The 144,179-nt window shown below is 35.6% G+C and overlaps 2 protein-coding genes across 2 annotated transcripts in view; both read left to right on the top strand.

The window, feature by feature from the left end:
• Nucleotides 1–7,800, top strand: part of PABPC1 (poly(A) binding protein cytoplasmic 1) — a 15,104-nt gene extending 7,304 nt beyond the window's left edge. Inside the window, exons 6-15 of the mRNA XM_031947061.1 lie at nt 311–448; nt 783–878; nt 3,526–3,792; nt 4,006–4,096; nt 4,482–4,592; nt 4,685–4,839; nt 5,341–5,425; nt 6,038–6,168; nt 6,745–6,842; nt 7,341–7,800. Of these exons, the coding sequence (XP_031802921.1) occupies nt 311–448; nt 783–878; nt 3,526–3,792; nt 4,006–4,096; nt 4,482–4,592; nt 4,685–4,839; nt 5,341–5,425; nt 6,038–6,168; nt 6,745–6,837 (1,167 nt within the window). The 3' untranslated portion in view covers nt 6,838–6,842; nt 7,341–7,800. The remainder of the gene's footprint in view (nt 1–310; nt 449–782; nt 879–3,525; nt 3,793–4,005; nt 4,097–4,481; nt 4,593–4,684; nt 4,840–5,340; nt 5,426–6,037; nt 6,169–6,744; nt 6,843–7,340) is intronic.
• A 54,271-nt stretch (nt 7,801–62,071) lies between these two features.
• Nucleotides 62,072–136,704, top strand: SNX31 (sorting nexin 31). The gene is made up of 14 exons (XM_031947060.1): nt 62,072–62,279; nt 62,385–62,459; nt 71,231–71,345; nt 72,688–72,752; nt 88,176–88,286; nt 90,576–90,666; nt 101,693–101,780; nt 107,169–107,238; nt 113,078–113,170; nt 117,721–117,924; nt 120,000–120,119; nt 125,486–125,563; nt 134,658–134,717; nt 136,288–136,704. Exons 1-14 carry the CDS (start codon nt 62,214–62,216, stop codon nt 136,384–136,386), a joined length of 1,335 nt encoding a protein of 444 aa, XP_031802920.1. The 5' UTR covers nt 62,072–62,213; the 3' UTR covers nt 136,387–136,704.
• Nucleotides 136,705–144,179: the final 7,475 nt, after the last annotated feature.

The following is a 144,179-nucleotide window of genomic DNA, read 5'->3' as shown; positions in this document are numbered from 1 at the left end:
ATTATGACCATCTTGTATGCTAATATAGCACTAGTAGACTCTGAAAGAAAAAAAGGGCATTGTGGTATTTTAATCCTTATTGTGTTATGCAAATTAGTTGTTACATTTCTGTACATGTGCTTTACATAAAAAATGTAAAATATTTCATTTACATGAAAAAAATTTTGAAAAGTTTGTGATGCATATAAATTTGAAAGATGTTTTGGTTTTTAAAGTACAAGCTTCAAAGTGGACCAATTGATTGGTTATTTTCCTAGTTTAATGGACTACCCTGTGGATCTAAATAGCTTTATCTTTTATGATCTTTAAGGCTGTAGATGAAATGAACGGGAAAGAACTAAATGGAAAACAAATTTATGTTGGCCGAGCTCAGAAAAAAGTGGAAAGACAGACGGAACTCAAGCGCAAATTTGAACAAATGAAGCAGGATAGGATCACCAGATACCAGGTTTGAGGGCGTTTTTTTTTTTCCCTGTTATTTGACAGTGAATAAGACTAGGATGGCGAACATTGTTGTTCTCCTAGAAAAATGAATGCCACTATGGTAAAAATAAATTTAGAATTGATAGTTATCCCACTTATTTTTAAAAACTAAAACTGGGTGGAGGGAGGAGGGGAATAAAATGAAAAATGACCACTGAAATGCAGAATAGAGAATAAATAGATTTTGGAGAACTTGAAATTTTCCCAATAAAAGCATCTTAGTGGCTTGATTAAGCATGGATATCCACTTTTGAATATCCTTAAGACTTCCATAATTACTGTTAACTGTTTCTTTTTAGGGTGTTAATCTATATGTGAAAAATCTTGATGATGGTATTGATGATGAGCGTCTGAGAAAAGAATTCTCACCATTTGGTACAATCACTAGTGCAAAGGTAAAGCTTTGGATATTAGATTTTCTAAATATTTTGGGGAAATGTTTCTTTTTGAAAAGTGGCATTTCTTAGATATTAGAGTGTGTGTATGTATAGATGGAAGAAGTGAATTATCTAAATAATTAAAAAAATCTAAATAACCCATTACAAGCAGTAAATATGTAGTCAGACCAAATGTTCTAAAAGAAATTTTTCAAAAACAGTTGTAATCAAGTTTTAAGCATAACTGTAAATATATGATCAGTAAGCCTGCTGTTATTTTTGTTAAAAGGTAAATCTGAATCTCACTTTTAATAACCTCTAAGAAATGACATTAAACACCTGGGGATACTGAAAAAGGCCAAAAAAAAAAAAAACCCAAACCTTAAAAACTCCTTGTTCTCGGGAGCTTGGTTAATGTACAAAAAGTTATACACCAATTTAAGAGTAAGCAAGAGAATAGCACAGACAGTAAAAGGGGTGTTGGGAGAAGGGCATCTTATGGAAGGTTTCGGAAGGAAGTCAGAAACCAAAAGGTAAAACCTTCAGGAAGGCAGTGTCTGCATAGTGCATGGGGTGAGTGAAGTTTAAAGGTTGGAAAGCTAAGAAGGTGGGGCAAAATGGGGGGCGGGGGGGGGGGAGACAAGTTATAAAGGGTTTTAGCAGACAGGATATTTTATGTTTGATCTTAAAGGTGATATTTCAGCCCCATGGAGTTGAGAGAGATCAGTGCCTTAGGGAAATTTACACTTGAGTAAGGCAAGACTTGAAGCAGAGGATACCTAACCAGTGGCCAGTCCATGCATGAGGTGTCATGGTAGTCTCTGAGAGGAAGAGAATATATTATGAAAATGACAGGATTTGACAACTGATTGGATAATGTGAAGATGAGAGTATGAAGTCAGGGAGAGTTGTGTGTGTAAAAACACATTAAGGTTTTACTAGGCTATGAAGAGTCAGTGCCTGCTTGATCTTTAAGCACTGGTTCTTAATTTTCTGTGTCATGGGCCCCACATTTTTGACAGGCTGGTAAAGAAATAGAGGCAGTTATGGCTGTACAGTAGATAGAAGCCTGGACCTCAAATGGGGATAGTGCAGAGCACTTTTAAAGTTCTTTAACTCTAGTTTTAGAACACCTGATAGAGAAATCTCATTCTGATAACTTTAAGACTTTGCCTTTGGGGCAATGGACCATTTGTTTGAATTTTTAGTTGTAAAACAAATGAACAAACAATAGAGAACTTGGTGAGAAGTCGTACTAATAGGTATTGCAGGGAAGTAGTTATGAGTTCAGTAATGAAAGTTGAGATATTAGAAAGGATGGTAGCCTACTATATTTTGTGATTCCACTTGAGGTACAGTTTTTGATTCTTTTTTTCACGAAATGTAGAGTAAGTTTTGTACTAGAGAGCAACACTTTCTATTCATTCTACAATGAAAAAATTCACAGGTTTTTGTTTTCATGAGGCCTGTAGTAAAGTATGACTGCATCTCGAACATTTTTTTCCCTTAGTGTCCAGTATCTGGATGCCTTACTACAAAAAGGAGTATCCATTGAAAGTTTAATAAATTTGCAAACCAGATTACCTTAAAGGCAGCCTGTGGTGATTTGTAAATTAAATGACAACTTCCTAACTTATGGGGATCTAAATTATCATAACTTAAATACTTCACCTTAAGGCCTTATTTATCTAGCAAGTGGTTTTGGGGGGAGTATTTTGATGTAAAACAATCAAATCTTTGTAACCATTAGAAGAAAAGCAACTTGGTTTGTCCATATACACACTGATGGTTCGTTCCATCTGGAATTTGTTTGGAATTTGGAAATAATTGAAGTTGTCTCAGTAAATTTGGACAAATTTGATTGGAACTGAAAATAACAATGAAAAATGGATGTATGGTGAAGATAATACAGATGATTATGCTATTCCCCTCTCCACATTTATTTCAATTTGTTAGTAATTGAGAGGAAGCAGATCATCTTGGGCTTTTCCCAGTTTGGGAAGCTTAGCTAAAAAGAGGAATGGGATGACTTAATTTTAGGTTTTCTTTTATTGGGCTAAAAGTCGTATGTAATAGAAAGCAAGTTACTTGAAAAGTGTCTAGAATAAACACAGTATGCCGTATTCAGGAATAATGTGACATTTTATTAGTTATTCCTAGGTGTGGTGAGATGAGCTTCTACAGTTTTCTATTTTTGGCGACTCTTTGAGGACAAGCATTTCTCCCTATTTAACTGTTCCATATTAGTGATGGTGGAAGCAGCTCATCTTTGGTTTTCCCTATGTGGGGGCATTTAGAGAAAAATTTTCAATCAATCCCAAATAGTGTACAGGGCTAAATATAGAATGCAGAATTCAAGTAAGTTAATTATGGAAATATTGTAATATTTACCTTTAGTAAAGCCTAGTATGCTACTCATCATCCAGTGGTTCCTTGTATAAAAAAGCATTTAACTTGACATTCCCATAACTTACTAGTTCAGTGACCATTGAAATAAGCAACTTGGTCACTTTGATTCTCAATTTTATAATTGGAATAAGGTTAAATACTTAGAATAATGAAGAAATGAGATAATGTGTGTAAAGTCCTTTGTGCATGCTTGTTACTGCCTCTCTGGGATTGTGTATAATTTCAGTGTTTTTTGTCTTTTTCCTCTTTGAACAAGGTGATGATGGAAGGTGGCCGCAGCAAAGGGTTTGGGTTTGTATGCTTCTCTTCACCGGAGGAAGCCACCAAAGCAGTCACAGAAATGAATGGCAGAATTGTTGCCACTAAGCCATTGTATGTAGCTTTAGCCCAGCGCAAAGAGGAGCGGCAGGCTCACCTCACAAATCAGTATATGCAGAGAATGGCGAGCGTCAGAGCTGTGCCCAACCCTGTAATCAACCCCTATCAGCCTCCTTCAGGTTACTTCATGGCAGCTATTCCTCAGGTATGCTTTAGAGAAAAGATACCCACTTTAAAATTAGTTTGGTGTGTAGCATTTGACATGAAGATGTTTCATGATAAAATCATCAAGTATATATATGCTGTATGTTTTGCTAAGTATTTCAGTGAGAATATGATGGAAGTACTTGCTTAGGGCTGTGTAGTATCTGAGACATAAAGATATGATAGCTGTAATTGGTTTATTTTTGTTCTACAGACTCAGAACCGTGCTGCATATTATCCTGCTAGCCAAATTGCTCAACTCAGACCAAGTCCTCGCTGGACTGCTCAGGGTGCCAGACCTCATCGTAAGCACTTCCCCTTCACCCCCCCAATTTTTTAAATAATGTATTTATCAGTGGACATCATTAATAATCTGTTCAAACTATTATAGTCTCAAAATAATTTAAAAGATGCTCCTCTTCATAATAATCATGTGTTTAAGGATCCATGAAGTTTAGTCATCCTTTAGGAGTTGTATTTTCATGAAAATCAGCATAACTTAATTTTACTTCCTATTCAAACTTGGTTTAGTTCATTTAGTGGTCTTCAGAGGGAGTATGAAGAAAGTGTTGCTAGCTAATTAGAACTTGGTTTTATAGTCCTTATATGTGTCCACATCTGTTCAGATGTGAGGTAAATGAGATTGAGTATTAAAATATGAGTAATATATGGCTGAATTTCTAAATTAAGCATTCCAGAATATGCCCGGTGCTATCCGCCCAGCAGCTCCTAGGCCACCATTTAGTACAATGAGACCAGCTTCTTCACAGGTTCCACGAGTCATGTCAACACAGCGTGTTGGTGAGTGTTGTTTTTGGAATGTAATAAATGACCACAAAATTTTTTTTAAGATTAAATATTAAATGTTTAAAATCCTTCCCTCTTCCCCTCAGCAAACACATCAACTCAGACAATGGGTCCACGTCCTGCAGCTGCTGCAGCTGCAGCTACTCCTGCTGTCCGCACAGTTCCACAATATAAGTATGCTGCAGGTGTTCGCAATCCTCAACAGCATCTTAATGCACAACCACAGGTTACCATGCAGCAGGTATGGATTTAATTCTGATTATAAAAGGTGGCCATCCCAACAGGAACTGAAGGCAACAGCATAATAAAGCAGTTTGGGTGATTTAAAAAAAAGTTTATTAGCATCTGTCTCCATTTTTCAATAGCATGTAAAATGCAAGTTTTTTTTCCATAATAGATGAATAACATGGATAGAATTTTTTTTTAAAAATAGAACGTTTGATTATTTCTTAGCTACAGAACTTAAGAGATAAAAAAAAACAGATGATGCTTAACAACCAATTGCTTTGTTTTCAGTCAGAGAACCAAGTCACTTCAGTTTCTTCTTTATCCTGACTATTTGATGTGCAGTTTAGCAAAATATTGGTGGAAACGTTTGCAGGAGTGAAGGAAAAAAAGGAAGTTTCAGGGGTTACTTTGGAATGGGCTGTGAGCCTTGGAAATTCTGTATTACCATTTTATTTCATATTCAAATATCCTGATTGCAATCTTTATGCCTTCATCTGTACTATTTTTCTTCTAGCCTGCTGTTCATGTGCAAGGTCAGGAACCTTTAACTGCTTCCATGTTGGCTTCCGCCCCTCCTCAAGAGCAAAAGCAGATGTTGGGTATGTATTTGATCTTAGCTAATCATGAATTCTTCAGTTTCTTTAACTTATTTTAGTGGGGCTCATTTTTAATTGACTAAATCAGGGAGTTGGGGGCTAGAAATTTAGGCAAATACTTTCCAGGAAGAAATGAGATTTTTTTATTTTATTTTATTTTATTTTTGAGTACCTTGGTAGTAGCATCCCAAGGGTATTTTTAGCTAATTTAGAGTGATCTGCCTCTTTTCTAATAAAGAGGAACTTTATTGCTTTTCTTAGACTAAGGGTTTGAGGTCATCATATCCAGTTTCCAGAAAAGGGAATTTGAACCAAATTGGAGAGGGGACAGCTGGATTGCTGAGTTTCTCCGAGACTTGAATTTTTCATCTAATATTCAGTCTATTCATGGGAAAAACTGATGTACCCTGGAGTGACTAGATGAATTGTGAGTGGGTAATCTGGAATTTTCCTTTTTTTTTAATGAAAGAAACCATAGTCCTCTTACTAAAGCAGTTTTTCCTGTATTTTTCATAGGTAGAGTATACAAGCATTAATATCAGATCTTATTTGTAGTTTTGCAAGGTGCCAACATAAAATAAAGACGTGAAAACTTTATTCACCCCACCTCCTTAGGTGAACGGCTGTTTCCACTCATTCAGGCCATGCACCCTACCCTGGCTGGTAAAATCACTGGCATGTTGCTAGAAATTGACAACTCTGAGCTTCTTCATATGCTTGAGTCTCCCGAGTCTCTCCGCTCTAAGGTAATGTCAGTTTCTGACACCTATTTGAATGATTTTATTTAGGTCTTTACTAAAAGAAAATGAACAAGTAAATAAATATGCATATGGGTTAGACTTGAGAAGACCTGTAGGAGCCCTTCCAGTTCTGTAATTGTAAGATTCTATAGTTTATATGTAGCCATTTAAGTTGCATATTGGATTCAAAACCTGGTTACTCTGTATTCCAGCATTCTCCCTATTATCACTAGAAATTTGCCCAAATTATTTATTAAGGTTTACAATCATAAGTGATTGTCTTCCTTTCACTAAGGTTCTTCATTGCTTTATTGGGGTGCTCTGACAGGCCTTTCACAGAGTATGAGCCCTGGAAGGAACGTTCTACCAAGATGTAATGCAAATCCCTTGATTTGCCAGGCCTAGTTATGTCCTTAGGGACCAGCCAAGGCCAGTTCCCTCCACTATACGGAATTGGCATAGCCTAGGACAAGATAGTTACTCTAGATAGTAGAACTTTTTGTCATCTGTATTTTTTGTAGCCATGAAACAACTAATATAGCCCACCCCTTCATTCTGATTGTATTAATTGGTTGTCTTCAGGTTGATGAAGCTGTAGCCGTACTGCAAGCTCACCAAGCTAAAGAAGCTGCCCAGAAAGCAGTTAACAGTGCCACTGGTGTTCCAACTGTTTAAAAAGAGTAAGTACTTTGGAGGGGGAAAAAAATCCAAGTTGATTTTCCTACTGTCCTCAAGTTTTTACTAGATGGAGAGTTTAAAATACATTATGTAGCAAAAAATATTTGTCCCCTTTGCTTAATAAACAATTACAAATTGCTGCAAGAAAGAAAAGCATGAGGGGTTGTCACACCTTCACTTATTTGATATGTTGTCAACCAGAAGAAACAAACTTACCAAACTGTTTGATACACATTTGCCAAACAAGGACTAGTATATAGACGATTTTCTTTAGGATAGCACTACCTACAAGACCATTTGCTGTATGTTAATGGTGGGTGGAAATTAAGGACCACCTAGGATAAAGATGGCATTATTAACTGTTGTGGGTTGGTTGCAGGAACCAGCCATGCCACTTTTGGGTACACATTCTGTAAGTTGATGACCCCTGGCTTAGAATCTTGGCTGTTGCTAAAAAATAAAAAAAGAAAAGATAAACTTTTTTTTTTCTTAACTTACAGAAAGATCAGGGACCACGAAATGGAACCTCTGCTTCACCGAAGAAAAATATCTAAACATCGAAAAACTTAAATATTGTGAAAAAACATTGCAAAATATAAAATAAATAAAAAAAGGAAAGGAAACTTTGAACCTGATGTACCGAGCAAATGCCAGGTCTAGCAAACTTAATGCTAGTCCTAGATTACTTATTGATTTAAAAACAAAAAACAAGAAAAAACAAAAAACCCAAAAAAATAGTAAAATATATAAAAACAAATTAATGTTTTATAGACCCGGGGGGAAAAGAATTTTCAGCACAGTACAAAAATTTAAAGCATTCCTTTCTTTAATTTTGTAATTCTTTACTGTGGAAAAGCTCAGAATATCACCACTGTTTTAGATAACAGAATTGATAGCTGAGCAAGGAAACGTAATTTGGATTATAAAATTCTTGCTTTAATAAAAATTCCTTAAACAGTGGACAATGACTTTTTATACTCTTTTCAGTCTCTTTATATTGGCATGCTTTAAAGTAGCTAGGGTCTTAAGAGTACTGAGCTGGAATTTAGCCAACATCATGTCTTCAGTTGGAAAACCTATAAATTGCTTGTGAGCCTTCAGGTGTTAATACAATAGAGGTGAACAAATCTAATGTCCCTTTTTAAAGTTTCCCTTCAAAACAGGAAAGAGTGGATCAGAATTGATAGATTAAAAACCATTTGTATAAAAATAGCTTCAGTTTGGGAAAAGTTATATTCGAAATTTGTTTTTGAGATTGTTAAAGTGTTAAGATGGCAACCCAGTTTAACTGAGATCCTTTGAGAAAGGCTATTTTTCATTGTATTAAAAATAGAATTGAAATAAGCTATTTTCACAGAGCTTTTAGAGCTAGAAATTACATTGTAATAAGTCTTCAATCTTTAGATTTGATTGACTTTCACCTTGCCTATCTGGAATACAGTTTTACCTCACTATTAGCAGAAAAGGCTCAAGTTGCCAAAATAATGTTATAGAGCCCTTGCACTTTAATCTGTTTACCTTTATGCCTTAACTTTATCTTGCTGGTCTCTATCTAGATATTCTGACTTTATATACAGTAAGGCTTTTTGTCCTATAGTTTTTTTAAAAGTGTTGTTTTATGCACTTTTTCTCTTTTAAAAGAGCATTAATGAACAGAACTCAGCAATTTAGAATCATTTAGTAAGCTTAATGGTTGGTGAAAGCCAGTTTGTAATGGATAGAGTATTTGAGTTCTGGGGAGAACTGAAACTCTGGCCCTGAGCAAGTATATCTTAAGAGACTTCAGGCAGCTGATAAATTGCAGAGCAAGCAGGTGGAATAGTCTTATAATAGTTGGAAGGCATTCCTAAGTTTTTGTCTTAACCTCATTGAAATAGCACCAATTTAAAATTTTTTCCTACAGGTATACCTCATTTTATTGAAAAGGAAACAATCTCTGGCTGTGACTTGCTTGTGATGGGTGGGTGCTATGAGTCTTGACTGTAGTAGATCACCAGGTACCACAAGCACACTTTCGAAGGGTTAATAGATCATAAAGACAGCCAGTAAGCCAGCACTCAGTGAAATACAAATATTCAATAATTATAATGTAGTTTAATTCAAAAAAGGGGGAGGGAGAGACAATAAAACATAAGGATCCCTAGAGTTCAACATGTTTTCCAATTACGTTTTAATCTTAAAGCTGCAATGCAGTTTGAGTCCTGTAGAGTCTTTTTAAGTAGTGCAGAAAGAACAGTTCTATATAACATGGAAGGAAAGTTAACTACGATCTCAGGAGACTACTGAACCAAATGGATAAAATTTTAAAATGGTTCACTTCACTGTGACATTTAAGAGGTTTGTGGATAACTGTTGGGCTTCAGACAAGCAGTATGTATATTCTGCCCTTCCATTGATAAGTCCTTACAATTTGCTTCCACCCAGGTTCCTTACAATACTATTTGATTTGTTAACTAATATGTAACCTAAATTTTACTAAGGTAATTTATCAAAAGGAACACAAATAGCTGCTTTTTCAAATCCTACAAAAACACTCAAATGCTAAAATTTGTACGTATGGAAAAAATTATTTTGCTGCTCATGTTCTAATTGGCAAAATCCAGATTAAAAAACTAGGCTTTCACAGGCCTAAGGTCAGACTGCTTCAGGGATTGGAAATAAGAACTAGGTACAAGACACCAAAAGTCAGTCATTGGAAACCCAGTTTTTAAGTCATGTCAAAAAATTGCTAAGAATTTTCATAGTGAAAAATTCAAGTGAGCTTTATTATATGAGCTTTGATGTAAGTGATTTTAAGCAAATGATAAATTACTAAGCAACCTAATCTTGATCATTGAATTCTTGAAGATAACTTTACACAAGTTAATTCCACAATAATTCTTTGAAAATGGTTACTAGTATTAAACATACTTTATAAATGAAAATACAAGGATCTAACTTGGATTCTTAACCTTTTTTTGTTAAATCATGGACTCCTTTGGCAATATGGTAAGACCCTCTGATTATAAAAGAACGCTGAAATGTCAGGATAAATCCCCAGGTTGAGGGGGGAAGGAAATATAAAGTGCCTTTTCAGTATGTGCTCACATCTTGTGAGCATGTAAATTCCATTTTAAAATGAAACTGGTAGATTAAATGAATTACTCATAGTCATTCAACTTAAATGTCTGAGACAGATTTTCATTGTCATTTACCTGATTCTAGGGCCAACATTTATATCAGTAATACCACCTGTCTGCCCTCCCACTCGGTCCCTTCACATAGATGGAGATAGATACTGAGGATAGGAATCCTAGCTAGGCCATCCATCCCAGCTTTACATCTAATCATGGCCATGGAGGAGACTTACTGATGATTCATTCAAAGCCATGAAGTACCTGCTATGTTTCAGAGAGTAGTCTGGTTCAACAAATTCAGGTTTTTGTTTTACTGTGTGAAAGATATGAGGGGGTCATACAAAGACTAAAGAATTTTCCTTTTTTCTCCCCACCTGCCTTCAAGGAGTTTACATTTGGATTTTAGCTTTTGAGAGTGTTAGGAAAATGTTAGAATACTTGGCTTTGATTCAAAAGACTTGATTAAATCTTTTAGAAAACCACTTGTTGGAGATTAAATCTTTTAGAAAACCACTTGTTGGAGATTAAATCTTTTAGAAAACCACTTGTTGGAGATTCAAAAAGATTACTGTTATGGGGGAGTTTTTGCAATATACTCTTGGCTGGCAAGATAAGGTGACCATTGAATATGTGTGCATGCATGAGATGGCATTTTCTCATTCTAACTTAAGAGATAGCACAGAGCCCAAATATGTGATCCATGAAAACATCACACATCATACCACCCTCCCCCCCTCCCATCCTACTGGGCATGAGTTGACTTAGCCTACAGTTAGCACTCAGTAAAAGGGCCTGTGTCTTAGCAGTTTGGTTAAATCTCTAAAAGCATGTTTCAAAACTATAGCAGCCCCCACTTGAACTCATACTGTATGTTTTAGGCAAAAGTATGCTAGGAGCAATTTTTTATCTAATTTAAAATTGTGAATTCAAACGTATTTGGAAAGAAATGTCCAGACTAGCAGACTCCTTAGGCCTTTTGGACATTTCATAAGTCAAAAATTACATAAGGATCGTAAAGGAAAAGGTCACAGTATGATAAAGTATAACTTTGGGTTGATATTCTATGCCATTTAATTAGAAGGCTATTCAATTCCTCCTTTGTGGAAACTCCAAAGTTTTCTCCAAGATGTAATCAAAACAAGTTCTTCCTCTTGACGAATCCCTTTAGGAAATGGATCAGGAAGATACTGTCCCCAAATGAGTCAGTTCAAGTTCAAGAATGGGGACAACTGATAAGTAGATTATAGGTACCATTGGTCCATTCTCCAGATGCCTTAACTCTTTGTTCTTGGTCTTTTACCCTCCTTTCTAAAGGGAGTTTTTTTCCCTCAATTTTTTTTTTTAGTTACATATGTAGTTTATAACATTGATTTTTTTTTGGTAAGATTTTGAATTCCAGATTTTTTTTTTCCCTCACCATACCTCTCCCCAAGACAGCAAGCAATCTGATATAGGCGGTAATATGTACAGTCATTTTAAATGTTTCCATATTAGTCATGTGAAAGAAAAATAAGCTAAAGGGAAAACCACAAGAAAGAAGGAGCACACAAAAAAGGTTGGAAATAGCATTTGATCCACTCTGTGTAGTTCTCTAGATGCAAATAACATTCCCCTTTAGACAAGGAAATGTTTATTAATTTTTTCAGTTGAAAGAAGCATGTATATAGTACTTTTAGGTTTACAAAAATGAGGGAGCTATGTTCTGAAAAAGGTTTTAGGAAATAGAGTTCAACAGGAATCAACAGTGTAGGATGGCAGCCAAAAGCCCAGTGTGATCTTGAGCAGCATTCAGGCAAATGAATAAAGCCATGACGGTCACACTTTGTTCTGCCCTCTTTGGAACTCAGTTGGACTATCTAGTTCTGGACACCGTGGTTTATGGACAGATAAGCTGGAAAGTATTCAAAGGAGGGCACCTAGGATAATGAAAGGGTCTCATGTCTTATGTACTTTCTGTTGAAGAAAGTGGGATTGTTTTTACCTGGGAAAAAGATGATGCAGGAGGGGGTCATAGGATAGCTGCCTTCAAGTATCTGATGTGGCAGAAGGTTTAACCTTGTTTGTCCCCAGTGGGCAGAATTGGGAGTGATGGAGGGTGGCAAAGAGGCAAACAGAGGATTTCAGAAGAGACTTCCTAACAATCCAAGTTGACGATTGTTGCCTCCAGGAGAGGATTCCTCCTTGGAAGTCTTTAAAGAAAGGCCATATAAGCTGGTGTGTTGTAATGGGAATTCCTTATGTTTTGGCGTTGAGCTAGAGGACTAATGTTCCTTATGATTCCTATATTCTGTGATTCTGCAGTCCAAGGTGGGGAAAGGTCACTACTTTAAATTTGGATTTTGTAATAAAGGTAGGGTAGCAATTCAGCAAGGAGGGATATTCCGTACTTTAAAAGTAGCGCAAAGTTGGTTTAACTGTCCTGGAAACTTGTCAGAATAGAGAGAAATAAGCCAGCTCCAACATGGCCTCCTGATTACCTTGCGTGTCCCACCAAAAGAGATGGCAACAAAACTGTCCATATCAGAGACTTAGCTTAAGTTTTTTATATCAATGATTTAATTACTCAGAATACAAATATAAAAGTGAAACAATTTTAAGGACCTAATATTCTAGAAATTCGCCACATACACAGTAGCTTGAGAGGGAAGGTATCAGCAACTGGAGGAATTGAGAGACCCTTGAAGGAAATGTTCTTTGGGATAATCTTTGAAGGGGGAGGTAGAGATGTGAGGGGGCATTGGGGAGATCCTGTGTAAATGAAGGGCAAGTATGACTAGCTTGACTAGACCATAGAGTTCAAGAGGGTGAGTAATATGTGATCATTTCAGAAAGATGTAGACTAGAGCCAGATTCTGAAGGGCTTTAAATGCCAAATTAAAAAGCTTGGTTTTTCCCTTATAACAATAGGGAATCACTGAGGTTTTTTAAATAGGATAGCAACCTGGTCAGAAATCATTATCAGTTTTTCAACTCTGGAGGATAGATTGTAGAGGGGTGAAGATAGATATTAGGAGATGATTGCAGAAAAGAAGGAATTAGAAGGGCTTATATGGCTGTAGTATGAAGAAAAGAGGGCCTATGTAAGAGGTTAAGAAAGTGGGAACTGCAAAGCTTGGCAACTAATTGGATACGAGCAAGTGATTGAGACAATAATCCAAAATGAGATTTTGCTTATATTTCAGAAGTCAGTAAAAGAAAGGAACAAATTTTCCCTTTTCATTCTTTTCGTCTTTTGAATATTTAATTTCCCTTATTTACTTATTTACTTTTATAAAATTATTAATGGTCAGATATGTGACTTGAGAATATAGATCATCCAGGGTGGAAATTCCTAATTTGATATAGATCAGAAATTTACACTGTAAAATTACAGTGTAAGAGAAAAGTCAAATGACTTATGCATGGTCTCCCAACCAGCATGTCAGGGAGGGCCTTGACAAGATAGCTCTAGTTCTAAAGCTGTCCCTAAACCCTACACCAAGCTGCCTCTCTACAAAGTTTTACTTTGGAGTAACATTCCCTGTTCTTTATACTGCTAAAGTCTATTTTTGGTTTAGGAATTCAGTAGTGATGGTAGCCCCACTACCGATACAAATTGACACGTTCTGCTGAGAAATTCAATGACTTGCCGAGGTCACTCAGGATGAATCAAAGGTGGGACTTAAACCCAGGTTATCCTTACTCCAAGGCTGGCTCTTATCCAATATACTTCACTATCTTTCTGCTGAATGTTATTCCCACTACCTCAGTAAGAGTTGTCCAGTATTGCTGTGAAAACCTCACTTGTCATTCCACAAAGTTAGAGCAGCTGCCCAGTGATGGTTAAAAAACTCATGAGTTTTTTAGCTCATGAAATTTGATCAACCTTTCTTTGAAGCTTTCGTGATTTGTTTTCAGCCTATGTATGAACTCTTTTTTTTTTTTTTTTTTTAAATAGACCTAGTTCTCCCCTCCCTATCAGCTGGGCACCTTTTCTCAAAGAGCTCATCCAAAAAAAATTATTCCTGACTCCATACATATCCTCTCTGTCAATACGCCAGATGTACCCCTGGCACATAGTCCCCTTTTCTAGTCCTTTTCCAGGGATGCCACCAAATCTTGATCTTTCCTCATATCTTCCATTGGATCCCAGGAAAGAGACATCATCATTTTCTTAAATTCCCAGGCAACTTGACTTCTCTTTCCCTTTGCCATTAATAGAACCGGTTTTTCTGAGAACCTTACGGAACCCTGAAAGACTAGTTCTTGTTGACTTAACCTCCTCACCGGTTTATCGTTACAGTTTATAATTGACACATCTGCCAAATACTTCCAGAAACTGGAAATAAAGAACTGACATAAACAAAGACTATTTTCTTCCCAGATCTCGTGTCTTCAAGACACCATTTGACAGGGTTGGAGGCATGCCATAGTGAGGGTGTGTGTGTGTGTGTGTGTATTTTACATGACAGGATTGCACTTGAAAATATTGAATCTGGAGTCAGAGGACCTAGGTTCAAAATCCTAACTTTTTCACTTACTACTTGACTGATCTTAGGCAATAAAGTCTCCCAGCCTCATTCCTCTTTTTATTTTTATTTTTCTTAAAAGAGACTGAACACAATGGCCTTTAAGGTTCCCATCAGCTCTAGAATAGTAATATGATAAACCAAGGTGGCTGAAGCTTCTGCCATGTCTACCTCTCATTATGCTTCTTCTGGTAGACAGGAGCACTCTCTCTTTGGGATCTTACCTACCTGAATTAAGGGGTTCGGATGCGAGCCACTGGCTCTCACCAGCCTGATCAGACGTCTCCCCAAACCCCACCTCCATGCGAGTTGTGGAGAGGGAAGGACCATGTTTCCTACTGTGTTAGGATAACATGTTGGTGATGTTCTAGAGATGTTTTTGTGATAATGGGAGATAGATTCCATTGGCTTGATTAGCTCGCCAACGCAGGGCCTCCCTCCAAAGACAGTGATTGTAAGCCATCCTTGCTTTCTCATTCTAGGTGACTCTTGTCTGTGACCCCACAGACCCCTCCAGTGGAGGTCCATCCAATGTGAAGGGAGGGGGCTTCTTTGTCTAGGGCTTGATACTGCACAGATGGTGATGGGTCTCACTTGGTCACTGGGCCATTTTTACATCTCTCTGGTAACATCCTTTATACCATTTTTTCTTGCTTAGTATTCTGTCGGTGATAGGCCGGCTCAACTCTGCCATTGCTGCAGCATTCATTTAGTCTTTGATTGACCCTTGTCTTTAATTTCCTGAAGATCAAGGCATGCCAGAACTCATAGTCATAGCACTGCCACTTTATTAAAAGTGTCATAAATGGACTTAAATAATGAAAGGCCCTATTTTTATCCCCGTAAGAATTTAGGTTCATGGTAGAATCTCTCACGTAGTTTCTGAGATACGATGGAGGCAAGTAGACAGTGCAGAGAGGATAGTGCTGTACTTGGCATCGGGAAGACCTGGATTCAAATCCAACTTTAGATACTTAACTGGTTGTGTGGCCCCCAAGCAAGTCTGAACTTCTCTCTGCCTCTAGTACCTCAACTGTAAAATGGGGATAAAAATAGCACCTACATCCCAGGGTTATAAATAACATCTTTATAAAGGTTTTTGCAATATACAGTGATATATAAATGCTGAGTTGCATCATTATTATTATTATGACTAATATTATAGCCTAGAACTGGAAGGAAAATGGGACGAGGTTTAAGGAAATCAGGCTTTACACAAGGGGAAAAAAATTGAATAGGAATTTTAAATCCCATTTCTTGTGGGATTTAACAGAATCCTATTAAATTATCTTAAGTTTTTAAAATTCCTGTTAAAAAGCAAAGCTCACTTACCCCTTTTATGGCATCACTATGGAGGGAATAATATAAAATATTCACTACCTTCAGAAAGCAAATTACCTAACAACTATCCATCTACATGCTCACTGACCTATTAGAATTTGAGGTTCAGTCGGAAACATTTTCCCTCACAAAAGCTTTTCCTCAGGCTGTCCTTGCAAACCACCATTAGAGATTGTTTCCAGAAAGTACCTGTTAAAAGCAGCATATTATCAGGTAACACATTAAGCACTAGACTAAGTAAAGATGAGTTAACTATCAATAGTTGTCCCATAATAATCAGGGAAATGCAAATTAAAGCAACTCTAAGGTTCCACCTCACTTCCATCATATGAGCAAATAAAAGCAAATGAAAAATGTTGGAGTGGCTATCAGAAAATAGGCATATTGTTGCCTTATTGGTGGAGGTATAAATTGGTTCAACCATTATGAAGGCAATATTCTCCCTAAGTCACTAAAACCATAATCTATTGATACCATCCCTAGGTATTATACCCCAAAGACAACAAAGAAAGGAAAAGCACCCATGCCTATGCCAATATTTAGAGTTCTTTTTGTAGTAGCAAAAGGTAACAGTTTTGAAGAATGGCTAAAATTATGTTATATGAATGTAATGAATATTATTGTACTATAAGAATTGACAACATGGAGAGGTTTCCAAGGAAACTGGGAAGATCACAATGAACTGACTCAAAGTGAAATGAGCAGAACTAAAAGCAATTTGTATGATGACAACAACATTTTAAAGAGAAACAACTTTAAAAAGACTTTTAGAACTCTGATCAACTCAGTGACAACTCAAGGTTCCAGAGGACCAAAGATGAAGCTGTGGCTCACCTTCCCTTCTGACCCAGAACTGATGCACTTAAAATGCAGAATGAGGCATGTGTTTTTGGGACATGGCCAGTGTGAGATTTCTTTTGTTTGAGTTTGCATATTTGTTATGAGAGTTTTCTTTTTCCTTCAAAAAAATGTTGAACTGGGGGCAGGGATTGGGTGGGAGAGAGAATGTTTGTTAATTGAAAAAATAATAAAACTAAATGATATTTTTAAAACAGCTATCATTAAATGATACTATGTACAAAGACAACTTGCTTGTCTGATGCTGTAATCAGGAAGAGTTGGGTTCAATTCTCTACTCTGACACTTACTGGCTATGTAACCACGATCAAGTCTCAAACTTACTGAGATTCCTCATTTGTAAGGAGGGGATAATATATGTAGAACATACCTTGCAAAGTTGTTGTGAGATTCATGTTAAACTCTTTGCAGCTTTGAAGGCACATTACAAAGGAGTTTCAGATAGAGGCAACCAGGTTAGCAGAGAAAAAAAATGGAGAACATTGGGGTATGTGAGGGAGGAGGTTTATTTTATTGGCATTTGCGAGGCTACAACTAGTTAATCAGTGAAAGATCAATGGGTTTAGGGCCCGGGAACTTGGGTTCAATTCCCAACTCGCCCTGTTAATACATGTAACTTTAAACAAGTCACTTCATTTGTGGACCTTAGTTCTCTCATCTGTAAAATGCCACCATTGGACTAGATGGTCTCTGAAGTCCTTCCCAGCACTAGATTTATGATTTTACTCCCCTTTTGAATATCTGGGCCTCTGCCTTGGGCACTGCGCCATCAGCTCTATGAATGTGGCCTTGTGAAGCATGTTTCTCACATTACACTTTTCCTGGACCTAAAATGGACACAGTATTGGGGAAAAATGCTAGAGAAAAGAAAATATGCAATTTATTGCAACTGGTTTGAAAACAGGACAAAGGTTGGCTGTTGCAGTCCTCCAGGCTGCTTGCTGTCACAGCCCAGGGGAGGGTATCCCCTGGTAATTTATCATCTCTGCAAGCCTCTGGCTCCTGCCAAAGCACCCAAGGAATGGACAGTATATACCCTGAGAAAACTTACTCAGCAGACATGCCCTGGTCTTAGTTTTCTTTTTTGTCAATCGAGACACAAAATGATCTCTTAAGATCCTTTCAAGCTCAAGAGTTTATGATTTGCAAGTACCCTTTTCTTACTACTATTCCTTATTACTTTAGATTTGGGACAGGCCTGAGAGATAAGGGATTATCTAAAGAATTCTACCCTAAAGCAGAGCTGCTGTAAACCTCAGAGCTTAGAATGAATCCTGGAATCTAGCTGCAGCTTTGGAATATCAGGAACTAAGAACTGGGAAAAGGCTTTTTAATAGTTTAGTTTATGACCAGAGGAGGCTGGGAAAGAAAGCAAAGTAAAAAGGAAGTGGGCTGGTTCTTTATTTGCAAGGCTGCTTGAAAATTTCGAACTTAATCAGGGAGAGAATAATGGGTTTAGAGAACTTGAAGAAAAAATAGAACCAGAACAGCCTGCACAAACTCCTTACTGACAGAGGCTGTCTATAGTTATAGTACAGATCCAGAGTTGATGGAAATCTTAAAAGCAGTCTTTTTTTTCAAAGATATTTATTCCTGTCAGCATCAAACTTTGGAGATAAACAACACTTGATTAACATTTTTTTTTTTTTTTTTAAATAAATTTTGTAACCCAGGCTTGCATAGATATTCTCACTTCTGGCAACATGGGAAATCCCCTTATAGGGGCCTTTGGAACATGTCCAAATTGTGAAGACCTTCCTGTCCTGTACCCTGTGGGTGGCCTTAGCTTTTTTAGCTACCAATTGGTAGCTTCTTACCTACCAATAAATATCTTTAAAATTGTGGAGACTAAGCCAGGGAGTCCTCTTTTCCACCGTCTTTTCTACTGGGCCAAAATATTGGGACACTCTGATGATTAACTATGATAGACTTCAGTGACTCAAGGCAATTCCAATAAACTTCAGATGGAAAATGCCTTCTGCAAACAGAGAATTATAGAAACTGAATGTATATCAAAGCATACTATTTTCAACTTTTTTCTTTTGTTTTTTTTTCTTGTTTTTCCCTTTTGTTCTGAATTTTCTTTCCCAACATGACACATATGAAACGTGATAAAAATGAATATACACATATAACCTATATTAGATTGCTTTAAAATAAGGGAGGAAAGGAAAAAATTTGGAACTCAAAATCTTAAAAAAAAAATGAAAGTGGAAAACTATTTTTATATTTGTAATTGAAAAAATAATATACTAAAGATTGGGCCATTCTTAGCTATTAAGTCAATCTCTGTTGAGGGTGAAGATACAGTTTATTCAAGCATGACTTGAACCAGAAAGAGGGAAATAGATATTCTTTCCCCTGATCATTCTCCTTTACCCTACCTCAAAAAAAATGGACTTGAGGGTCTTTGTTTTTGTTCTATATTGTTTGTCCTACTGGAATAAGGGCCAAACAACAGAGGCCACCCTACTCATGGAGAAGGAGATCTGGGTATGGTCCAAAGACCTCTCAAGGGCCCCTCTATTTTATCCAAATTGAGCATGACCAGATGAGCTTAGTATAATTCATTCTCACTAATTGATTATTAGGGTAGGACCTGGACTTTGAGATTTCATTGGTATATCAAGCTCTCTGGGCTGTTGCATGGCACAGTGGATAAAATGCCAGACCTAGAGTCAAGACCTCAGTTCAAATTCAGCCTTAGACACTTATCTGTGTGACGCTAGGCAAGTCACTTAACCCAGTTTGCCTCAGTTTCCTCATCTATAAAATAAACTGGAGAAGGAAAAGGCAAACCACTCTAGTATTGCCAAAAAAAACCCAAAAGAGATCACAAAAGTTGAACATAATTGAGAACAGCACCACTACAACAACAAGCTCTCTGTAGGGAAGCTCTTACTACAATACAGGTCAGCCCCTTCTCTGCAACTTATAGTTTCAGAGAATTAATTTCCAGGTCATTGTGAGATTAAGTGATTTTCCAAGGGTCACACAGTCAATATGTGTTAGAGAAAAGACTAAAACCTTGCTTTTTCTGATATCAATGCCAACTTTCTCCACTATACCATGATGCCTTTCACAGTGGGAACATAAAACAAGAATGGAAATAAGTGGACAAAAATCCTCATAGATTATAATAATAATTTTTATTATTATATAGTAGAGGAAATAAAAAGTTAAGATATTATGAACTACAAAATCAGTTTAAGCAATTACATTATTATTTCATTTTGTTTCTAGTATATTATTATTTTTTGCAAGAAATATTTCAGCTTCTCCCAGTCCCCACCCCTGCCTCAGGCTAAATCACACATCAACCTTAATAAACAGATAAACTCCAGTTTTCTTGCTGAAGGGACACTTTCACGTGAATATCTTCTTGTCTTATTCACTGTTGATTAGTCACTTTACCATGTAGGAGGAAAGCAGCATAGTTCATAGAATATAACTATAAGGCATCATCTTCACTTTTAAGATGAAAAATCTGAGACTGAGATAAAAATGACTTATCCAGCATCAGACAGCTAATAAGTATCAGAATTTCAGTCCAGGCCTTCCTGACTTCAAACCTAGCACTGTATGCCATCTAGCTAGGTTTTCAAAGTTGAAAGGGATCTCAGAGGTCTTCTGGTCTCATGCTTTCTTTTGCATTTTCCCCAGAGTGAAATGTTCCCCCTAAGGTCATATGGTGGCAAGAATCAGATGTGAACTTGTCTCTGACATCAGGGATCTTTCTACTCTCTCATTCAAAGAAGGACATGTTTTCCTTGATCAAATATTTTAGTTACTTTAAAGATAAGATCTGTACGTGTGTGTGTGTGTCCTTATGTTATCTATTTTGAAAGAGAATGCAATGAAATATACTTGATCTTATTTTGTCTTTGATTCAGGGGACACCAGATTTTTCTTCCTCAGGTTATACATTTGATCCTCAATTATGATATATTATACTGTGTATGCAGAAGAGCCAATTAACAGTTACAGCTGATGGAATTCCAGATGAGGACAGCTAACTAAACTAGTTGGTGAGAGTTAAATCAAGAGAAGTTTCTACAGTTACCAGAATTACAGGTCCTTAAAAAATATTATAGTGTAAATTATCAGAGCAAGGCACTTTGTCTAAAAGTCTCAAATATTTCTCTAACCCTAATTAAGTAATAAACTAGTTGGTGAGAGAGCTTCTCAAGAGAAATTCCTACAGTTACCAGAATTACAGATCCTAAAAAATTATAGTGTAAACTACCAGAGGGCAAGGTACTTTGTCTATGAGTCTCAAATATTTCTCTAGCCTTAAATAATAAACCAGTTGGTGAGAGAGTTACTACAGTCACAGGTCCTAAAAACTATAGTGTAACTACCAGAGGGCAAATCAATTTGTTTATGAGTCTCATAGATTTCTAACCCTAACTTAATAATAAACTAGTTGGTGAGAGAGTTAATTCAAGAGAAGTTTTTACAGTTGTCAGAATTATAAATCCTAAAAAAACTATAGTGTCAACTACCAGAGGGCAAAGATCATTTGGGATCTTAGGATCGGAGAGTTAGAACTAGGAGGGACCTTGGAGGCAAGTGAGATCATTCTCACCTCACCAACTGTATTAAAGAAAAGAGGCAATAGAGGTTCAGAGAGGTTATGTCCAAGGTCACATAGAGGAGAGATCTGAACTCAGTTCTTCTGATTGCAGATCCAGTGTTGTTTCCTTGGGACTGTTATCTCTACATATGTAGTTGCAAGGAACCTTCACTTTTAAGATGAAAAAACTGAGATTAAGATAAAATAAGTTCTCCAGGATCACACAGCTAATAATTGTAAGTATCTGGGGCAAGATTTGAATTCTTTCCTGACTGCAAGTTAATTACAAATCAAAGGAATATTTAGTAAATTAGTTCCAAGTGAATGGTTCAGCAGGAAGGATGAAGAGGCATAGTAGAGGAATTAGAGAAGGTTTCAGAGTAGGCAAAATCTGAAGAGTGAGAAGGGGAGGAAATGTGAGCAAGGCAAGTCCCCATCCTTCTACATTTCCCTGTAGCAATGGATGCTGCTGATCTCATATTCTTCCCAAAAACTCCCTCTTCAGTTTTTGTGACACTAGTCTCTTTCTACCCACCTGGTTGCTGTTTGGGAGTTTTCCTTGCTAGATTATAGTTAATATCCCACTCCCCAACTGTACTTATTCCCAAGATTTTGTCCCAGGTTCTCTTTTTTCTCTAGATAGTCTCATCAGCTCTCATGGGTCCAAAGGGTCTGAGTATCATAAAAAATTGAGAGCAGGAGTTCTATGCAGAGGATTCCCAAATCCAAAAACAGAAAAAGACAAACAGATAAAGCAACAGATGACAACAGAGATGGAGAGAGATATTGTGAAACAGAGAAAAAAATATTTATTCTAAAATTTTCCATCTAGTCTCTTGAATCCTGACACCAATGATTTGTTAGAAATTTCTGCCAGAATGTCCTACAAACATTTCAAACTCAATGTGTTGAATATACAATTCATTTTCTTCTCCCTGAACTCCACTTCTACTTCAAAATTCCCCATTTCTGGTAAAGACAGCACTATACTTCCCATATCTTGGGTTTACTAACTCCTAGTCATCTAGATGGCACAGTGGATAGACTGCCATACCTGGAATCAGAAAAACTCAATTTTGTGAGTTCAAATCTGACCTCAGACATTTCCTATCTCTGTGATTCTGTTTGCCTCAGTTTTCTTATCTGTAAAATAAGCTGGAGAAGGAAATGGCAAACTACTTCAGTATCTTTGCCAAGAAAACTCTAAATGGGGTCATGAAGAGCCCAAATGACTAAAAACCACAACCACAGTCATTCCCAACTCTTTCTTTTCCTTCATCATTACATGCTCTATATCTAATCAACTGCCAAATCTTAGCAATTTTAGCTTTAGGACATCTCTTACATCTACCCCCTTTTCTCTCCATTCAAACAATCACCACCCAAATTCCAGCCCTCATTACTTCATACCTGAAAGACAGAAGTGCAACTCCCAACTTCCAATCTCTCCTTCCCGATTCATTTTTTATACCACTGATGAAAGAAATTTTCCAAATTTGAGTCTTACAATGTCACTTCTGACTCAAGAAATTTTAATGGCTCCCTGTTTCTTCTAGGATTTAATTAGTCATTGAAAGCCCTTTGAAATTTAGCTTAAAGCTTCCCTTTCCAACCTTATTGCACATTACTGCTTTTCTACACCAAATATCCCTACTTGCTGTTCCCCATACTCAAGTACTCCATTTCTCACCTCCATGCTGTGTTCTGGGTATAGAATGTACTTGCTCACAATTACCTCTTAGAATCCCTAATTTCCTTCAAAATTCATATAGTTCTTGTATCATCTCTAATTAGGAACCTTTCCTTCTTTTTAATTGTTAGTTTTTGTTGCCTTCTCTTTGCATTTTGTTTACATCGTGAAGCTCTCCCTTGAATGTAAGTTTATTGAGGACAGAAGTTGTTTTCCTTTTGTCTTTTTTTTTCCTTCCAGTGTCTAACATATTAGGTATTTAAGAAATGTTTGCTCTGAAGTCAGGAGGACCTGAGTTCAAATTTGACCTCAGACACTTAAGGCTTCCTAACTGTGTAACCCTGGGCAAGTCACTTAACCCCAAGTGCCTCGGGGGAAAAAAAAAGAAATGTTTAGTGAATTGGAATGAATAATCCTCTCAGATGGAATCAAGATAGTAGAGAGAAACCAGGAAATTTCTGTACTCTCCCCAGTTTCCTGGAAGCAACATTAAATCAAAACTCTAATTCAGGAATGACAAAATCCATCAAAAGAGGAAATGAAGCAATTTTCTAGCTCAAGATAACTTAGAAGGATTTCAGGAAAGATCTGTTTCAGTGGGATAAAAGGTAAATGCAACCCAACAACACAAATAAGCAACCAAAGCCCTGAGATTCTGGCTAAGCAGACTATTGGCACAGCAAGTCAGTTGTGACACCTCCAGCTCTAGCATAGTAGGCAAACTCCCAGTCCTGGAACTCAGGGCACAACAAGCACAAATAGTTTTGGTCCTTAATGAAGTGGTCAAGCCACTAGCCCCAGAGGCTTTAGCACAGAAAGCCAGTGACCAGGCTCCTAGTACTCAATTCAAGAAAGTTGGGACAGTGCCCCCTGTATCCCAGGAGCAGAGATTAACTTTTTTAAAAATTAGAAAAACAAAAAAACCCCCAAAAGAACCCTGACCAAAGAAAGCTACTGTGGTGGCAGGGGCAATTAAAACACAAACCCAAAAGAGCACAACACTGTCAAAATGCCTACATGTGTAGCCACAAAGAGGAAGATGAATTGGTCTCATGTCCAAAAAGTCCTAAAAGAGCTCAAAAGGGATTTTTAAAATCAAATAAGAGAGGTAGGAAAAATTTTCAAAAACACAAGAGAATTATGAAAAAAAGAGTCAACAGCTTGGAAAAGGAAGCACAAAAATTGACTGAAGAAAACAACTTTTTAAAAAGTAGAATTGGTCAAATGGAATAAGGAGGTACAAAAGCTAACTAATGAAAATAATTGACTGTATTAGGGATTAAAGCCTTACAATCAAACACAGAAAGGCAGAAATATTAAATGCATCCTTTTCAGATCATGATGTAATAAAAATTATATGTAATAAAGGGCCATGGAAAGGTGGATTAAAAATTAATTGGAAACGAATACTTCTAAAGAATGAGTAGGTCAAACAATAAATCACAGAACCAAACATTAATTTCATCAAGAAAATGACAACAATGAGACTATATGCCAAAATATATAGGACACACTCAAAGTGTACTTAGGGGAACTTTTATATCTCTAAATGCTTACATGGGAAAGGAATTTGCAATTCTAAAATGAATTAAACGTACAATTTAAAAAGCTAGAAAAAGAACAAATTAAAAATCCCCAATTAAATACTAAATTAGAAATCCTGAAAATCAGAAAGATTAATAAAATTGAAAGTAAGAAAAATATTGAACTAATAAATAAAACTAAAAGTAATTTTGTGGGAAAACAAACAAAACCTAATAAAATTGGTAAACCTTTCATAATTTGATTTAAAAAGAAGAAAAGCAAATTGCCATTATCAAAAATGTTATGATTCACCAACAATGAAGAGGAAATTAAAGGAATAATGAGGAGCTATTTTGCTCAATTGTATGCCAATATCATTCTAAGTGAAATTGATAAATATTTACAAAATATAAATTGCCTAAATTAACAGAAGGGGACATAAAATATTTAAATAATCCTCTTTTAGAAAAAAGAAATTGAACAAGTTATCAATGAACTCCTTAAGAAAAAATCTAGAGCAGATGGATTTAGAAGGGAATTCTGTCAAATACTGAAAGAACAATTAATTTCAATACCTTCTAAACTATTTGGAAAAATAGACAAAGGAGTTCCACCAAATTCCTTTTCTGACACAAATATGATGCTAATACCTAAACCGGGAAGAGCCAAAAGAGAGAAAGAAAATTATAGATCAATTTCCTTAATGAATATTGATGAAAAATTTAAATAAAATATTAGCAAAGATATTACAGGAATTTATCATAAGAATGACTATGATCAGGTTGGATTTATACCCGGAAAACAAGACTGGTTCACTATTAGGAAAATAGGTTTTTAAGATCAAGTAGCAATTTAATTAATCACTTCCAGAGTTAAGAATACAGTTTGCAAACTGGCAATTCTCTTGGGCAGGAGATTTCTTACTGTTGCAGGAAAAGTAGAGATTTTATACACAAATCATAAGGGAGAAGGTAGGAGGAAGTTGGTTTACAATACAATCATTTTCAGGACCTGAGTGATTTACCATTATAAGTCCACAAATGCAAGACAATATGAGTTTCCTCTAGTTTTGTGAGAATAGTTCTTAAGTGATTGTTTCAAACCCCTGGGGGTCTTTACTTAGTGGGGTACAGGATCAGAGTTCTTTGAAGGGAATAGGTTCTACAATCTTTGATTCATTTCATTTAACAGGAGAGCACTGTTAAGAATTGATTGTTCATTTCAAGCTGCATTGTAAGTGACTCCCAAGCCAGAAAAGACAGCTCTGAAAAATCTAAATTATTAGTATATTCTTTACATACATGATCTTGATTATTATGAAAATCACAATAATTTTTCCTCACCATTAAAAACACTAGAATATAGGAATAAATGGAGCTTTCCTTAAAGTGATAAATAGAATCTCTCTAAAACTATCAGAAGCATTATCTGTAGTGGGGATAAGCTAAGAAAATTTCCCAGTAAGATCCAGGGAGAAACAAGGATGCTGATTCTCACCTCTATTATTTAATATTGCACTAAAAATGTTAGCTTAAACAATAAAAGAAGAGAAAAATCGAGAGAATTAGACTAGGCAATTAAGAAATTAAACTATCACTTTTTACAGATTCAATGATCTACTTAGAGAATCTTAGAGAAGTAAATTGGAAACTGAGTAATTGCCCATCAGTTGAGGAATGACTAGAGAAAATGTGGTATATGAATATAATGGACTACTATTATACTACAAGAAATAAGGACCAGGCAGATAGCAGAAAAACCTGGCAACGCTTACATGAATGAAGTGACATTGAGTGAAATAAGTGGAACTAGAACACTGTATATACACAATAATAGAAATGTTGTTCAATGATCAATTATTATTGACTTAGATCTTCATGGAAATACAATAATGCAAGACAATTACAAAAGACACCATGATAGAAAATGCTATCTATGTTCAGAGAAAGAACTATGGAATCTGAATGCAGATCAAAGCATATGATTTTCACATGACAAATGTGGAAATTTGTTTACATGATTGTACATGTATAACATAGATTACTTGTTCGTAAAGAGGGGAGAAGTGAGGAAGAGAAAAAAAATTTTAAATACAATATCTTATTAAAAAAATACTGAAAACTATCTTTACATATAATTGGAAAAAGTAAAGTACTATTTACCAAAAAAAAAAATCACTAATACTCAAAAGTTATAACATAATCAATCAGAAAACATTTATTAAACACCCACTTTGCACCAAGCACTGATATTGACTCATATATAGTAGATGCTTAATAAATATTGACCACTCCCTGATGATTTATTTTGGGTTGCTATTCTCTAATAGCATTTTTTTTTTTTTTTTGCCTTTTTGAGTACTGATGTAGTTCTTTTTTGCAGAAATAACAGAAGCAAGCTATGAGTTGCATAGTCCTAATTATACTAATAATATGAAAGCCAAAACAATCTCTGCCCTTAGGAAATTTATATTCCATGGGAGAAAATAGACAACAGAATAATACAGAAAAGAAAATCAGAAATTCACAAGAGATGATATCCAGAAAGTTCATCCAAATATAGAACCCATGGGCTATACACATGCTAGATGGTTCAATGAATCAAGTTCTGGACTTGGAGGCAAGGAGATCTGAATTTGAAGTTTGCCTTAAACAATTACTAATGATGTGGCCAATGTCAAACTACTTAATCTCAGCCTAATTTTTCTTCTATGTAAAATAGGCATAGCAATAGCACCTACTTCTCAAGGATGTGGAGAAGAATAAATGTAATACTATACACTTTGTAAACCTTAAAGTATTGTATAAGTACTGAATAAATTATGGTATATGAATGTTATGGAATATTATTGTTCTATAAGAAATGATCAGGAGGATGATTACAGAAAGGTCTGGAGAAACTTGCATGAACTGATGTTAAGTGAAGTGAGTAGAACCAGGAGATTATTGTACACAACAACAAGGTTATGTGATGATCAATTCTGATGGACGTTGCTCTTTTCAAAAATGAGATGATGTTTAACATATATTGGATTACATGCCATCTAGGGGAGGGAGTGGGAGGAAAGTGATGGAAATGGGAACACAAAATTTTACAAGGGTCATTGTTGAAAAATTATCCTTGCATATGTTTTGAAAATAAAAAACTTCAATAATTTTTTTTTTTTTTTAAATGAGGTGATTCATGCTTCATGACAATGGTTTTGTGATGAAAAAAGCCATCCAGAGAGAGGACTGTGGGGACTGAGTGTGGATCACAACATAATAGTTGTAACTTGCTTGCATTTTTTTCTTTCTAATTTTTCCCTTTTTGATTTGATTTTTTTTTTTTTGCGCAACATGAAATGTAAAAATATATATAGGAGAATTGCACATGGTGAACAGATATTGGCTTACTTGCTGTCTAGGAGAAGGGGTGGGAAGGAGGGAGAAAAACATTGGGAGCACAAGGTTTTGCAAAGATGAATGTTGAAAACTATATATATGTTTTGAAAATAAAAAGCTTTATTTTAAAAAAAAAAGTCAATTACCCCCAAAAAACCTTTAGAAAAAAAAAAGAAATGAGACTTCTGACTGGAATATGACTCTGGAAGTAGCATCAACCTACTTTAAAAGATATGTACAGAAGATGGAAGCACAGGCAGGACATGGAGTATGAATAGAGAAGCAGAGCCCAGTCCTATAAGAATAATTTAAAAAGAGAGAAAGCTCAGAATGAGCTGAGACTAGGAAGGAATGCTAAGGACAATAAAAAGTAGTTATTTTTTAAACTAGATTAGGAGAAAAGAGGAGGATCAAAGGAAGAACAAAATCACTGCTCCAGGGGAATGAGTTTAATGATGGGAAAATGATAACAGCAGGGATAGAACAGGAGGAATAACAGGAGAGATAACAGAAGTGATAGCTTGCTACAGCTATCTCTGCAAAGAACTACCTCTACACTAGAAAAGACAGAACAAAAATGGCTAGCAGAGTGTGTAATCAGTCAGATAGTCAATAATTATTAAGAGCCTGCTATGTGCCAATCCCCACGCTAATAGTTGGGGATGCTTTAAAAAAAAAAGTAAAAGACAGTCCTTACCCTCAGAAGTTCATAACACAATGGGGAGACAATAAGCAAGCAATAGATACAAACAAACTATCTTACTAATCAACAAAGGGAAATCTAATGTTTTTAATTATTCAGAGAGACTGGGAAAGTTTAGAGTAGAAAATTGGATCATACCTGGAACTAGAAGGAAGTCAGGAAATCCAGGAAGTAGAGATGAGGAGGGAGAGAATTTCGGACACAGGAGAAAAGGAGAGAAAAAAGAGTTTGTTATTTTGTATTGCTATTTATGTAAGTATTGTCCACGTGCATAATCCCCTTTTCTCAGCCCAACAAATGTAACTTCTCTTTGAGAACAAGTTATTTTTTGTTTCTGTCCCAAATTCCTGTCCCTAGCAAAATGTATTAAATATAGTAGGTGCTCAATAAAAGATTGTTGGGTACTGATTGAATTAGCAAATCAATTTTTAGTGGTCCTTGATAAATTCAAGTCATCAGATTGAGGAAATGGTCTTAAAGAATATTGAAAGAACTGACTGATGCAGTTTCTGAATCACTGTCAATAATCTTTCAAATACTTGTGGAACAGGAAATATGCAGTAGGAATAAGGAAGAGCAAATACTCTTACCAAGGATCAAATTAGTTAAGAGAATGGAGTCTAAAAAGGAAAGCCTAATGAGCTTGACTATGCTTCATGGCAAATTTTTAGAACATATTATTTAAGGGCTGGTTATTAAACATGTAGGATACAAAACTGATCACAAGGATTCTGCACGACTTCAATAAGAGCAGACTATGCTAAATAAACTTTATTTTCTTTTTTCACCAAAATTTCTGGATTGTGGGAGGCTAGAACAGAGGAGGATTATGTGATCATTTGGTTTCAGATGGATTTGAACTTGTTAAATGACCAGATCCCCAAATTAATCATTAATGGATCAGTATCAACTTGGTAAAAGGTGTCCAATGAAGGGCTCCAGGATATGTATTTAGCAGTTTTATTAATGAGTTGATAAAGCTATAAATCAAATTTGTATATGGTACAAATGTGGGAGATAGGCTACTAAGTTTTATGATAGTCAAAATCTCCTCCAAAATCTCAACAGATCATAATAACTGATTTGGTCTGATAAAATTAAGAAGAGAAAATTCTATACTTGTGTTCAAAAAATTCATCTTCATGATTGTTGACTGAGGAAGCTATAGCTAGACAACAGATTCCAGTAAAACAAATCTAGAGGTTTTCAATGACTTTAAATTCAATATGAATCAATAGTGTGATATGACAGCCAAAAACAAACAAACAAAAAAATGATAAGAATAGGAAATTTTGTCCTGTGAGTATCAATTAAAGGAGCCCCCTGGAGATATTTAGTCTGCAGAAGAGAAGATTTAAGGTGACTCTGTCATCAGTGTAGTAGAGCAGAAACAATACCGAATTTGGAGTCAGAAATCTGGATTTGAATCCTGGTTTTGCTAATTATTATCTGGATAACTTCAGATAATTTTTAGAGCTCAGTTTTTTCATCTTCAAAATGAGTTTGGACGAGGTGACAAAATTTTTTCTAGCTTTATCTAGCTCTGATCCTTAGTCTATCTCACATAGAAGACAGATTAAACTTGTTTGCTTTGGTTACAAAGAACTAAACTAGATTGGCAGAAGCTGCAAGGAGAAAGATTTAGGCTAAGGAAGATTTCCTAATAAGTGGAGCTGTCCAAAAGGGAATAGATTATCTCAGGAGATGGTGGATCCCTTACTTATTTGAAGTCTTCCAACACTGATCAAATGATCTTTTGACGTTATAAAGAGAATTTTATGGGTTGAACTAATTGTCTTCTGAGGTTTCTGTCAATTTTTAGATTTAGTGGCTCTATGATTCTGTGAAAACGTCAAATCCAAGCACAAACGTCAGTTGATAAGAGGGTTAAAGATTTAGCAGTCAATTCAATTCAACAAGTATTTGCATAGTGGACACTGAGTAGGTGCTGGGAATACTGAACAAAAAAAGAGCTTGTACCTGTCCATAAAGAGCAAGTATTCTATTGAAAGAAAACAACTTGGATAGAGAAATTAAATATAAAATGTATGCAAAATAATTTATGGGGAGAGGATACTTGCAAGAGGAAGGTCAGAGAATCTGGCTTCCTGTAGGAGATAGAACTGAGCTTTGAAAGAAGTCAAGGAATTTATGAGGCAGAAATAAGAAGTTGTGTATTCTGGGCATGATAAACAATCTGTGCATAAACTAGTCTATTTGTTATTCTTTATGCATGACATTCCATAACAAATTGACTAGTTTGATTGCAATATAGAGTATATGAAGGAGAGTCCTGATTGATAAGACTGGAAGGGAAGGTTGGAGACTGTAAAAGTCTTGTATCCTAGAGGCAAGAGGGATCTTGAACAGAGGAGTAATATGATCAGACCTTTTCTGATGATCTTTTTCACTTCTATTTCATAGACAGCTTGGCTTCCTTCAAAGCTCAGCTCCTATGACCTTCCATTTCAAATATCCTCCCAATGTCTTTTCCCCAATCCGACTCCAGTCCTAAAATTACTTTGCATATATTTTGCATTTAATTTTCTATGTGCAGGTTGTTTTCCTCTCAATAGAATGTTAACTTCAAACATTTAGGAATATCAGATGTCCACCTGGGTAGAGAATGGTCTGGAAAGAAGAGAGATGAATTCAAAGGCTTATTGGCAAAAAGGTGATGATATTTGTATAAACAGAGAGAAGGGAACATGTATGAAAGGTGTTGTTGAGATAAAATTGACAGGAATTGGCAACTGACTGGGTGTGAAAGGTGAGGCAGAAGAAGAGTTGAAGCTGATTTCAAGACTGGGAAACTGTGAACACAATTCAAAATGTAGCTCTCAAATAAAATTGTTTTAACTCATCCATTGCTAGACTTAATAGGCTAGCTCAAAAATTAAAAAAAAAAAAATCAAACTCAGTAAATCAAATGTGATGCTTCCAAACACATTATAGATACCCAAATAGAAAGTGATGTTTTGCAGCTTGCAAAAAACTTTTATACATGAATCACTAATTCATTAGATGTCTGATATATGCTAAGCATTGTGCTTGATTGGGGATATAAAGACAAAAATGAAAGTTCCTACCTTCAAGAAGCTTACCTATTGAAATAACTTACACTTTAAAGCTTGTTATATTAAATTAGAATTTTATTAGTAATAATAACAAAGATCAAATCTAGATAGTTGATAACTAATTACCACAATAGTACCTTTTCTTTATTATAACAGGTATAAGTATAAAGCAAAATAATGCATAAACTTGAGGAAAATGCCTCTTTTACTTTTTTGGCATTAACATTGACTGGGATTTTGATTTTTTCTCACACAAGTATCTTTAATTTTATCTTTAATTTTAATGGAGAAAAATAAATTTTCTGGGCCATGTGGTCCACAAGATGGAGAATTAGCTATATTCTTTGCTCTTCTTAACAAATTCTCAAACCTCCCCAATAGGAGAATTATGCACAAAAGGCGAAATAATTTCAGCTGTCTCAGGCTGAATGACTTCAAAAACTTTAATGAGCTAACAATCTGATAAATTAAAAGTAGAGAAGATTAATTATCTGACATAGCTTGTGCAATCACCTGATGCTGATGCAGTCTCTGCTAGCACTCTGCCCTTGACCTCATCCCACCATTGTATGATCACTCCATTCTATCCACATCCCTAACTCCTGGTCAAAGAAGATGGAGAGCAGGGACAATGAACGCATGCTTTGCTTGAGGGCAGCAGTATGTTATACTGAAGTGGCATTCAGCCAGAGAACTGAAGAACAGGTAACTGGGGCAGGGCACCAGCCTGGGTAAGGAGCCGTACCGAGTCTGAAGGAAAACTGCCATTAAGTTGGGACCAATTCTGTTCTTCCCACCCCACTCAGAAGCGACTTGGGAAGGGACTAAAGCTGGTAAAAAGTGAATTGCTCATAATGGTGGCCTAAGACAAACAGTTCTGAAGTGGGTAGAAGATATGTGGTGGGATATGGCACAGGGTCTGGCATTAAAGGGAAAGGAGATATTAAATGAGTAATAGAGAAATAAAGAAGAAAAGAGTAAAATTACCAAAGATTTCAGGAGGAAGAAAACAATTTTTAAAAACTTTGAGTACAAGTAGATAAATTAATAGGAAAGATGGACTCTAGGATATATAAATGAGTCCAAGCATGAACAAAACCTAGAATCATGGCTCAATAGCCATAAAAAGCTTCTCCCTTCTTTCTTTTGAATGCTTCACTTTTCTACTCTGCCAGGTCACACTTGGGCTTTCAGCAAGGTAGGCAGGAAATTTTTTTTTATCCATTCCAGTAGCCTTCAATTCTAGTAAATGGCAACAAGTTCATATTCTTGTACAGGTGATCTAATCACTTTGGTAATAGAGCATTTACTCTATAACTGACTAGTATTATAGCAATAGTATGTGGTAGCTCAGCAGTAAATGGGTCTGTTATGGATGGAATCTGTAAGTTAGATCTCATTAGCACAATACTTTGACCTCACAGTCATCAAGGTTTAATCCATCTATTGAAATTTATTATCTTTCCCCTAGATCCGCTATTCCTGACAATTTCTTTCAAGGAAACCACCATCCTTCTAATTATCCAAGTTCCCAACCTCATAATTGATGATTTCTCACTCTTCCTAACTTCCCATAGTAAATCAGCGGCCGAGACTTGTCAATTCTATCTTCTCATCTTTGTCCAGGCTATAGAAAAAGCTTCCTAATTGGTTTCCCAGAACTGAGTCTCTCTTTTTCATCTTCTACATAGTTGTCAAGGATAGGGTTTAGCATTCTCATTCCTCTACTCCAAAAGCTTCGAAGATTCCCCCATTGCCCTAAGGGTAAAACATAAACTCTTCGTTTTGATTCTTCAAATTCTTCAAAGTCTTAGCTTCAGGCAATTTTCCAGGATGATCATACTTTGTTCCCCTTCATACATTCTATACTCCATCCAAACTACCTTATTTGCAGTTCTCTGTATGTGATATTCCATCTTCCACTTTTGTGCCTTTAATATGACTGAAATGCTCTTCTTTCTCTCCTACACATCCTGAACCCCCAGCTACCTTTAAGACTCAGCCTAAGTCCTGCCTTCTTCAAGAAATCTTTCCCTATTTCCCCAGGTTTTAGTATCTCTTCCACCCCCAATCAATTTATTGCCCATTATGTGCCTGGGACGATTCTAGCAATTCGAATACAGAAGTGAACCAGTCCTTGAATTCATGGAGCTTCAATTTTTAGAGGTATATCCTGTTTTTACTTGAATGGGGATATGACATATTCCTAAAAAAGGGTAAATTCCATGCAAACACAAACTAATTCACTCTGTATTGTATATTGTATTTGCATTGTATGGCTAGAACAATGCCCCGGCACAAAACAGACACTTAATAATGTTGGTTGATGAGAATTTCTATTATTTTATCAAACTCAAATGTGTTCCTAATATACACCCTTGTGTACTTGTGTGTGTATATATGTGTGAGTGAGCTCTTACTAGTATATAAACCCTTTTCTTTGCTTGTTCTGCTTTGGAAAAATTGGAGAATATTTACCAAAAATAAAATGACAAGAAGCAAGCTCTAGAACTACTAGAGATAGGTGTCTTGGATTGTTTCCTCAGGAGTAAGGTGGTACTGAGTCATCCACACCCCATCATCTCATCACTTTAGTGAAAGAACACTGTTGCTCTATGCTTGACTATGGTTACAGCAATTGCCTGTGGTAGTTCAGAGTAGTAATTGGTCTACTGGGAATTCAACCTGCAAGTATGGCCTCATTAGCTCCATACTTTGGACTCATAGGCACCATGATTTAACTCACCTGTTGCAAATCTGCTTATTAGTTAATATTAAAGAATTCTTCCTATGTTGTGACTTTCTTCTTCTTTGTAGCTTTCTTCACTTTCTTTGCCAATTCATTTTGGAGAGCAGAGTGTTAATGAATATTGTGGATAAAGAAAGACAATAGTTGGTATATTTGAAGATGGGAGATGCTAATGAAGAGATAATTGGATGAGTGTATGACTAAAGACTGAAGGTGGTGTGTGTGTGTGTGTGTGTGTGTGTGTGTGTGTGTGTGTAAATATGTGGATCCATCTTTTCTTTTTTTTAATGGTATCTTTTATTTTTATACTACCTTCTTTTTCCAATATATTTTTCCCTGCTCCTCACTAAGAGCTTTCCATTGTAACAAAGGTTTTTTTAAGAGAAAAAAAAATTTGGAAATATGACTTTTTACTGCTGCAGTCCCCTTTCTCTGTTGGTAAATTTCTCACAGAACCTCCATTTTGAAAAAAGACTCAAAATGAGTGATGTTTTGCTTTCCAGACTTTGCCACCCTACTCTTTTGTAACTTTCCTCTCTTCCCTGATTTTTATTGGATTGTCTTTTATGTTAAAATATAAGCTTTTTGAAGACAGAAATTATCTATTTATACTTGCATTTGTGTCCCCAGCATTTAGAACAGTGCTTGCCAATATAATAAACACTTAATACTCATTGATTTGTTGATGAGACATGACATCAGTCATACCTGATGGTGTATACAATATTTCACAATCTTAGACCCCTATTTCTACAAAGGGGGAATTGCAGCTGCATGGTATGGTGAATAGATTGCTGATCCTGGAATTAAAGTGTTCTGAGATCAGAGAGTTGTCAGACTTGGGTAGTGTATATCAGGTATGCAGGTGAAGTATGAGATGTAGCTGGAAAGGTTAGGTGATACCAGATTGTAGAGTATCTTGAATACCAGGCAAAGTTGTTGCAATTTTTGATCACAAATTAATAGGAGCTACTGAATATTTTTAAGTAGAGGAATAACATGATTAAATTTATGTATAAAAATTATTTAGGCATTTATACAAAAGATAGATTGCAAGAAGAGAAAAAGTTCAGTCCAGAAGGAGATTCTTGCAATCATCTAGGGCAGATGTTCTTTTTTTTTTTTTTTAAATAATTTTATTTTTCCAAATACATGTAAAGATAGTTTATAACATTCATTTCTGTAAGATTTTGTGTTCCAATTTTTTCTCCCTTCCTCCCTCCCTCTCTCCTACCAAAACAGCAAGCAATTAATCTAGTTTAAACATGTACAATCCTTCCAAACACATTTCCATATTTGTCATGTTGTGTGAGAAAAATTAGGGAAAAAACCATGAGGAAGAAAAAGCAAACAAATAAAAAAAGTGAAAACAGTATGCTTTAATTCACATTGAATCTCCATAGTTCTCTTTTGGGATACAGATGGCATTTTCCATCCCTAAGTTTATTGGAATTGTCCTGGATCACCACATTGCTGAGAGGAATCAAATTTATCATAGTTGATCATCCCACAATCTTATTGTTGCTATGCATATTGTTTTCCTGGTTCTTCATTCAGCATCAGTTCATGTAGGTTTTTCCAGGCTTTTCTAAAATCAACCTGCTCATCCTTTCTTATAGAACAATGATATTCCATGATATTCATATATCATAGCTTATTCAATCATTCCCCAACTGATGGGCATCCACTCAATTTCCAATTCCTCATTACTACAAAAAGGACTGCTACAAACATTTTTATACATGTGAATCCTTTTTAGGGCAAATGTTCTTCTTCTTCTTTTTTTTTTTTTTTTTTTTTTTTTTAATTTAATAGTCTTCTATTTACAGGTTATATGCATGGGTAACTTTACAGCATTAACAATTGCCAAACCTCTTGTTCCAATTTTTCACCTCTTATCCCCCCCACCCCCTCCCCCAGATGACAGGATGACCAGTAGATGTTAAATATATTAAAATACAAATTAGATACACAATAAGTATACATGACCAAACTGTTATTTTGCTGTACAAAAAGAATCAGACTCTGAAATATTGTACAATTAGCTTGTAAAGGAAATCAAAAATGCAGGTGGGCATAAATATGGGGATTGGGAGTTCAATGTAATGGTTTTTAGTCATCTCCCAGAGTTCTTTCTCTGGGCGTAGCTGGTTCAGTTCATTACGGGCAAATGTTCTTAACTTTTTTTTAGATCATGGAACCCTTTGGAAATCTGGTAGAGTCTATGGACCTCTTCTCAGAATAAAATTCATGCTTACAGAGGAAATCAATTATATTGAAATATGGTTATCAAAATGTAGTAAAAACAAATTCACAGACTTTGTGAATTCACAGGTTAAGAACCCTAAATGCTAATGGAGAATTCTATTCTAAGATGTGGAAATAAAAAGTTAGGGATGGATTCTACTGAGATAAAATCCACAAGACTTAGTACCTGATGAGATATGGAAGATGAAGTTGAAGGAAGATTTCAAACACAGTACCAAGGTTATGATTACATAGATGCAAATGGGTGGCTCAGTAAATAGAGTCAGGAAGACTCATCTCCCTGAATTCAAATTTGGCCTCAGTCACTTATTAGCTGTGTGATCTTAGGCAAGTCACTTAATCCCGTTTGTCTCAGTTCTTTATCTGTAAAATGAGCTGGAGAAGAAAATGGCAAGTCACTCCAGTATCTTTGCTGAAAACATCCCAAATGACTCATGAAGAATTGAACATGACTGAAACACCTGAAGAATAACAAATATGATCACAAAATACAGATGTAAATTGTGGTACTTCATATCTCAATAGTAATCTTGGAAGAAATAATAAATTTAGGGGAAAAAATGAAATTGAATTTAAACACGTTGAGTTTGAGAAGCTAGAAGGGCATTAAAGAAGACATGTTTGGTAGGCAACTAGAGATATGAGTCCAGGACTTACAAGAGAAGTCAGAGTTATAGATGGAAGTTTTTAGAGGTAGTAGTTGAAGTCACTTTCTTTTAAAATAATATGCACATATATGCAGACATATATGTATATATTATATGTAAATTTTATATCTATATCACATACACAAAATCATATATTTGACATCTTTTGTTTTAAATTGCCTAAATTCTTCCCAATATCCCTTTCCTTACAATCATCATCTATACCATCAAGAAAGAAATAGTATAGATAATAAGTCATTCAAAAGTAATTTATTGTCATCTTTAGAATAAATAAAATAGAATAAAGAATACTTACATAGGTATAATTCCCATAGTAGTTGAGACAACTCCCATAGTATTTGAAGACTCACAGATAAAAGAAGAACATATTACTTTGAGAATATAGAGATTAGTCAATGCTTGGGATTAAGCTTTGGAGTACTTTTGAACAATTTAACTGAAGTTCTAAACATTTATTCCCAGGGCAAGCTCCACATAGGGTGCTGGGAATGGGTGGTATGAAAGGCAACTTCAATTGGCAGGAAGACAGAAACAACATACAAATATTAGCTCTAATGGCCAGAGATGTTAGATGAGAAAATCATTGCTGGGGAGGATTTCACCCTTGAGAAGAGGAAGCCGTCTGTTTAGCAACTTCCTTCTTCAAATTTTTCTTCATAACTGAGTGCTAAGGTCAATGATTTCTTAACATTTGAGAGCCAGCAAGCCTGAATACCGGGTGCTAGTGATGGTGCAGTAGTACTCTTTGCAGCAAATAGATACTTGCTTCTATTTTCTTTTCTTATTTAACATTGTTTCTCCATTACATATAAAAATAATTTTAACATTCTTTTCTTTTTTTTCAAATTTTGAATTCCAAATTCTTTCCCTCCTCCCCACCCCATTGAGAAGGCAAACAATTTGACATTTGTGCAGAACACATTTCCGCAAAAGTCATTCTGAAAAAGAAGACAGAACAAACTCTCTTCTGACAATTCCCCCTACTCCCTCCCCCCCACCCAATAAAAACAAGTAAAGAAAAAGCACCTTTGATCTGCATTTTGGCTCTATCAGTTCATTCTCTGGAGCTGGGCAGCACCTTTTGTAAGTCCTACAGAATTATCTTAGATCATTATATTGTTGAGAATGGTTAAATTTTGTCTCAGTTTTCTCATCTGTAAAATGAACTGGAGAAGCAAATAGCAAACCATTGTATTATCTTGGCCAAGGAAACCCCAAATGGAGTCACAAAGAGCAGGACATAACTGAACAAATTCTGGTCCCAAACATTAGTTATGTAGTTCTGGGCAAATCAGAACTCTGCTTGCCTCAGTTTTCACATCTGTAAAATGAACCAGGGAAGAAAATAGCTAACCACTCTAGAATCTTTGCCAAGAAAACCCAAATGAGGTCACAAAGAACAGAACATGACTGAACAACTATCTCTCTGTATTTGTATATGTTTGTTTATATCTCTACCTCTATCTATCTGTCTGTCTATCTGTCTACTATCTTCCTGATTCCAGGTCTAATACACTGTACTACTAACAATTTTGCCCATGCTCTATTTTAGTATAATTTATTTAAGAATTGTTTGGAGTCCATAATTATAATACAGGGAGACACTATAAGCAAATTAGTAAAGCAAGAGATAGTCTGCCTGTCAGATCTGTAGAAAAGGGAGGAAATTATGGCCAAAAAAGTACTGGAGAATATTATATGCAAAATGAATAATTTTGATTACATTAAATTAAAAAGCTTTTGCAGAAACAAAATCAATACAGATTAGGTTAGAAGGAAAACAGAAAGCTGGAAACAATTTTTACAGCCAGGGTTTCTAATATAAGCCTCACTTGTAAAATATAGAGAGAACTGAGTCAAATTTACAAGAATACAAGTCATTTCCCAATTGATAAATGATGGAATGATATGAACAGAGAATTTTCAGATGAAATTAAAACAATTTCTAGTCATATGAAAAAATACTCTAAAGTACTATTGAGTAGGAAAATACAAATTAAGACAATTCTGAGGTACCACTTCACACCTCTAAGAATGTCTAAAATGACAGGGAAAGACTATATAAATGTTGGAGGAGATGTGGAACAGATCTGTATTATTGATGAAATCGTGAACTGATCCAACCATTCTGGAGAGCAATTTGGAACTATACCCAAAAGCTCATAAAACTGTGCATACTCTTTGATTTAACAGTGTCTCTACTGGATTTGTATCCCAAAGAGATTATAAACAAGGTAAAAAGACTCGCATGTACAAAAATGTTTGTAGCAGCCCTTTTTGTAATGGCAAAGAACTGGAAATTGAGTTGATGTCCATCAATTGGGGAAGAGCTAAATAAGTTATGGTATATGATCGAAATGGAATATTATTGTTCTTTAAGAAATGATGAGCAGGCTGATTTCAGAAAGGCCTGGAAAGATTTCCATGAACTGATGCTGAGTGAAGTGAGCAGAATCAGAAGAACATTGTACACAATAATAACAAGATGATATAATGATCAACTGTGATGGACTTGGCTCTTTTCAACAATGAGGTGATTCAAGGTAATTCAAATGGAGTTGGGATGGAAAATGGTATCTGCATCCAGAGAACTATGGAGACTTAAATGTGGATCAAACTATAATATTTTCACCTTTTTGTTATTGTTGCTTATTAACTTTTTTTCCTTTCTTGTGGTTCTTTCCCTTTTGATCTGATTTTTCTTGCACAACATAACAAATATGGAAATAAGTTTAAAAGGATTGCACATATTTAACATATGTCAAATTGCTTGCTGTCTTGGGGAAGGGGGGAAGGGAGAGAGGAAAAATTTGGAACACAAAATTTTACAAAAATAGTGTTGAAAACTATCTTTACATGTATTTGGAAAAAATAAAATACTATTGAGAAAAAGAAATAAAACAAGCAAATAAATAAATAAATATTAGGTAATAAATGTGATTACCAGTGATTACCAGTGATATCTTACAGTTTTCACAATCTTCTTGAAAAATCAGTGTTCTTTTTTTATCATTATCATCATTATTATTGAATTTATCAAAAAGAAATTTCCCCTTTTACCTTTAGCTCTTCTGAGTTCCTGTATCCCTGTATCCTTAGACTCTGGAATTAATTTATCCCCACTCCCCATCCCTGAATTCCAAAGGTTAGTCAGGTGAGTTGTCAATGTCACATTAAGGTGACTGGTAATCTATAGCTTCCAAAAGCTCTCTGTTTATTGTTCCAACACCACCTTTGATGGTTTAGTAGTTGATTACACAGTCCATAGATTATGTAGGCCTCAGACTTTTCCACCTTTGTCTGGTCTACTTTCTGATCATTTCATCATTCACTAAAAGACAGACAATGTCACAACTACAAATCAATTAAGTATTTCACTTCTTTACAACTGGCAGAAGGATAGAGCTGAAAAGAATTAAAATATTTGAACCATAGACCCTTCTTTTGAAAAAAAAAAGTGTGTATGTATACATATATGTATATACATATATTACTTCTATATCATGTATACATATATACATATATTTAATGTCTTTTGTTGTAAATTGTCTTCTTTCCTTCTGTCCCATTCCCTACATTCTATTCTTTGTTATCTATATTATCAAGGAAGAAATAGATATTAAGTCATTCAAAAGTAATTTGTTAACATCTCTAGAATGAAATAGGCATAGGTAACTATTACCCAAACATCATCCCCTGTAGTATTTGAAGGTCCACAGATAAAAAAAAAAAGAAATATGCAACTACTTTGATAATATAGAAAAAGACTCATTGCTTGGGGCAATGAACTAAGTTTTTGTTGTTCAGTTGTTTTTAATAGCATCTGACTCTGTGATCTCATTAGGCATTTTCTTCCTTTTTTATTTCCCCTGAGGCAATTGGGATTAAGTGACTTGTCCAGGATCACACAGCAAGGAAGTGTTTGAGGCCAGATATGAACTCAGGTCCTCCTGACTTCAGGGCTGGTGCTCTATCCACTGAGCCACCTAGTTAGTGCCCCTGGAGATTTTCTTATCAGAGATACAAATCACTATGTGATTTGCCATTTCTTTCTCTAGCTTATCTTACAGATAAGGAAACTGAGGCAAACAGGATTAAGTGACTTGCCCAGAATCACACAGCTAGTAACAGTCTGAAGCCAGATTTGAGATGAGTTTCCTGACTTCAGTCCCAGAAGTCCATTCAGTCCATTGTACCAGCTAGGAAACTCTAATCACAAAGTAAACTAGAAGTAAGATTGGTGGTAAACAGAAGCCAATTGTGGCTTAAAATTCACTGTGGCTAAATATATAAAGTGTAACTTGCCCAATGGAAAGCTGGGTATGAGTTGAGTTTCTTTGATCTAGACTCATCATCTCTGCTATTGAAGACTGCATTCATGAAACACAAACTCTGGCAGGCCTAATTAATTGGAAAGGTTTCAAGTACAAGTCTAGCAATGAACTGGCCTTTGGTCCACAACACCATCCCATGGACACTCTGTGCATTGCAATACATGTGCCATCTAATATTATTGCAGTGGCTACCACCTATTCCTTATTACACAATCTCTTGACTACCTTGCAGTAAATTAGATACAATTGTCACATTCCATCCTTCATCCTCATCCTTCCCCATCCCTAAAAAAAAATAATAATAACAAATATTTATATAGCACCCATTATATACCAAGCCTAAATGATTTACAAATATTATCATTTGATCTTCAAAACAACCATGAAAGATGCTATTATTATCCACATTTTGCAGTTGAGGAAACTGAGGCAATCTAAGGTTCAGTGTTTTGAATTTGAACTCAGGTCTTCTTGATTCCAGTTTGTATCTGACCCATATTGTAGCAACACCAGTTGCTGACCGCCCATCACTGATGACCATATAAACCTAACAGCATGAGAATAACAGTGTGCCCTAGATTGCTGGTCCTGCTTCCAGCCCAGCTCCTATGTCTATTATCCTAAGGAATTACCTAGTCCTGTCGGCATGTAATCTAGAAATTGCTTCTGGGAGTTGTGGGACCTCCTGCTTCCTTATCAGCCATCGCTACTGAAGATGTTCTCTCCACCAAAGGCTTTGGCATTGTCAAGTAGATCAAGATTAGAAAATGAGATAATTTTATTAGTAGAAATGGCGTTAAAGAAGCATTACCATCTGTTTTATAGTTGTGCCCTAAGGACCAGGAGATCATCCCATCTGACTTGCAATGACACTTTTTATATGTGTCTTCTCCCATTCTCCCACTGCACCTGGGGGGGGCCACCTCCAGTAATTCTGATCTATATATGACCACTGTACCCAAAAACCCCTGGAGAGGGGGAGGCAGGTGACCTTGCCCAGCCCTCCCTCCCTCAAATCCAATTCATTTGCATATCAGGGTCTTACCTCCCCGATATCATGGTCCTTGTGGAGAACAAAGGATAAACTACAGTTTCCCCATTAAGAATGTGTCTTCCCTGAAAGCATAAACTGTCTTGCTTTTTCTATTGTTTCACTTAACATGGAAGTTTTGTATTTTTTGTTGTTGTTCATCATTTCTTCAGTCACATTCATTTCTTCATGAACCCATTTGGGGTTTTCTTGACAAAGATACTGGAATGGTTTGCCATTTTCTTTTCCAACTCATTTTACACATGAGGAAACTGAGGCAAACAGTCATGCAGCTAGTAAATGCTTGAGGCTAGATTTGAACTCAAGAAGATGTCTTTCTGACTATTGCAGTGCTCTAGCCACTGTAGCCGTTCTTGTATATAGAAAGCACTTTTTAAAAAAGCATTCATTCCTTACTCAAAAATCCTAGCATTCTTTCCTCTATCTAATCATAATCTCCTATCATTGCCTTTCTTATTGCAACTTCCAATTTCACCCTCCTCAGCATTTTATCAGGTCATCACATTCTGATTTCATTTGCCTTCTTCCTCTTGTTAACAAATTCAATTTCACATTGTTCTCTACTTTAGAATAGTAGTCCTATCAACATTAATCACTGACCTTATCTGTTCCTAATTCGTACTCTGAAAGGAGAGAAATTCCACAATTGTTTGCTTAAGTATGGTAAAAATGTACATCATCTAACCTAGACCTGGGGTAATTAGGTGGCACTAGGTATAGAGCATCTGGAGTCAGGAAAATTCACAGTGGCCTGGGACACTTATTAGTTGAGTGATCTTGGGGAAGTCACACAACTTCATTCTCCTGAGTTCCTCATCTGTAAAATGCTCTAGAGAAGGAAATGGCTAATCACTCCACTATCTTTACCAAGAAAACCTCAAGTGAGATCACAAAGGGTCAGACAAGACTCAATGATTGAATAACAATAAACCTCAAATGAGTACTCCCAGCAGAAAAGACAAACCCTTTTATCTCTACCTAATTGATTCATTATCTCCTTCCCCTCGAAAAGCTATTTCAAATATTTTCTTCCTCCTAGTCTCCTTCTTGTCCCCTCCCCTTCTTGCTGAGAAAATTGAGACCATTTACTGTGAGTTCCTTATTCTCTTCATTTCCAGTCTCTCCTCATTTCCTCTATTCTCTGTTATGAGGTAGCCCTTATCTTTGCCAAAGTCATTGCTCTCCCTTAATTCCATTTCCCCCTCTCCCATTTTCTCCAGCAGATTGCAACCCTTAATCATCCTCCCCTTCCCTCTAACATCAAAAACAAATAAAAATTTTGAAATAAATAAAAACTCTTCAATCTCTCTAATAAGTTAGATTTTAAGTTTCCTGAGAGCAGGCATTATGTTGTTTTCAAAATGTGGCACAGATCCCTAGATGCATTAGATACATAATAAATGCTTGTCGAATTCTTTAAAGAATTAAAAATCAATACTCAAAGCACTGACTGCCTAGGCACTGAGAGGTGATAGGAAAGAACATTCAGTGAATCCAATTCTCCCTGTTCAACAACAGAACTGTTTGGTTCTGCACACATATATTGTATCTAAGATATACTTAACCTCTTTAACATGTATAGGACTGCTTGCCATCTGGGGGAGGGCGTGGAGGGAGGGAGGGAAAAATCGGAACAGAAGTGAGTGCAAGGGATAATGTTGTAAAAAATTATCCTGGCATGGGTTCTGTCAATAAAAAGTTATTAAAAAAAATAGAAAGAACATTCAGGAACAAGGATTACTCACATTGAACACTGTAAAAAGCCATTTATCCATATTCTTTAAAAGATTGTTTCTAAGAGGGTTTTTCTTTTAGATTTTTAAAATCCTAAAAAGTCCATTTAAACCATTCATTCAGTAATATATATATATATATATATATACACACACACAAAGACATACATACACATACACACACAGAAGGAACTCAACTGTGGGTGGGGGTGTGTGTGTGTCTGGGAAATCTCAGAATAATGTTTTTAAATACATAAAATATGATTGCAAAGGAATTCAATTATATTTAACTATAGTTATCAAAATATTGATGAGGTCCTGAGCCATGTGTTTTCAGAGAGAAGCTAAAGAATTGATCCCTGAGGCAAGCAGGGAGAAGACACACATCCATATCAGTTACATGGTTCATGTATCATGTATATGATTCATATCATGATTCATACTCTCTAGGGAGTCAGAAATCCATGTTATATCAAATCCCTGACACCTACCCTCTGTAGGAGTCTTGGGCAGCCTCACTTTCTCATGTCCTGGCAGAAGTTCTAGTCATGTCCCTGTGGTTAAATTCTCCCTATAAATTTACTTATGGTCCATCCCACCACTGCTACTCTCCTCTGGGTCAGTGTGCCACTGCACTTTCCCTCTCTCCCATGCTGCATGGTCCCTCCTAATCCCACCATGTCTTGTGGTGTCTTTCCTGATCCCACTTCTCCCTTTTGGGGTGCCTTCCCTTTCAGGATCCACCTAAGGGAATGCCCCAATCTCATGGGGAATTTCCTTTTCTTCTGATAAATGGCAAGTTCTACTAGGTAACTTATCTTTCTCATCATTAATTATTAAAATTCTTTTCTATGCTCTTCCACTATTTCATATTTGCCATTCCTAGTATCTATTGTATCCCTTTATTTTGTCTATAACCTCTTCCCTAAATAAATCTACCTCCTCCCAAAGAGAATGGCTATATGAATTCTTCACATGACCAAACCCCAGCTTTTGATGCCCACCATCATCTGGTGTCTACATCAACTACATCAATATTAATTAAAAAAAAATATGTTCACAGACTCAAGATTAAGGACCCTTGCTCTGAAGTAATGCAAAAGGCTTGAAATATAGGAAAGCTTAATAATTAGAGTTGTCTAAAAATAGAATGGACTTCCTTAAGCAGTGGGCTCCTTTCCCCTGAAAGTTTTATGCAGTTTCAGGTTATAGCATATGGTCTCTGTGGTCCCTTATAATTCTGAGGTTCCATTTTACTCAGAGTCTATGTGTTCAACAATATGCTTAATTCAACCTGTAATGCCGGAGAAACTGAGCAAGATAGAGATTAGAGAGTATTTAATAATTTATTAAATGGAGAGATTTACTGGGACCAGATAGTCCCAGGGCTGAAGGAGACTACCATCTGCAAGAATCCAGCCAAAATGTGAGTTCTCAAAGACATATATATATGTGGTTCAGATACAGGGGGTAGATTGAGGTGGGGGTAGAGTCAGGGCACTGAGAGCTGGAATGGGACTCTGACAGGGTGGGGTGAACCTCTGGAGAAGGGGATGACATAATCAGGGGGCAGCACCCCTGACATGGGGAGAAGCATCTTGATAAGACGGTATCTGACATTCCAATAGCTTGGGATGGGGGAGAAGCATTCTGATATTCTAAAACATAAGATCTTTTATCCTTATCAGATATTCTGATAAAGAGGGAGGGGAGGTTTTGCAGAACTGAGAAGCAGGGAAACCAAGGCAAGACTAAGTCAGGATAATTAGGGAAACTGAGTCAGGACAATAAAAGAGAGCATAACAAATCTAATGGGAATGTGAAGCCTCCTAGAGTAAGAGATGGCCCCCAAGGATGGTTCTTGTTTCTGCCCATGCACCTTCTAGAAGCATTTTTCTCCAACTTGTCTGACCAGCTCAACTATGGCCTTACAACTCAGTAAGGAGAAATGTAGAAATGCTAGTTAAAATATTAAGTTTTTTTTTAATTGATATTAAATTCTATTTGCATGAACAGTAAAACAGGTTCAGCTGGCTAGACCCTTCCCCCACCTCACCCTCACTATTTTATTTTGTAGAATTAATCCTGCCGGATGTCAGGGTCTGCCTCTTGTTTTATTCCTGTAAATAAGAATGAGATCACATTTCTGCTGAAGGTACAGAATATTCTTTTAAGGAAGCTTAAACAATAGGGATCCAATTGTCAATAAAAGCCCAAAGTTGATTATTTCTAAGCTTAGAGGTATTATTGTAATTTATATTATATTCTTGTTACTGTAGAGGAGAAATGAGAGCCAAGAAGAATAAAAGAAGCAAAAGAACACAAGCATTCCCAGAAAGCTCTGTGGATTCAGAAAAAGGGAATGATTCAGCTTAGTTCCAGTCTAAATGCCTAGAAAGTCATTGTTGTTTTTATAGTATCAAACATAAGGATAGAAATGAAGGTCAACGGGACCATAATTTATTCAAAATCTTACTTTTACAATAACAACAATAGTTAAGCTGCTTCTTTGTCTCCTGGAATCCTCCATTGTTATCAATATGTCTTTTGAATTTGATAAGTATAAAATTCTTAATCTATACCAAATGATAGAAACTGAAGTGTTCAAATCCTGAATCTGTACCAATGGTTGAAGACACTCAAATTTGTGACCTGTGTCCTTAGAGAGTGGCTCGTAAAATTAGTTTCAGGGTTCTAGCTATTACTTTAAGGGTTTCTAGTACTGTTGTTTGTGAGCCCCCAGCAGTGTACTTCCTCCCATTTACCAGATTTTAATCTCAGCTAGATTTTAATTTAGAAAGTGCATTTATTAATTAGGACAGCAAATGAGCTGGGCCTCAAGTTAGGAAGACTCATCTTCAGGAGTTCAAATTCAGCCTGTTGTGCTTTTAAAGTTCCCTTTTAATGTCGTGACTCAGTTTCTCCAATTGTCCTATTTAGTTACTCTGTCTCAGGTTATAACCTTTTCCTCTTAATGTTTGATCATTCCCTCTTAAATGGATGATAAGATGAAGATTTTATATCTTTAGGTTATAGACATTGCTTCTTAATGTTTGACAGGATAAAGGTTTCATTAGAATATCAGTAACCCCCCTCCATTGTGTCATCCTAGGGGCCGCCCCCACCATTAGGTTATCCCCACCTAGGTACCTCCCCATTATGTTATCCTATAAAAAAACTTGCTGTCTCGATACTCGGGGCTGGACTCTTTAAGATGATAGTGTCTTCCAGCCCTGGGACCAACCATGGATCCATTGGTCCCAGTGTTTCTCCATTTAATAAACTATTGAATTGGTCTCTAATCTCTGTCTTGCTCAGTTTCTTCGGCATTACCAGCCTCAGAGACCTACTAGCTGTAGGACCCTAGATAAATCACTTAATCCTGTTTGCCTCAGTTTCTCATCTGCAAAAAGAACTAAAGAAGGAAATGGCAAATCATTCCAGTATCTTTGCCAAGAAAATCCCAAAGGGGGTCACAGTCAGATGTGACTGAATAACAATAAATTTATTAACATAAGAAATAGTTTTGTGATACTAAGAACAGTTCATATAAAACACTCTGGGACATACTTTCCCACAAATACATATAGGTTTATGGGAAAGGGGGATTCATATTTAGAGTACAATGGTATGAAGACCCATGTGTAGGGAAGTCATGTAGTTAAAAGGTAAACTCACAGCTCCTGCTTACTAGAATGTCTTTTTTGAATCTATAATTGACAATAATAATTAGTATTCTTCTCTGGTCAAAGTCCTTGAAGTTTCCTCCCTTGAATTTTTCTACATCTCTCTGTGTTTGACCTCTGGATGCATTGTTGGTTATTGATCTAGTGTCTGATAACATGGTCAATAGTGGGTGTGGGGGACAAGAGAGAGAGAGGGAAGGGAAAAGGGAGAAAGAAGGAGTGAGGGAGGGGGGAGATAAAGGGTGGAAGGGAGAGAGAAATTGAGAGAGAAGAAAGAGGGAGAGAGAGAATGAGAGCAAGAGAAGAAGAGGGAGAGAGAGAGAAAAGAAAAGAGAATAATTCTGTTTTAAAAATAGAAGTATTAACCAGTTCATATACTGATTAATGTATAAAAAATACAATAAATCTCTATAAGAATAATTCCTCAGTTTTCATACCAAGAATAATACCAATAGTTGATAAATTACTCTATTTCTAGTTCTTTTGTGTGGCTTCATCCTTTCAGTTACAGCTTTTGGCTAAAATCCATGATCATCAGTAGCAGCAGAATACTAATGTTATGCCCAGTGGATTCTAAGACTGTACATTAGGAATAACTAGTTATTGTTATTCTTTCTCTCTGACTAATCTGTATTTATTTGGTCACTATCAAGTGGTAATATTATCAAGGAAATACACTTGTTCTTTATTCAGATCACTAAGAATAATCCCTTTATGTACAAGAGAAGAACTTTTTTTCTCCCATTAGTAGACCAAGGAATTGCTCCAAGCATTAGACTATTGTGGGAAAATGGAAATTATATGTACCATGTAAAAAAAGCAATTGTTCTTCCCTATTCCTATGTAGAAAAGCCAACAAAAATAATGCTGGAATAATGCTGGATTCCTTCACATTTACCAATATCATTCTGAAAAATTACAAAGTGAAACACAATCAAATGGTTTTTTTTTTTTTTTTTAATCTGCTCATTATGAATGAAGAACTTGGTTTCAGCATTGTTGTTTTCAGTTTCAACTAGTCTTGAAGTGAGTATCTGGCATCTGTGATGAGAGGCACGTTTGGGTTTAAGTCATGTGTGAAAATGTTGATTCACAGTAGGGAGAATTCTGACACTGCATGAGACTTGCTTTAATCACTGAGGCAGGTCTACTAGGTTTGGTGGCCTTACAACCTGCTCCCTAAAATCTGAAAAATCAGTCACAGAATCTCACAGTAAGAAATGAATCCTCTGTAGCTATCTAGTCCCACCTACATCTTCTCCATGATACCTTTGATTCATGATCATTCAGCCTTTGCTTAAAGCCCTCCTATTATGGGAGAACTCTTTTGCTTGAGGTAGTCCACTCTGCTCCAGAATGATTCTAATTATTAGGAAGTTCTCCCTGAGACCAAGCCCAAATTTATCTTTTTGCAACTTCTACCCATTTCTTCTAATTTTACCTTCTAGGACAAGGAATCGTATCCTGGGGTGTATCAATTTTTAAAAATATATTTTGATAGCTATTATAATTAAAATGCATAAAGCACTTTACATATATTAACTCACTTGAATTAATATATATTTCATACAATATATGTAATATATTTTAGTATAATTGATATGATCCTAAATATTTCATTTTATGTATTTAAAAGTATTCTTTGAAGATGTCCATAGGCACAGTAATAAACTGAACCAGCTATACCCAGCAAAAGACCTCTGGGAGATGACTAAGAACCATTACATACAATTCCCAATCCCTATATTTTTGTTTGCCTGCAGTTTTGATTTCCTTCACAGGCTAATTGTACAATATTTCAGAGTCCAATTCTTTTTGTACAGAAAAATAACGGTTTGGTCATGTATACTTATTCTGTATTTAATTTATACTCTAATATATTTAACATGCATTGGTCAACCTGCCATGTGGGGGAGGGGATGGGGGGAAGGAGGGGAAAAATCGGAACAAAAGGTTTGGCAATTGTCAATGCTGTAAAGTTACCCATACATATATCTTGTAAATAAAAAGCTATTAATAATAATAATAATAATAAGATGTCCATAGGCTTCACCAGATTGCCAAAGAGATTTATGATATAAAAAAAAATATTAAGAACTCCTGCTTCAGGAAGTTCTAGATCCCTCCAAAAGCCCTTCAGATACTTGAACTGATGATATTCAAGTCTTCTCCAAGCTAAACATTCTCATTCTTATCAACTAATCCTCATATAATTTGAATTCAAGAAACTTCACTATTCTTTTTTTTTTTTGATGTTTTCCAGTTTATCAATGTTCTTAAAATGTGACACCCAAAAGTAGATATAACATTGCAAATGCAGTCAGTCAGAGAAGAATATGGAAGGATTCTCACCTTCCTAGTCCTGTATAAGTTTAAGCTTTGTATTAATTTAAAATTGTATTAGTTTTCTTGGCTATCATATCATATTACTGATTCATATTAAGATTATAATCCATTAAAATTGTGCCTCTCCTATTTTGTAATTCTAAAGTTAATTTTCTGAGCTCAAGTGTTGACTCTACATTTATTTCTATAAATTTTTCTTGTTCAATTGAACCCAATCTCCTAACCTAAGAGATCTTTTTCAGATGCTGGCTATGTCATCCAGGGTTTTACCTATATCTTCTAATTCTGTGTTATCATCAGTTTTATCAAACTTATCATATATACCTTTATTGAAGTTGTTGAAAAAAAATAATTTAAATGTCTTCCATTTAATTGTGTAGAAAACTAGGAATTCTAGGCAGAAGACAGAAGGAAGAATAGGAACTAATAATAGGTTATCATCATTATCATCATCATCAGGCAATTTGAGGTTTACAAAGCATTTATCAAATATGACCGTATTTCATCCTGCAACAATCCCAGAAAGTAAATGTTATTATTATCTCCATTCTACAGATGAGGAAACTGAGGCAAACAGTAACTGCCCAAGGGTCACAGAGTTAGCAAATATTAGAAGCTATGTTTGAATTAAATTCTTCCTGAATGTAGTCCTGTAACTGCCTCAATTTTTAAGTCGAATATTAAACCTAAATCCCTGACACATTCCATTGTAGCTAGTGACAGTGGATAGAGAGCTAGGTCTGGAGTCAGGAAGACCCAAGTTCAGATACAACCTCAGAAACTTGCTAGTTATGTGACAGTAGGAAAGTCATTTAATTTCTGCCTCAGTTTCTTCAACTATAAAATGGGGGAAATTATAACACCTATTTTGCAGAATTGATGTACAGATCAAATGAGATACTTTTATAAATGCTTAACCCAATTCCTGGCACATAATAGATACTGTATAATGTTTACTCTTTTCTTCCCTCTCCTTTCTTTCCTCCTTCCCAGTTGGAGTCTTTCTCCTAAATTGACATTGAACCATTAAAGATGACCTTTTGTTTCTGGTCATTCAATCCTCACTTGAGAGCTTCAAGAAAAGGTTACATGATCTTTTGCTAGATGATGCTGGTGGGTTGGGTTAGGAGGCAATTATTTTTTTGGTAGAGGTTCATCCAGATGGCCATTGAGGCTCTTTCCAACTCTGAAGTTATGAGATTCTATGAATCCACCTAATTGAATTATTATCTAGTCTGCCCTCTCTATCTCTTCCACAAAAAGTAGCATGAGAGACTTTGTTAACTTCTTTGATAAAATCTGGGTAAACCAATTTCTTGATCTACCAGTTCTAGTAGCCCTGTAAATTATTTCTATTGAATAAAGAAATGAGACCAGTTTAGCTTGTTCTAGTTTTGATGAAATCAGATGATCCCACTTCCTTTTTCAGATATGCTCTATACATCCCTTTAATAACATGTTTTAGAATCTTATTAATAATCAAAATCAAATTCACTAGCTTAGAGTTTGCAAATTTTATTGTTCCTTTTTTAAAAAAAATTGGGACATTTACCCTTCTCCAGTCCTCCAGGAATATCTATAAGCTTTCATTGCTAATGGTCCAGAGATATTTTTTTTCCTTTTCCCTAAGATAATAGTTTTTCAGGACCAGATAAGTGACTTGAATTCATCAGTATCTCTTCTACAATCACCCTACCTAATTTGATATTAACTCCTTATTATTTCTTTTGTTCTTCCCATTCTAGAAATATTCCTATTCTTCTTGGTATAGAAAAAGGAAACATACTAAGAGCTGAATAACTTCGCTTTTTCTGCATAATTTGTTACCATATTTTCCCAAAAATCTGCAAAGATAATTTTCAACGTTCACATTTGCAAAACCTTGTATTCCAGATTTTTCTTTCTTCCTCCCCTCCCCAAACAGCAAGCAATTTGATATAGATTAAACATGTACAATTTAAACATGTGCAATTCTTCTAAAACATATTTCCATATTTTTCATATTGCACAAGAAAAATCAGATAAAAAGGGGGGAAAAGCATGAGGAAAAACCAAAATAAGCAAACAAATAAACAGCAACACCAAAAAAAAAGGTGAAAATACTATGCTTTGTTCCACACTCAGTCTCCATAATGGATGTGGATGGTTCTTTTCATCACAAGTCTGTGGAAATGACTTGAGTCCCCTCATTGTTGAAAAGAGCCAAGTCCATCACAGTTGATCATCATATAATTGATAAATCGTATAATTTTTTTTGTTGCTGTGTACAATGTTCTTTTGGTTCTGCTCACTTCCCTTAGCATTAGTTCATATAAGTCTTTCCAGACTTTTTTGAAATCAGCCTGCTCATCATTTCTTATAGAGCAATAATATTCCATTGCATTCATATACCATAACTTATTCAGTCATTCCACAGCTGATGAACATTAACTCAATTTCCATTTTCTTGCCACTACAAAAAGAACTGCTACAAACATCTTTGTATATATGGATTTTTTTCTCTCTTTTATGATCTTTTTGGGATACAAACCCAGTAGAGACACTGATGGATCAAAGGGTATGCACCGTTTTATAGCCCTTTGAACATAGTTCCAAATTGCTCTTCAGAATGGTTAGATCAATTCACAATTCCATCAACGATGCATTAGTGTCCCAGTGTTCCCCACATCCCTTCAACATTTATCATTATCTTTTCCTGTCATTTTATCCAATCTGAGAGATGTGAAGTGACACCTCAGAGTTCTCAATTTGCATTTTTCCAATCAATAGTAATTTAGAGCATTTTTTTTCATATGACTAGAAGCACCTTTAATTTCTTCATCTAAAAATTGTCTTTTCATATCCTTTGACCATTTATAAACTGGGAATTGCTTTGTATTCTTATAAATTTGAGTCAATTCTCTATATATTTTAGAAATGATGCCTTTATCAGAAACACAGTCTATAAAAATTATTTCCCAGCTTTCTGCTTCTCTTCTGATCTTGGTTGCATTGGTTTTGTTTGTGTAAAACCAAAAAGGTTTTTAATTAATTTAATTAATTAATTAAATAATTTAATTAAAATTATTTACTTTGCATTTCATAATGTTTTCTACTTGTTCTTTGGTCATAAATTCTCCCCTTCTCCACAGATCTGAGTAGCCTACCCCTTTATCTCCTAATTTGCTTATAGTATCATCCTTTACATCTAAATCATGAACCCATTTTGACCTTATTTTGACATAGAGTGTTAGATGTTGGTTAGTTTTACCCCTAACTTTGTTGGGAATGCTTCTAGCTTATCCCCTTTACATATAATACTTGCTGAAGGTTTATGGTGGATGCTACTTAGCACTTTTAGGAAAATTCCATTTATTCCTATGCTCTCCTGTGTTTTTAATAGGAATGGGTGTTGTATTTTGTCAAATGCTTTCTCTCCAGCTATTAAGATAATCATGTGATTTCTATTAGTTTGGGTTATTGAATGCATGGTCAAATATGCCAATAATTTTCCTTAGTTTGAGCCAGCCCTGCATTCCTGATATAAATCCTACTTAGTCATATCTTTAGCTGTAGTATATCATCTTGCACTCTTTGCTAAAATTCCTTTAAATTTTTTTCATCAATATTCATTTTCATCAATATCATTAGGGAAATTGGTCCATAATTTTCTTTTTCTGTTTTGGTCTTTTATGTTTTAGATATTAACACTATATCTGTGTCATTAAAATAAATTTTATAAGATTCCATCTTCCCCTGTTTTTTCAAATAATTTATATGATATTCAAATTAATTGTTCTTTAAATGTTTTGTAGAATTCACTTGTCAATCCATCTGGTCCTGCAGAATTCTTCTTAGGGAGTTCATTAGTGGCTTGTTCAATTTCTTATTCTAAAATAAGACTATTTAAATAATTTATCTCCTCATCTGTTAATCTGGGCAATCTATATTTTTGTAAATATCCATCCATTTCACTTAAAGTACCAGATTTATTGGAATACAATTGGGCAAAAACAGTTCCTAATTATTGCTTTAATTTCTTCATCATTGGTGGTAAATTTGCCCTTTTCATTTTTCTTCTTTCCTTTTCCTAACCAAATTAATCAAAAGTTTATCTATTTTATTATTTTTTTTCATAAAACCAACTTTTAGTTTTATTAGTTCAATAGTTTTCTTACTTTCGATTTTTATTAATCTTTCCTTTGATTTTAAGAATTTCTCATTTGATGTTTAATTGAGGGTTTTATTTTTTTCCTAGCTTTTCAGTTGCTTGTCCAATTCATTGATCTTCTCTTTTTCTATATATCCTTTCTTGAATCAATTTCTTCCCTCTTCCCATAGAGTTTTTATTTATTTTTTTTTATTATAACTTTTTATTGACAGAACATATGAATGGGTAATTTTTTTTTTTACAACATTATCCTTGCACTCACTTCTGTTTTGACTTTTTCTTTCCCTCTCTCTCCCATAGAATTTTAAAAAACTTTTTCCTTATTGTTAGCTTCCCTTATCAATCTCAACCCATTTTGAGCTTTGTTAATCCTGAGACAATTCTTCTTCTTCTTTTTTTTTTTTTTTTTTTTTTTGGCGCTGAGGCAATTGGGATTAAGTGACTTGTCCAAGGTCACACAGCTAGGAAGTGTTAAGTATCTCAGACCACATTTGAATTCAAGTCCAGGACTTCAGGGCTGGTGCTCTTCCATTGCGCCACATAGCTGCCCCGAGACAATTCTTTACAGCCTATACTATGCTTTTGAATTCTTTCTCTATTACCTGTCCTTGTGTTTATCTTCAATGTTCTCCAAAATTAAGTTCATTTGTTGGTTCCCTGGGCATATGCATATAGTAGTTTCTGTTTCTCTTTTTAGAATTTTATTCTTGAGAGTCTGCTAGTTCTGCTGGGAAGATTTGCCTGAGTGAATTTTTGTCCATGAGATCTTAAATACCTATTCTCTAAATCCTTTGAAATCTGCCCTTTCCAAACCTAGGAGATATTAAGCCATGTTTGGCTTGGCTTATTTTTTCTTTTTCCTTGTAACAAAATTCTAATAGAGTGAACTAAAATTTATTGAGTACTTATTATTTATTTTATTTTATACTTATTATTTATTTATTGAGTACTTTATTAAGCACAGTGCCAGGCGTAAGAACTGCGTATACTAATTAAATAGTTAATTAATCAAAAACAGTCCATTTCCTCAAGAAGCTTCTTCTAATAAAGAGATTTGATTCCCATGATGAAAGTTCACATATCTGAGTCCAGGGTACCAGGAGTAGAGTCCAGGTTCTAGAAGGGAAGGGATGAGAGTGATGATAGAGAAGAGCTGGCAACATAGCTTAGAAAGAGAGAGTAATAGTTTCCTCAAGTTTCCCATCATTTCCAAGTCAGCAACTAATTTCCCCCTGTTGGTGAGAATCATATCCACGACAGATCAAAGTTTTATATTTTCAGACTTTCAATTATCCCTCTATGCAAAGGTAATCACACTCTGAAAGCCCATTGGTATGGGATTCTCTCCAATGGGCTTTGAAACTAGGGTTACACAATTCCCAAATCTCAAATTTTAAATAATCTTTGTTGAATTTTCCTTAATTCCCTTTCCCTGCTCCTCTCAGTAAGGATTTTTTTCTCTCTCACTTCTTGTATTATGTACCTTTACTGTACCCTTTTCAAGTACTATTTTGTATTGTTACTTGTAAAGGTCATATCTTCTTAATAGACTATAAGTTAAATAAGAGAGAGAGCAGAAACAGATATATCTAAATTTTCTCTCCCCCCAAATACCTACCATAGTTCTCTGTACACAGTAGATACTTAAGAAATATTTATTGAGTTGAATAATAATATAGATTTTAAAATCATATATGTGACAAGACTATTAAAAAGTGAGAATGAATATATAACCAATACAAGCAACCCATCTTATTTGCATTCATTCCTTGTGGTTATCATATTTAAGATACTTTGTGGCCAGGGCATGTGGGAGGGAAAGGGATAAGCATTTATATGTTGTTGTACAGTCATTTTTCAGTCGTGTCCAAGTCTTCTTGATTCCATTTGGATTTTGTTGGCTTGGATTTTTTTGTGCAAAGATACAAGAGTGATTTGCTATTTCTTTCTCCAACTCATTTTACAAAGGAGGAGACTGAAGCAAAAAGAATTGAGTGATTTGCCCAGGATCACACAATATCACTCAGAAAGATAAGTCTTCCTGACTATAGGTGCACCCTATTCACTGTACCATCTATATGTCCAAGCATTTATATAGCACTTATTGTGTGCCAAGCACTATGCTACACTACACACTTTACAGATATCTCATTTGACCCTTACACTAACCCTGTGAAGTAAATGATGTTCTTTGAAGGCAGTGCTGTTCTACATATAACTGCCCTATAGCAACAATGGTAAAATGTTTGTATCAAAAATATAGACCCTTTTGATGAAGAAATCAAAACTATATGTAATATTATAAAAATGATTAAATCTAATTTCAATTGATCAGTGAAATATGATTTAAAATAATTTTGAGATATCTTATGTGGATCAAATTGGCTAAAAGATAAAGTGGAGAAGTGATAAATGTTGAAGGGAATATAGAAAAATTGAGACAACAATTCACTGTTGGTGAAACTAAATTGATTCAACCATTTTGTAGAGCAATCTGTAGTTATGCCCAAAAAAGTTATAAAACTCTGTATACCCTTTGACATAACAATATCACTATTAAGTCTGTTTTCCAATGTGATCAGGGAAAAAGGAAAAGAACCTATATGTTATAAAATATTTATAGCAACTCTCTTTGTGCTGGAAATTGAGGGGATGCCCACCAATTGGAGATAAACAATTTGTGGGACGTGATTGTGATGGAAAAACTGTGCTGTAAGAAGTGATGAATTGGTTGATTTTAGAAAAAACATGGAAAGACATGCATGAAATAATAGTGAAATGAGCAAAACCAAGGGCTTGTTGTATACAATAACAGCAATATTGTCAAAGAATAATTGTGAACAACTAAATTATTCTGTTATAAATACTCAAATCAGTTATAAAGGACCTATGAAAGAAGATGCTGCCCACTTCCAGAGAAAGATCTGATAAATAGAAATGTGCTTAGTATGGTTTTACATATATTTATAAATCTATGTCAAATAATGGCTTTCTTCAGTGTTGAAATAGGGAGGGAGGGAGGAAGGCAGTTTAGAACATAAAATATTATCAAAAAATAAAGAAAATTAGAAAAGAAAAAAAAGCGTAAGCCTTTACCATTATGGGAAGCTTGAGGTTAGTAAAATATTTTGAAATTTCATGAAAGCAAACCAGCCCACTCTTCTCCTTTAAACTCTGGGTCCAGTTCATTGTCCATCTATATTGGCAGTACCAGATAAATATATTGTTAGACAAGTTCTCCTTCCAAGTGTTCCTTCAGATACATTTTGAAATCTGGGCAATAATTATTCATCCACTTGTTCTTCCTTATGTGGATGGATAGGCCAAATTTCTTAGAGGATTCTTTACAAATATCCTTATTAAGGATACTCGCAATTTCACGTACATGCACTAATTGGTATATAGATTGATAGTTACTGATGTTCTTTTGTAACTTTTTTTTTTTGCTAATAGGGTCTGAGATTTTTTTATATTACTTGGATATTTCCCCCTCCTTTTAATTATTGTGATTGAAATTAAGATAAACTAAGGCACAAAATTTCAATCACATTCAATTTATTGGTAAGGATAACAATTACTGATAAAATTGTTCTTGGTTTTTCAAGCAACTACAGGGTAAAGCTTACTAGCCTTCATATAGTTTTCAGAATATGAGAGAACAAAGAATCAGAAGTATCACAGATGAACAACAATATAATTGGTTACAAGGTCCAAAGTAACATTGGTGACAAAAAGCATTATAACTGGATGAAAGTCTGCAATGTGGGGTTAGTAACAAACTCTCCTTCCATTTTGTGGTTATGGAAAGCTCATTGGTTGTATCCCCCTTGCATGGCTAGTTAGTGTCACAGACACAAAGGACAATCTGTGTTGAAGAGATAACAGATCAGACTCACTGAAATCTACCTGCATCCCTCAAGGACAACAGATTTCTTCCAACTGTACAAGGTCATATAATGGTAGAGAGGCAAATTTTCTTTCAATTACAATAATTTATAGATAAACTTAACTTTTAAACATAACAGAAAGAAATGCTGAACTTCTGCACTCATGAACTTCTAAATTTAACTCAGAGACAAAAAACATAGCTCAGGCAGCTATGGAATTAAATCAATTACAGAGTGGAATAAAAAAATCAAATATAAAATCAATATTTGATTTTCTCATAATGTTTTATGAATCAGTCCTTTGATGCCTTTACAATTGTATTGTCTTTAGCACAAATCTCTACTATATATATACTTCATCCAAGCTGGACAAAGAAGAATTTTTTTTTTTTATTTAATAACCTTTTATTTACAGGATATATACATGGGTAACTTTACAGCATTAACAATTGCCAAACCTCTTGTTCCAATTTTTCACCTCTTACCCCCCCACCCCCTCCCCTAGATGGCAGGATGACCAGTAGATGTTAAATATATTAAAATATAAATTAGATACACAATAAGTATACATGACCAAAACGTTATTTTGCTGTACAAAAAGAATCAGACTCTGAAATATTGTACAATTAGCTTGTGAAGGAAATCAAAAATGCAGGTGTGCATAAATATAGGGATTGGGAATTCAATGTAATGGTTTTTAGTCATCTCCCAGAGTAAAGAAGAATTTTTCTTTTATTATCTTTAATGCCATTTGTGTTTCCTTTATAAGTCCTCTGGGACTGTGAGGTCAGTACCGAAGTGTGATAGTTCCACCTTTCTGGATGGATAAAGCAGTTTGATGCAGGCATTTTTGCAAATTGTTTCCTTTTTTTTTCTTTTCTTTTTAGTCTTCTCTCCATTTTCATCCTTGAATGCCTTTGGGATAACTTTGCTTAGTTGAATATCTTGCCAAGTTTTCTTTATTTTTCCCGCAGATGGTAGTTTGACATTTTATTTAACACAAATAAAAATGTGCAAAACAGTTTACTCATTTTCTTCACTCCTCAGTCAAACATTTGGATTGGTGATCTTGAAGGCTAGTTAAGCAGAGCTGGAAGAATTTCTGTTCCCATTCCTAGAGAAAACATTGTAAGAAATCTAAAGTTTGTGGCACATTAAGAGATCTTATAGTTTATTTGACATTGCTCACCAAAATTTTCTTAGAATTTATTGGATGGCATGTGCTTCCATTATTCTTTCATTCCATTATTTTTTTCATAATGAATGTTGGAAGGGCATAAAGATCTGATTCTAAAATAGTCTTTGCATACTATTTTGGCATTCCTTATTCCTATCAGTTTCACTTGATCCTGACATATTGATTTGACTGGTGTGAGATGAATTTTTTTATCCTTGACTTTTTTTTTTTTTTGGCTTCATGAGTGGGTTCATAGGCAACACTGAAAAAGAAAAAAAAAAAGGCAGGATTTAAACTGCTTTTATTCTTCACTGTTTTTCTCTGCTTGATGAGATAATTCTGCTTATGATCACCCAGTATCCTCCCTTTTTAGATTTTACATACAAATTTATATTCTAAGCCAGTGTTGCCTTTGGCAGACATCTTTCCTTGTTTGGCAAGTTAGTCAGATGTTTGTTGATTAAGGCTTTTGGGAAGCTTTTTCTTTTTTCTTTAAATTGCTTAGCTGTAGCAATTTATACTTCTAGATGAAATTATGGTCAGTGTCAATATAATTTCTGTTGTTCATTTTCCATTTTTGATTTTTTTTTTCAATAGAAGGACAATAGAAGAAGATCTTTGAGATCTCCTCAAAATTAGAGGCCAATCCTATTTCAGGTCTATATTGGGGGTAGTACAGTAAAAAATGGCTTAATTACTTTCCATTATGAAATGGTGTAAAACCTCTAGGTTTTCTTTGTCTTCAGCTCCAAGACTGGTCAAGAAGTGGTTCTCTCTTTGGACAAATAAGCATAAATAAATCCACTATTTTCTGTGATTTTCTTGATTGATCGAAAGGATTTATTGCTAGTATTATTTAATTTATATTATATATGTATAATTATATGCAAATATAATTTATATATAATAGTATTAATTATAATAATAAATTAATTTAATTTAAGATTGGGTCTCTGTATTATATATGTATTTTCAAACTTCCAATTAAAATCCACACAGAAAGGTTCTCCCTTTTACCCCTCAATTAGAGGCAACGTAGCCTGGTGGATAGAGTTCTGAAGCTTAATTCTCCCACCACCTTGACATATATTGACTATGTAACCCTGTAACCCTAGACACATCATGTAACCAATGTTCTAGTCAATTGTTGAGACTCTTAACTTCCAAAAAAGCTATCTCCCTGTAGTGGGAGAATGAGTTTTTTTGAGGATTTTTCCCTCTATCAATGACCTTGACAAGTATGGTCTCTCCAACCCCCCACTCCAACATTTGTCAGGCAACCCTAATAGAATTATGAGATATTACTAATCAGTATCTTAGAGGGATACCCCTTACTTCTTCAAGCCAAGTCTTGGATGATCACTTATCAGGGAAGTTATACAAAAGATTCCCATTTAGAAACCCAAGAGAGACTAGATGGTCTCAACAATTCCTTCCCCATTGGGAGATCTTGTGATCTAGTCCAACACCAGGAGGACTTTGAATGGAGAGAGGTTAAGTGATACAACTCTTTGGTGGAAAGAAACTTCTGATTTCCATTCTAAGACCTCAGCAGGGATTTGAGAGGGGCAGGACCTTTCAATCACGCAATAAAATTTGAAATATAACAAGTTTTTATGGTCCCCTTAAGTCTCATTGGACTTAATTTTCAATTCAATTCAGAAAGTAATGCAAGGCACTATATAAAGTTCTAAGAATAGAAAGATACAAACAAAAAAGCAAAACAAAATCTGAATTAGTTATTTCCTCAAGGAGATTAAATTCTAGTGACTACCTGTTAAGTCTATGGTCAACAGTACACTGGTTCCACACAAAACTAAGAAAATGGGCCAGATCATAGCAGGCAGTATGTAGAAATGAACTTTTCTGGCATTACTGAGTCACATCCAATCACGACTTTCTAGAGACCCTGACCAGGACTAAGGGGCAAGTGGAAGTAGACCTCTCCTGACACTGGGAGACTTCAGAACAAAGTAAGCTCCCTGGGGCGGTACGCAATTGTTGTGTTTTTTTGTCTATTTGTTTGTTTCTTTGGGTTTTTTGGTTTATTTTTTATTCTCGTCCCTGCACACAGTTGTTCTTAGGTGTTTAATAAATACTTGTTCTCTCGGATTGGACTGGAGTAAGCTTTGTCTTTTCAGCAGCCCAACACTAAGAGTGGGATATGGATAAGGATGGGAATCAGCATGCCGTCCACTTCTTTCCCCTGAACAATTCTCCAAACAAGTCCCCGGAGTTTTGATTTTTTAGGGGACAGACGCAATAGCCGTGCCAGCCTCAGACTCAGCTCCCACCCCACCCTTTCTTTCAATCGCCTGGCGGAGCCGGGGAAAAGGGGCGGTGCTCCAGTCCGGCGTTGTCCGGATCACCTGGGGCCGACCCCCTTCTCTCAGGGGAGGAGAAGAAAGGCCCGCTCCGCCCTCCCGTGGGTATGCAAAGGCTGGATGTAGCTGGCACCCAGGCATTCAGTGCAGCGTAGGGTCCCGGAGAAGAAAAGGAACGCAATCCCCAGCTCCGCCACCGCGGCCGGCTAACTCCGCCAAGCAGCATGAAGATGCACTTCAGCATCCCAGTGTCCCAGCAGCGGCTGGACACGTTAGGGGGTCGCTACGTGGTTCGTGAATCCTGGGGCTAGGGTGAGACGGGAAAATTCAGACCAGGTTGCCTGACTTTTTTTCCCACAGTTAACGTGTGTGTCTGGTTGTCTGTGTGATTTCAGCTGTACTCGGTGTACCTGGAAGGATTCCTCTTCTGCAAGGTGCGCTACAGTCAGCTGCATCGTTGGAACGAGCAGGTGAGCGCTGGTTAGGGGGAGTGCCCAAGGGGTTCGAGAACCAAGGGCGTCCCCCAAAGCTAGACCACCTTCCTGTAGCCCAGGAATCTTCCTGCAGTTTGGGTCTGGAATTTGTCTAAGGATATAGGACTTTGCTTTCCACTTTGATATGGGGAGTGGGGGATGGGAGGTGGAGAGCTTGGATACCTAAGGAGCTCAAGAACTAAGGTGGGTCACCAGAAGTTGGCATCCAGTTGGCAGCAACTCTTGGGCCAGAAGCCTTTCTGCAGTTTGGTACTAGGATTGGACTTAATTACTCAAATATTAAAATATAAAATTAATAAAATAAGTCCCCTTGGGAAGGCGCAAGTTGGGTGGGGAAGGAGAAACGGGGCAGGGAGTTTTTTCCCCAGCTGATTGGCTCGGCCAATTTATATTTACATACAGATACTTTGAGTTAACATTTGCTCTCCTTACTGCCCTTTATCTGTGTGACCTGTGTAAAATCATAACTTCCCCAGGTCTCAGTTTTCTCATCTGTGAAAAAGGAAGAGGGGCATGATCGAGAGTAGGAATTTTACAGATGAAGAAACAGAATCTGGAGGAGGTTGTAACTCCCAAGGTCATATTTCTAGTGAATGACAGAAGGAGATTCCAATCTTGGCCTTTTAATAACTTCCTGATATTTAAATAACATTTTCAAGATGTACATGGCATATATATATATGTATATATATACACACACACACCTTACTTCATTTGATAGTGTGAATGACCTGGATTACCTCTCAGGTACCAGGATGAACCATGGCCATCTTCTTCTGGCCAGAAAGTATATGTAATGCCTTTTAGAAATTACTAAACAGGCAGGTGTACAGGGTTACTCTATCTGAGTTAGTGAGGAAGTGTTTGTATTAGGAAGAGAAAGAACCCAAGATTTCTGACTCCCAGGCCTGTGCTCTACTCCTGAGACACAGCTTATTTTAAAGACTTAGATTTCCTATCTCTTCCTCATTACCCCTTTGAGAAGTGCCTTTTTTTTTTTTGTGCCACTTTTTTAAATGAGCAAATTGCCTGCACCAAATTTTTTCCACACAGATAATGCAGCCCCAAACTGGGGACCTTGTATATGTTGGTCTTTCTTCCTGTACAGAGTTCCTTAAGTTGATTCCCATTAAACAGGTGTGTCCTTATTATTTGTTTTCTGGTGGTCATATTCATAATATTCAAGTACTGACAAGTATGAATGCCCAAGCCAAAAAGAATGACTGATCAGGATGATATTTAGGCTCTTGGCAATTACTTTAGTTTGTTGTAGAGGATGTTTATTTTTGGGTTTAGGATTGCCCATCTGTCATTTCATTTTCCTAATCTGGTGGGGTAAAATAAAAACACACATAAATTGAGGTAATTGATTAAAGAAAGCATTTATTTTATTGTATTTTGGAAAAGTTTTAAGTATATTAGCATGAAATATATTAGTATGAAATGTGTTTGGGTGATGAGAATGGTGGTATGATCCTTTGTGATAGGTGATTTATAAATTGTGGATTCAGAAAATTGAAATATTGTTAAATGCTTTTGACCAAGATGTGTATGACTGGCTCTAGAAATGTTTTAATGTTAATAATGTGAAAACCAAATAGTCACTGGGAATGTGGGAGTCAAGAGGTCAGATCAGTGCTCTAGAAATAATAGGTACTTAATGGATATTGTTGACTTTTAGGGATTTGGGTCATATAGCAGGGACACATTCAAGTGTATACCTGTAGAATAGCATAATAAGAAAGTCTACCTTCGGGGCAGCCAATAGGAAACATCTTGAAGAATTTCTGAATAGGTCTCAGAGGCACAGCCAATAGCCCCAGATAAAAATTATTTGGTAGGGGGCAGTTGAGAGGTTCTTTCATCCCATCTGGAAACAAAAGAAAAGAGAGATGGTGGTAAACCTCTGCTCCATCATTTTTTCCCTTTCTTTTTCTGCTTTAGGAGCTCTAAATTAGGTATTTGGAATATTTACGTGGCATTTAATAAATAAAATTGGCCATGCTCCCTGTGGATACTAAAATGGATGTTAAGAGATATCCAACAGTGGGGAGCAATATTTCTAAGTCCTAAAGTAACAATTTTTTTTTGCAACATCCATCTGGAAGATTTCTTTGTCTTTTTTTTTTTTAAATTATTATGGCTTTTTATTTACAAGATATATACATGGGTAATTTTTCAGCATTGACTGTTGCAAAATCTTTTGTTGCAACTTTTCCCCTCCTTCCCCTCACCTCCCTCCCCCAGATGACAGGTAGACCAATACATGTTAAATATTAACGTTAAAGTATATGTTAAATACGATATATGTATACATATCCATATAGTTATTTTGCTGCACAAAAAGAATCGGACTTTGAAATAGTGTATAATTAACTGTGAAGGAAATCGAAAATGCAGGCGGATAAAAACAGAGGGATTGGGGATTCTATGTAGTTGTTCACACTCATTTCCAAGAGTTCTTTCCCTGGGTGTAGCTGGTTCAATTCATTACTGTTCTATTGGAGATGATTTGTTTCATCTCATTGCTGGAGATGACCATGTCCATCAGAATTGATCATCATATAGTATTGTTGTTGAAGTATATAATGATCTCCTAGTCCTGCTCATTTCACTCAGCATCAGTTCGTGTAAGTCTCTCCAGCCTTTCTGAAATCATCCTGTTGGTCATTTCTTACCAAACAATAATATTCCATAATATTCATATACCACAATTTATTCAGCCATTCTCCAATTGATGGGCATGCACTCAGTTTCCATTTTCTGACCACTACAAAGAGGGCTGCCACAAACATTTTTGCACATACAGGTCCCTTTCCCTTCTTTAAGATCTCTTTGGGTTATAAGTCCAGTAGTAACACTGCTGGATCAAAGGGTATGCACAGTTTGATAACTTTTTGAGCATAGTTCCAAGGATTTCTTTGTCTTATTGGTGTAAATTTCTTCTCTTTCTATTCTTCCAGAATGCATAGTTTTTTTTTAATAGTTTTTTTTTATTTACAAGTTATATGCGTGGGTAATTTACAGCATTGACATTTGCCAAACCTTTTGTAACGATTTTTCCCCTCCTTCTCCCTCCCCCCTCCCCCAGATGGCAGGATGACCAGTAGATGTTAAATATATTAAAATATAAATTAGATACACAATAAGTATACATAACTAAACCGTTATTTTGCTGTACAAAAAGAATCAGACTCTGAAATATTATACAATTAGCCTATGAAGGAGATCCAAAATGCAGGTGGGCAAAAATATAGAGATTGGGAATTCAATGTAATGGTTCTTAGTCATCTCCCAGAGTACTTTCTCTGGGCGTAGCTGGTTCAATTTATTACTGCTCCATTGGAACTGATTTAGTTCATCTCATTGCTGAAGATGGCCAGGTCCATCCGAATTGATCATATAGTATTGTTGTTGAAGTATATAAGGATCTCCTGGCCCTGCTCATTTCACTCAGCATCAGTTCGTGTAAGTCTCTCCAGGCCTTTCTGAAATCATCCTGATGCTCATTTCTTACCAAACAATAATATTCCATAATATTCATATACCACAATTTATTCAGCCATTCTCCAATTGAGGGGTATCCACTCAGTTTCCAGTTTCTGGCCACTACAAAGAGCGCTGCCACAAACATTTTGGCACATACAAGTCCCTTTCCCTCCTTTAAGATCTCTTTGGGATATAAGTCCAGTAGTAACACTGCTGGATCAAAGGGTATGCACAGTTTGATAACTTTTTGAGCATAGTTCCAAGGATTTCTTTGTCTTATTGGTGTAAATTTCTTCTCTTTCTATTCTTCCAGAATGCATACTTTTTTAGTAGCTTTCAGAATTGACAAAATTGTCAGTACAAGAAGTAAAGATTCAAATAATTCTTCTCTTAATATGAAATTTTAAAATACCTTTCATTTTTTATGTCACAGTCATTTGTGAATATACTGCCAAGTGATGGATGAGGAGTCAGGAAAACCTGAAAATCCTGCCTCAGACAGTTGTTGACTATAATCCTGAACAAATCATTGAAACTTTCACTCAGTTCTTCTGTAAAATGGGGATAATAATAGCACCTGCTTTACATGGTTGTCGTGGGAGTCAACTAAAAATGTTCTGTAAACCTAAAAGTGCTATATAACTTTTTGGAAACGACCATAGTATTTAGTCATCTAATCAAATCATTCCAGTTGTATCTGACTCTTCATGACCCAATCTGTGTCTTCCTTGGCAAAAATACTAGAATCGTTTGCCATTTCCTTCTCCAGCTCATCAGGAGGTATTATAAAATGTCTCTTCCAGCACTAAAATTCAGTGAAAATGACAAAATTATTTGGCTTCAAAAATTATATGTAGAGAAATAAATAACAGGCAAAAAATCCAGAATTGTGGACCCTGAATTCAAAATGAGCATTTAATACTGTGTTTGGTATGTGTGGGTATGGAAGGAGGTGGGTTTGTGGGTATGTTAAAAGCAAGCACAATATTGGTTTATAGAAACAGAAGTATAACTCATAGGAAATTTGAGGGAGCCTTCTCTCTAAATTTAGTTTAAGATCTTTTTGTGAGTACTAGGTCCAGTGTTATACCTCCCCCCTCCCCACTTAAATAAGATGTTGACACTTTCAGCAGATTATACTTTTTTTTTCAATGGATGATGCTATATGGTACCAAATTCATAATCCTCCTATAAGATAGTTGATTTGACAGTTGGACCCGATCTTTTCCTCTCTAAAACTAGACCCTCTACTTCATCCACATTTTCCCATTCCTTTTTCTCTGAACAAGTCAAGAAAATTCCTATCCCTCTATCTTTGATCAAGCTATTCCTTCTGGAAAAAAAAAAAATCACTCTCAATACCTCTGCTTATCTATCCCTTACTCCATCTTATATAACCACCTACTCTCTGAGATCTCCTTCAATATTACTCCAACTCTTGGTAATTGATTCTCATTCTCTGTTCCACTTAATGTCTGGATCGCTTATTCAGTATACACTACTTGTAATGTTATTTATTCTTTTGTGTCTACATTCTATCTCAACTAAGTCTGTCATGTCTTTTTAGGATAATAATTGTATCTTGTACTTCCATGTGTTCCCAAGCCATTATCCTATTATAAGAGAAGTCATTGGGTCATAGATATAGACTGGAGGGAACTTCACAGGCCCTCTTCTTTAATTTCCCCCTTTTATAGAGGAGAGGAAATTAAATTTCAGGGAAATGAAGTATCACAAAGGTAGAAAGCATCAGAGATGGAATTATGGAAATATGGAAAATATGTAGGAAAAATGGAAATATGTAGGGCCTCTGTTTTCACTATCTTGTGGTGACCCTCCAATAAATTCAATAAATATTTGTTGATTATTAACATGTATTGGTCTACCTGCCATCTGGGGGAAGGGGTAGGGGGAAGGAGGGAAAAAGTCGGAACAAAAGGTTTTGCAACTGTCAATGCTGAAAAATTACCTATGCATATATCTTGTAAATAAAAAATCTATAATAAAAAAATAAATATTTGTTGATGATGACAAAAACTCTGTTTTCAGATGACATGCTTATGTGAAGTTAACTTTTACAAAAATGTACTTCTGTTTACAAAGGGGCATGAGATGAGATGGTGTGGATGGCTCAAGCGTTAGGAAATATTCAATGTAATCTGACATAGTCCCAATCTTTAATGATTTAACAATTGTGCTGGGGACAGAAAATGAGACATAGCACAATCCATCTCTGCTGCCAGATGGATGGTCAATAGGACAATCACAGCACATGTCCTTTTGATGGCAGGTCAATAGTATTATCTTCATATAAACAGCACAGCATGGCATTATGGTTATTGAGCAGTGGGCTCAAGGTATTACAATTAGATTTCAATATCCACATCTTTGTTCTTGAAAACATTGCAACAAATAATTTTCAAATCATGAAAGAGCAACTATTTTCAGGGATCTTCTCAAACGTTTTTGAAAGATAAATCAAACTGAGTTCTAGAACTATCTGATTCTTAACTGATTATTGAGGATGAAACTAATGGTTCTTTTGAAATTCCTGAAAAATCTCCAGTTTTGAAAACTTGAAGAACTTGTGAAGTTAATGATTAACTTTTGGCAAAGTAGAGTGCCCAGATATTTATAGTGTGTTTGTCTTCCTACTCAGACTAATATTGTATTGGTAGTGGAGGATAGTGCTTGAGAATTCTTTAAGCAGCTAGCTTAAGCTGTAAGACTGACTAGAGGGGATTTTAGCAAGGAACCAGTATCGAAATTCGAATGATTGTCGACTTAGCATCTGACCTCTCTGTCCCACATGATGTGCCTTTGGCAGACTTGCTTTATAACAGCCTGACAACAGAGCCAAATTTGCTGATGCATACACTATATGCTACTCATTAGATTAGAGACAATTTGGGAAACATCTGTGACTTTTATGAACAGATGCTAAGGCAGACAATTACCTTTTAAATATCAGTTAATCAAGAAATAAATGGGATGCAAATGAGACAAGAATCTTTTTTTTAGTTTCTATTTGAATCATATTAAGAGTTCTTAACCCAGAAATTTCGAGACCCCCTCAAATGTGGGACTTGTATAGTTTCACTCCTTTCCCCTTTTATTTCTTTGAGTGTTCCAATAAAATGTGCTTCATTTTTGTTTAGCAGAAACAAAATCACTTACATGAAATCTGTATTTCATATATTTAAGTCCAGAAAAAGTTTCAGGAGCCCTATTTAACAAAAGGTTTAATAAAAGTCATTTAAAATATTAGATCTCCTGAAATGGAGCACTGAGAGGTCAGATGATTTGCCCAGAGTCACCAAAAAGCAGGACTTGAGTCCAGGTCTTCATAGTGTCAAGCACCTTATATCTATATCTATCTATAATGCCCAGCTGTCTCTCTCACTTTTTTTTAATGCCATAGTCATCTAACTGATGATAGAGAGCAATGGGGGCACTATACATATGATATATAGATCATATTTCTATTTTAATTCTAACTCTTGTCTCCATTCAGTCTAAGTTATTTTATATTTGGCTTAAAATTTTGCTCAATAAGACCAAAGTAGGATAGATTTTAATAGAGGCAATAGCAGCTATATTATTTATTACCTGTGTGATTTCAGGGCAAGTTACTTAACTTAAGGTCTCAGTTTCCTTATCTGTACAATAAAGAGGTGGGACTAAATGACCTCTAAGGGATGAACTTTGGAACTTCAGCCTTATAATCTTTCCAGATCTAAATTTATGCTTCTGTAATCCTATTCCAAGTTTGGTGTTTATAGTTTAGAGGTGACAGGTTAGACTTTCCTCTTCCTCTTTCATAGGGACCCAAGCGATTTTGTGCATTATTTTTTCTTTTAGCAAAAAATACTGATGCATCTTGTATATAAGTTTTTATAATAAATAAGCAAATGAATGAAGATACACTTTCAATTATTTTTCTAACTTTGTGGGATCCCAGTCCCTATGTGATTCTATGGAGATGGAGCTTTGCTGATGAGGGCCCACCAAGGAGAGTGCTGATTGGATTTTGTTCTTGCCTTTCAGTTATATCTACTGTTTGTGACTCCATTTGGGGTTTTCTTGGCAGAGACACTGGGGTGGTTTGCCATTTCTTCAGCTCATTTTATAGATGAGGAAACTGAGGCAAACAAGATTAAGTGACTCACCCAGCATCATACTCGTGTCTGGCTAGTGTCTGAGGTCAGATTTGAACTCATAAACATGAGTTCCTAATTAAAAACCCAGTGCTATATCCATTATGATACCTAGCTACCCTGTCGTTGGATTTAGTAAAAATTATATCAAAGCATTTATGCTTCTTTAGCTGTCTTCTGAGTGTTCTGGGATAGAGGAAATTAAACTATTGACCTCAAGTTTACTTATGTGATTTGATGATCTTTAAAAAAAAAAAAAAAAGAAAGAAAGAAAGAAAAAATAAGGAAGAAAAAAGAAAAAAAAGATGAACTTGAGGAAATCCGAACACTATCACTTTAACTTTTTTATCTAATAAAAGTCTATTTGTATCTAAGGAACTTGTTAAATAACTAGGGTAAGGCGATAGTGTGTTGATTCAGAGCACTGAAGTTTAGAAAACACTTAGTGTTTTTCTTCTTATTTCAGCCTATGGCCCACCTGCCCTTCTGCTTCCCCAAAAGCTGCTAATTCTTCAACACTGTATAAACCGTGTAATAACTACCCTAGGCAGTCTTATCTGCCTGGTAGCTACAAATGATTTCTTCTTGTACTAGTCACAAGAATTACAAGTTATGACTTAGTGATTAGATCAATTTCGCCCTGAGCTTGTGTGTAGTATTTTGTGTGTGTTTTTATTTTTTGATTAATTTATTTAAAACTTAAAATACAAAATAGAAAAAAAATTGTCATGTGGAGAGCAGAACATGAGAGGACTCAAAATATAAAGTAATCAATTTCCATTTCAAGAAAACCTACATAATAAATACTATATATTGTATTCTTTGCTTCCTTGTAGGTTTTCTATTGTTTTCTACTGAGAACTTTTTATTTTTTCTCCCATTCTCCCCTGCTCCTGCCTTCCTCAAGAAGGCTATGATTAAATGCAAATACATACATACATATATACGTATATATGTATGTGTATACACACACACACACACACACACACACAGTATATGATTTTTTTTTTCTGAGGCAATTGGGGTTAAGTATGTGTATGTTTTTTTTAACCTGGCTCAGAAGTGTACTAAATTTGAAGTCTTAATGGTTTGACCTTCCAGTTGAGACGGATCTTTGGGAACTGCCTGCCACCTTTTCCACCAAAGTATTATCTCGCAATGACCACATCTATGGCTGATGAAAGGAGGGATCAGCTGGAACAGTATCTACAAAGTGGTATGTATATGGAGTTTTAAAACATTTTCCTTTGTGGTGTTAAAATTCTTGCAGTAATGCTGTTTGCTCTTATATGTGATCCATTTGCCTGTTAGGACATGATCTTGTTTATAGCATGGACTATTTCATTCTTCTCTTTGAATCCTTAGTACTTAGCACCATGCTTGACACAAGATAATTGCTTTAAAAATGTTTCCTCCTTACCTTCTTCCCTCCTTTCTTCCTTCCTTCTCCCTTTCTCTCCTTCCTTTCTTCTTTCTTTCCTATCTTCCCTTGATTCTTCCTTTCTTTCCTCCTTCCCTATCTCTTTATTTTTTCCCTTTTCTTCCCTCTAACTTAACTTTTTCCCTCCTTCCTTCCCCCCTTTTACCCCTTTCCTTCTCGTCTGCCTTCCTTCCCCTCTTTCCCTCCTTCCTTTCCTCTCCCTATCTTTCATTTTTTCCCTGCTTTTCTTCCTTCTTCACTCCCTCTTTCCCTTTTCTCTTCCTTCCTTCCTTCCTTCCTTCCTTCCTTCCTTCCTTCCTTCCTCCCTTCCTTCCTTCCTCCCTCCCTCTCTCCCTTTCTCCCTTCTTCCCTCCCTCTCTCTCTTTCTCCCTGCCTCTTTCCCTCCCTCCCTCCTTCTTCATGACCCCTTTTTGAGATGTTCTTGGCACAGTTACTGGAGTAGTTGACCATTTCCTTCTGCAGCTCATTTTACAGGTGAGGAGACTGAGGCAAACAGGGTGAAGTAACTTTCCCAGGGTCACACAGCTAGTAAATGTTTGAGGCTGGATTTGGACTCCAATCTTCCTGAGTCTAGGGCTGACTCTTTATCTAGATTTTTATCTTTATCAAGATTTTTGTTGCCTTTCAGGTCAGACTTTCTTTGTTGGTAAAATGAAAGAAGTGGACCAGATAGCCTCTGGAATCTTTGCCAGGTTTAAATTTATGGGTTCACATTCTCCTCCCATTCCCCCAGAATAGATAATGCAAGTTTCATAATCTCCTTTTTGCAGATGAAGAAACTGATCATTGGAGAATTGAATTGGCTTATCCAAATAAATGTTATAGACAGCATCTGATTTCTCAGGTTTATCGCTCAGGGAGACCTTTCTGCAGTAAGAGGGCCTTGTACTTACATTTAGACAAAAGGGACTGGGCTTAGTTGACTGTCATGCTAGAGATGACTCCATTCCTGCTAGAGCATCTGAGTAAAGATTCAAAATTTACATCGAATGTGTGTGTGTGTGTGTGTGTGTGTGTGTGTGTGTGTGTGTGTGTGAAATAAAAACATTATAGCTAGGCAGGCCAGGTTTCTCTCATCTTCCCATGCTAACTCCAATTGATGTCCATTATTTTCTAGTCCCTATGGATCCAAACATCTTGAAAAGTGAAGTCTTCATCCGCTTCTTTAAATTGCTACAGCAGGTAAGTTTGACCTTCTTTAGATGGCTGCCAATTGCCTAGAGATGTTGCCAGTGATATATTAGACCAATGAGAGAGCTGGTTGTTAAATTTTCAGCCACATATTTATAAGGTAAACTAAACTTAAACATGTTGCCAGTATCTTTTTTGAGATCCAGTTGTTAAATATTTATCAGCATATTGTTGCATTGAATTCTTTTCTTTTAGCTGTTAGCACTTTGTTTATTTTGTTGGCTGAAGAATCTAAACCCTTGGACATAGTTTATTTAGATTGAGTTTTTCCTCATTTTTTGCCTCACTGGGGCTAGAGGTGATTGATAGAAATAAAGAAATTTCATGTAAGAGAATAGTGTGGGGCTAGAAATTCAGACTTCCAGCATTGGTTCTGCTCCAACAGGCTGTATGATCATATATAGTTCACTTTACTTTTCCAGACCTCGGTTTTCTCCTCTGTCAAGTGAGGGAGTTTAGCTGTATGATTTCTAACATCCTCTCTCCACTCTAATACTCTAATTCTCTGAATCCTAGGAAGAAAGGGATTCTAACTGGCTTTTTCTTCCTTCTCGAGTTGGCAGAGACCTTGTTCTGTCTAAATCTTTTACATCTCAGATCCACAGTATCATGGGAGCAAGTCTAATAGTGCAGATAATGTGGTTCAGTGCAAAAAGCTCTCAGTTTGAGGCACAGGACCTGGATTCAAATCCTGACTCTACAAACTACTGTTTGGGTCATTTAAATTCTCTAAGCTTCTTTTGATTCATCTAAAAATTTGGAGGTGAGGGGATGGAGGATTGGGTTTGTTATTGTTGTTGAGTCATTTTAGCCACATCCAACTCTCCATAACTCTATTTTTGGGGACTTTCTTGGTAAAGAATTATGTATTGGCTCTGTCATTAGAATATGAACTCCTGGAGAATAGAGGCTGTGGATTTTCTTTCTTTGTATCCCTAAAAAGCTTAGTACAACATCAGATCACATACTCAGTGATCAATAAATGCTGAATGAGTGACTGAGTGAATATACTAAAATATATAAAAGCTGGCAGTTCTATGGATCTGAGGGCTTTGAGAAGTGAAATCTTTGTGTTTTTCTGTGGCAGTGCTGGGCAGTCTTACCTTCATTAGAGAGAAGGTGAATTTCAGGTTGAATGAAAAGTATTTCATTTCCTCCCTGGTTTTGAGCAGCAGAGAACACCATCCTCTCTTCATCCTTGGCTTCTGGTTTTCTTGGTAGATCTGAGTTCCAACAACTCTGATGGCTGAGCACATTAGTCATTCGGATAGTATGTAAGGGACTGACTGTTTTTCTGCCGGCTTCCATGTGCTTGTCTGAATAGCAAAGAACTACACTGACTATAGCTCCACAAAAATACTGTTTTTCAGTGAGTTTGAGCTTCAGATGGGGGAAGGGCAGGAAAAATGGCAAAGACACTATGTGAGGACAAGAGAGAGATATAACTACCTTGTTTTCGTGACCAAGCATTCATTCAAACCATTCCTCAAATGAGTTAATAAGCTGTGTTGTGGATCCAACTTTCAGTCAGTTAATCTTCTTATTAACCAACATTAGCCCAACTGAGACTTGGGAAAGCTTAAAGGCTTTGAGGAGGTGCTTTTGGTGAAGATTTTAAAAGGGTTAAAGATTAGGACATGGGCGAGGAAGAAGGAAGGCGTCCTTTAGTGCTTGGTACCCATGGGGAGAAATACTGCATAGTTGTTTTCATCATAGGAAGAAATAAAGGAGATAAGAACTGAAGTTATAGAAAGCTGCAAGGAAGACAGAGCTAAAGTCAGACTGGAGTAGAATGGAGCAGTCACTTAGGGATACTGGTGGGAGGTGGGAGCAAACATGATGGCTATTTGTGTATCACCAGTACCTAGTGCCAGATGTAGCATTTCTTTTAATTCTGATCTCTGGGAGTGAGTGATTGGACATTCTAAGTGCTTGATAAACTTATAGTGGGACAGCTGGGAGGGATTTCAAAGACAGGACTCATTGTATAGAGGAAAAAAATGAGACCCGAATTTACTTATTGGATTGGATGGAGGTGGCTGTCTTCCTTGATCTACCAATTGTTACGTCCAATGATTAGGTAATATAAATATCACCACCAATAACAACTGCAATGTTTATATAGCCAGGCACTATCCTAAGGACTTTAGAAATATCATCTTAAGTAGGACCAGGAGATCCTTATACACTTCAACAACAATACTATATGAGGATCAATTCTGATGGACCTGGCCATCCGCAGCAATGAGATGAACCAAGTCAGTTCCAATAGAGCAGTAATGAACTGAACCAGGTACACCCAGTGAAAGAACTCTGGGAGATGACTAAAAACCACTACATAGAATTCCCAATCCCTATATTTTTGCCTACCTGCATTTTTTATTTCCTTTACAGGCTAATTGTACACTATTTCAAAGTCTGATTCTTTTTGTACAGCAAAATAACTGTTTGGACATGTATACTTATATTGTATTTAACTTATACTTTAACATATTTAACATGTATGGTCAACCTGCCATCTGTGGGAGGAGGGGAAAAATTGGAACAAAAGGTTTGGCGATTGTCAATGTTGTAAAATTACCCGTGCATATAACTTGTAAATAAAAAGCTATAATAAAAAAATATCATCTTATTTGATCCTCACAACAACCCTGGGAAATATGTATTACTATTATCCCCATTTTACAGATGAGGAAACCGAGAGCCAAATGCTTATTGGATTGGATGAAAGAGGCACTACCACCATCAAATCAGCAGCATTTATATAGCCCAGCAGTATACTAAGCATTTTAGAAATATTATCTCATTTGATCCTCACAACAACCCTAGGAGGTATAAACCACTGTTATCCCCATTTAAAGATACTTATTGGATTTGATGGAAATAGCTGTCAGTCTTGAGTATTCAACTGTTAGGTCCAGAGATGGGTTAAATAATATAAGCAATACCAATACCAACATTTCCACTACCAACAGCATTTATATAGCATTAACTATGGCCAGGCTCTCTGCTAAGCAATTTAGAAATATTATCTCATTGGATCCTCACAATGTGAGGAATGCAATATTATTATCCCCTTTTTTACAGATGAGGAGACTAAAGCAAACAAGGGTTAAGTGATTTGCCCAGAGAAACTAGTAATCTAGTAAGTGTCTGTGGCTGACTTTGAATTTAGGTCTTCTTAATTTCAGACTTAGCACAGTATCTACTGAATCACCTTATGTGTCTAGGTGCTCAAGTGGCTATCACCCTATGGGAATGGCTGTTTAGAGAGGACAAGTAGGACTAAGTTTAGAAAAGCAAGATCTTGTAAGACCCTGGGTAACTGAATCAAGCCACAGTAGATGAGAGGGAGGCAGGCTGTGTTGGGTCAAAGCAATAATAAACAATGGGTAGGACTTACGTAGCAGTTTTTTGGTAAATGTTTAACAGCTCTCTGGGGGAAAATGCACATTGATACACTTTTATCTTCATTATTAACATTTTCTCCTTCAATTTCTTAATTTAGACAGTCAATACAACAATAAATCAAGCCCTGATATATAGCATTTACCAACTGCTAAGGTATGAATGTTTACACTGAAAATTTAACAATCTGCTCTCATGAACTAGTTTAAGCTAGGTCCAGCATACCACTGGATTCATGACACATTTAAGGGACTTACCAATCTCAACTCCTCTGGTGCTGCTTTTATATATTCAGTATATTTGGTACCTGTAAATATGTGGTCTTTAATAAACAAGTTTTTTATTTTTGCCAGATAGTTATAGGTCTAGGTACGGAGCAATTTTAGAGGGGTGGGGGGTTCTTAATCCTTTTTTGTGTATATCTGGGACCCTTTGGAAGTCTGATGAAGTTAATGAATACTTTATCAAAATAAGATTGTTAAATAATTGAAGGAAATGCTAAATTATAGTTAGAGGCAAATAACAGTAAAGTTGTGGTCATTTTTCTTGACAGGCTCATTGAAATTATCCCACAATCCCACATTGAAATTAGGACATGGTTTCTAGGACCCCAGCGATCTGTACTTGATCTTGTCTGTTTACCATGTTTTCAGTGATATGTTGTGTTATGTTATGTTGTGTTATGTGTTGAGAATTTAAATTCTAACAAAAAGAATGACAGTCAGGTGCCCTCAAGGAGCTCACATTCTAATGGGACAAGAGAATATCCAAAAGGATACTAGGGCATGGAACAGCCATTCCCATGGAGAATGAACACCTAGGCAGGTAAAACCCAGAGAAAGAAGGATGGCTTGTGTGGATTCCTCCTCAAAATAGAAGTTCCAAGAGAAAATTAATAATAGTAAAGGGGAGACTGGGGCAGAGGAAGAAGTCATATTTCATGTTGGTAAAGTCCAGAGAATGAAAGCAAACACAAAAAGATCTTGATAAACTAGGACACAGAGCCAAACTGAATAAGATAAAATCTTTTCTTAAATCAAGTATAAACTTGAATTTAGAAAATCAGCTTCATAAATGTAAAAAGAATGGCTTGACATTAGAGAAAGAGCTGGAGGTTTTAGTGAATTGCAGAATTAATATTGAGAGTCAATAGTTGAAGCAGCTAGATGACACAGGGGATCGTGTAGAATTTGAATTCAGGGCCACCTAAGTTCAAATATAACCTTTGATACTTATTAGCTATTCCCCGAGGTAGGTGGGGTACTGTATAGCAAGCCAAGAATATTAGTCTTCTTGAGTTAAAATCCAGCTTCAGACACTTCTTAGCTATGTGACCCTGGTCAAGTCACTCAACCTTTTTTTTGTCTCGGTTTCTTCATCTATAAAAATGAAGTGGAAAAGGAAATAGAAAACCACTTAGTTTTATTTGTCAAGAATACCCCAAATGAGATTGGGAAGAGTCGGACATGATTGAATTGACTGAACAACAACATGTAACTGTAAGCAAATTACTTAACTACTCTATGGGTTAGCTTCCTTGTATGTAGAAGGGGGATAATAATAGCATCTATCTCTTACAGGATGGTTGTGAGAATCAAATAAGTTAATATGTGTCAAGCACTTTGCTAATCTTAAGGCAAATATAAATGTTAGCAATAACAATGATGTTGATAAAAAAATTCTATTGGCTTTGATTTGGAGATAATTGTGCCCATTCAAATGTCTAAATTTTTCTGCAATTTGAAAAAATAATCAACACTTCTTTTAGTTCTCATGTCGAAGATACATGAGAGAAAAAGAAATCTCTGAGTTGCCAAGTCAGTCAATAAGCATTTATTAAGCAAGTACTTTGAGAGACACTATGTTTTGTGCTGGGGATGCAAAAAAAGGCAAAAATAAAACAAACCAAAAAATACTCCCTGCTCTCCAAGAGCTCATAGTCTTATGGAAGTGCAATCAGCTCAGTGTAAACAAGATAAAGACAGAATAGTTCTAGAGGGAAGCACTGGGAAAATCTTTTTGTTAAAGATGGGTTGTTAGCTGGTTATCTGAAGGAAGTCTATGAGAACAGGAAGTAGAAATGAGGAGGAGGAAGAGCATTCTAGGCTCATTTAAACAGTCATTTAAAAAATTATACATACACACACACACTCTTGGGTGATAAAGTGTTATGTAGGAGAAGCAAGGAGGCCAGTGCTATGGTAATGAAATCTGGAGAATAAAATATGAGGGGGATAGGTAACATGCTGAGTGATAGGATCTGAATCCAAAAATGACAGCTAGGACATAGAACCAAATGGAATTATGTGTAGTAAGTGGAAAGGAGTGAGATATAAGAAGGCTGGAAAGTTTAGGAGCCAAGTTATTTGTTGTTAACTAAAAACAATCACCTGTCCATGAGACATGCATTGAAACTGGATTTATTACAAGAGAGATGAACATGCACATAGAACTATACCAGCTATGGAGTTGTTCATAATCTAGGCAACATTGTTATTGTGTCTGACTCCAAAGCACCATTTGGGGACTTCTTGGGAAAGATACAGGTATAGTTTGTCATTCCCTTATCCAGCTCATTTTACAGGTGAAAAAACTGGAGGAGCCCTACTCAGGGTTTAATGACTAGCTCAGGTCACACAGCTTTTAAGTATCTGAGGCCATATTTGAACTTGACTTCCTTACTCAAGGACCTTACTTACTGACACCTACCTGTCCTATTTCAGAAAGATTATAGAGAATTTTAAAAGGCAAATGGGATTTTATATTTGATCTTGGAGGAAATAGGGAGTAACTAGATTTTGTTGACTATGGAAATGAAATCTATGCTTTAGGAAAATCATTTTGGTAGCTGAATGGAGGATGGACTGGAGTAGGGAGAAATATGAGGGAAAGAGACCCATCAGAGTTCTTTCAGTAATCCAGCTGTGAAGTGGGATGAGAGCCTGAATTGGGGTAGTAGCAGTGTCAGAGAAAAGAAGGCAGGTTATACAAGAAATATTATGGGAGCAGCTAGATGACCCGGTGGATAGAGTACCAGCCCTGGAAGCAGGAGGACCTGAGTTCAATCTGGTCTTGGACATTTACTAGCTGTATGATCCTGGGCAAGTCACTAAACTGGTTACCTACAAAAAATATTATGAAGGGAGTAAGGATAGGACTTGGAGATGGAGGAAGAGAGAGAGAATAAAATAAGAAATCCAGAATGATACCTAGCTTGTGAACCTGGATTGGGAAGCGGGTAGTAATAGCTAAGTAATTTTTTATTATTTTTAAGGAGAAAAAAGAAATGAAGGTTAAAGGTTAGTCCTTCAATGGTTTACCTGTCCATAATTCCTTCAGTGTGTGCACATACTCTGCCAACAAAAGTCACAACCTTTCTCTGATTTATTAGATGGTCTTGAAGATTCCAAGGCTGAAGCCTTCATCACCTCTTGACCAACCTGATGATGGAACTCTCCAAACTTAGCTAGATTGATTTTCAAAGGCAGACATATATTCCATCACTCATGAGTGGCACAAGTGGGACTTTTTAAAAAAAAAATTTAACCTTTAATAATATTTTATTTTCCCAAATACGTGCAAAGACAGTTTTCAACATTCACCTTTGTTCCAAGTTTTAATCCTTCTTTATCCCACCAGGACAGCAAATAATTCAATATAAGCATTTTTTCTATGCATTAGAATGCATATGCATTTCTTCTAAATATATTTCCATATTCATCATGCTGCACAAGAAAAATCAGATCAAAAAGAAAAAAATGAGAAAAAAGGAAGCAAACAAATAATAACAAAAGGTGAAAATACTGTGTTGTGATCTACACTAAGTCCCCACAGTTCTCTCTCTGGATTCAGATGGCTCTCTCCATCACAAGTATGTTGGAATTGACCTGAATCACCTTATTGTTGAAAAGAGCCATGTTCATCAAAATTGATCACCATATATTCTTGTTATTATGTACAATGTTCTCTCAGTTCTACTCATTTCACTTAGCAACAGTTCATGTAAGTCTCTCCAGGCCTTTCTGAAGTCAACCTTCTGATGGTTTCTTACAGAATAATATTCTATAACATTCATATACCATAACTTATTCAGTCATTCTCCAAATGATGGGCATCCACTCAGTTTCCAGTTTCTTGCCACTATAAAAAGGGCTGCTACAAACATTTTTGCATATGTGAGTCCTTTTCCCTTTTTTAATGATCTCTTTGGGATATGGGCCCAATAGAGACATCAAGTGGGACTTTGTAATTTGACTTGACCATGATTAATTTTAAACATTTGTTTCCCTCAATGAGAGAAAGGTGAAAAATGATAAAGAAAAAAATGATAATTAAGCAGGGGAAGCTAGGCTGAGCAGTGGATAGAGCACCAGGATGGAGTCAGAAAGATCTGAGTTAAAATCTAATTTCAAGATACTTACTTGCTGTGTGATCTTGAACAAGTCACTTAATACTCTTTTCTGTGGCCACATGTGTGTTTTGTTTTCTTTAGACTGTAAGTTTCTTCGCTAAGTGAGAATACTTGGTTTGTAGCTTATAATTGCATATCTGTGTAGGAGAGTTGGAGTCTGACAATCAGGATGAACTGACTTGTCCAACTCTCACAGCTAGTGCCTGGGGCCAGATTTGAACTTGTCTCCTCCTAACTGCCACTGCTTTAACCACTGTCATCTTGTTGTCTCTCTGAACCTGTTTATTAAGTCATGTCCACAGTGAATTTTCTTTTGGGTTTTGAGTGACTGTGCAAATTGAAACCATTAGCCTTGGAAAATTATATTCTCCTCTATTTCAGTCAACAAAGTCAATAAAACTTGTATTTAGTGCTTAGTATGTAACAGACACTGTTCTAAACACTGGGGATGCAAAGAATGAAAAACAAACAAACAAAAAAACCCAAAATCATACACACAAAAACCACATTTTTCTTGAAATCAAGGACATACATTCAAATGGGAATATACAACAGATAAATAACTAGGTACATGCAATATATTTACAGAGTGGATGGAGAGAAATCTGAGAGGAAGAGACATTAAAGCTGGGATGGCTAAGCATAGGATATGTACATATATATATTTGCAAGGCAATTGGGATTAAGTGATTTGCTCAGTCACATAACCAGCAAGTCTAGAGTGTCTGAGGTAGAATTTGAATTCAGGTCCTCCTGACTCCAAGGCTGGTGCTCTATTCACTAGTGAATACACTGTGCCATCTGCGCTGCCCCAAGGAACTTCATTATTAAGAAAGTACTTTTATTACATATAGAAATGTTGTTGAACTGTTTCAGTTATATCTGGCTCTTCATGGTTCCATTTTGAGTTTTCTTGCCAGAGACACTGGAGTAGTTTGCCATTTCCCTCTCCAGTTCATTTTACAAGATGAGGAAACTGAGGCAAACAGTTAATCGACTTGCCCAGGGTCAACTAGTAAATGTTTGAGATCAGATTTGAATTTATGATGATGAATTCTGCCTGCTTCTAGGCCTAGCACTCTATCTACTGTAACACCTGGTTGTTAATAATTTTTAATTTGAGAATTGTTCATTCATGTCATTTGACTTTGTTGGGGAATGACTTTTGGTCATAAATGGTTCGTTTAGTTGCCCACATATTTTGGATATAAGATCCTTTTCAGAGATAGTTAATCTAGGTATTTTTCCTAGTGAAACCACTTTTCTTCTTGTCCTAGATGCATTAACTTTGTTTCTGCAAAATCTTTTCAATTCAAATAATTTAAATAATCTGTTCTATTTTTTATAATTACCTTTATCTTCTATTTGGTTAAGAATTTACCTTCTAGCCATTTCCAGGAAAGGCACCAAATCTTTTCTTCTGTTTTAAATAGTATGATTGTTTATATTCAGATAATATTTATGTTTTGAATATATTATGGCATATATTGGAAGCTATTAGCCTAAATCTAATTTCTGCTAGACCATTTTCCAATTCTGTCAACAGTTCTTATTAGTTGGGAACATCTTTCTAAAATAATTTATGTTTTTGAATTTAATGAATATGAGGTTATATTGAGTTCAGTTATTTCTGATTCTTCCTTACCAAGACTGTTTTATTGATCTTCTCTATTTTTTTAATTAACTTAAAATAATTTTGTTACTGTTTCACAATATAATTTGAGGTCTAGAAATTTCTTCCCCATTAATTCCTCCTTTTTTCCCCTTCATTATTTCCCTTGATAACCTCTTTTGTTCTTCCAAATGAATTTTATTATTATTTTATCTAGCTCTGTAAAGTGTCCTCTTGATAGTCAAATTGATGTATCACTAAATCTGTAAGTTAATTTTGGTAGTGTTGTCATTTTTAATTTAATATTGTGATTCAGCCATCAGTCCTGAATATCCCCCCAATTATTTGAGTTTTCTTTAATTATTATTTTATACTTATAGCTATATAGCTATTAATTAATTGATTTCCATATATTTTACATATTTTGTGAAATGTATATTTTGAAAGTGACTTTCCTTTCAATTATTCCCTAAGACTTTGTTGCTGCTATAAAGAAATACCATTGATTTATGTTTGTTTATTTTGTGAGCTATTAACTTACTGAAGCTATTATCACAATTTTTTTAATTTTACCAATTTTATTTTATTTTTATAAAAGTATTTTATTTTATTTTATCTCACTTTTACTATGTGTGTGTGTGCATGTTTATGTATATATGCAGTTTTCTATGTTGCTTTCTTTAGAAACTTGCCCTATTTCACATTGCAGTTTCTTTCTGTATCCCTTAAGTATCATTTTTGAGTGCTTTCAACCTCTCCTAGGCTTACTTCCTGTGAATCTAAATCTGATCTCAGACATTTACTGGCTGTATGACTCTCTGTAAACTACTTAACTTGTTTACCTCAGTTTTCTATAAATGGGAATCTGTAAAATGGGAATCATAATAGCATCTATTTCTAAGGATTGTTGCAAGTCCCAAATGGAAAAATATTTGTAAGCTTTTAGCACAGTGCCTGGCATATAATAGGTGCTTATTAAATGTGTCTCTGCACCACTTAGCTGTGTCTGGAGAAAGTAAGCTGCACTTGTCATCCTGGCAATTTTCCATATAATGTCTCCCTAAGCCTATACACACACACACACACACGCATACACATATATGTACATATACATATATACATACTATATACATACACACATATATATAGAAGTATACACACATGCATATATATATACATATATATAATTTCCCCTTTTGTTTTTATATTAATAAATATTTTAAATCAATAATTTGATACTTATAAAATTAATTTAATAATTAAAAATTAGTAATAAAATTAATACACATTTTAAAAATTATTATATGTACAACACACTTTAGTGTTTTGTTTTTCAGACTCTTAGTATAGTACTTGGCATATAGTACAATTAATAAAGGCTTTTTCTTTCATTTATTCAAAGAGTAATTATGTAACATCTAACTATGTTAAAATACGACAGTGTTTCCCAAACCAAAGTATACTGTGGATGAATAAAATATCTCATGTTTCTAGTTTAGATCTCTTTAACTTGACTATGTTCTCTGTGCTCAAGGAACAGGGAGGGAGGTGCTACAGGGGAGCAAATTGTGTTATGAGGAGTGGAGCATAGGAACAGTCTGTTTTTAAAGTTTATGGATTTTTAAGACATAACTCAAGTTTTGCAGAACAGTAAAAATCAGTGGTCTGCAGCCAGGAATTTAGAAAATATTTTAGAGATGATGATTAAGGATACTATATTTATCGTATATAAATGTTTGTGTGTATATGTAACATAGGTCTGAGTGTGTGTGTGTGTGTGTGTGTGTGCAGAATGTTTTTATTTTTGGCTAACCTTTTAGGTTTTGAAGCCAAGAGATTCTGACTCTGATATTAGAAATATGATCCTGGGCAAATGACTTCACGCCTTAAAACCTCAGTTTCTTCATCTGTAAAATGTATATAATAATATTTGTAAGTATTTATGTAATAGTATTTATAAGGAACAAGAAACTTGTTCCAGCTTTGCCATTTTATGTATATATGGGAAGCTAAGAATGAAAAGGCAATGATTGCCTCCTGGGCTTAGCACTGTTTCAGTCTACAGTGGAGAAAGGAAAAGGTTTGGAGTTGAAAAACTGGAGAACCCTAGAATTCTTGGGTACTTTATTGGGTGAAGAGCCCTTCTACTTAAAAGATTTAAATAAGGAAGCATAATAGCATTTTAACCTTTTTTTTTTGTTTACTTTTTCTTTCTTATGGTTTTTCACCCTTTTGGTCTGATTTTTCTTGTACAACATGAGAAATAAGAAAATATGTTTAAAAGATTGCATATATTTAACCTATATCATGCTATCTTGGGGAGAGGGGAGGGAAGAAAGGAAAAAAAATTGGAACACAAAGTCTTACAAAAATGAATGCTGAAGACTATTTTTTTCATGTATGTCAAAAAATAAAATACTATTGAGAAAAATAAGTAAATAAGAAAGCATAGAGAATGCTTACTATAATGGAGGGTCTTTTTCATCTTCCTGTCTTTTGGCTACAAACATATCCTCATATTCTATGCTCTCACTGGATCCCTCCATTCCTGCTAAATATAGTCCTAAATCTCTTTCCTTTCATGGCTAAACTCTTTGAAAACTCTATTACTTTTTCCCTAACTCTCTTCTTAATTCTCTGCAGCCTGGCTTCTGACCTCTTTATTCAACTAAAACTGCTCTAGCGAATGTTATCAATGATCTCTTAATTGTCAAAGCCAATGGCCTTTTCTTTTCTCTAGTTTTTGAAGTGTTGATCATTCTCTTCTTTATATTCTTTTCTTTCTACATTTTTGTGATACTATTTTCTCCTGGTTCTCTTTTCATCTGACTGCTCCTGTTCAGTTTCCTTTCATGGATGTTCTTCTAGTAGTCACGGATGTTTCCCAAGGTTCTGTCCTGGGCTCTCCTCTTCTCTGTATATTTTATTTCACTTTGTGATCTCATCTGTTCACCTCAATCCTTCTCAAACTTACTTATCAAACCCTAACCTCTCTCCCAACCTCCATCTCACATCTCCAAATGTTTATTGGACATCTCAGACTGGCTATTCCATAGATATCTTAAACTCAGCTTATCCAAAACTGAACTCATTTCTTCTCAAACCCTCTCCTCTTCCTAACTCTCCTATATCTATTGAGGGGCACCACCATAATTTCAGTCACTCAGACTCAGAACTTAAATGTCACTCTCTACTCACTCTCACCAGCCATATCCAATTTATTGCCAAGGTCAGTTGATTTTCTCTCTCCACTCTCTCATATATTCTCCCTTCTCTTATTGGTCACTGGAACTATTCTGGTACATGCCCTCATCACTTCACTCCTGGACTGTTGCAATAGCCTGCTGCTGGGTCTGCCTAATCTGGGTCTCTTCCCCCCAGGCCATCCTCCACTCAGTTGCTGTCAAACAGATTTTCCTAAAAGTGAGGTCTGACTATGTCACCTTCCTATTTAATAAACTTCAGTGACTCCACAGGGTCAAATACAAATTACCTTGAGAGTCAAAGGTAAATTCTTCTGTTTAGCTTTTAGAGTCCTTCATTACCTGAACCCTTCTTTCCACTTTAATCTTTTATCATCCAAGACTCAGGCTCCTTGCTATTTCTTGAATTTGGCACTATTTCCTTTCTCCAGATATTTTTTTTAATAAAGCTTTTTATTTTCAAAATATATACATAGATAGTTTTAAACATTAACCCTTGCAAAATCTTGTGTTCCAAATTATTTTTCCTTCCTTTCCTCCCACCCTTTCTCCTAGACAGCAAGTAATCCAATGTATGTTAAACATGTGCATTTCTTCTATACATATTTTTATAATTATCATGTTGCAGAAGAAAAATAAGATCAAAAAGGGAAAAATGGGAAAGAAAACAAAATGCAAACAAATAAAAACAAAAAGGTAAAAATACCATGTTATGATCCATACTCAGTTCCCAGGATCCTGTCTCTGGATGCAGATGGCTCTCTCTATCATAAGACCACTGGTACTGGTCTGAATCACCTTGTGGTTGAAAAGAGCTTTGGTCCATCCAAATTAATCATTGTATAATCCTTTTGTTGCTGTGTATCATATTTTCTTCATTCCACTCACTTCACTTAGCATCAGTTTATTCTCCAGATGTTTTCATGGCTATTCCCTCAAAATTGCAATTTCTCCCTGTATTTTCTGACCTTCTTCAAGGACCAGATAAAATTCCAGCTTCAACAATAAGTCTTTCTCTGATGTCTGTTCATGCTAGTGCTTTCCCTCATTATCTCCAATTTATTCTATGTATCTTGCTTGTATACTTTGTTGTTTACATGCTGCCCTACTCATTAAATTATTAGTTTGTTAGCTTTTTTTTTTCTGCATCCCCAGTTTGGCAGAGTATCTGGTAACTTGACTCAAAAGAAGACTTAAGTCTGAGGGTACTGTATAAATGTGAGTTATTTTTAATCTCATTATCCTTATGATGGAAGGAAAGAAATAAGTATTCAATGTTTGTTATGTGCCAGAGACTAGGCTAAGCACTTTATAAATATTAACTCATTTGATCCTCACATCAATTCTAGGAAACAAGGGCCAGTAGAGAAAAACTTAGGTAGAAGTTAAATGTCTTACTCAAGATCACACAGTTAAGTATCTGAGATAGAATTTGAATTTGGGTCTTCCTGACTTCAAGGATTTGTTTGTTTATTCCTAACAGGGATTTCTTCCCTAACCCCTAGACTGAAAATGAATGAATAATGAAAATGAAATGAATAAATTTGAAATTTGAAATTCAAATTTCTGTAATTCTGTTTGAGGGTTTGAGAAGAAATAATAATGAAAAATGAAATGAATAAAAAGTTTTCTGAATTTTTTCATTCTTGGTACATAAAGATATTATCATTTTGAACTTATAAGTCTCCAGAAAAGAGACTTTTCTGAGTATTTATTTTGCTCTGTTTAGTACTTATTTGAAAATGTCATACATAGGCAGTCAATAAATATTATTTGATGAAAAAGACAAAAAAAGACACATAAAACACAAAAGTCATCAATCCAAAGGGAGTTAGAAGAAGAAAAAAAAACTAATATCATCTATATCCCATCATCTTTTACTTCCTCACTTATACTGCTACCAACCAGCACTGAGTTTACCTACTTCCCACCTGCCTGCAGATGTATCCTAGCCTGTGAAAGATGAGGACAGGAGGAACTTATACACACAAAATGAGGGAACGATTTTGTGAAGCTTATTTTAATTTCTTTTTGGCTGCAGAATACATTTAAAATCACCACTAATTTATTAATGATTAAATAAAATCTAAGAATATTTTGTTTAAGATGTTCTAAAAGGATTTAATACTTCAAGGAGTTACACTAGATCCTTTCTTATGTCAAGATTTTTTGAGGACTCATCCCTAGTTTTCTCTGTTACATGGGAGGGTTCAGTGTGTGTTTATGTGTGGGGGGGTATCCCCCTGTGTATGGGGAGGGAAGGTACTATGGGAAAATATCTGGTGTGAAAACAAAAGGCAATAATAAAACTTCAGTTTTAAAAATCAACAATGTAGCCCTTTTCAAAAATCAATGATCTTTGTTCAGTTTTCTGAATTTTTTCATTCTTGGTACGTAAAGATATTATCATTTTGAACTTATAAGTCTCCAGAAGAGAGAATTTTCTGAGTATTTATTTTGCTCTGTTTAGTACTTATTTGAAAATGTCATACATAGGCAGTCAATAAATATTATTTGATGAAAAAGACAAAAAAAAGACCTGTAAAACACAAAAGTCATCAATCCAAAGGGAGTTAGAAGAAAAAAAAACTAGTATCATCTATATCCCATCATCTTTTACTTCTTTACTTATACTGCTACCAACCAGTACTGAGTTTACCTGCTTCCTACCTGCCTGCTGATGTATCCTAGCCTGTGAAAGATGAGGACAGGAAGAACTTATACACACAAAATGAGGGGACAATTTTGTGAAGCTTATTTTAATTTCTTTTTGGCTGCAGGATACATTTAAAATCACCACTAAGAAAGTATTTCTGGATGTATTTCTTCCTGATGGAAAGAGTATGAGAATTGAAATTCTAACCTCCGACACCACTGAAAGAGTCCTAGAGGTAACCAATGGCTACCAGGTACCACCTGTGAAATTCATAATTCTGTAGAAAAAATTGAGTTTAGAAATAATCTGAGATGGTAAATTCACTTACAGTTTATTTATAGACACTTACTATATTACTTTCCCCCCTCAAGGAAGTATTCATTGTTATTCAAATGTCTGGATTTTCTGAGCTTTGTGGTTATAATTCCTCACTAGGGAAACGTTTCATTCAACATTCATGTCAAGCTAATTTTAGGGATTTTTTCCTTGAACCTTCCTCAGTCTGTTGTTGTTAGATTGAAACTGGAATAGCTTATAAAGTGCTCTGAGAATACCTAAAGGGATCACAAAGAAGGAAGACTAGCTACTGGATGTATGCACAAATGAGGTTAGTAATATTTGAAGTTGGTTGTAGGAAGGGCTGGAGAAAATTGAGAAGTAGGCCCCCAACTTATAGAAATAATAATAGCTTGCATTTGTATAATGCTTTAAGGTTTGTAAAGTACATTTACATGTTACCTCATTTAATCTTCACAACCCCATAAAATAAGTGCTATTATTATTATCCCTGTTATACAGTTGAGGAAACTAAGGCTAGAAGAGGAAGAAGTAACTTAGTAGGGTTCACATAGTTCACAAATCCTGAAGCAGGATTTGAATTTGGATATTTGTCTCCAAATCCAACATTTCTATCCACTGTTCTCTTGCAAAGATCCCTGAAACCAATGTTTCTTTGCTTTTGTCTGCCTGAATCTATTCACACATATCATACTTTACTTTCATTCTAGTTACCTGAGGGCTCAAAAGATAAGATGGAGAGAGCTTTAATGATCTTAAATAAAATTACTATAAGGATGAGATCAGAACTTAAACCAAGGATAGCAAAAGTAGATTAGTAGCCTGAGGCATAACACAAAGGCATGAAAAGAGGTATGGAAGGGATCATAAGTGGAACAATTTTTTTAAAAAATAATTTTTCTTACACAAAAGGCATTTCTCAATATATATCCTCTCCCCTCAGTCCCCTAAGAAGTGATAAAGAAGTGGAAGATAGTTTATAAAATAGGAGGCTATATTCTTTAACTTGGCTAGTAATGTATCAACCTAAATCATTGGATTTGACCAGAATTTTGTTGACTTCATTTATATTGTTCTAGTTATTGTATATGATGTCCTTTCTTTGCTCTTCTATTTTTCTTTTTCTTTTTTCTTTTTGTTCCTTTCTTTTTAGCACAAATGATATGAGTTTATTGCAATAATGAATATTGCCATCATTTAAACTTACATTACAGAATCATTTCTTAAATTTATAGAATCATTTGAAATAATATAATTCAGCATAAATGATAAGAGACTCAGATAACTACCATTAATATTTTTTAACATGACTGTGAAGTACTTTTGGAGTTTTTCTTTATTGTCTAGGCTTCATAGTGCCAGTGGTTTAAAATTTTTAATTTAATATTTTTAATATCTATTCAAAATCTATTTTCTTTCACTTGTGATTTTTTAGTTAATATTTTTACTTCTTTCTCTCCCATCCATGGGGAAAAATAAGAAAAATAAAACCCCTGTAACAAATATGCATAGTTAAGTAAAATTCCCACAATGACCATCATTAAGTTTTATCATGTTCTTCTGAATTCTTGATATTTTTATTTCTATATCTAAATAATATTCTATTAGATTCATAAACCATAATATGTTTTAAACATTCTCCAATTGTTGGGGACATATTTTGTTTTTAGCATTAGCATTAATATTGCTCCAAAAAGTTAGGGTTAGTCCATTTAACTCTTTTTTTTTTTTTTTTTTTTTTTTTTTTTTTACCATTAGTAACTCCTTGTTTTAATGGTTCAATAATGGAATAAGAAAATATGTATGACTGAGCAATTATCATTGCATAATGCCACATTGTTTTCAAGAGTAGTCAAGCTGATTCATAGCTTCACCAGTAGTCAGTGTCTGTTTTCCTTTAACCCTGTCTTCTACAAGTTATCATCTCTTAGCATCTTTGCTAGTTCATAAAGCTCTGCTAAATATTATTTTGTATAAATGCACTTATTTTAATGGTAGAAAGTGCTATTCTATGTGTTGCCTAGGTATTTATTTTGTGATATCTCTTGTGTCATAATATTATCACACTAATCCACTTTATTACTCACATGTTATCCACTTTCCAGTATAAAACAAGCTCAGTAGTTGAAACTATATATTAGTCTGTTAAGTACTTTTTTATTCACATGAAACTCCCAAATACATGTTTTCAAAGGAGGTATACAGATCTGGCATTCCTCTTTTTCAGATTGTGGCATACAAAACAGGATTGTCTCGGGAGCTTATTGGATACTTCAATTTGTTCCTGATCCAGTTCCATAATGATGGCTCCTTATCTGGTAAGACATAAAGACAGAGATGGGATATAATGCCTCTTAGGAAAACAGGCACTCATACTGCTCAGTTCTTTCAAATGAAAGCTCCTTGTGTATAGGGATTGTTCACTCTTTTGTGTTATCCTCATTGCTTAGCATGATGTCTGGAACATAATAACGATTCCTCGATTGATTAACAGTGGTGGGGTGGATGATCGGTGTGCTGACATCCACTCCAAACTCTTTTCTCAGTCCATAAAATTAAAAGAATTTAATACTGAAATGGGAATTACCAATGTGGATTAGTCAGGATTTAGGATACCAGATCATCTGCGTGGCTTCAAGTTCATTCAGATCTTATTTAGCGCCTTCTGTGTGATAAGTTCTAGAGGTACAAAGACAAAAATGGAACAATCTTTTTCTGGAAGAACCACAAACATTTTTTTCTTTGTCCTTAGCCCATGTCCATTCTACCCTGGCATGGCAAAATGTAATGTGTTTTTCTCACTTAGGTAGGTCCCATCATCATATATAATAAAGTGCTAGACCAGATAGACACTCATCTTTATTCTCTTAAGCTGATTTCGTAGAATCTGGGAAGGACTTCAGGGGTGATCTAGTCCTCCCAAAACAGGAATTGGCTCTTCAACATTCCTAGCAAATTGGCATCCAATCTCTGCTTTGTGGAATAGAATTGTATGTTGATCAATTGGACCTCCAAGAAAGACTCCTCCCAAAACAATTCCATTCTATTTTTCAGTAGCATTAATTAGTAAGTTTTTTCTTACATCATCCTTACAGTTGCCTCTACAACTTATAATTCTTGGCTCAGGAATACTTTGGGAGGAAGTTTCTCCCATTCCAACCCCAGCCAATAAGAATGTGGGTGTATGAGAGAAAGAAAGGGATGGAAAGAGTGTGCATTTATTAAATACTTACTATATGCCAGGCACTAAGCTAAGTGCTAAGAATATAAATCAGAGAAGACAGAGAGACATAGAAAGAGAAATAAAGAGAGAGATAGACAGAGAAAGAGAGAGAGAAAGAGAGAGAGAGAGAGAGAGAGAGAGAGAGAGAGAAGAGTGAGAGAAAGAGACTCAGAAATACATTTCCTATCACTAAGAAATCAAATTTCCATGTGATATTTGTAATTTCTTTCCTTATCTATTTATCTATTTCTTTCTTCTATTCAGGTAGTTTATATCAGGACTTCTTAAACGTTTTCCACTCATGATCCTTTTTACCCAGGACATTTTTATGCAACTCTGGATATATAGATATATAAAATAGGCATACAAATAAAATATTTATGATAATAAATCATAAATTTATTTTAAAACAATTCTTAGGTATCCATGTAATTTTACCTTTTATTAAGGAAGAAAGCAAAGTTGCATTCTAATGAAATGGATGCATTTGTTTATTTTTACATAAAGAATTAAATCTTGATGAAATATTTGATTATAGGATGTAGAACATTCAGAAACCTTTTACTGTTGCCAAATTTTTCACAACCCCCATGTTTAGATATATATAAGGTCATGACCCACAGTTTAAGAAACTTTAGTTTGTAATATACTCTCTTAACGATATCACTTTAAAATCTCCCTTTTTCTTCCATTATCTGTCTGCTTTCCAATTCTCTGTCTCTTAAAATTCTAAGTTGATCAAAGAAGTCCTTATCCATTGATTACCATCCAATCCTCTTCACAATATTATCTCCTATCCCTGTCAGTTCATGAATTTCCTCACATGAGTGTATTTTATTTATATAAAATACTGTTCCATCACCCCCTTGATCTTTTTTGTTCTTTTGGGAAAAGTATAATTTTTCAGAATTATATGCCATTTATGAATCTCATCATAGGAAGTATCAGTGACACTTATCCTTAACCTCTTAACAACTCACCTTGTTCATTATCTTTGGACAGAATAAAGATATTGTGAAACCATGGTTTTTATTGCTGCCTTTCCTCTTGAGCACCGTATTCTCTGCCTTGACAGCTCATCTGGTTCATTATCTTTGGATAGGATAAGGATATTATGAAACTATGGCTTTTATTGCTGGCTTTCCTTTTGAGCACTGGTTTTTTCTTAATTTACTTAATTTACTCTGTTATCTGGTTTAGGAAACATAGCTTGGAAATTATCTTATCTTTCCACTTCAGTTTAAAATAAACTCCAGGAAAAATCTTTGTTACTATCTCTCTTTAGGTTGACTGCATTCTGAGTCAAGAAGCTATCACTATTCTATCTATTTCTGAAGAAAACTTGTTCATGGAATTGAACGACACCATATTATAGTTTCTGCTTGTTTGTAAATAGATTATGAGAGGCAGTATGACCGATGAGGTAGATGACCAGTCTGGGAGTTAGAAAGATGTGAATTCAGGCCTTTATTTGGACACATTCTAGCTGTGTGACCAATCATATGTAAGACTCCCAATCTCTTTAAAGTCATTGGCAACTCTTTAAGACTAGAAGATGCTGATCTGGGGTAGTGAGTACTGAGCAGGTACAAGTTTCAGAGTTATTATCATCTTATAGGAGCATGAATTTCTGGACATCATGAAGTCCAAGAGAACAGCTGGGCAGGGAATAAACCTTTCTTTTGCAAAGGGGCATTAATTTTTTTTTTAATTATGTGAAGGGAAGTTTTTTTTTTATTTTTTTATTTTTTTTTATTTAATAGCCTTTTATTTACAGGATATATACATGGGTAACTTTACAGCATTAACAATTGCCAAACCTCTTGTTTCAATTTTTCACCTCTTACCCCCCCCACCCCCTCCCCTAGATGGCAGGATGACCAGTAGATGTTAAATATATTAAAATATAACTTAGATACACAATAAGTATACATGACCAAAACATTATTTTGCTGTACAAAAAGAATCAGGCTCTGAATTATTGTACAATTAGCTTGTGAAGGAAATCAAAAATGCATGTGTGCATAAATATAGGGATTGGGAATTTAATGTAATGGTTTTTAGTCATCTCCCAGAGTTATTTTTCTGGGCATAGCTAGTTCAGTTCATTACTGCTCCATTAGAAATGATTTGGTTGATCTCGTTGCTGAGGATGGCCTGATCCATCAGAACTGGTCATCATCTAATATTGTTGTTGAAGTATATAATGATCTCCTGGTCCTGCTCATTTCACTCAGCATCAGTTCGTGTAAATCTCTCCAGGCCTTTCTGAAATCATCCTGTTGGTCATTTCTTACAGAACAGTATATTCCATAATTTTCATATACCACAATTTATTCAGCCATTCTCCAACTGATGGACATCCATTCAGTTTCCAGTTTCTAGCCACTACAAAAAGGGCTGCCACAAACATTCGTGCACATACAGGTCCTTTTCTCTTGAAGGGAAGTTTCTTACTGAAAACCATTAAATCATAGATGTGGGCAAAAACAATGTTTGTAGGGAAGAAAAGAGGGGTTAGTGGAAATAATGCTTACCCTTTTGAATAATGGTGAGATGTCCTATGTCCAGGACTTTATGAAAAGATGCCCAGTAAGAAAGAATAATCAATGTGGTGATTTTAATAGTGCTATAACAAATGCAATCTCCCGCTTTTTATTCAATGGTATCTTTGGAAAGTGCATCATAAAAGAAAAACTTTAAAAAACAAATTAACATCCTCATGTACTATTTGAGTTACCTCAAAGCTTGCAGTTACTTCTTTGCTATTGGTATGTCATGCTGGAAGAAGCCTGCTATGAAGGGCCACAGAGATAGCCCCATATTTTATCATTTGCACAAGTACAGGTTAAAAGAGGCACAACTGAGCATCCACATAAAAACTATACCTGGTCCCTAAGTGAAACCCAGATATTATCTGGGTTACAAAGATATGGCTCTGGGATCTGGACAAAGTCATTTGGTCTTGGTGTAACTTAACTATAAAGTAGGAAAACCTACACATCATAGGGCTTTGTTGAGGACTGAGGGATTAGAGATCATGTTTTAGAGTTTGAGGTTGCTAAGAAGGAAAGGTAGAATAACATAGATTTGTGATTAGTTAAGGGAATTGCAGAATTCACAAACATGGAAATGGTGCATTTACAGATAATGGCAAGATGGAGGGTATGATGGTCTTTGTGTGGTTGAAGTAGAGTGGAGAAACAGCCATGTGAAATAAGTAAATTGAGGGAAAAGCATTTGAGAAAGTATCAGTATATACAGTCAGTCCTCAATATCTGCTCATTTAATTTTTGAGATTCAAGCATTTGTATGATTTTTATCAATAATTTTATTTTCACTTTCCTGTTGGCAACTTTGCATATTTGAGGCTATTCTCAATAGAGAAAAAAAAATGAGACACACGATGTACACAAGTTTGTGGAGTACCTGGTGTCCCAGTGGTTGCTTCACCCAAGCTTCTGGGTCCTACTGTCTGCCTCAGTTTCCTCATCTATAAAAATGAATAGTAGAAGGAATTGGCACACCACTCCAGTTTCTCTGCCAAGAAAACCCCAGATTGAGTCAAAGAATTAGATATGGCTGAAATAACTGAATGACAGCAACTAATTTATAACACTCTGGATTTCATGTGTTATGAAAAGTGAATATTTTCTGAAATCAATGTTTGTTTTTAATTGAGATGGTAGCACATAATTCCAGGGAATTACTAACAATAAAAATCTTTTGCATATTACTAATTTTATTTTGTGTATTGCATTTTTGGGTTATTTCATGGTTACCATGTTAGAAAAGTACAAATTATCAGAATTAGTGTTCTGTTGTAAAGAATTTTATATCTGAATATGTTTTCAGCAATCTCTAGCTTATTGGTTTTGATGGTCACAGAAACCAAACTCTTCATTTCCCATAGGTTCAATGTATCAACACTTTTTAACTTTTGCACAAAGTCATTCTTTAGGGCTTTAGAAAGTCCTAGGACTTTTCTAGGAACATTATCCATGTGAAAATTGAAAATTGACTATAATTTTCACATATGCTAGTATGAGGGCAGATGTGAGGAGAGAAAAACTATAATTTACCAAATCCAATGGCCTTTTCTTAATTCTTCTCCTTCCTAACCTTATCTCTGCAGGCTTTGTCAATTTCCTTTTCCTCCTTTATATTTTCCTCTCTCTAAGTTTTCAGGATACTACTCTTTCCTGATTTTCCTTCTTCCTATCTGATTACTTCTTCTCAGTCCCCTTTGCTGGATTTTTCTCTAACCAATATCTGCTAACCATGAGTATTGTACCCATAGGTATCTGTCCTGGGTCTTCTCTTCTTCTATTTAATTTACTTTGTTAAATCATCAGATCCTATAGATTAAATTATTATTTCTATATAATTTTCAATCTTACTTATTCAAACCTAACTTCACTGCTGACCTTTGCATCTCCAATTGCCTATGAGACGTTTCAAATTGGATGTTCTATAGACATCTTAAATAACATGTTCAAACTAAACTCATTATCTTTGCTTCAGACCATCCCTTCTTTCGAACTTCCTGATTACTATTGAGGGTATGATTATTCTCTCAGTAACCCAGGCATCATCCTTGATTCTTTACTCTCTCACCCCCTTAATCCAATCTGTTGCCAAATTCTGTTGATTCTACTTTTGTAACAACTCTCATATATCCCTCCTTTCTTCTGACTCCTACCATCTTGGAGTATGGATCCTCATCACCTCATGCTTTGCTTATTGCAATAAACTGCTATTGATCTGCCTGCCCTATTCCAGTTCATTTTCCCCTTAGCTGTCAAAATGATCTTTCTAAAGCTTGACTGATCATGTAACACTATTCCCCTCATTCCATAAACTCCAGTGGCTCCTTATTGCCTTTAATATAAAGTATAAAAACCCTCTCTTAACTATCAGAATACTTCATAACTTGAAACCCATACCCATGCCTTGCCCCCTGTTTCTTGTACACTACATTTCTCCTTCCCCAAAATACTGTGTGATTCGATGATTAAGTGATAATGACTTCCTTGTTGTTCTTAAAATGAAACACTCTATATCCATATTTCAGGCATTTTCATTGGCTGTGTTCCAGGCTTTGAAATGTTCTCTCTCATCAATTCTGCCCTCTGGATTTTCTGGTTTCCTTGGTTCTGACTAAAACTCGCACATTCTACAGTATTTTCCTTCTGTTGGTTGTCTCTGATTTATTCCATGTATAACTTGTTTGTATGTCAGTTTTTATGTATTCCCTCCCTCATTAGACTGTGAGCTCCTTGAAGGAAGGAAGGAAGCATTTATTAAGCACCTAGTGGCTCAATAGTTAGAATGCTGCTAGATGGCACAGTGCTGGGACTGGAGTCAGGAAGACCTGAATTCAAATGAACTTCAGACTTGTGATTGGCTCTGTGACCTGAGCAAGTCATTTAAACCAAAATTAGATGACTTGCTCAGGTCCCAGAGCTAGTTAGTCATTTACCTTTGGTTTGCCTTAATTCACTGCAGAAGGAAATGGAGTGGAGAATGAAAGACACTTCAGTATCTTTGTCAAGAAAATCTCATGAAAAATATGGTGCTTGGGGTCATGATGAGGCAGACATGAGTGAACAACATGTGCTGGACACTGTTTATAAATGATCTCATTTGATCATCACAATAATCCTTGGAGAAAGGTGTTATTATTCTTCCCATTTTACTGTTGAGGAAACAGAAGCAAACTGAAGTTAGGTGGCTTGCCCAGTCACACAGCTACTAAGCTTTAAAAGTCAAATTTGAACTCTTTGATTTGACACCAAAACTAGGTTTCACTATGTCATGGAGCTTCTCCCTTTTGAGCAGGAGCTGTCTTAGACCCTTCTCTGTCTTCCTAGCATTTAATACAGTCCTTGGCACATATAAGATGCTTTTAAAATATTTGATTTGACTGACTGAGTGGCACAAAGTCACAGAGTTGAAAGATCTCTGAGGTTAACCAGTCCAACCTCCAGCAAAGAATGATTCCTGCCTATCACTTTCTCAAAGGGCCATTCTGGCCTTTGTTTACTGACATCCAGAGATAATTTTCAAGGAAGCCCATTCTATTTTGTTTAGGTCTGTTTCTTGGGAAAGTTTTCCTTGTATTGAAACTGCCTTTATGTAATTTCTACTTTGTTAATTTAGTTTTTGAGTCATGCCCAACTCTTAATGACCCCATTTGGGGTTTCCTTGGCAAAGATACGGGAGTGTTTTGCCATTTCCTTCTCCAGCTCATTTTACAGATGAGGAAACCGAGGCAAAGAGAGTTTTTGCCCAGGATCACACAGCTAGTTAAGTGTCTAAGGCTGGATTTGAACTCACAAAGAGGAGTCTTCCTGACTCCAGAACTGATGTCCTATCTACTGCACCATCTGATTTCAAAGATAAGCAGTACAAGTCAAATCCTTGTTCCACATACTGACCCTTCAAATATTGGAAAATAACTACTGCATGTACCCTTTCCTGCAAGCTTTTGGGGGAACTCACTTCTCTTTCAACATTGAATACCTCCAGTTCCTCCAATATGTCTTCCTATGGCAGGATTTTGAATCCTTCACAGGACAGTCTCTGGGTTACTAAGCCCCTGGCAGCTAGTTGGACCTGGAATCAGAGACCTGAATTCAAATCCGGACACATACTGACTGTGTGACTCTGGACAAGTCACCTAATCGTGTTTACTTCAGTTTCTTCACCTGTAAAATGAGCTGGAGAAGGAAATGGCAAATCCAGACACATACTGACTGTGTGACTCTGGACAAGTCACCTAATCGTGTTTACTTCAGTTTCTTCACCTGTAAAATGAGCTGGAGAAGGAAATGGCAAAACCACCCCAGCATCTTTGCCAAGAAAACTTATCCTCTGTCAGCCACAGTCATGTCATCTATAAGATGGGGCTAATAACAGCAGCAACTTTCTAGGGTTTTGAGGATAAAATATTTTAAAATACGCTGCAAATCTTAAGGAACTCTGTGAAAGCTAGTTATAATAATAATAGTTATTATTATTGTTATTAAAATGGGGATAGCTAGATCTTGAACATAGTGCTATAGATACATTTTGACCCAGTGAGATTACAGCAAAACTGCTAAGTTATGGATTCTGCCGAGAGGGAGTACTGAGGTCACTTCACTTGCCTGGTTCTAGACACAAGCATCTCAAAGGCAGCCTGAGAGGATATTAACTTTTTTTTGGCAACCCACATTGTTGACTCATGTCTAACTAAAACCTTAGGTCTTTTGAAAATACATAAAATATTTTATAGCTTCATCTTTTAGATTTGAGCAGTTTTTTTTTTTAAACCCAAGCTCAGGAATTTACATTTATCCCTATTCAATTTCATCTTGTTAGCATCAGCCTATTAAAATTTTTGGCTCTTAACTTTGTCATCTAGTGTATTATTATTTCCCCCAGCTGTGTGTCAAAATTTTATTGCAAATAAGGAAGAAACTATGAAGAAGTAACTTATTTTCCCTTGTGGCAGAGCTAACTTGGCTAAGGAAAGAGGAGTTCAAACACAACTCATTTCCCTATAACTAACCAGTCAATTAGTCAACAAGCAATTCTTATGCACTTTACCATGTGCCAGGCTCTGTGCTAAATGCTGGAGATACAAAGAAAGACAAAAACACAGTCCCTGCCCTCAGAAAGCTTGATGTCTAAGGTAGGGGGAGGCAGAATACAAATAACTAAAATAAACTATATAGTGCAAAAGATCATCCCAGAGCAGTTGAGGAATGGGATTGGGTAGGGAGAGAAAACTAGGAAAGTATTCTTGCAGAAATGGGACTGGGGTCAAGACATAAAAGAAGTCGGGGAAGCCAGGAAGCAGAGGTAAGTGGGGAGAGCATTACAGATAGTAGAACAGCCAGTAAAAAAACATGTTCAATGTTTAACCTATATGGTTGCTTGTTGTCTTGGAGAAGAGGCAGGGAGTCAGAGAGGGGAAAAAATTTTGGAACATAAGGTTTTGCTAAGGTGAATATTGAAAATTATCTTTGCATGTATTTGGAAAAATAAAATGCTATTTTAAAAATGGAAAAAAGAAAAAAAACATGTTTAAGAAAAGGCAAGAGAATCATCATCTCTAATCGTAGTGTGTAGAGGAAAGTACAAGAAGATAGCAAAGGTAGGAAGAGACCAGGTTATGAACAACTTTAACAGACAGTTAACCTGGAGTCAGGAAGACCTTCAGATCCATTCTAGCTGTGTGATCCTGGACAAGTCATTTAACCTTAATTGCCTCAGAATTTAAAAAATAAAAGCCATTCAAAGTTTGTTATATTTGATCCTGGAGGTGATAGGGAATACTGCAACTTGTTGAGCAGAAAGATAATATGCTTAGACCTGAGCCTTAGGAAAATCACTTTGGCAATTAAATAGAGGATGGACTGGACTAGAATAGGGAGAGAGTTGAAGCTATTGAAGGATTATTATAATGGTCTAGGAGTGAGATGAATCATGGTAGCAACTGTGGTAGTTAGAGAGCCTGAGATATATGAGAGATATTAGGAAGATAGAAACGATAAAGCCTGACTATTAATTGGATATGTGCAAGAGAGAAGTCAAATATAACGTTGAAATTGTGAACCTGGAAGAATGGAGGTGCCTTTGACAATAAGAAGGAAGTCTGAAAGAAGAGAATATTGGAGGGAAATAGTAATGAGTTTTCTTTTGGATGTGTTGATCTAGGTAACATCCAGTGTAGAGCAAAGTAGCTTACTTTAAGATTTGTAAAATGCTTTACAAATATTCCTTCATTTTTATCTCCACTACAACCCTAAGAGATAGGCATTATTATTATCCCCATTTTACAGATGAGGAAAAGGAGGCAGACAAAGTTTAAGTGACTTACCCCAGAATCATACCTCTGTTAAGTTTCTGAGGCCAAATTTGAATTCTGATCTATTTGACCTTAGGTAACTACTTGCTTTTTAAGATGTCGAAAAGGACAAATGTAATGTAAGACAGGAGCTCTGGACAGAGGATTGAATTATACACATAGATCTGAGCATCAAGATGATAATGGAACCCATGGGACCTGATGAAATCAATAAGCCAAGCCCCAAATCTCAGGCCAGTCACTTGAACTGATCATTGGACAAGTTCAAGAACTCACCAACTTCCAACTTAGAATCTTCCCTCCCTTTTCCCCAGTTTTTCAGCTATTGTTGAGGTCCATCAAATCAGCATTACTATCATCTCCATTAAGAGTGTGACAGTCTCTTCCTATGTATGTCCACTTGCAAACCCAGAAAATATTTTGTATATGTCCTTTACTAAATTTCTCTGCATATATTGTTTCTTAATAAAATTTAAGCCCTTCAAAGGCCAGGATGGTCTTTCTCTCTCTCTTTTTTTTTTTTTTTTTTGGCTAACAACATTGACTGTGTGTAGGAAGTACTTAAGAAATGCTAGTTGAACAGAATTAAACTACAGATTTAATAAATATGTCACTTGTGCTTTTATCAAAGACTTTGACTTAAAAAAAATAAAACCTTGACTAATATGGGACCAAGGATAGAACTATGATGGCTTCTTAGAAGCACCAGGCTACACTGACTTTAACTTGTTACTATTCTGTATCCAGTTGGTCATCCACTTCCAAATCTATCCAACTTAAATTGTTATCCAGTTCAAATCTCCCTATGTTGCTCTCAGAAACAAAATAAGAGAATTTGACAAATGCTTTGCTGAAATCTAGGTATGTTCAATTTGGCCAATATTTATTAAATTTCTAAAATTTTTAGGTGTTAGGGATACAAGAAGAAATTATTTAATACTCATCCTTAAGGCACTTAAAATATATTCTTTCTATAGTATTAGTTAGATAATCTAATAAACAAGGTTTGTATTAGTTAGACAATCTGATAAGTAAGGTTTGATTAATTTAGTTCAAACATGTACCATGCTATATGAATTATTTGTTATTTATTTATAAATAAATAATCATTTATTATAAATTATACGAACAAGATTATACTAGAGTTGTTATTTTTAATAGCAGTAATACTATTTTATTTTGTGGTTTTAATAGTGTGGAAAAGTCTAAGAAAAACTGTGGAATCTTTTAACTATTTATTTTCCTTTCTTGTTTTTCTCTTTAGTAATGAAAAAAATGGCAGAATTTGAACTTCCATATGTGAGTCTTCAAAGTACAGAAGTGGAAAACTGTAAGGTTGGACTTAGAAAGTGGTGAGTACAATATCATTAAGGACAACACTTGGAGGTAGCTGAGGTATTCTTTATATAATTATCAGACAACTGACATTAGAAAACACTAGTCCAGCTTCTTCATTTCCTAAATGAGGAAACTGAAGCTCACAAAGGTGGAAGTGCTTTATCAGAGATCATACTTGAAGTATTCTTTTGCCTCCAAATTCAGTGCTTTGTCTATTTTATTGCTACTGCCCAGATTTAGATCCACAACTTGTGAGAAAGGGACAATTTTAGGGAAGAAGAGAGAATGATAATAATAGCAGTATTTATATGGGGCAACTAAGTGATACAGTAAATGAGCAATGGATAGAGTCAGGAAGACCTGAATTCAAATGTGGCCTCAGACACTAATTGTGTGACTCTGGGCAAGTCATTTAATCCTGTTTGCCTCAATTTCCACATTTGTAAAATGAGCTAGAGAAGGAAATGATAAAACACTATATCTTTGTCAAGAAAACCCCAAATGGGATCACAAAATTGGACATGACTGAAAAATGACTGAACAACAAAAAGCATTTATATAGTGCTTACAATATGTCAGGCACTGTGCCATGTATTTTACAAATATCTCTTTTGATTCTCACCACAACACAGTGAGATAGGTACTATTGTTAATCCCTCTTTTACATTTAAGGAAATTGAAGCTGACTGAGAGTTTAAATGACTTGCTTGGGGACACACTGATGAAAAGTGACTGAGACTGGACTTGAACTCTGTTCTTCCTGACTTCAGGCTCACTACATCACTTAGTTCCTTCTAAACATAAAGCAACCAAGCTTTAGAGGGCTCATAAAAATTACAACCTAATTTCAATATAATTGATTACCTTTGTAATCTGATATATTTTCTTTTGTGCATTTCAAAATATTTTTGTGAAGAGGAATCTGTAGATTTTCCCAAAATGTCAAAAGAAATCCCATCATACCAGAGAGGCAAAGAACTCCTGTTTTAGCTCCTCATTCCAGTTGTGAATTTACCATCTCAGTACTGTCAGACTCAAATAGAAAGAAACTCCTATTGGTCACATAGTAACAAAGAAAATCACAAATTAATATTATCTGTCTTGTATTATATTTTTATTTATTTTGTCAAACATTTCCAAATTACATTTTTTATCTAGTTGCTAAATTTCAGGGTATCTATAGGTTGCTACAATGATCCCTAAGCCTTTTCTTCAGTTCAATCATCCCAACATATTCTTAAATCCCATGTTCTTGAAACCCTCCACGCTTCTCTTTCCCCTTTTCTGAATGTTCTCTGGGTTGGTAATGTCCTTCTGAAATAGAGTATCCATATGGAAACAACATTACTCCAAATGTGGTCTGACATAGAATACTGTGGAATTATCACCTCCTTAGGCACTGATGCTTTGTTAAATTTATGTACCAGCAGACCAATTAGCTTTGATCACTGCTATATTGGCATGTTGACTCATTGAGATTGCAATAATTTTGAAAATGGTTTCATTTTGCAATAGATTAAAAAATGTTTTTTATAACATTAGAATTACTTTCAAGACTGACCTTGACTAAAATGAAATCAAATTGAGTTGGTTTCCCCACTTTTAGTTAGTTCTCTATCAGTTGCTAGATTTCTATCAGTCAGTCAACAAGCATTTATTAAGTAGTTACTATGCGCTAAGCACTGTGAAAAGCAAAAAGAAGGTCTCTGAACTCAAAAAGTCCACATTCTGGTGGAGGAATCACCATGCAATAGTTATACACATACAAGTTATAGACAGTATAAAGAGAAGGTGATCTCAGGGAAGGCACTACTAGCTCAGCAGAAGGTGGGATTTAATCTGGGTCTTGAAAAAGCCAGGAAAGCTGGGAAGCATGTGAGGAGACAGAGTTCTATTCATGAGAGATGACAAAGGCACAAAGTTGGAGATCAGTGTGAGGACTAGTGAGTGGGTCGGTGTAGGTGGGTATAGTAAAGTATGAGAAAACTATAGAGGCAGGAAGGGATCAGGTCTTGAAGGTTTTGAAGTTTAGATGCTAAAACACAAACTGAGGACTTTATATTGAATCTTGAAGGTAATTTAAAGTCACTTGCATTTATGAAGGAAGGAGACACTTGAGAGTACGAAAATTGACATGTAGATAATTAAAGAGTGATAATTTTTTTTGAAGGCAATTGTGTTAAGTGACTTGCCCAGAGTCACACAATTAGTATCTGAAGCCATATTTGAACTGAGGTGTTCCTGACTCCAGGTCTGGCACTTTATCTATCAAGCCCCAGGACTGATAATTAATCATCCAGTGTAGACAGTTTCTGAAACAGTTTAGCCAAGAAGATAAGAAGAACTCTATAGGATAATAGTGAGCATAGTCAGATCAAGTGATGTCTGTTTGAGGCCAGACTTCTTAAACTTTTTCCATTTGCAAGCCTTTTTTACTCATGAAATTTTTATGTGACCCTGAGTATATAAATGTTTAAAAATGGATATACAAATCAAATATAACTGATAATAAATTATGAAGAAATTTATTTTAAAATAATTCTTTGATATATATATGTAATTTTACCATTTATTAAAGATGAAAGCAAATTTCCAGACTAATGAGATGGATATGCTTGTTTAGTTTTACATAAAGAATTAAATCTTGGTGAAATAGTTGATTGATATCCTTTACTGTTGCCAAATTTTTCACAACCCCCACATTTAATTATCAACCCCATTGCAACCCAAGGTTGAAGAAGCTTTGATTTGAGGATGGGGAAGATATGGCATGTTTGTATGCATCAGGGAAAGAGGTAATAACAGGGAGAGATTGAAGATTAAAGAAAGAAAGTTGGGATGATAGTGGGGGAAATCTGCTTGTGAAGAGCAGAAAGCTGGGATCAAGGATGCAGGTAGAGCAATTGGTTTGGGAAAGAGAAGGGCAATCTCTTTAGGTAAATTAGAAATGAAAAAGGAAATAGTGGGGGAAAAGAAGTGAAAGATGTGAGATGAGGAAAGATGAAGAGTGAATGGTCTCCATTTTTTCAATGGAATATAAAATGGGATCAGTATGCACATATTGTTCTCTTTTCTTGTATTCTTAATAATATGGTCTTTAAGAATGGATTTTACTCTAAAGAAGCATGCAAATGTTACAGTTCTTAACATACATATCTCAAAGAACTGGTAGTAGATTGCATATCTTTCTTCTGAGAAACAGGCAGGTTAAATGCTAAAAAGTTCATTACCAAAGATCTGGCTATCATCAGGTGGTATGGGTTTTGGGATAGGGTTGGGAAATTAAATCTAGCTAATAAAATCATCTATTAAGATATAAAGAATATTGCCATTTGCACTCATGGAGAAAGCATCCTCATCAAAAAACTGTAGATTCTTGAAGTACAGAAATAATTTGTTTTTCAATGAGTTCCTGTTACTACATGTTATGGTGAAAGGGTTAGACTTGTTGATTTGATTGGCCTAGGGTAGCAATTCTCAAACTTCTGGGTTTTATACCTAACTATTGAGGACCTCAAAGAGCTTTTGCTTATGTTGATTATGATCTATATTTCCTATACAAGAAGTGAAAATATCTTAGTGTTATTATGAAAATAGTTTTGACTTCATGGGTCCCCTACCATACTTTGAAAAGCTCTTATTTAGGGAATTTCCCAGGAGGAAATCTCCAAAACAAAATCAGCAACTGCCTTGCCATTTATGAAATTAGCATCCTGAGGGCATAGACAAGGGAATTTCCCAGATTACAAAGTTGATACATGCCATGAAGGTGGGCTCTCTATCTACTAGCATACTGACTTTCCTTACTGAATATCAACATCAATAAAACCATCTTTGAAGTTATGACTCTCAAAGGGAAAAAGGTAAATAAATGTATTTGGAATGGGAGGACCTGGTTCAACTACTTATTGCCTATGTGATCACTTCATCTGTCTGGGTTGTAAGATTACTTAGCTGTAAAATGAGGTCATTGGACTATTTATTATTATTTTTTTATAATAGCCTTTTATTTTTCAAAATATATGCAAAGAAAGTTTTCAACATTCATCCTTGCAAAATCTTATATTCCATATTTTTCTCTTTCCCCTTTCCCCTAGAAAGCAAATAATCCAATATAGATTAAAAACTCTTTTAGCATATTTCCACATTTATCATGCTGCATGAGAAAAATTGGATCAAAAAATGGGGAAAAAGTGAAAGAAAAAACAAACAAGCAAACAACAACAAAGATGAAAATATTACATTGTGATATACATTCAGTCCCCATAGCCTTCTGTCTGGATGCAAATGGCTCTCTCCATCACAAATCTATTGGAATTGGCCTGAATCACCTCATTGTTGAAAAGAGCCAAATCCATCATAGTTGATCATCACATAATCTTGTTGTTGCTGTGTACAATGTTCTCTAGATTCTATTCACTTCACTTAGCATCAGTTCATATAAGTCTTTGCACACGTTTCTGAAATCAGCCTGCTCATCATTTCTTATAGAATAATAACATCACATTCATAAACCCTAACTTATTTGGCCATTCTCTAACTGATGGGCATCCAATCAGTTTCTAATCCCTTGCCTCTACAAAAAGGGCTGTCACAAACACTTTTTCACATGTGGGTCCTTTTCCCTTTTTTATCATCTGTTTGGAAGAGACACTGTTGGATCAAAGGTTATGCACAGTTTGATAGTCCTTTGGACATAGCTCCAAATTACTCTCCAGAATAGTTAGATCAGTTTACAATTCTAGCAGCAATGTATCAGTGTCCCAGTTTTCCCACATCCCCTCCAACATTTGTAATTATTTTTTCCTGTCATCTTAGCCAATCTGAGAGGTATGAAGTGCTCAGAGTTGCCTTAATTTGCATTTCTGTAGCTAGCATTAATAAAGTATCTTAAGGTTACTAAATTGCTTTCAAATATTATCTCATTTTATCCTTACTATGTTGGGAGGTAGGTAATATTATTATCCTCATTGTACAGTGGTTATGTGACTTGCCCAGGATCACACAGCTAGGATGTGTCTGAAACTGGATTTGAATTCAAGTCTTCATGAACTTAGGCCTGTTGCTCTAACTACTGTACTACCTAACTGTGTGTAAGGTCCCTTTGAGCTCCAAATCAATGCTCCTATACTCCTAATCTTTTTTCCCTAATCCGTACCTTTCTTATTTTTGCAACTTTAAATTGTTGGATGAAGAAGATGGGGATATTGCTCTATTTTTAAGGTCTAGCCTCTCTCCAGTCTCCCTTCTTTTTTTTCCTCTCCATCATCCCCCAACTCCTATCCACATATTCATGAATTTGATTTGTGATTGAGGAAGCAATTATTCATCCATATTCTATATTCTGTTGCTCTCTACCAGCCAAGTTTTAGGAATTTATTTATTGCTTTTGAATTATTCAGGTATATGGATCCATCCCTTGACTCCGTGCTTATGGATTGCCAAACTGCTGTGAATTTGCTGTATGGTCAGGTAAAAGGACATCATCAGCATTCTGAGTTTTTGGATGTTATAAGGACTACCTTATACAAATACAAAGCAAAGCAAAAACCCAACAATTCCTGCCCTCAAGGAGCTTACAGTCTAATGGAGGAGACAACATGCAAACAACAATGTACTACATATATATATATATATATATATATATATATATATATATATATATAAAGAGAGAGAGAGAGAGAAGAGAAATTGGAGGTGGTCTCAGAGGGAAGGCCCTAGAATGAGGGATGAGGAGAGACTTCCTGCAGAAAATGGAACTTTAGTTAATATGTGAAAGAAACCAGAGATACTAGGAGGCAGAGATGAGAAGGTAGAGCATTTCTGGCCTTGGGGGACAGCTAGTGAAAATACTCAGTTTTCAGGAAATAGAGTGTTTTGTGAGAAAAATATACTGGGCAGTAGACTATGGGGAATAAGGTATAAGAATTGGATAAATGGGAAGGATAAAGTTATAAAAGGCTTTGCAAGCCAAACAGGATTTTAGTAGAGAATATTATTAGGTACTTCAGTTTGCAATCAATAAAAGAAAAGATAAACTCTTTTCTTGTATAGTTCATTCATCCTCCATTTTAATAGGAACTTTATTGAATTTATAATCAGTTCCTCATTATGAAGACTAGTGGGAGATGAGAGTGAGAGTATAGAAGTAGTATGAAAATTGTTATTCCTCCAATATCATTTGAGTATCATCTTCCTTTTCACTTCCCATATCAAGCAATAATTAGCCAACTAAAAGATAAACCAAAAAAGTTTTAATCTTTTAGCCTAATTACTTGCCCCTCATCCCTCTTCTTCCATCAGTACTTGGTGAAAGTTCTCATAAGAAAAGAAATCACCCAGCAGATGAACTGGATAATGAAAGGAAGGAAAATCTCTGTGTAATCCATATTATTAGGCCCTAAATAATTGAGCTGATTTTATAACATGTTTCTTCCTAACAAATTTTTGTTGTTTGTGGTCTCTAGTTTTCGTTGTTTTCTATTTTGCTGCTCCATTAATTTCCTAATGCCTCAATCTGACACATATCAGATCTCAATGGTTGGCCATTCATTTTTTTTCCATAGATGCCTGAACTTCGAAGGAAAATTATACCATTTTTGTAGATCTGTGAGAAATGTTTCCCAGTCCTTTTTTTAAAAGTCCATGTTAATGATAAGGTAGTTCTTTTTATGGCTTTCAAATAATCTGATACTTTCTGCTGGATGTCAGAAAAGTGTCAGCCCACTTTTTATATCATGATAGGGTGAGAGAGACACACTAATATCTATTTCCTGATGACTTTTATTTAGGTCTGATACTCAACACCTGGTTATAGTTTGAATAAATTAAAGAGATAGGAGAGGGTAAAAGATTCAACTATTAGATTAGTTCTTTAAAAAATTTTTCTATTGAAAAATGTATCATAGTAATTGCTATTTATAAAGCACTTTAAAGTTTACAAAGCTTTTTATGTTATTTCAATTCACAAAAACCCTGGGAGGTAATTACTGAGAACATTATTATTCCCATTTTGCAGAAGAGAAAAAAAGACTAAATATTGGTCAAATGAATGTCTCATGATTACACAGCTATTAAATGTCTGAGACAGGATTCTAACTCAATTCTTTCTGATGTTAATGACTGTGCTCTATCTTGGAGGTAGTGCTTCATCTCATCATCAGCTCTCAGTCACTGACTATTTCCAAAACAACAACCAGTTACAGGTAGTGGGATAGGATAGTGGATGAAGAACTAGAACTAGGTATAGGAATATTTAGTCAAAATTCAGCTATGCCATTTACTAGCTGTGGATTCTTGTGACTGCCTCTTCAGTCCTCAGTTTTCTTACCTGAGGAGTCAACCAAGAAGCTTTTACTAGATAAACTCAAAGGGCTTCCCAATTTTGACTTTCTATGCAGGGTTCCTCAAACTTTTTAAATAGGGGGCCAGTTCACTGTTCGTCAGACTGTTGGAGGGCCAGACTATAGTAAAAACAAAACCTTTGTTTTGTGGGCCTTTAAATAAAGAAACTTCATAGCCCTGGGTGCGGGGGATAAATAGTCCCCAGCTGCTGCATCTGGCCCTGCAGGTCATAGTTTGAGGACCCCTGTTAAATCTATAGCTTCAAAGTGCTACTCTGAATGTAGTTCTAGTCTCAATGGAAGGTTTTTTAATTCTTGCTCGATAAAGTAAAAACTTACCAAGAGAAAAAGAAGGTATCAGCACTGAGCACAAGGCTTTATCTATAGCAAGTACTCAATAAATATTTATTGGATTTTATTTCTTGGACACATGTTAAAACTTGGTCCATTGAAACCATCCTTCTAAAATCCTTCTAAAATATCAGTTACATTGCTGATTGAAAGTTTATCTTTATTGTTAGCATAATAGTTTTAAGTTCAATTTATAGAAAAATATAGGTCTTTATAACCAACCTAGGGAATTCATTTATGTCTACATGATAGGAATTGAAGCATAATCAAACTCAGAACACATTTTAAAATATTGTAGATTTTTTTTCAACATATTGTTGGTCATAACTGTGACTTATTTGATAAGTTCTTAGGTATTTTGAGCATCCTGCCTTTTCATTAATCCCCTCTCCTTATGAAAATATTCCTATGGGATTTAGAATTGGTTCTGATTTCCACATATAGAATTTAATATACAATAATTTTTGACAATTATACAACACAATAATCCACATATAGAATTCAAATATACAATAATTTTTGATATCTGACTTTTCATTATGCTATAATACTGTTAATGAGGTTTTCTTGGTAAAGATACTGGAATATTTTGCCTTTTTCTTCTCCAGTGGGTTAAAGCTATTAGGGATTACGTGTCTTGTTCAGAGTCATACAGTTAGTAAGTGTCTGGGGACCAATTTGAATTCAGGTCTTCCTGACTTCAGGCCTAGAGTGCTATTGAGCCACCTAGATGCCTCCCAATTATATTATACATTATTTTTATCTTCGTTGTAAACTCTCTCTCTCTCTCTCTCTCTCTCTCTCTCTCTCTCTCTCTCAAACACAACAGTAATTATGGTGAATTTTCATTTTTATTGTCATACAGTTGAGAAGACCTGTAAGGTTTAAATAGAGATAGGTCTCTGACACATGCTGCATGTGTGACTCTAAGCAAATTATTTAATCTGTCAGGCATCTCAGATTTAAGTGTTGAAGCAGTTGCTGATCTGCATTGGTTGAGAGGGTTTCCTCAGTGACGGATCTGGACCATAACACACACACACACACACACACACACACACACACACACATACTCTCTCTCTCTCTCTCTCTCTCTCTCTCTCTCTCCCTCTCTCTCTCTCTCTCTCTCTCTCTCTCTCTCTCCTCCTGTCTGTCTCTCCTTTTTCTTTCTCTCTCTCTCTGTCTCTTTCTTTCTCCCCCTCTCTCCCTTCCTTCTCACTCTCTCCCTCTTCCTTTTCCTCTCACTTTCCACCGTTTCCCTCTCCTTTGAAGTTGGAAAACCTGAATTAGAATCCTATTTCTGCTACATTATTTAACTTGTGTGGCTCCAAACAAGTCACTTTCTCTACCAGGGCATCCTCAGCTGGGAAATGAGAGGATCAACCCATATGGTGTCTGAGCTTCTTTCCATTTCTCAGTCTGAGATCCTAAGTGGAGCAGGCTGGATTTCTTGTTATTTTGTTGTTGTTATTCAGTCCTTTCAATCATTTACAACTCTTTGTGACCTCATTTGGATTTTCTTTGCAGAGATTTTAGAACAGTTTGCCATTTTTTTTCTGCAGCTCATTTTACAAATGAGGAAAGTGAGGTAAATAGAGTTAAGTGACTCATCCAGAGTCACACAGCTAGTAAATGTCTGAGGTCAAATTTAAACTCTTCTTCCTCACACCAGATTGGGCTTTTCTATCCTTTGGGCTACCTAGCTGTCCCCAATTTAAAGTTCATGAAGTACTTTAGATATGCTAATACCATTTATAACTAACATTTATATAGCTCTTGCTATGTTCCAAGTGCTGAGCTAAGTGTCTTACAATTACTATCTTATTTTATCTTCACAACGTAGATGCCATTATTATCCTTATTTTACAGATGAGGAAACTGAGACAGTGCTTAAGTGACTTGTCCAGAGTCATACAGCTAATAGGTGCCTGAGGCAAGAGTTGAACTTGGATTTTCTTGACTCCAGGTCTAGCATGGTATCCACACTATGTCTTGGGTTCTTCAGTATCCAAGTTTTCATCACAGACACCATCTTTTGTCCAATGACTAAGCTCTCTCTCTCTTCAGAGAGGTGCATCATGAGAATTGGCTCTCAGGTGATGAATTTCCCTCTGAGAAAGATCTCTCCAACATAAATTGCCAACTGTTCTACAGCTTACAGTTAGAGAAAACTTTCAAAATGCTTTTCCCAACTGCTTACCAATGCCTGACTTTAAAATACTACAAAGTTGTAGGTAACACAGTGACTTGAATTTCCACTGTTAGGAATTGTTAGGAAGTGACTATTAGCAGTCTCAACAAACATCTGGTGTAGCCTGCAAGAATAAGACATAGGGCTTATATGTGTAAGCGAATACAGTGACATGAGATATTGGAACTTACCTTTTAATAGAAGATGACAGAACATATGGATAAAAGACAAATTATAACCAAAGAGAGTCCACTTATACTCAATACCAAGCAAGTGAATGATACAGAATTTTATAAAAAGATTATATTCTAATATTGAGTGTTCCAAAAGTCAGTGCAGTTTTAAGTGTTACAGCTTATGTTCTATGGCCAGGATTCATTAACATGCTTTTTTTTTTGGTACTTGATAGTATTTTTTTCCCAATTAGATGTAAAGATAATTTTCAACATTCATTTTTGTAAGATTTTGTGTTCCAAATTCTTCTCTTTTCCTTCCTTATTTCCCCCCTTCCCAAGACAGTAAGTAATCCAATAAATTATACATATACAGTCATCAGTATCATGTTTCTAGTGTAAAGGATGGATCTGCATATTGGTATTTTAGCAATAAATTACAAAGCGTTCATTAAACACTGTGTGTCAATGCTAAACATAGTAGATAAAAATAGAAAACTGAAGGCAGTCCCTGTCCTCAAGTAGCTTACATTCAAACAGAAACACAAAATACACAGAAAGAAATGGTAGCCGAGAATGAGAGTTATGTTTTGGATGGTTGTGAGGATGAGGAGGGTCCTTTTCAAAAGCAGTGACAGTAATGATTTGATTATGGTTCTAGAATTGGATGGGGGTGGGAGTAGTACGACAGCCAAAGGTGACTGGCAAGAGGGTAGCCAGGAAGTAAAATATCCCATATAAGAAACTTAAAAATTCAGGGGAGGAGGTACAAACTGACTAAAGCAGGACTTCCAGAGCTAAAGGGCAAGATATCTGACAAGAACAGACCCGGATTGGTGGTACACACTTGGCTAGGATGGGCCTAGAGAATTTTTTTTTTTTTTTTTTTTTTTTTTGCTCAGGGCTGTTAGCTGGCCAAATCTAAAGTCAGCATTGGTATATGTAATGAGCCCAGGAGAGGTATGTGGGATGGGGAGCTTCCAAGTTGCCTATGGAAGGGCAAATGCCGCCATCAGATTAAAGTTCCCATGCCAATCAGAATGGAATTGGGCCTGTTAGTGACCACTATGCCTCCAATCTGGTACTCTTAAAAAAACAAAAACAAAAACAAACAAATAAAAACTCAATATGATAGGGCCTTTTGATGAAGGTATTGCGCAAAGAGGGCCAACTAACATCCCATTTCTCAGCCTAATTTGAAAAACTTTGCTTTTAGGGAAATTACTCATTTTTACAATGTAAATTTTTTTCAGGCAGTTCAGGAAATTGAAAAAAACTGGGCCAAACCAACACCAGAGCAAAAGCAGGAATTAGAGACCTTGAGGAAAGCAGAAAACCAGATAAAGGTAAATTCCATATCAACTTTTTAAAAAATCCCATAACAACAATCTATTTGAATAAGCTTTAGGCAGTTTACCAGAACTGAGGCTGTTTCTGGATTTTAATGTAAGCAGTATTAAAGGGGATGTTTGTGTTTTTTGTTTTTTTTTTAACAGATGGCAAATAACCTCTCTTTCACTGACTTTTAGTTTCTATTAGATTGTATTTTTCCACTGTTTAAAGCATCAAGAAATATGGATGGAACCTATTTTTCACAATAGATACTAGATTTTAGAGTAATACAGAACCATAAAAGTGAACAAAACCAATCCCTTCAATTTACTGCTGAGGAAACTGAGGCATAGGACAGTTATTTACCCTGGATCACATAGTGTCTTAAACAGAATTTGAACTCAAGATTTCTAATTCCATGTTTGGTGACCTATCCATTATGCCATGATGACATCATCTGGGACGCTTGTGTGTAAATCTGATCACCTTTTAAATAAAAGATGGAACCTTATTATTTATAAGAATGCTATGTGAATTCTAGTGTATACAGAAGAATTCTTTTAAAATTCAAGTAATTACTCCTTGATTGACCTGTTTTATGGGTTATGATTTTTGTATCCAAATGTGCTTTAAGAAATCCCAATAGAGAAAATGTGCTCATGAAATGGTAATGTACTTTCCAGCCAAGGCTTACTTAACACTGTACAGAGACAGACATTTCTCTGGGAAGCCTCCAAAGCAAAGTCCTCCAAAGTAGGTCAGATTCAGAGAAAGCCTGTGCTGAGGGAGTCTCTTTCCTTTTGCAGCCACAGAGTTAACTGGAAACTCCACAGGTGGCCGGATCTCTTAGTGGTTTGCTCCCTTCTAAGTTTGAAGAGTCCCAAGGAAAAGTAAAATGCAGGATTCTCTTAAGATTCTGTAATTTCAACGAACATATTTAAAAATGCTTTATAAGGCTCTCTTGAAGTACAATTTGGTGACTGCCTTGTGAGTGATCTTCCCCTCTCCCCTCCCTTTTTAAAACTTTATTTTCAGAAGTTTCATTGATATCTTTTAAAATATTTAATATTAATATTTAATACACTTATATAAATATCTATTTATATAGCATATCATTATATATAGATAGGTATATACTTATCTATATATACCAGAACAAAAAAAGAAAATTGTTTTTGTAACAGTGAAATTCCATTTCACGTGGCTTAATTTTAAAAAAAAATTCAGTGTTACTTTTATAACTACCCTGCTTGTCTGTGCTTCCTTCAGATGCCATTTAAAATTTTTTTTAACATTCTTTTTTTCTTTTTGTGTTACTATTGCTACCTTTCCTTAACTTTTCCACCCCTCTCAACCAAAAACAGAGAAGGGAAAAAAAAGCAACTCCAAACCCTTACAACAAATAAGCCAAGCCAAGCCAAGCCAAATAAATCCACAGTGACCATATTCAAAAATGTAAGTTTCAGATTCGCTTCCAAACATATCCTTCCCCTTTCTCCTACTCAGCAAATCTTTCCCTCTAAAAGATCATTTTATAAAAAGAAATATGATATCATGTAATATATAATAAAAATAAATGATAGCTTTATTATATATTTAAAACAAATGTCAAGTTATACATAATACATTTTTAGTTTTATGTACCAATGTTACTTTTTTATTATACTATTTTAAAGAAATAATTATCTTATTCCATAAACTAAAAATAAAACAAATAAATATTTTTTTAAAAAGATAATTTAAAAAACTAGTTCTGCAAAACCATCCAACACATTGTCTGTGTCTGACAGTATTCCCACCCAGTCTTCTGACTGCTTCAACAAAAAGGGGAAGCTGTGTTTTCTTATCTTTTTGGTGGGATTAAGCTTGGTTATTATAATTATTCCATTTCATTTGTTCTCCCCATGTACATTGTTGCGGTGGTATTCAGTTATTTCCGTCATGTCTAACTCTTCATGACCCCATTTAAGATTTTCTTGGCAAAGATACTAGAGTGCTTCACCATTTCCTTCTCCATCTCATTTTCCCCCCCATGAGGAAACTGAGGACAGTAGATTTAAGTGACTTGCCCAGGATCATACAGTAAGTATTTAAGACTGAATTTGAACACACAAAGATGAATCTGCTTGACTTCTGTCCACTATGTGATTGTTGTCATTATTTATATTGTCCTGATTCTGCTTACTTCACTCTGCATCACTTTAAATGTGAATTCCTGAATTCCTCAGAGTCATGTTTCTTACTAATAATTCTCTTTCTAAAATCATTCTGGATCTGGTTAGTTCTGGATCTCTTTTAGGGGGTTGGATCACTTTTGGCAACCTTGATCCGCATCCCTTAGGACTTTGAATTATGCCAAATAGCAGCTGTAATCCTTGGAGGAGAGCATACGTGCCCATTCTCATAAACCTGACAAGGGGACAAATCTTGAATATTGAGTCAGTTCAAGAAATCCCAAATCATTAAGTACTGATCTTCCCTAGTTTCAGTTTTCATGCCACACGGAGGCTGAGGCAGGTGAATGAAGGTGGGAGAAAGGGTGAATCTCAAGGAAGAGAAGCCTCTGCAAAGCAAAATTCATATGGGGACAAATGGTCTTCTGGAGAAAGTATATGTAAACCAGCATTTTACAAGCCTGTTGTTTTTTTCAGTATACTTCATTGCCTCTAGATATCATAAGAGGTACAAGAAAGGCTTATTTCTTTCTTTCTTTCACATACACAAAAGAAGGTACATTTGATTTTTTTGAGAAAGAGAGAAGGGAGAAAAGCAAAGAAATAAAATAGGATGTCAAAAGTTTGAGAGTCACTAGTGATTTAAAAGGTGGGATAGGGGGTTACCAAGAAAAAGGGTAAGAGAGAGAATTGATTTTTAAAAAATTAAGTTCCAGGAAAAAAGGGGGAGAGAGTACTTTTGGCCAATGAGGAAGAGAAATGTCTTGTCAGAGATTACCTGAAAACTGTAGACTTTGGAAAGCTATATTCTGAGCAAATTATTTGCTAGGGCATTTCAGTGGAGAAGAAGTGAATTTTTCTGTTTTTAAATAAAAGTATGGGGTGGGGGGGCAGGGATGCATGCACACATCCTCATGTTCACACATGCATGTGTATGGAGGCTGGAGATGTGGAATCTGTTCCTCTTTAATTTGAATTAAATAATTTAAGTGTCATATTATTTGCATCTACAAAGAAAAGAATGTTAGACTTCAACAAACATTTATTAAATATCTAACATACACAAGACACTGTTATATATTAAGATCAAATAAAATGTGCTCCTTACAACTTAATAGTACTTTCAAAAGTTGAACTTTTCAAATAGGATGATCTGATGTGCTTTCCACATGTATACTATTGGGATCTCTCTGGATCTCTCCTCTCTCTTCTTTCCCTTGCTCTCTTCCTACCTCCTCTCTCTCTTTCTCCCTTTCTTTCTCCCTCCTACTCCACTTATTCCTGCTGAATTTTCATTTCCAAAATCTGCTTCTCAACTCCCATCACCTAAAGCAGCCTTGTAGCATGGATATTCTGGTTAAATGTGTAAACACTGGTTTCTCTCTCTCTCTCTCTCTCTCTCTCTCTATGTGTGTGTCTGTCTGTCTATGTGTATGTGTAGAATGTACACCAGACACCTTTTAAGTTTAATCTGCATTATTAATACTTTCTCCATCACTTTCTTAAGTTTGGATGATCAACAAAACAAAGCATCAAGCCCTACTTTAAAACTGATTTCTGAAGTGTAAATGTTCACACTGAAAATTTAACAATTTGGATCATTCAGGCCAGCATGTACTAGTTCCACCATCCCCCTGCCATACACATATGGGAAAATAAGTAAAATATCCTATTAGCCTGAAGAAATTAAACATTTTTCCCAATGTAAAATTTCTCCCTCAGTTATCTCAAAGGGTGGAATTATATTTTTTTTCATCCCTCCCCAATTTATCCTTGTTTCAAGGGATCAGTATCTATGTCACTGCATGTGACACAAGACCTGGACCTCTCAGAGCTCTGGAAAACAACAGTGTTTTTGTAAAAACTTGGCAAATGGGCATCTGAGAACTCATCAGTCCATCCCAGCTCACTTTTATTTGCTCACTTTTATTTGTCCTCTCAGATAAGGCAAGTAAGAAGAAGGTGTCAGTTATGAATATATTTTTTAAAAATCTATGTTGTTCAGAAGAATAAAGCATTTTTACTACAAATTTTCCTAGTGGTATTATTACTTCTTATTATTCAAATACACATCCATCAAATACATCCATTAATATCACTTGCCCTTTATTTCAAATGGTCTATTATTTATTTTTCCCCCTTCCGTACTGGACAGAGTGCCAGACTCATAGACCTAACTTTGAATCCTACCTCTGAAACTCACAGATCTTTCTAATTTCTGATCCTCAGTTTCCTCATCTATAAAATGGGAATAATATCTGTGGTGCCCACTTTGCAGGATTGTGGCAAGACACAAATGAGGCACTATGTATAAAGTGTTTGGCAAATTTTTTAAAACAAAGCACTAATTAAACGACATTTGTAATGACTGTTACTCTCATTTGATGCAGTTTTTGGAGCTGGCCCAGCAAGTGCAGCACTATGGATACATGCAGCTAGATACTTGTACCTGTGATTACCCAGAACCTGGTTGTGTGGTTACTGTGTCAGTAGGCAACAATGAGATCAGCTGCTACATAAAATTGCCGGACAATCAGACGCAAGAGGTTAACTTCAAGATGAGCCGGATAAAATCCTGGCAGGTTACCTTCCTTGTAAGTATCTTCCAGGCACCTTGGTGCAGTGGATGGAGCACAGGAAGGCCTGAGTTCAATTTAGGCCTTAGACACTTATTAGTTGTATGACCTTAGGCAAGTCCCTTAACCCTGATTGCCTTAAAAAACAAACAAAAAAATCCAGCTAAATGGAAGTTTGCTACTTGTGATTTAAAATTCACCGCCTGCCCCCATTTCCCAATAGTGAGAGATCAGAATAGGAAATATGGCATTTAAGGGATATATCATGATTGAAGGCCATTAAGGGATTTTAGGACTCCCTATTTTACAGATGTATAAACTGGGGCCTACAAGGACTTATCCAAAGTCACACAGGTAATAAAATGTCAAAGCCAGGATTTGAATCCATGTGTTTTAACTCAAAATCCAGTGTTCTTTCTACTAGGTCCCACTGCCTCCTAGAATTAAAAACTGAAATGGACTTTAGAAATCATGTAACCTAATCCTATTATTTTGTACTTGAGTAAACTGAAGTATATAGCTAAGTAATAAGTACAGTTGGGATTTTCTCATTTGAGCTGATACTTGGATGGCTCAGTGAATAGAGCATCTGGTCTAGAGTCAGCAAGAGCTAAGTTCAAATGCAAGCCTCAGTTATTTATTACTTCTGTGATCCTAAGTAAGTCAATTAACGTCAGTTTTCTCACTATAAAGTGGAGGTGATAAAAGTGGAGGATATAAAGAGGAGTTATTATGAGAATCAAATGAAATAATAATCATAAAGCACTTTGCACAGTGCCTGGCACATAGTAAGTGCTATATAAATGTTAGCAATTACAGTGATCAGTACAGTGATCCAAGATCATTCCAAAGAATCCACAATGAAAAATGCTGTGCACTTCCAGAAAGAGATATAATAAACTCTGAGTACAGATTGAAACATACTTTTTTTCCTACTTTATTCCCCCCCCCCCTTTTTTTTGCAACATGGCTAATATGAAAATATGTTTTGCATGATTTAACATGTATAATAGGTGTCATATTGTTTGCCTTCTCAGTGTGGGGAGGATGAGGAAGAAAGGGAATTTGAAAACTCAAAATTTAGAAAAGGAATATTAAATTTTAAAGTTAAAAATATTAGCTGTTGTTATCATCATTATTATCTCTCTGCCAGTCATTTGTTTAGGCAGTCAATAAACATTTACTAAGTGCCTACTATGTGCCAGGTACTGGGATAAGCACTGGGATATTAAAGGAGGTCACAATCTAATAGAGAGACAATATGCAAACAGATATGTACTAACAGAGCATATATATGGGATAAGTTGGAAATAATAGAATGAAGTCATGAGCATTAAGCAGAACTGGAAAAGGCTTCTTATAGAAGGTAGAATTTCAGCTGGAACTTGAAGCAAGTCAGGGAAGCTAGGAGGAGGTAGAGAATTCTAGGCCTGGAGGACAGCCAGTGACAATAAGCAGAAGTGGGAGATAGAGTGTCTTGTTTGAGGAAAGTGAAGGAAGCCACTGGATCAAAGAGCAAAGGAGGAGTAGGATATAAGAAGAAAAATAGGAGGGGCCAGCTTATTGAGTAATGAAAAATTTCCTAGCTATGGGAATAAAATCTGCTCCAAGTGCCCAAGCTACTAGAATTCTGGCAGGATCTTTCTGTTATTGTTGTTGGGTCTTAGCCACCTCTTCATGACCCCATTTTGAGTTTTCTTACCACTGATACCAGAATGGGTTGCCATTTCCTTTTCCAGCTCATTTCACAAATAAGGAAACTGAGGCAAACTTGTCTGGGGACATAGCTGGTTAGTGTCTGAGGTCAAATTTGAACTCATAAAGATGAGCCTTCCTGATTCTAAGTCCAGTACTCTATCCACTGCCCATGTAGCTGCCCAAGCATCCTTCTACTCTCCCTCAAAGCAAACAACAGACTCCCCTATTACTCTGAGGGCTGGTGAATCCTCTATCTTGGATTATCTAAGAGATGTCTTCCAGGAACCCTTGTCTGCTCTCTTTGAGAGGAAACCTCATTTGATTACATGACTAATGTCCGAAAGAGCAAGTCCCCAAGCAAGATGATGAACAGTGTCATCTTTTCTCTTCCTTAGGGAACTTTGTTTGAGGAAGAAGATGGTCCCCAGCAAACCCTCAACCAGAATCTGGAGCTCAAGTTTCAGTACAATGAAAGCAACAACAGTTGGCAGTGGTTCACCATTTACACCAAACAGGTGAGGATATAATAGAAGAATGTGGTCAAAGTCACTGGCTGAAATGTTACTTGCTTCACCAGGGTGAACTAAAGAGGAACAATTAATAGTTTAAACTTAGTGCCTTCAAGTTTTACAAAGAACTCAATAGAATTGTTGGGGATGTAGATTAGACAAGATTATATTAGTAGAAGAAATTGCTAGTAGACATGATGGTGCTGGATTTGGAGTCAGGAAACTCCAGGAGTCAGGATTTGGGTTCAAATCTTGGTTCTGCTTATTAATTAATATCTGTTTGACCTTAGGGCTAATCATTTCATTTTTTAAACCTCAGGTTCCCCACTTATAAAATAAGAGGATGATCTCTGAGATCCCTTCCAGATCTAAATCTATGCTTCTATAATTTTTATTATGCTCTCATTGCAAGCTAAGAAATCGAGGCACAGAAAGGTCAAGCCAATTGCCCAATGCCAGAGCTAGGAGCCAAACCAAGCATGCTTTTCAGAATTTGTGCAGGGAACCATAATGAAAGGGTGAAGATTGACCTGAACTAGAAGCAGGATTGTGGTTCTGATGTAAGAACTTTTTAATTCCCTAGAAATGAATGACTTCATTTAAAATTTAATGTTGTTTTCGTATAAGCCACTGGAATCTTAAACATACTATATCAGGAGTTAAATTCAAATTGAATGAACTAGGATCTTGTAAAAGATTTGATTGGGGGTACATACTGTGTTTTGAGCAAAGCTTGAAGAGTGTAGGTGTGTTCATAGATTACTTGTAATGGTTGGGTCTAACTTAGGTTCCTCTCATTATTGTTGATTTGGTGTTGAAAGGAAATGAAACACTTATAGATTATTCAACAGTTTAAAGGATGGTTACTTGGTCATGATAAAGAAAAGATATTCAACAAGACAATGAAGCACTCAGCTTGGGTACACATGGCTTCTTGCCTCTATCTGGAAATCCACATGAACAACAGACCATGGTGTGGTGACTCTCAAGATGCTTGGACATCTGCCGAGTATGAAGGGCCCTGACTCCTTCTGATGACTTTAGGTGACCAAGAAGTTATGTTAATATGATCCAAAGACCACCAGGCTGCACCCTCAAAGGAGGCATAGCTTGAGCTGAAGCCCAATAGACCATTCAGGAAAAACTGTCACTTTTCAGAGGGGAACAAATAACCTAGGGAAGTGGGAAAGGAAACTCTGAGCCCAGGGGTCCTCAAACTACGGCCCACAGGCCAGATGCAGCAGCTGAGGATGTTTAACCCCCTCACCCAGGGCTATGAAATTTCTTTATTTAAAGGCCCACAAAACAAAGTTTTTGTTTTTACTATAGTCCGGCCCTCCAACAGTCTGAGGGACAGTGAACTGGCTCCCTATTTTAAAAGTTTGAGGACCCCTGCGTCTAGACCATATCCCAGTATTTGTAACTGATTTTGGATTCTCACCTTTTCTTCAGTTGAGATTTTTTTGAGGAGGAGAAGGTGATTCTTTCAAGAGAGATTAGAACCAAAATGTGAACAAAACCCTGAATATCCTGCACTCGTTTGCAAAACTTCAAGGAAGTTTTTAAATTTTTAAAAAGTTGTCATGTGGAAAAAGGATTGTACTTGTTGCTCTTGGCTCTAGAGGATGAAGTTAGGAGTAAATGGAGTAAAAGTAACAGAGAGATGGAGAAAGGAGAAATTTTCCTAATAATTAATGCTATCCAAAAATTCATCCACTCATCCAACAAACATTTGTGGAATGGACTTTCTTGGAATTAGTTAATTCCCTATCATCAGAGTTCTTCCAGCAGAGACTGAGTGAGCATTTGTCTGGAATGTTGTAGGATGGTATTAATGCTTCAGATGGCACTCAGGCCAGATAACCTTCGAAGTCTCTAATTTCATGATTTTACAAATAGGCCAAACTGAAATATTTCTTTTAAATCAAACCTTGAATAATTTTTTTTTTTCTAAAAAAGGTGACTCTGATGGAGCTAACACCAAACCTACATGTTTTCTAAAGCGCTTGAAAAGAAGATTAAGCAAATCTTTGGATTGATTTCCACTTGGCTTGTGCCCCTAGTTTTCATACCTCATCCACCAGGAATGTCTTTCCCTCCCATGGGACCCTAAGCTCTCTTTCCACTGCTAGCACTGGTCATCGGAGTGAGAAGATATATGCAGAAATCCTTCAAAAAGCATGAAACTTAGACAAAAATGGAAAGTTTTGTTTGTTTTTTTTAAACAAACAACAAACAAAAAAAGTGAATGGGATTTACCTAAAAGATGAAATGCTCACAGGGAAAATGCATGAGCATCTGCTATGTCCAAATCTGAAGTGTCTTGGAGAGAGATAAAGAGAAACTTTGTATTTGTATTTGTATTCCCAGTGTTTAGCACTACACCTCAAAAAACAGAAGGTACTTAATAAATGCTTATTGACTTGACTGGATCTTTGAGTTCATCTAGAACAGCCCAATCATTTTACAGATGAGAAACCTTAAGGATGCAGAAATCCTTCAAAAAATATAAAATAAATGCTAGACAAAAATGGAAAGTATTAAAAAAAAAAAACCCCAACAATAACCAAAGGAACAAGTAAGTGGGGTTTACCTAAAGATGAATCACTCTCAGGGAAGACCTAGAAAGAAGAGATTGCTCAGGGTCACAGAACTAATTAGTTACTGAGCTGGAGATCCAATTCAGGCATTCTGATTCCTAGTTTAAGTACTCCTCCCATTAAACTTGCCTACTTTGAGGAGGAGCAGAAACATGAGCGTGTGTACTGTCAGTACAAATGAAGAATTGAGATTTAAATCTTTTGTTAGTCACTGGAAAAAAAAATCTTGTTTTAATATTTTTCTCTGTAGGCATTTGTAATGACTTATCCTATGGAGTTAAGAATTGAATGTAGTTAAGATTAATGTTATGATAGAATCCTGTGTCTCCAGGGTGCAGATTGAAATATTACATTAAATAGAAAGTGTTGGGCAATGAGGGAGGTGAGGAAATAGAAGATGTTTTCACATATTATATTCTTGTGAAAATTAAAGGTGATATTTGAAAAGTGAAAAAGGATTGATGTCTAGGTGGTTTAGCCTCAATACCTACAGAGATGTTAGAGATGACTTATTTGTAAAACTGCAAGTGACTTTTTAAAGTATCTTTTAGTAAATGCATTTTGGACAATAGTGAGCAGGTGGGAGAAAATGCTTTGTGGGTAATAAAGGCCTTTTCCTTGTCTGTGAAGCCTAGTCCTAATGACAGAGTTATTTTAGGGTCTAAGGGGTAGCCCTTGGACAGGGAAGGCAGGTAGGATTGTATTAGAAGGGATAGTAGAATATTTGAACTGAACCACTTTCCACCCATCTCTGTTTCCTAAAACTGAAAGATTTGGAGGATCCAAAAACAATTTTCCTGTTTCTCCACAATTCCTTTCCTATTTTCTCTTTCTCTGTCACTAGAAATAGTCCATGATAATTTAGGCCAAGAGATATAGACAAACAGCAGAGTATACCTGTATACACTGTACAAGGACAGAGGTATTGGAGTAATACTGAAGAGAACTGGGATGATGGGAGTGAATAGACAGAATGAAGATATCCCAGTGTTTTGGAATAAGACACAGGACTTGTGCTTACCTATAGCAAGAAAAAGAAGTAGACTCCTCATATAGTCAGAAAAAATGGATGGATAGCTTATGTACTCTATTTGTACCCATGTAAATTCACATGTGAGGAAAGACCTCAAGACAGGGAATCGATTTCTGTAGAGAGGATTTATAGAAGGAAATGGACAGAACCTATATATTTATGTGACTTGTAAGAAAATAGCATTTCTGGGTTAGTTATAAAATGTAAGCCCTAGAAGGGAATTAAAAAGCCATTTTTTTAAAAAATAGCTTTTTATTTACAAGATATATGCATGGGTAATTTTATAGCATTGACAATTGCCAAACCTTTTGTTCCAATTTTTCCCCTCCTTCCCCCTACCCCCTCTCCAGATAGCAGGATGACCAATACATTTTAAATATGTTAAAGTATAAATTAAATACAAAATAAGTATACATGTCCAAACCATTATTTTGCTGTACAAAAAAAATCAGACTCTGAAATAGTGTACAATTAGCCTGTGAAGGAAATCAAAAATGCAGGCTGGCAAAAATATAAGGATTGGGAATTCTATGTAATGGTTCTTTGTCATCTCCCAGAGTTCTTTCGCTGGGCGTAGCTAGTTCAGTTCATTACTGCTCCTTTGGAACTGATTTGGTTCATCTCATTGTTGAAGAGGGCCAGATCCATCAGAATTGATCATCATACAGTATTGTTGTTGAAGTATATAATGATCTCCTGGTCCTGCTCATTTCACTCAGCATCAGTTCATGTCAGTCTCTCCAGGCCTTTCTAAAATCATCCTGTTGGTCATTTCTTTCAGAACAATAATATTCTATAACATTCATAAAGTACAATTTATTCAGCCATTCTCCAGTTGATGGGCATCCACTCAGTTTCCAGTTTCTCCCACTACGAAGAGGGCTGCCATAAACATTTTGGCACATACAGGTCCCTTTCCTTTCTTTAAAATCTCTTTGGGATATAAGCCTAGTAGTAACACTGCTGGATCAAAGGGTATGCACAGTTTAAAAAGCCATTTAATCTAAGCCTTTCATATTATATTATATGATATGTATATATATGTATATATGAGGAAATTGGGGCTCAAAAGTAAAATGATTTACGTAAGGTTTTGTTTGGTAGTGTTGGTGATTGAATAGTAGATAGTATGAGGAAAAATTATGGACATTGATACTATGGATAGTTATAGAAGAACTAAGAAAAGAAGAAAACAAAAACAAAAATAAATTCCAGTTGAATAAAATTAATACCAATATATTAATATGAAGCATAACAATTTGTCAATAATACCTAATTATCATGCAATACAATAAGTATTATGTATATTGTTAAATAGGGGTTGAATTAACTTCAAGAGAAGTTTGATTCAATTACAACAATAAACTGGACAAAATATGGTATTTTTTTTATGGTTGCCAGTTCTCACAGCACACTCATTTACATTGCTGTAGCTTAAAAAATAAGAAACATTCTTAATCAGAGAGCAGGGAAATAGGGAGATTTTAAAAGAAGGTCTCAACAATGTAAGTTTGGCTGTTGTTGGATTTTTTGATTGCATGTATGTATTTGTAGTTAAGCAAATGTTGGCATGTTTTATGTTAAATCAAAACTTTCTGGAAATTTTGAGAAAGAAAAATCTCTTCTGGGAAAAATAACATTCAAATTGAGACCAACATCTGTATTGTGGTTCAGAGAAAGGGATAGAATTGATGGTTTAGTATTTTATTGAGAGAGATTTTATTTATGGGCTTTTGTAGGCTTTTTTGCTGAGTAGCTGCTTGAAAAAGATGATATCGGAGAAACTGATAAAGCTAGCTGCAGAAAATCCAGAAATGGTAAGTATTTTTCCTCTGGATATTTTTATTTTCATTTGTAACTGGTACTGCTAGGCCAAACTAGAGTTCAAGGATTAAGGAATCTAGCAGTCCAGAAAAATAAGAAAAAGCTAGAGTACACAGGCCATACGCACATGAGATCTTTTTCCTCTCTCTTTGGAGTTTGTTGGATACAGTCTGATAGAATGATAAAAAGTCCAAAAAAACTATCTTTAAAGTTCAAACTATACATTTTCTTGAGCGAAAAGTAGTTATACTTACTTGGCTGATAGTACTTTAGCACTCCAGCATTATTGTTTAGTTGTGTCTGACTTTGTGACTCTATTTGGAGTTTTCTTGGCAAAGATACTAAACTGGTTTGCTGTTTCCTTCTCCAGCTCATTTTACATAAAAGGAAACTGAGGCAAACAAGATAAGTGACTTGCCCAATATAGATTTCTTTAAAAATGTCAATTAAAGATAGATGATAGATGATAAATTATAATGAAGATAGATACATAAATAGCCTTTCTATAATTCCTACTACAGGTTAGATACTGTGCCAGGTGCTTTACAAATATTATTTCATTTACTCCTTATAAAAACCTTGGGATATACTATTTTTTTTTTTATTTAATAGCCTTTTATTTACAGGATATATACATGGGTAACTTTACAGCATTAACAATTGCCAAACCTCTTGTTCCAATTTTTCACCTCTTACTCCCCCACCCCCTCCCCTAGATGGCAGGATGACCAGTAGATGTTAAATATATTAAAATATAACTTAGATACACAATAAGTATACATGACCAAAACGTTATTTTGCTGTACAAAAAGAATCAGACTCTGAAATATTGTACAATTAGCTTGTGAAGGAAATCAAAAATGCAGGTGTGCATAAATATAGGGATTGGGAATTCAATGTAATGGTTTTTAGTCATCTCCCAGAGTTCTTTTTCTGGGCATAGCTAGTTCAGTTCATTACTGCTCCATTAGAAATGATTTGGTTGATCTCGTTGCTGAGGATGGCCCAGGTCCATCAGAACTAGTCATCATCTAGTATTGTTGTTGAAGTATATAATGATCTCCTGGTCCTGCTCATTTCACTCAGCATCAGTTCGTGTAAGTCTCTCCAGGCCTTTCTGAAATCATCCTGTTGGTCATTTCTTACAGAACAGTAATATTCCATAATATTCATATACCACAATTTATTCAGCCATTCTCCAACTGATGGACATCCATTCAGTTTCCAGTTTTTAGCCACTACAAAAAGGGCTGCCACAAACATTCGTGTACATACAGGTCCCTTTCCCTTCTTTATAATCTCTTTGGGATATAATCCCAGTAGTAACACTGCTGGATCAAAGGGTATGCACAGTTTGATAACTTTTTGAGCATAGTTCCAAACTACTCTCCAAAATGGTTGGATTCGTTTACAACTCCACCAACAATGCATCAATGTGGGATATACTATTACTCCCATTTTACAGTTCAAAAAGCCTAGACAAACAATAATCCATAAGTACTCTAGAGGAGCAGCTGGTTGGCACAGTGGATAAAGGGTAGAGTGTGGAGTTAGGAGGAGCTGGGATCGTCTCCAGGCCCTGATACTTATTAACTACATAACTCTGGACAAACCCTATTTTTTAAAACTACCCTAAAAATGGTATAGGAAGGGCCAAAGATTTTTAAGCCCCCAAAGTAGAAATGGAAGTGACTTAGGGTCCTAACTTGATGAAGACCCTATCCCATAAGTATTCATAGCCACTTCATGTAATTGCTGTGCTAAATCAAAAAACTGACTGGATAAAACCTGTATCTTAAAGATTATTCTCTTAATGTAAAATTAAAATTCAACTTCCTGGCACATACCTCTTCTAAAAATTATATTAACTCTTACTGAAAGAGATGATACTCAGCTAAGAGTAGATCAGTTTAAAAAAATTTCTTATTATAAGTATTTTGGAATCATTCTGACATCCTGATAAAAATATAGTTTGATTTTTAGAATTTCTTAATTAAGGCAGATTAAGATGACTGATGTCTGGTTAGCAGTTATAATTAAATTATTTTTGCAGATCTTTAATCTGCAATTATGCTACATTAACTATAAGCTTTTTCTCCAGATTTAATTTAATGAACAATAAAAGGATGCACATCTTTAACTTAGCACTGATTTTTTAAAACTGAGGTTGTTCACTGTGTTTCCGAAGGAATTGCTCTTTTATTGTTGCTTACTTTCTTTCTTCTAGTATTTCTCTTCCTTTTTTTTTTTTTAATTAAATAACTTTTTATTGACAGAACCCATGCCAGGGTAATTTTTTACAACATTATCCCTTGCACTCACTTCTGCACTCACTTTTTCCCCTCCCTCCCTCCACCCTCTCCCCCAGATGGCAAACAGTCCTATACATGTTAAATAGGTTACAGTAGATTTTAGATAAAATATATGTGTGCAGAACCGAACAGCTCAGGGAGAATTGGATTTAGAAGGTATAAATAACCTGGGAAGAACAAAAATGCAAGCAGTTTACATTCATTTCCTAGTGTTCTTTCTTTGGGTGTAGCTGCTTCTGTCCATCCTTGATCAATTGAAACTAAGTTAGATCTTGTCTTTGTTGAAGAAATCCACTTCCTTCAGAATACATCCTCATACAGTATCGCTGTTGAGGTATATAATGATTTCCTGGTTCTGCTCATTTCGCTCAGCATCAGTTCATGTAAGTCTCTCCAAGCCTCTCTGTATTTGTCCTGCTGGTCATTTCTTTTTTTTTTTTTTTTTTAATAGCCTTTTATTTACAGGATATATGCATGGGTAACTTTACAGCATTAACAATTGCCAAACCTCTTGTTCCAATTTTTCACCTCTTACCCCCCCACCCCCTCCCCTAGATGGCAGGATGACTCTGCTGGTCATTTCTTACAGAACAATAATATTACATAACATTCATATACCACAATTTACTCAATCATTCTCCAATTGATGGGCATCCATTCATTTTCCAGCTTCTGGCCACTACAAAGAGACCCGCCACAAACATTTTGGCACATACAGGTCCCTTTCCCTTTTTTAGTATCTCTTTAGGGTATAAGCCCAGTAGAGACACTGCTGGATCAAAGGGTATGCACAGTTTGATAACTTTTTGGGCATAGTTCCAAATTGCTCTCCAGAATGGCTGGATGTGTTCACAATTCCACCAAAAATGTATCAGTGTCCCTGTTTTCCCGCATCCCCTCCAACATTCCGCATTATCTTTCCCTATCATTCTGGCCAATCTGACAGGTGTGTAGTGGTATCTCAGAATTGTCTTAATTTGCATTTCTCTGATCAATAGTGATTTGGAACACTCTTTCATATGAGTGGTAATAATTTCAATTTCATCATCTGAAAATTGTCTGTTCATATCCTTTGACCATTTATCAATTGGAGAATGGCTTGATTTCTTATAAATTAGAGTCAATTCTCTATATATTTTGGAAATGAGGCCTTTATCAGAACCTTTGATTGTAAAAATGTTTTCCCAGTTTATTGTTTCCCTTCTAATTTTGCCTGCATTCGTTTTGTTTGTTCAAAAACTTTTCAATTTGATATAATCAAAATTTTCAATTTTGTAGTCAATAGTGCTCTCTAGTTCTTCTTTGGTCATAAAGTCCTTCCCCTTCCACAGGTCTGAGAGGTAAACTATCCTATGCTCTTCCAATTTATTTATGATCTCATCCTTTATGCCTAGATCATGAACCCATTTTGACCTTATCTTGGTGTATGGGGTTAAGTGTGGGTCGATGCCTAGTTTCTGCCATAGTATTTCTCTTCCTTGAGGAAAACATTTGAAGTTCTTGGGTTGAGATCATATAAGATGGGAAGTTACTAGTATGTTAGGTGAGAAATAGTAAGGTAACTGTGGTAGAAAGAAACCAATAAACTAACAAAAGGATCAAGAAAGCTTATTTTAAAAGAGTAATAAAAACCAACCTCTCCAGAAGGATGGGAGCACTTGCGTTCCAAGAAAAAAAATTTTAAGCCATTAACTGAAGTGGGCCCATTAAAAGGAAAAGTACTTTCACCTCTGAATGACTGTAAGTCCCTGCTTGGTGCCAGAAATGCTTCTATATTAAATTTGTAGAATGGAGATATTAATGATGAATTTAATTTATTTCTTTTAGAACTCTGGCTATGAGAGTCAATGAGGTTACTGCATTCCTTAAGTTCACATGTAAAATGAAAGAATTTATAGAGTTTTATGATTAATTGAAAAGTCACCAGTCTCTGTATTGGAGCATAGGAACAATGCATACAGTAAGAGCTTAATTAACATTTATTGAGTTAAATTAAATTACTGTCTAGTTTGGATTGTGTGGAGTATAGGAGGCATTATGGGTGGCTCAGTGCTAAAGCACTTATTTGGAAATCAGAGGAACTGCACAAGGTACTTAACCTCCATTTCCTCGTATGTAAAATGAGGCAGTTGAATTATTTGATTTCTAAAGTTTCTTCAGACTTTAGCTCTCTAGTCTTAGAAAGGTTGCATGTGTGTATGTGCGTGTGTGTGTTTTCAGGTTTCTTGGCATAGTAACACAGTATTCATAGTAAAACAGGATTCAAATCCACTTTACTGTCGACTGTTGTTAAGTAAACTTAACCACTCTGAGGTTATTTTCTATTGGAATGATAATGTTCAGAGCCAGCTGCTCATAAGCTAAACATGAGGCTAAAATGACAAAATGTATGTAAAGTATTTTGCAAGCCTTCAACTTCTACACTACGCTTATATGTATGTGCACATGTGTGTGTATATCATTTCTTATATATACATGCACATTTATCAGTAATTGCTTTGTTTTATCCTAGTTAAAAACATTTAATCTATTGAAGTCTCCATTTTCTAAAGTCCTTCATTTAGTTTCTCTTACCTATGAAAGATAAGACAAAGTTACAATCTCTTAAAAAGTGTTTTTCAAGGTTTTTGATTGTAGTCTTTCTGCATAGGAATGGAGCCCTATCTGTAAGTACTTGGATAGCATGAGAGGCCTGGCAGGGACAAAGCAGATGACCCATTGGACATGCTTCTGCCATTGTTGATATTTCTAAACACCCCCCTATCCATTCTTTCTTCCAAATAAAATCTTTTAATTACTCTAATGAAATTCTAGGACTTTATCACAGACCAGAATAGGAGGGATGATAGAATCTGATAGAATTTAAAGTAATCTGTGATTAATTGATTGGTTGCCTGTGGCTATATAGCCATAACACTTACTTGTATCTAGGGGAAAAAAAAGAACAAAAATTGGAATTTAATTTGAATCAAATCATTAAGCAAAGATATTGGTCTTCTCATCATCCTCCCTCCAGGAAATGATCCCTACCAAGCAGAGTCAGTCTCTTATTAGTCAGTAATTAAAATCCCCAGTATGTGCTGCTCACTGTGCTAAGTGCTGAGGATGCAAATGAGAAAAAAGAAAAACAAACAGTACCTGTCCTTAAGGAGCTTACAACCAAAAGAAGAAAGGTAATATGGTTTAGTGGTGCAGTGGATAGAATGCCAGGCTTAAAGTCAATAAGGCCTGATCAAATTGGTCTCAGACACTTACTAGCTGTATGACTCTGGGCAAGTCACTTAACCTTGTATGCCTCAGTTTCCCCATCTGTCAAATGAATTGGAGAAGGAAATGGCAGATCACTCTAGTATCTTTGCCAATATGATTGAATATAACTGAAAAACAACACACAAAAGGAGGCTGAAAAGCAGAGAGAGGAGGAGGCATGGTGGAAAAGTCAGAAAAGTCTTAAAATAGACCAGCCAGTTGAGAAATGAGATATTTTGAGCTGAGCTCCCTCCCTTAAGTGATGCTGTAGAAGTTCATATCTCCATCCTCCAATCAGAGAGACTTGAGTGGTGGTGATGACATGGAGTAATAGGACTAATGGGATCCTGCTGATGAGGTTTTCTCAATAATGAGCTTCCATGGGACATAGTGGAGAAATCAGAGAGGAAATGATTAGTATCTAGAGCAATGATTTACACAAAACAGCCACTTTTTAATAAAGTCATTTATTTATTTTGTAAACACCTATTATCTCTTTCTTCCTCTTCCTCCCCTCTCCAGTTGAACAATAAATAAGAAAGAAAAAGAAATTCTCATGACAAACTTGCATAGTCCAGGAAAACAAACCACTTCCAAAAATAAGTATCTCATTCTGAGTTTTAAGTATATTATCTCTTTGTCAGGAAGTAGGCAGCATCCTTCATCATCAGGAATCATGATTTATTGTCGCATTGATCAGATTCTTGAAGTCTTTCCAAGTTGTTGGGTTTTTTTTTTTTTTTTTTTTTGCAATATTATTCTAGTTCTGTTACTTTGCAAAAGTTTATAATAGCCTTCCCAGTGTCTATTTGGTCATTTCTTATGCCACAATACATTATAACCACATATCATAATTTGTTTAGCTTTTCCCTGGTAGATGGGATATCTTGGATATGAAACTTTTACAAGAAAAACTTCCTGCAACAATGCTTTTTCCAGATACCACTTTCCCATCTAATTCTAACTACATTATCTTTGTGTACTAACTTTTAAATTTAATCTTATGTAAAGAAAATTGGCCATTTAATCTTCTGTTCCTTCTCTGTCCATTGTTTAGTCATGGACTCCTCCTTTATCCATAGTTGGGAAAGGAAATTTCTTCCTTGCCTTTCTAATTTGCTTATTTTGCCACCTTTTATATCTAAACTATATATCTATTTGAAGTTTAACCTGGTATACATCATGAGATGTTGGCCTGTACCTAATTTTTTTTTCATAATTATAACTTTTTATTGACAGAACCCATGCCTGAGTAATTTTTTACAGCATTATCCCTTGCACTCACTTCTGTTCCGACTTTTCCCCTCCCTCCCTTCACCCCCTCCCCCAGATGGCAAGCAGTCCTATACATGTTAAATATGTCACCACATAGCCTAGATACAATATATGTGCAGAACCAAACAGTTCTCTTGTTGCACAGGAAGAATTGGATTCAGAAGGTAAAAATAACCCGGGAAGAAAAACGAAAATGCAAACAGTTTACATTCATTTCCTAGTGTTCTTTCTTTGGGTGTAGCTGCTTCTGTCCATCCTTGATTAATTGAAACTGAGTTAGATCTTCTCTTTGTGGAAGAAATCCACTTCCATTTAGAATACATCCTCATACAGTATCGTTGTTGAAGTATATAATGATCTCCTGGTTCTGCTCATTTCACTTGCTTTAAAAAATGTTTTCAATTCTATAAGTTACTTCTAATGTGCCCTGATTCCTTTTCCTATTGCCTAGGAGCTTCTGGCTGACGTTTTGTAGAGTTTTGAGGGTGGAAGAAGTAAAATACTATAATTTATCATTGGATTTCTTGATTAATATTCTCTCTGTTGTGAATTTCAGGGGTTTGCTGAAATAGATATGTAGAAAGTAGGTGATTTGCCTCCCATTCAATTCCATCTTGGCTAAAAGTCTTGAAATCAATTTAATAGAACTTAGTTTTCTCCATTTTGCCGTGAGGACTATAATTTTAAGATCTCTCTGAATTCAGGAATATTTTTTTAAAAGTATACCATACAGATATGTACCCCATAAATAAAATAAATCTCCATTAAGTTCAGATAAAACCTCACTAATTGAGTCAGTGGAAAATAAAGGAAAAAGAGAAAATATAGTATAGTTTAGTTGTTACCTTTAGGTAATGTACTCAAAAGATAAATCTCAATTTATAAAGAGAAGCTAGGTGGTACAGTGGATAAAGCAATGGCCTGGGAATCAGGAAAACTCATCTTTCTGAGTTCAAATCTGGCCTCTCAGACACTTAGCTGTGTGATCCTAGGTAAATCACTTATCCCTGTTTGCCTCAGTTTCCTCATATGTAAAATGAGCTGGAGAAGGAAATGGCAAATCATTCCAGTATTTCTGCAAAAACACCTCAAATGGGATCATGAATATCCATTTCAAGAGTATTGGAATTTTAATTAGAAAAAGGAAAAGTAAATATTCCACCTGTTCTAAGGCTCAGCCAAAGATTAGATGTAAACACAGCTTGTAGCATTTTCCCTTTAAACTACATTCTTAGGACATTTTTTATTGATTGATTTTTTCCTTCCTTTCAAATACCAACTATGAGCTTTCCCTGCTAAGGTTACATTTCCTACTCTATAGTTTTCTTATATGTGGATATAATGGTAAGTGTTTAATAGCCAGCTCTCTGGGGGGAAATACATATGATATACTTTGAAGTTTAATCAACCTTATTAACATTTTCTATATCACTTTGTAAAGTCTAGACAATCAACAATCAACAAAAACAATAAATCAAGGCCTGATTTTATAGTCTTTGTCAGTTTCTGGGGTGTAAATACTATTATTAGAAATTTAATTATTGGCTCTCTGGGACCAGGTCTCAGCTGGTTCCAGCACATCCCTGGTTATATGTATCTATTTAACCAATGAGGGAGGGGACTGTATTTGTATTTTTGTCCAACATTTAGCACAATTCCTGACCCATAGGTATTTAGTAAATGATTGTTGATTGGTAGATTTCCCAAGAGAAAAACTAGAGTATAAACTTGAATTCAAATATGCATATTGATCCACACTAATTACTTTTAAAAGTAAGTGATTTGGGACATCTAGATGGCATTGTGGATGGCAGTTGGCCCTGGAGTCAGAAGGACCTGAGTTCAAATGCAGCCTTAGACACTTAGCGCATCATAGCTGTTATCTGTCCCTCCCTCTCTTCCTTCCTTTCTTCCTTCCTTCCTTCCTTCCTTCCTTCCTTCCTTCCTTCCTTCCTTCCTTCCTTCCTTCCTTCCTTCCTTCCTTCCTTCCTTCCCTCCCTTCTTTCTTTCATCTCAAGGATGCAGAATTTAGGAAATCAACCTAACATAGACTTGGATCTTCCTCCAACTCTTTTTAGAAAATTTCAAATTAGAGGTACATGTCATATTCAGGTTCCACAGCTACTTGGGGGCTGTGACAACTATTAAGCCAATTACTGTAGAAGGAGAAATGTGTCCATTAATCAAATATATTACTTGTGTGCTCTTTTGCTCTGAGAGATACTGATGAATATTTTACTAATCTATTTAGCAGATTGAAGTCCCCCTGGAACAAGGCAAAAGTAAGAAATCCTGCCATCAACAAAGCCAGGTCTGTGAGTGAAATTATGTAACCAATAACTATTAGGATTTGTATTAATCTGTCCTTTTAATAGCATTCCACCTCCAAAAATACACCATGAAATCTCTTTCACAAAACAAGCTTTCTACTGATTAGACCATTCTGGAGAAAGAGATACCACAGTATGGAGCTAGAAAATTTTATTACTGCACACATTATAGACAGAAAATGAAGAGGACAGCCAATAGTCATTCCATTCAAAAAACCTTTAGGCATTTGGTGTTTCAATCACTTAGCCCCTCATTCTGTCTCTGAGATCTCCTTTTGTGGACTCTGTTCAGCACCTACATGGTTTCCAAGCATATAATACGCACTTTGTAAATGTTTGTTGAATGGACTGATTGAATGAATGACTTGCATTGTACAATATAATATTATTACCCTGTGAATACCACTATTGTAGGGAACTCCCAGCATGGGATCCACTAAATGGCACAATGAATAGAGCACTGGGCTTAGCATCAAAAAGACTCATCTTCCTGAGTTCAGATCTGGACCTAGACCCTTACTGGCTGGGCAAGTCACTTAACCCTGTTTGCCTACTTTCCTCATCTGTAAAATGACTTGCAAAAGGAAATGGCAAATCACCCCCATATCTCTGCCAAGAAAACCCCAAATGGGGTTAGGAATAGTCCTATATGACTGAAATGATTGAATAATGACAATCCAGTTTAGGAGTTTCTTCCATTCACACAGTAAATAAATGAATCCTTGGGAATTGTCTGAAACAGCGAGAGATTAAATGACTTGTCCAATTAACAATTGTTAAGAGTTGAGAAATGAATTAAGGTCTTCCAGAGTCACATTGTTAGATCATAGATTTAAAATTGGAAGGGACCTCAGGTCATTTAGTTCAATTCCTTCATTTTAGAAATGAAGAAACTGAGCTCCAGAAAGATCCTTGAACAAATGATTTTGCTTAAGGTCACTTAGATAACTAAACATAGGAGATAACATTTGAACTCAGATCTTCTGACCAAAGAGCTAGTATACTTCATCCTATGGTGCTTTCAAGCCCAGAAATATTCTATCCAATTCACCACAATGTTCCTGGTTAGATTTGGAAAATACATTTTTGAGTGTGTTAGGTTTGTGTTGCATTTTTTACAATTAACCTATAAGCCCATACTATCCCTCTCCCAGGCTGCCCTACTAAGTTCTCCTAAACTCTGCTCTGTAAATGGGGGGAAAATAATATTCCAGCAAAATTAATTACTACTGTATTGTCTAGATATAAGTACTTACTAGAATAAATAGAATGAATAGTTACAGAATGATGAACCTTTATACTTTAAGCCCCTTACTATAAAATGTGAGGGCTGGCAATGTCTCATTTTTCATAGTCCTTTCACATTCTCTCACCTGACAATATGGCACTATTTAAAGCATGAGTAAGGTGCAAGGATCCTTGTTTCCATAAAAGTAATTTTTCTTTGCTCTTATTGTGTTGTTTTGAAATCCAGAAGATTTGCCACAGTTATTGCCTTTTTAGTAAGTTTTTTTTCTGACATAAATAATGTATTCAAGTCTTTGTTTGCAGATAAACTATTTTGATTTTCCAACAAGAAAAAGCAAGATTTCAGTTAAGTCAACTGAAGAAGACTGCGTGTTTGAGACTATAAGGGAAGAGGATCTTTGAAGAAAAAGAAAAAAGAAATCCAACATTTTCTACTTTCTTTCTTTAAAGTAAATCACTTTAAACAGCAGACTGTGAATTAACCAGAAGTTGGCTTCATATCACCAGTGGAAGAAAATTGACACTTTTGACATTAAGAGTAAAGTTTTACTGTTCAAGATGTGGGTTACAACTCAGTGTAAATAAGAGGATGAGAAAGAAACAGGATCAAAATTTGTCTAGATTTAAGGTCAAGCAGCAAACATTAAAACATATTTCACAGTTTTCTCCTACAGCAAGTATGATCTACCTTTACAAATCCTCTATTTCAATTGCTGATAATATGACAAATCATATGGCACAATAAATGATCAGCTGTAGCTGGCAAAATTATTAATCTGAAGAGGGCCCCAATAGAGTTTAGAACATTATGAACCTGCCTGTACCTTCAACATGAAGGAAGTGGGCCATCTCCTAATTTACTTTTTAGGGATGAAAGAAATACTGGAACTTTAAATGGCAGGGTTATGGTTTGGTTGGGGAATGAATAAAAAGACTCAAAATGTCATCTCAACACAATTGCTGCTATGTTGAGGCTTGCTAGCTTGTGTATCTAGGAAAGAGTCTGAATACATGATTTATACAGAGTGAAGGATTATGATCAGAACCTACTCTTCTTAGGAAATGGGAAACTTGGGAGGGAAGACTGGACTCCACTAATCTACCCATAAATCTGGGGAGTCATGATTTAAGTTATTATTTTGATTAAATGCCTTTTTTTTTTCTTTGCTTCAATGTCATTCCAAGGCCTGATACTTCTCTGGGCCATTCTGAAACAAATCAATGGGCTCTCCTGGCTGCCTGTTTCTGTGCTATTGTAGGGGTGTTCTTTAGTTCAGACTAGAGATTTAAGAACTCAATAGAAAATTGATCTTTATATTGGAAATGGTTGGTTTAAAAATTTGGGGAGGCCTCATGTTTTATGTCAGCTTAGAAATCAAATCTCTCATCCCCCAAATAGGTACCATACACTACTGGTCCTTTTACTGATCCATTTCTAGTACATTAAAAATAAAACAAAACAAAATCTAATTACATCATTCCATGGCATGGGATTAGGATCACAGAAAAGAGAAGAACTAGATATATGTAGAGAAATTTTGTTTCAGGTTTCCTATGTGCATAAAATATTGCAGTGTGCCTTTGGGGTTATCTAACTAGTATAATGATAAAAAATATGAAATGTGTGATGTGGAGTTTTGAAGTTGTTTTTGGATATTCTACTAATTTTCTCTTTCTGAAGTATGTTAAAGTTCATAAATAAATGTCTACAGCAATGATTTCTTAAAACAGTAAGTTTACATTTTTGGCTATAATGTATACAAAGGTAATGTGTGTTTGTGTGTGCGCGTGCGTGTGCATGTGTGTGTGTGTGTGTGCATGTATACATAGGATATATATAGAAAGTATATATATATATAGATTATAGTTTATACAAAGGATAATATGATATATACATATATAAATGTATAGGTACATATGTGTATATGTATGCATGGGTGTATATGTACACACACAACACTCCAATAGTTAAATCAGTTATATTTTTTGAAATAGAAACTTCTCTCATTTTGCCAGTTTGGTAATGTCAAGGCAATATTTTTGATCTGTGAATATTAGGGTTTCAAGCTTCATGTTATAGTTAAATCTAAGATACTTTCCAATTTTGAGATTCCATAATTGGGACAAATTGAAACAAATACTGTGCTTTCAATGTGCATTGTACCAAACACTAGGAATAATGAGATCTTTAAGACACAATCTTCATTCAAAAGACTGATAGTGAAGTTGGGAAGACAGAATAGACAGAACATTCTGAATCCTCTCCCTCCCTCCCTCCCTTTGTTCTTCTCTCTCTCTCTCTCTCTCTCTCTCTCTCTCTCTCTTCTCTCTCTCTCTCTCTCTCTCTCTCTCTCTCTCTCTCTCTCTCTCTCTCTCTCTCCCTCTCTCTCTCCTCTCTCTCTCTCTGTGTGTCTCTGTTTCTCTGTCTCTCTGTTTCTCTCTCTCTCTGTCTCTCTCTCTCTCATACACCCCCACACACACACACCCCAATCCCATAATCCTATAAATGCCAAATGAATGGTAAGATAAAAAGTATTACAGGAATTCAGAGGAAAAGATCATTCTTGATGTTGGGTTGGTTAGGGTTCCAAAGAATAAGAGAAAGACTTGTTAAGCCATGAAGAAAAATGGATAGGACTTAAATAAGAAGAGATGGCAAGAAAAAGAAATCATTAGCTGGGGAAAAACACATTTTTGAAGGAGTAGATAGTCGCAGAAGGTAGTTGATGATGTGAGATGAGGAGAATAGAAAAGGGGACTCTGCAAAAGACTAAATAAGATAGTGAATTAATTGAAGAGGTATAAAAGTATTGCCTAGCAATAGTATGAGCCCAGTTGAAGTGAATGCCGTGATATACAGATTTATGAGGTTATATAGCGAAAATTTGTAGGTAGCTGGATGATATAGTGGATAGAGCACCGGGCCTGAAGTCAAGAAAACTCATTTTCCTGAGTTCAAATCTGGCCTCAGACACTTACTAGCTTTGTGACCCTGGGCAAGTCATTTAACCAAATGAGCTGGAAAAGGAAATGGCAAACCAGGTTAGTATTTTTTTAAAACTCCACGAGTCATAAAATGTGAAAAAAAATTTTTTTCCCTGCTAAAGAAAACTCTCCAAAGCATTAGGTTCAAGAAATTGAGCTAGAAACTCAGTTGTTGAGTCATTTCAGTTGTGTCCAACTCTTCTTGACCCCATTTGGGCTTTTCTTGGCAAAGATACTGTAGCGATTTGCCATTTCCTTCTACAGATTATGTTTACAGATGAAGAAACTGAGGGCAAAAGTGACTTGCCCAGGATCACATAGCCAGTGAGTATCTGAGGCTAGATTTGAACTGAGGTAGATGAATCTCCCCAGCACTATCTACTGAGCTGTCTAGCTGCCAGTAACTCATTGCTCAATAAATAACAATGTCTTGCATTTAAAATGTCACTTTTACATTAAAAACTCACATGCAACAAAGGTGAAGGAGGTTCATTTCTCAATTGGCAGATAGGGAAATTGAGGCATAGAAAAGTCAAGTGATTTTGCCCAAGATTATTCTTGTCAAGATTTATTTGTTCAGACTAATCACTAGTGTTTTGGAATGTAGATTTTTAAGACATTAAGAATAATCCTGAATACTAGCAAATACAGGGGGAAAAGATGTTTTAAAAGTGAAATATATTCCTTACTATAAGTAAAATAGGTGATACCTCCCCCAAAAAAAATCACAGAAAAGGAAGTTTAAAATTAAAAGGTAGAAATATTCAATTAATTTAAAAAATGCATATAAACTGGCATTCATGTGAGAAAGGTATTCCTATGAAAATAGTTCCTCTGGGATGCAATTTTATCTGGAAGGATTTTTTTTTCCTGTAAATTATTCCTGGATTAAAAATTTTGATGTTCTGGGATAGAAAATCCTACACTATAGTTACGGGAAAAAGCTTTCTTTGCCATAAGTCTTGAGTAAAGATGGAAATACAACTTCGGGGGGGGGGGTGACAATGGCTATTATTTTCCCAGTGCCATGATAGAAGTGTGCCTCTGAACTACATACATATACTCAGTCCTGAAAAACAGATGAAATCTAAAGACTTTTTTTTTAAAAATAGGTTAAAATTTTATAAAGGTAGCTAGGAGGCAAAGTAAACAAAGTACCTAGTCTGGAGTCAGGAAAACTCATCTTTGTAAGTTTGAATCTGACCTCAGACACTTCCTAGATGTGTGACTCCTTGGCAAGTCACTTAACCCTGTTTATTTTACTATAAAATGAGCTGGAGAAGGAAATGACAAACCATTCCAGTATATTTGTCAAGAAACCCCAAAGTTATATATCTGATGTCTTTTAAAAGACCTAAGTATAGAAGAGGTAATATCTGTCCATACATGTATTACTCTATATACACATATATAGACATGTATGTATATACATAGATTCAAATAGATGAGCATATAAATTTCTATGAATTTGCCACATATGTAGATATAGTATATATATAACTAAGCCCAGGGAATAAATAGCATAATTGGAAATTCTATCTAAGGTAGTTAACCAGTTCATCACCCTGCCAAAAAGCATTTGTATATGAGTGTATATGCAAATAGATGAACATACAAATTTCTTTGGGTTTGCTACATATGTAGATATGGTATATAATAATAATAACTAGTATTTACAGGTTTGTAAAGTATTTTACATATGTTATTTTACTTGAGCCTCATAACAACAATGGGAGGTAAGTATTGTTATCTCCATTTTACAGATGAAAAAATCGAAGCAAGCAAAGTGTAAATTATTTGCCTGGGGTCATATAGCTAGTAAGTATCTGAGGCTAGATTGGAACTCCAATACTATATCCACCGTACCACCTAACTGCCTCCTCATCTATTTTGATGACCTACCCATCATTTTCTGATCATACATATCTTTGATAACATCTCCTACTCTGGTTCTTTTTTTATAGCTTTTTATTTGTTCTGTTATAACCCACTCATGACCATCATGTCCCTCTGAATAATATTAATTTTTAATTCTTCTTAGACTGCAGTTTTCTCTGTCTCACAGCTCTACAATCCTAGTAGACTATTAGTGTTAAAATAACGGACTTTTGTTTCTGGGAATATATAAGGATTATTAAAGCAATTTTGTAATTTCCCAAAGGCAATTCAGTCTGCTGGTCTCTAATTTAATTCTGGGTACAATTCTTCCATTTGCAATACTTAAATATACAAATGTGCACATACTGATGAATGCGCTCTATAAATTGTTCATCTAACAGCATGTCATAATCTGGGCAATAGGCATTTGTCATCCACTTGTGTTTTTTCTGTGTAGAATTTAAGGCCAAACTCCTGAGAATGCAACATAATGCAACCAATACAATATCATCCACAGACAGGAGTATCTGAAGGGTCCCACCCTTCATAAGAATCTTGCTCCACTGTGGAAAACTCTGCATTAGATCTCTTCGATGAAAGAAGCAACACCTTTGGTGAGCATATATTTCCTCATTCTGTTTCTTACCTGGAATTAATGATGAGTGAGTCATTGAATAAGCTTATTTCTGTTATATCTTTCCAACAACCTTAAATAGTTCTACTGTATGAATGGGATATACCTTAGAAGTAAGGCTTCAGGGTGACACTTTGTTCTAACAAATCCAATTCCTTTTTTTGTTCATCAGCAAACAAGTAAATTAAGATCATGCATTCTCTTTATCTTTCCAACACTTATGTAAAAATAAAGATAGAGTGTAGTGTGGAAAATTGCTGAGGAAACCCTGCCTACTAATATTTTCATTCAGGATGCCCTTGATTCATGATTCTCTTAAAAATTTTATGTAGATGAAATATTAAGTATATAAGTCATTTAAATCCGCTCTAAGGCCTGATCACACTAAATTATAAGAGTTCCTTAGTTGCTTTTGTTGTTGTTTGTTATTGTTTTTAGAGACAATCAAGGCTGAATGACTTGCTCAGGGTCACACAGCTAGTAATTATCTGAGGTTGGATTTGAAATAAGGTTCTCCTGACACTAGGGCTAGTGTTTTATCCACTGTACCAACTACCTGTCCCAAGTTCCCAAGTTATTATGGAAAAAAATTAGGTTTAATCTCCATATTGACCAGATTTATAATCATTTTTCAGATAAAGAAACAGGACTGAAGCAAAACAGTTTTTGTTAGGACTAGACCTTGGATTCAAAGGATAAACCCAACCCATGGTCTCTGATGCTTTTTGGAAGGATAATGGCTTTAGTTAACCACCTTTGCTTTCCTTGGAGGAGGCTAGGCCTTCCAATGATTTTAAGATGCTGACTATAGTGATTTTGTAGTGTTTGTTCACTGAGTTTGGTTTTCTGGAGTGTGGGAATATAAAGTTGGCTCTCTTCATAATGGATTTTCCATCTGTCCATGGGACTGCATACAGTGATTGATTCTGTATTACAGCCAGCAAAGCCAGCCAGGGTAAGAGGTATCCAAGGAATAGGAAGCTAATATGAAGGAAAAGGCCTGGTTTGGGATTCAGTCTAGGTGGTTTTTCTCCTGCTGGGAAATTAACACCTGTGAGACGCTCACAAGCAGCTCTTTTCCATAATCTTCTCTATTTGATATAGAGAAAAGAGTGTAAATTTGCATTATCTGTGTCTCATGCAAGGGCATCTCATAATTCTGTTTTCAGCAGAAGAAAAACAGAAACTAGTAAGCATCTTGTATCAAAAATCAGCCATCTGGGGACTCAAGCTATTGAAAAAAGTCATTAAATATTGAATTGTTTTAAAAACACTGTCAAACTATAGCTGGTTAGGCATTACGCCTTCTAATGGTGTGCACACCCTCCAATAGTTATGCTTCCTTATACATAAAGGCAAAGCAATTGCTCACTCCTTGTACATTATTACTCTGAACGAAACAAAAATTAGATATTGTATATCCTCATTCATTTTAAGGGGCAGCATGGTAGTATAGATAAAGTAGTGATCTTATAATGAGATAAGGGTTCAAATTCCACCTTTGACACTCAATAGTTAAGTAATGATTAAGCAAGTCACTGATTCTCTTTGAACCAGAGTTTAATAAGCTCTTCCTGACTCCAGGTTCTTTCTATCTATCATATCACCTACCTGCCTCTATTACATTTTCTCTCAAATGAGATAAAGTATGTAAACTTCTTAATAGTATTCTTTATTGACTGAATGCATACTAAATGCATACTAAAATCCATAAAGCTGGAAATTTAATTTCCACCAACTCAAAGAATTAGGTACCTTTCTTATAATTACATAAGATATTTGTGTTTTTCCACTTTGATCCCCATGTTCTTACCCTGGCTCTCAATTGTCCCATTATATTTTACTATATTATGTTATACGTTACAATAAACCCCACAAAATAAACTACATATATATATCATATAATATATTTTATAACATGTAATATACAATATACACATAATTTTATGTTGTTTACATAAATATTATATATAATATATTAAAATAACAATTATATAATATTTGATAATTGTACAATATAATAATATTATAACATATTATAATGATTTTGAGTAGATAACATTATTGTTCCCATTTAACTATTAAGGAAACTAAAGCAGACAGAAATTAAATCACTTGACAGGGTCACATGGCTAAATAAGTATCTGAGTGTATATTTGAATTCAGGTCTTCTAGTCTCCAAATCCAGTGCTCTATCTACCTCTAGATCTATTATTCTATGACTTATGCAAAGGTCCCAAGTATATTGGTTAGAGTGCCTCTGTAGGGGCAATTGGAATGCTTTGGAATTTAGGGTGCAAACCCAAGGAAAAACCAATATGAAGAATGTCACAGAATGAGAAAGTATAGATAGAATGAAATCTACACTGTTGGAGGGAAAAGGCTACCTCATGAGATCACAGAGCCATTCAAAACAGAAGTGCCAGGGCAGCTAGATGATGCACTACATAGAATACTAGCTCTAAAGTCCAGCCTCAGACACTAAACACTTTCTAACTGTGTGACCCTGGGCAAGACATTTAACCTCAACTCCCTCACCAAAACAACAACACAGAGGTACCAGTGGCTAGTCTTTGCCTAATGAGAATATATTGATATTGAAGAAGAGACCTAAGGGACTAATTACAGTATAAGAAAATTCAACTCCTCGTCCAGCCATCCTTTGGACAAGATCTCAAAGCAACCTTTTAAATAGCAA

This window comes from Sarcophilus harrisii, chromosome 1 (assembly GCF_902635505.1).
Source record: "Sarcophilus harrisii chromosome 1, mSarHar1.11, whole genome shotgun sequence".
Taxonomy (NCBI): domain Eukaryota; kingdom Metazoa; phylum Chordata; class Mammalia; order Dasyuromorphia; family Dasyuridae; genus Sarcophilus; species Sarcophilus harrisii.
Note: the sequence above shows the minus strand (reverse complement) of the source record. Positions and strands in the feature narration are given on the sequence as shown.

Coding starts and splice junctions, on each gene's coding strand:
- SNX31 (XM_031947060.1), top strand. CDS start 62,214: ATGAAGATGCACTTCAGCATCCCAGTGTCCCAGCAGCGGCTGGACACG. Junction 113,171..117,720: donor AAGCAGAAAACCAGATAAAG/GTAAATTCCATA, acceptor CATTTGATGCAG/TTTTTGGAGCTGGCCCAGCA. Junction 134,718..136,287: donor CCTGCCATCAACAAAGCCAG/GTCTGTGAGTGA, acceptor CTTTGTTTGCAG/ATAAACTATTTTGATTTTCC.